Source organism: Mirounga angustirostris, unplaced genomic scaffold (assembly GCF_029215605.1).
Source record: "Mirounga angustirostris isolate CCGP_5_RB_7025 unplaced genomic scaffold, mMirAng1.0.hap1 SCAF_12, whole genome shotgun sequence".
NCBI classification, from domain to species: Eukaryota; Metazoa; Chordata; class Mammalia; order Carnivora; family Phocidae; genus Mirounga; species Mirounga angustirostris.
This window is the reverse complement of record NW_026991720.1, coordinates 81,896,434-82,040,612: the sequence shown is the minus strand read 5'-3', so window position 1 is coordinate 82,040,612 and position 144,179 is coordinate 81,896,434. Positions and strand designations below refer to the sequence as shown.

Sequence of the window (144,179 nt, the reverse complement as noted above, 5' to 3'; positions counted from 1 at the left end):
TTACTCCCCGCCAAATATATTTTGTTCACAACCATAAAAATGATGTTTAGAATGGTGACAGGTTGTGATCACAATTTTCTCTGTGCCAAGGATGAATTTATAAAAATACCATTCTTGCAAGATTGCCAATCATTTTACATTCCTTAATATATTTTAAGAACTCAGTCTACAAAATAGAAAAGATAAGGAGACAACTACATCTTAAATGATATTCTCAAGGTAGTAAAATCTTTGTAGGATTTGAAATTAAAAGGGCACAAGACTTAAAATATGATCCTTAATTAAATACCATATGAATATCCGTTTGTTCATTCATTGTTAGCACGCAGGACAACTACTGGCTTAGTGCTAAGTTCTTGAATGATGTATGTTACAATTCAACATGGATCCTGCCGTTAAGGAGCTCATATATTTCAGGGAAATATAAGACTTGATGCAGCATGATAAGAACAGTATGACAGATACTTGAAAGGTAAGGTACAATCAGAAAGAATGACAAATTCTTCTTGAGAATAAGAATGAAGAAAGGCTGTGTAGATTAGGACAAAAAAAGGAGCTGAGTTTTGAATGAAGACAATAGACATTTTACTAATCAGATATGGTGGGTAGAGATGTGCGTAAGAACTGGTATTTTGGATAGATGAGTTGACATACATAAGAACTCTATATGACATAAGCTAATATTTAAATAATAGATTACAAGAGAATAACTAACATGACATAGTATGTTTAATGAGCCACTTACTTCCCTCACTAGAGTAATAGTTACAATTAGAAAGAATGTATTGTAAAATGGAATCTTTAAGGATTTTGCTTGTCTTGTTTGGATCCAATATTTTAAAGCATCAGTAAATTATAAATGATACATGCATATGAAAGAATGTGTTTGAATGCTAAGGAAGCCTACGAGAATTTATGAATCTTACAGTCTCTCCTCAAGCTATGTTGCTATAAAGCTAATGTTGATATTTTTGATGTGGGAACACATGAATGTTTTAATGTTTCAAAATTTTTTAGGTATATTTTTTAGAATTTAAGTAAGCAAGGAGAATAGGATAAAGGTTTTACAGATTATACTGATTATGCAATAAGATTTTAAATTATTTGATAAAGGATTAAAAATAAGCCTATTTTATTAATAGAATAATTTATAATAGTAAACTACTAAACCAACCTAAATACTTAGTAATAGTGGAAATATAAATCAATTAAAGTACATCCACATGTTGCAAATACTATGCAGTATACTTAAGCTCATTAACTGGACATGTTGAATGGAGAATATATCATAATATATCAAAATAAAAAATGTAATAATGTATTTGCTATGTAGAATAGGCATTTGTTTTTTGAAAAAATCCTTAATAGGATGTGAAGATTCTATAACTTCATGATGTCTCAGTTTTGTGAAATTCAGTGACTGATTTTTAATCTTGGGGAAAATGCTTAGGGATAAATGTGCAGTATACTAAGTTATGCAATTCTGAAATTTGTATAAGTATATATTATATATAATAAAGCACACTATGTAATAGAATTACATATAATAAACATTGTATACTGTATATAATTTATTTTATATAACATCTATAGTGTTATATATAATTATACAAGTATTTCTAATTATAATACATATGATAAATATGTCATATATATGTGTATAAAATATTGCAGACACTAAATTAGAAAAGAAAGAGCCTAAAATAGTAGTTTTATAGAGCTGGGATCCAGGAGATAGCTTGGATCCAGAGAGATGTTCTTAACCTCCCAACACTCTCCCTGGCAAGTCACTAAAATGTTAGCAGCTGCCATCTCTTGATATGCAGTTTTGGTTGCTTTTAATTTTTTCTTCATATATTGGCTGAAAATTTTCTAACATGTACTAACCACTATTGTAAAACCATACTGTTTTTGGATAAACAAGAAGTATGATGAAGAGTTGGTATTGAATTTATCAACTGGAGTAAATGAAAATTTCTCTTTCTTACCCACATCAGCAACTCTTGGAATAAACAAGAGCATTAATTACTTCTATTCAAGTACCAGTAAAGGCAGATGAGAGATATTCATTCATTCCTTTATTCATTCATTCATTCATTCTGACAGCTCAAGAATATAACCATTGTTTTTCTTCTAGTTGCCTAGTAAATCATATAATTAGTTTCTACTTTTAATGTACATTTTATAAAGGAGGTATACTGTACCCATTGTTCTTGGTAGGTATACTTTGAGTGGCATCATCATATAGTAAAGTGGGTTAAGTATCCAAAGAAGGAGTTATATTGGTAATATTTGGCTACAACATTAACGGAAGTATACGTTGATCACCAAACAATAACAGAATGATAAAACTAGGTCAAATTATGAAATGCTAGTTGTACCTTAGAGATAACTAACTTAAATGATCTTTTTACAGATAACTTAAAACCCTAAAGCTTATGTGAAACAACATTTCCAGCTAATCAGTGGCAAAATTAATGCTAGATTCCATTCATATTTAACAGCTCCCACATCCGTATTTTTTCTACTCTAATATTAGCTCCAATTAGTCTGAATTTTTTTATATTTGCTGCAAAATATTAATAATTTTTCAGTTCTCTAATCAAACCTTTACAAATCCAAATGCAAATTCATTCATTAAATTATTTTTTTTTTTTAAGATTTTATTTATTTTGACAGAGAGACAGCGAGAGAGAGAACACAAGCAGGGGGAGTGGGAGAGGGAGAAGCAGGCTTCCCGCGGAGCAGGGAGCCTGATGCGGGGCTCGATCCCAGGATTCTGGGATCATGACTCGAGCGGAAGGCAGACCCTTAACGACTGAGCCACCCAGGCACCCCTCATTCATTAAATTAAAAAGGAATCTTACTGAAAACTGTTCTGCTTTGGGTCATTTTGATGGAGTATAATAGAATATATAAAACTATGTTCGTAATTCCTTGGTTAGAGATCAACTTACATACATTAACCAGCGACAGTGAATGGAGAATATGTTTCATGGGAAATTAAAAATGTAAATTTGGTAGTTATTATGTAAAATGGGCATTTATACTTTTTAAACAAATCATAAATTTTCTTACATTGAGGATTCTATGGCTTTATGATCTGTCCCAATTCTTTAAAAAAAATACATTTTGTTAAAAATATAATTTCAACATGTCATCAACACAAAATTAAGATTTTATGCTTTATTTCTTTTAAATAAATTCGACATAATCTTGTGTAAATTTAAGGAATACAGCATGTTACTTGGAAGCACTTATAAATTGTAATATGACTGGCAATGTAGCAGTATTTATCAACTTAAATAATCATAGTACAATATTATTATCTGTACTCATTATATTGTGCATTAGATGTCTAGGGCTTATTTACTACTCATTACGGGTTGATACTTTTAAACACCGTTGATCTTAGCCCCCTCCCCCCATCCCCTAGTAACCACCGTTTTCCTGCGGGCGCGTGTGTGTGTGTGTGTGTGTGTGTTTTATAACTTTTTAAAAATTCCCTTTAAGTGATATCCTACAGTACTTGGCTTTCTCTATTTGACTTATCTTACTTAGCATAATGTGCTTAAGGCCCATCCATGTCACAAATGGCAGGATATCTTCTAATGGTTGAATAGTATTTCCTGTGTATATGTACTACATCTTTCTTATTCATTCATCTGTTGATGAACAGTTGGGTTGTTTCCATATCTTGGCTATTGCAAATAATGCATGCTGTGATAAACATCTTATCAAACTCCTGTTTCCACTTCCTTTGGGTATACACCCAGAAGCAGAATTGCTGGATCATATAGTAGATTTATTTTTAATATTTCGGGGAGCCTCCATATAGTTATTCATAGTGGTTGGACCCATTTACATAAGTAACCACTAACAATTTTTAAAGGTTTCCCTCACTACATCCTTGTTGGCACCTGTTGTCTCTTGTCTTCTGGATGATAGCCATTCTCACAGGTGTGAGGGGGTAGCTCGTTATGGGTTTGATTTGACTATCCCTGATGATTATTCACGAACATCTTTTTCTGCATCTGTTGGCTATCTTGGTGTCCTCTTTGGAAAATGCCTTATGCCCTCTTAAATTGGATTATCTTGTTTTGTTTTGTTTTGTTTTTGTTGTTACTAAGTTGATGGAGTTGTTTATGTATTCTTAGGAATCAAACCCGTTATCTGACATGTTTTGCAAAATTTTTCTGTCGTTCTGTAGGTTAGCTTTTCATTTTATTGGTCTCTTTTGCTGTGCAGCAGCTTTTGAGTTTGATGTAGTCCCATTTGATTTTTGCTTTTGTGGTTTATGCTTTTAGGAGACCCAAAATAATTGTCCGGACTAATGTCAAAGAACTTCTCTGTTTTCTTCTAGGAGTTCTGTGGTAGCAAGTCTTACGTGTATGTCTTTGATACATTTTGACTACATTTTTCTGAGTGCTAATGAGATAGGGGTCCAATTTCATCGTTCTGCAGGGGTTTCTTCAGTTTTCCCAGCCTGTTTGTGGAGGAAACTATCCTTTCTCACTGGGTATTCTTTGCTCGCTTTTCAAATATTAGTTCACTGTATATGCTGGGATTGAATTCTCGGCTCCCTATTGAGTTCCATTAGTCAATGTGTCTATTTTTGTGCTAGTATCGTACTGTTTTTTTTATTGTGGCTTTGTAGTGCAGTTGGAAGTCCATAAGTGTAATACTTAAGGCTTTGTTCTTTTTTCCTAAGATTGCTTTGGCTATTCAAGGTCTTTTTTGATTCTACACAAATTTTATGAATGTTTCTTCTATTTCTGTAAAGAATGCCTTTTGTGTTTTGATGGGTATTGCATTACATTTGAAGACGGCTGTGAGTAGTAGAACCATTTTAACAATACTCTTGTGATCTATGAACACAAGATATCTTTCCATCTGTGTCTTTGATTTCTATTGGCAAAGTTTGGTAGTTTTCATTGCACAGAATTTTTACTTCATTGCTTAAATTTACTAAGTTTTATTGTCTTTTAATGCTATTGTGAATGGCATATTTTTCTTTATTTCTTTTTAGATGCTTCATTCATGTAAAAGAATGCAATTGATTTCTGTATGTTTTATTTCCATTTTATTTTTAATTTTAATTCCATTTTAATTTGTTTCAAGGCATTTCACTTTGATTTCTGTGACCAACTGAATGTTCAGTATTCTATTGTTTAATATACAAATATTTGTGAATTTTCCTTTTTTCTTGTAATTGATTTCTAATTTCATACTATTGTGGTCAGAAAAGATGATTGATACTATTTTATTCATTTTAAATTTGTTAAGACTTGTTTATGGCTTAACGTGTGATCCATCCTAGAGAGTTCCATGTGCACTTGAGAAGAAGGTGTATCCCATTTGGTTGGAATGTTCTCTCTATATATGTCTGTTAAGTCCGTTTTTTCTAAAGCATGGTTCAATTCCAGTGATTCTTCATTGATTTTCTGTCTATGATCTATCCATTGCTGATAGTGGAGTATTGAAGTCCCCTATTATTACAGTACTCCTATTTCTCCCTTAAAATCTGTTAGTATTTGTTTAATACACTTTAGTGCTTAAGTATTACTAACATGTGTATTTATAATTATTATATCTTCTAGATGTACTGACCCATTCATTATTATATAATAACTTTCTTTGTCTCGCCTTACCGTTTTTGGTTTGAAGTCTAATTTTTTCTAAGTGTGTTTATGTCCACCTTTTTTGGTTTCTGTTAGTTTGGAATATCATCTTACATCTTTTCATTTTGAGCTGATGTGTGTCTTTAGAGCTGAAATGAGTCTCCTGTAGGCAGTATATACAGTTGACCCTTGAGCAACATGGGACTTGGGGCACCAATCCTTCTTACAGTAAAAAATCCACATATAACTTTTGACTCCCCTAAAACATAACTAATAGCCTACTATTGACTGGAAGCCTTACTGATAATGTAAACATATATTGTATGTTACATGCATTATACACTGTATTCTTAAAATAAAGCATGCTAGAGAAAAGAAAATGTTATTAAGAAAATCATAAGGAAGAGAAAACACATTTACAGCACTGTACTATATTTACCAATACTATAAGTTTACATTATCTGTTTACAGTATTGAAAATTGGTTGATCAATATGAGGATACAAAATGTTGTATGTAGATGCTATATGTATTGCTAACATTAGACATAAAAAAATGAAAAGATAACATGAAAAAAATTATAGATACAATGATTTATGCATTGATAAGCAGTATGATTGCATTATGGTAAGCCTAGTATAATAGCCTAGCTAAAGAATGATACAAATATTTTATGCCATATGGTATTACAGTCATATTCATAATAAAGTATTGGGAACATTGTTACATAAACCCCATTTACCTATGATGGTAGGCTAATACATTTTCTCCAATTATGAGAAAGAGGCATATTGTATGATAATGTTTTTCTTTGGGAAAAAAAAGATGATAAAACAGAAAACTAACACAATATTAACTCTATATTAACTATCACTCACCTTATGCCTATGTTAGGATAGGCTATCCTCTTCCATGGTCTTGCAATGATATTCTACATGATGAAAGTTTAGGAGGTGATGATAACCATCTCCTACAGTTCTTGCCATATAGTTATTAGCTGTTCACAGGAAGATACACACATATACACCAGATAATTTTATTAGCTGTGCAGCATGATGATTATCTACTATTCATTAAGTGAAAGTAGATCATCATAGAGGTCTTCGTTCTTATGATCTTCATGTTGAGTAGGCTGAGGAGGAGGAGGAGAAAGGAGAAGGGTTGTGGTCTTGCTGTCTCAGGGGTGGTAGAGGTGGAAGGGGAAGCTGGCGAGGCAGACACAGTGAGTAGAATTTTATGGAAATACATTGTAATTTCAGACTTTTTTTTTTATTTCTCTAAAAATGTTTCTACACAGTACCAGTCCTCCTTCCACCATTTGTTATAGTTTCAGTGCCTATATCATAGAAGGGTCCATGTTATATAACAAGTTCAAAGCAGTCTTGAATAATCAGAACCCTTCTGCCAGATGGTCTGATGTCAGTTTGTTTTCTGGCACTGTTGTCTTCTAGGATTTCTTCCTCATCATCTGTCATGGGTTGGGAAGCACTCATCTTCATCAAGCCATCTTCTGTTAATTCCTCTGGTATGTTGTCTATTAGCTCTTGAGTTTTCCAAAAATCCATATCTTGAAACTCCCCACCACCCACCTTTTTTGACATATCAACAGTCTCTTTAATGGTTTCCTTCATTAGCTCTGTTGGTAAATCTTCTGAAGTCATGTACAACACCCGGGCATAGTTTCTTCCAAGAGGAATTTATAGTTTTAGATGTAATGGTTTTCATAGCTTTTTCTATAACATTGATGACATTTGCAGTGATGTAATCCTTCCAGATTTTCATGATTTTTTTTTCTATTAGGGTTCTCTTCTATAGTGTTGATAGTCCTTTCTACAGAAAATTGTGTGTAACGATCCTTAAAGGTCCTTATGACCCCCTTATCTAGCGGTTGAATTAGAGATGTTGTATTTGGGTGCAAGCAGACCATTTGACCCTTTGCTATTGAGCTCATAGGGTGCTGGGTGGCCAGGGGCATTTTCCAATATCAAAAGAACTTCAAAAGGCAGTCACTTATTGGCTAGGTAGTTCCTGAACTTAGGGGACAAAGCATGCATGGAACCAGTCCAGAAAAAGAGTTCATGTTGTCTAGGCCTTCTTGTTGTGCAACCAAAAGACTAGCAGCTAGTATTTATCTTTCTTCTTCGAGGCATGGGTTAGCAGTTGTTATAGACAAAAGCAGTCCTGATCATAAACCTGACTTGATTTGCTTAAAACAGTAAAGTTATCCTATCACCTCCTGCCTTAAATCCTGGTGCTCACTTCTCTTTCAATAAATGTCCTTTGTAGCTTCCCCTCCCCACCCCCACCCCCCTCAGAATAGGGCACTTCTGTCTGCATTAAAAGCCTGATCAGACAGATATTCTTGTTTCTCAGTGATTTTCTTAATGGCATCTAGCAATTCATCTGCAGCCTCTTGACCAGCAGAAGCTGCTTCTCCTGTTATCTTGACTATTTTCTTTAATTAGAGAGAGAGAGAGAGAGTGAGACATAGTGCACACACAAGTGGGGGGTGGGAGGAGCAGAGGGAGAGGGACAAGCAGACTCTGCACTGAGCATGGAGCCTGAGGCAGGCCTCAATCCCAGGACCAGGAGATCATGACTGAGCCAAAATCAAGAGTTGGATGCTCACCCGACTGAGCCACCCAGGCACCCCTATCCTGACATTTTTAATACCAACCTTCTTTTTAAGGTTACCCAAGCATCTTTTGCTGGTATTAAATTATTCGGCCTTGAATCCTTCACCTTCCTTTTGGTTTAAATTATCATATAATAACTTCACTTTTCTCAAATCCTATTAGAATCTCTAGGTATGCCTTTCTTAAAGCAAGCTTGCACCCACCTAAGAGCTGCATATTCAATACAAGATAAAAAGGTATGTATTTTACAAAACGTCCAAGGTATTCATGCCTGCTGGTGTAGCTGCCGTGGTAGCTTCATAAGGTTTTGTTTTTACAATGCTCTCGACACTGGATTGACGTTTTGAAATGGCAGGCAACCCCAGCTGCTGCCTTAATCTGTGGTACATATCAATTAGTTCAACTTTTTCTTGGGATGTTAAGACTTCTTTTCTGCTTCTTGGGAGCTCTTTCAGCATCACTGGTGGCACTTCGTATGGGTCCCATGGTGTTACTGCACTAAACACAACGAAAACTATGTGAGCATTGTGAGAGATCATTTTTTACTGTGATAGGAAATTTACTGGAGAGACAATTGCTCAGGAGGAGCTGATTAGCATCACACAGCATTTTAAGTGGATACTTGGAATACTTGAGCTCATTGTAATAGCAACAGGAGGTGACTACAAAATTATTACGGTACACTATGTACTATAGTGAATTTTATGTGGTTATGATTTAATACTTCATCTTTATATTTGCTGACTTTTCTCTCAACTGTGAATGGCATGTATGGTCCATGTGTATAAGTTTTAATAAATTTTAACTTATATTTAGTGTATATTTTATGGTTGTAAATAAGACTAGTATCTATAATACATATATTATGCATTCATGTCATACCTAACTTTTTCATATTTTTTTGTTATTTCTAGGCTATGTGGTTCATCTTTGAGTTTTTTCAAATTGTCAAAAGTCTCCAAAAGAATTTTCCAGCATATATATTGAAAAAAAAAATGCACATACAAGTGGACCCATGCAGTTCAAGCCCATGTTGTTCAAGGGTCAGCTGTCACTAAGTCTGGATTTTTATCCATCCATCCACCCTGGGTCTTTTGATCTGTGAGTTTACACACTGACATTGATATTTAGGGTGATTATTGATAAGTGAGGATTTACTACTGCCATTTTATCTTTTGTTTTCTGGTTATTTTGTTTCTCCATTTTTATTATTCCGTATCTGTCTAACTTTGTAAGTTGGTGGTTTTTCATGGTAATTTGTTCGGTCTCCCCCCTCCTTTTTTTTTTTTTTTCTTCCTGGAGAGAGAGCAAGTAAGTGTGAGTGGGTGGGCGAGGGGCAGAGAGAGAGAGAGAATATCTCAAGCAGGTTTCACGCCCAGCACAGAGTCTGATGCAGGGCTCAATCTCATGACCCTGAGATCATGACCCACGCTGAAATCAAGAGTCAGAGGCCTAACTGACTGAGGCACCCAGGTGCTTCCAGTCTCCCCTTTTTCTGTGGATTTGTATCTCTGCTCTAGATTTTTGCTTTGTGGTTACAAAGGTTTACATAACACATCTCATAGTTGAAATAGTCCTTTTTCTGATGATAGCGATTTATCTTCATTTGCCTATAAGGATTCCATTCTTTTATTCTTCCCCTTTTATTTTTTGATGTCACAAATTACCTTTTATGCTGTAATTTAATTACCAAGTGGTAGTAACTATTGTTATTTTTAATTTTCTTTTTCTTGAAACTTGATACGATAATTTCAGAATTTAATAGACTATTTACAAAAGAGTTTTCTAATTATGACTGTATGCTTATCACTTTGATCAGAGCTTTGTGTACTTTTGCCTTTTTGTTTCGGCTTGAAGACCTCCTTTTAACATTTTTTAAGCAGTTTGAAAGGTGATAAACTCCCTCAGCTTTTGTCTGTCTGGAAAAGCCTCTATTTTTCCTTCAAATCTAAAAGGTAACTTTGCCAAATAGAGTATTCTTGGCTGGCAATTTTTATCTTTCAATATTTTGAATATGTCACTTCATTCTCCTCCGGCTTATAGAATTTTTGCTGAAAAACTGGCTGGTAGACTAATGTGGGTTACTTTGCAGGCTACTATACAATTCCACCCCCCCCACCCCCGCCCGGTTGCCTTTAAACTTCTTTATCATTGACTTTTGGCAGTTTTAGTACAATGTGTCTGGGAGGTCTTTTGCATTAAGATAATAAGATGTTCTATTAGCTTTGTGGATTTCTATATCCAGTTCCTTCCCCAGGTTTGAGAAGTTCTTAGCTGTTATTTCTTTAAATACACTTTCTGCCCTTACTCCCTCTGTTTTTCTTCTGGAATATCCATTAATCTTTTTTCGTGTTTTTAAGATATAATCTTTAAGTAATCTCTATACCCAATGTGGGGCTCAGACTCATGACCCTGTCACATCTCGACTGACTGAGCCAGCCAGGTGCCCCTATTCATTAAACTGATGTTGACTTTCCTAATGGAGTCTGATAGTTCTCATGGAGTTTCTTTACTTTTTAAAATCTTACTTCTCTCTACTCTTCCACCTGAATTATTTCTATAGTCCTATCCTTGAGCTCACTTAATCTCTCTTCCACCTGATCTTCTCTATTTCCAATGATTTCTAGTGCAGTTTTCATCTCATTTATTGAGTTCTTCAGCTCCAGAATTTCTGGTTTGCTTTTGAATATAAATCTCTTTGGTAATCCATCTGTTCACGAATTTTTATTCCTGAGAACATTGTATTACCTTTCTGAGTTTTCTTGTAGCTCATAGAAAACAGCTATTTTGGATTCTGTATCAGTTAGATTGAATATTCCATGCTTTCGGTTCAGTTTGCTGGAAAATTGTCATTTTCTTCTTGTGAAACCATAATACCATGATTTTTCATAGTGTTTGACAGAAAGTGCCTCTGCATGTGAAGTACTAACACCTTTCTTATTTAGGTAAGGTTTTGTTTACATTGATTCTAGCAATCCAACATGTTGGCAATTAGGAACCTTCCTTTTGTTTTCCAGATAGTGGCACTAGAACACAAGTTTCTGGTTTCTTTGAACAGAGCTGACTCAATACTAAGGTTGGGAATGCTCGCATAAGAAAAGCTGGCAGAGAAAAAAAAGGGGTGTGGCAACAGACTGGGGTGAGCTGTGTGCTTAGCACTGGGGGTTTGAATGTGCCCAGGGCCTGGTAGTGTGGATCTTTTTAGGGGTGGGGGTAGGGGTCGCGGGCAGTGCTCTTGCCAGAATCTCAGGGCAGACAGCAAGAAACATTTTCCTTCAGTTCTTGTTCTTCCTTCTTTCCTTTCCTTTAGCACCCACCAGTCACTGAGGTCACTTCTCAGAGAAAGCAACAGGTCTCTCCTGCTGCAGGGCAGAACCAGGCAGACCCCCACTCACTACCTTCACCTTCCACCTCCTCTGCCAGAAAGGTTGTGCTGGCCACTATGGGACCTGTGACTGTCACCACTCCCCTCATTCCACAGCCTATTCTGAAGTCAAATCCACCCATGTCGGGGTGCACAGATGGATGGACTCTCAGGTGTCCTGCGCAGAGGTGCTTTTCTAAGTTAAGAATGTTTGCTCAAGGCGCCTGGGTGGCTCAGTCGGTTAAGTGATTGCCTTCGGCTCAGGTCATGATCCCAGGGTCCTGGGATCGAGTCCCACATCAGGCTCCTTGCTCCGCAGGGAGCCTGCTTCTCCCTCTCCCACTCCCTCTGCTTGTGTTCCCTCTCTCGCTGTCTCTCTTTCTGTCAAATAAATAAATAAAATCTTAAAAAAAAAAAAAGAATGTTTGCTCAGCTGTAAATGGGAGAGACAAAACAACTCTTGCCACCATGATGCTGACCACACTCTGTCCCGGTTCTTAAAACCATGTCTTTCTCATCCGAAACATCTTGAGATATACTGATAAGTATTCTGGAACTGTTTCTTAAAATATCTCTCAACGTAGACCAACCTATCATGCCAAAGATAGTTGGCTAAAAGTAATTTGGGAAAGCAGAACAATAAACTATTCAGGAATCTATCAGAATTTGCAATGGTCTGACTTAATCCAAGGATATATTTTTCAGCATCTATAGGAATACTACATATCCCTCCAGCAAAACTCCGTAACTACTGTCTTGCTCAACTGAACAAATATTGACTAATAAGAAACACCGGTGTGTTTTATTCATCACTTAGATATAACACTTAGATATATGCTCATCACAAGTGCCCTCTTTAATACCCATCACTCATCTAGCCCATCCCCACCGACCTCCCTCCATCAACCCTCAGTTTGTTCTCTATCATTAAGAGTCTCTTAACGGTTTTTTCCCCTTTCTCCTCCCCCAATATGTTCATCATTTTCTTTCTTAAATTCCAAATATGAGTGAGATCATATGGTATTTCTTTCTCTGACTTATTTTACTTAGCATAATACACTCTAGCTCCATCCACATCATTGCAAATGGCAAGATTTCATTCTTTTTGATGGCTGAATAATATTCTAGTGTGTGTGTGTGTGTGTGTGTGTGTGTGTGTGTAGCACATCTTCTTTATCCATTGAACAACTGATGGACATTTGGGCTGGGGTGAGCTGTGTGCTTAGCACTGTGTCTAGTAAGAAGTTGCTATGGCTAAGGTCAAAGATGTCGCTGCCTGTGTTGTCCTCTAGGATTTTAGTGGTTTCCTGTCTCACATTTAGAATTTATTATAAATTTTGAATTTATTTTTGTATATGGTGTAAGAAAGTGGTCCACTTCCATTCTTTTGCATGTTGCTCTCCAGTTTTCCCAACACCACTTGTTGAAGAGATTATCTTTTTTCCATTGGATAGTCTTTCCTGTTTTGTCAAAGATTAGTTGACCATAGAGTTGAGGGTCCATTTCTGGGCTCTCTATTCTGTCCCATTGATCGATGTGTCTGCTTTTGTTCCAGTACCATACTGTCTTGATGATGACAGCTTTGTAATAGAGCTGGAAGTCCGGAATTGTGATGCTGCCTCCTGCTTTTCTTTTCTTTTTAGGATTGCTTTGGCTGTTCAGGGTCTTCTATGGTTCCATACAAATTTTAGGATTGTTTGTTCTAGCTCTGTGAAAAATGCTGATGGTATTTTGATAGGGATTGCATTAAATGTACAGATTGCTTTGGGTAGTATAGGTATTTTGACAATGTTTTTCTTCCAAACCATGAGCATGGAATGCCTTTCCATTTCTTTGTGTCCTGTTCAATTTCTTTCATAAGCATTATATAGTTTTCAGAGTACAGTCTCTTCACGTCTTTAGTTAGGTTTATTCCTAAGTATCTTAAGGGTTTTGTTGTAATTGCAAATGGGATTGATTTCTTGATTTCTTTTTCTTCTGCTTCATTATTAGCATATAGAAATGCAACAGATTTCTGCACACTCATTTTATATTCTACAACTTTACTGAATTCAATATTTTAGCAATTTTTTTCAGGTTTTCTACAGAGAGTATCATATCATCAGCAAATAGTGAAAGTTTGACTTCTTCCTTGCCAATTTGGATGGCTTTTATTTCTTTTCATTGTCTGATTGCTGAGGCTAAGATTTCCAGTACTATGTTAAATTGTAATGGTAAAAATGGACATCCTTGTCTTGTTCCTGACTGTAGGGTAAAGGCTCTCAATTTTTCCCCATTGAGGATGATATTAGCTGTGGGTCTTGCATGTATGACTTTTATGATGTTGAGGTATGTTCCATCTATCCCTACTTTGTTTATCAAGAAGGGATCCTGTATTTTATCAAATGTTTTTCTCCATCTATTGACAGAATTGTATGGTTCTTATCCTTATTTTATTAATCTGGTGTATCATGTTGATTGATTTGTGGATATTAAACCACCCCTGCAGCCCAGGAATAAATCCCACTTGGTCGTAGTGAATAATTCCTTTAATGTAAGGTTGAATTCAATTTGCTAGTATTTTATTGAGAACTTTTGTATGCATGTTTATCAGGGATTTTGGCCTGTGATTCTTCTTTTTAGTGGGGTCTTTCTCTGGTTGTGGAATCAAGGGAATGCTGGCTTTGTAGAAAGAGTTTGGAAGTGTTCCTTCCATTTCTATATTTTGGAACAGTTTGAGAATAGGTTGACTCTTCTTCAAATGTTTGGTAGAATTCCCCTGGGAAGCCATCTGACCCTGGATTTTGTTTTTTTGGGAGATTCAATTTCTTTGCTGGTTATAAGTCTGTTCAAAGTTTCTATTTCTTCCTGTTTCAGTTTTGGTAGTTTGTAGGTTTCTAGGAATTTGTCTATTTCTTTCAGATTTCCCAGTTTGTGGACATATAATTTTCATAATATTCTCTTATAATTGTTTTTATTTCTGTGGTGTTTGTTGTGATCTCTCCTCTTGCATTTGTGATTTTTATCTATCTGGGTCTTTTTTCTTTTTGATAAGTCTGGCTAGAGGTTTATCAGTTATATTAATTCTTTCAAAGAACCAGCTCTTAGTTTTGTCCATCTGTTCTACTGGTTTTTGTTTGTTTCTATATTTTGTTTATTCCTAAACTAATCTTTATTATTTCCTTTCTGCTGGCTTTAGACTTTATTGCTGTTCTTTTTCTAGCTCCTTTAGGTGTAGGGTTAGGTTGTGTATTGGAGACTTTTCTTCCTTCTTGAGGTAGGACTGTATTGAAATATACTTCCCTCTTAGGACTGCCTTTGCTGCATCACAAATGTTTTGGACTGTCATATTCATTTTCATTTGGTTCCATGTATTTTTTTTTAATCTCTTCTTTAATTTTCTGGTTAACCCATTCATTCTTTAGGAGGTTGTTCTTTAACATCCATGTATTTGTGGTCTTTCCAAATTTTTTCTTGGGATGACTTCAAGTTTCATAGCATTGTTGTCCAAAAATATGCATGGCATCATCTTGATCTTTTTGTACGTCTTGAGAGCTGATTTGTTACCCACCATGTGATCTATTCTGGAGAATGTTCCATGTGCATTCGAAAATGATGTGTATTCTGCTGCTTTAGGATGAAATGTTCTGAATATATCTGTTAAGTCCCTCTGGTCCAGTGTGTCATTCAAAGCCATTGTTTCCTTGTTGATTTTCTGCTTAGGTGATCTGTCCATTGCTGTAAGTGTGGTGTTAAAGTCCCCTGCTATTATTGTATTATAATACAATAAAAAAAGATTTTACTTATTTATTGGGCAGAGAGGGAGCACAAGCAGGGGGAGTGGCAGGCAGAGGGAGAAGCAGGCTCCCCGCTGAGCAAGGAGCCGATCTGGGGCTCAATCCCAGGACCCTGGGATGATGACCTGAGCCGAAGGCAGACACTTAACTGACTGAGCCACCCAGGCACACATATTGATGAGTTTCTTTATGTTTATTATTAATTGACTTATATATCTGGGTGCTCCCAAGTTGGGTGCATAAATATTTACAATTGTTAAATCTTCTTGATGGTTAAACCCCTTAATTATGATAAAATGCCCTTTTATTTCTTATTATCTCTTATTAAGTCTTCAATTTAAAATCTAGTTTGTCTGATATAAGTATGGCTACGTCAGCTTTCTTATTACATCCATTAGCATGATAGATGGTTCTTCATCCCCTTACTTTCAATCTGCAGATGCCTTTAGACTCTAAAATGAGTCTCTTGTATGCAACATATAAATGGATCTTTTTTTTTTAATCAATTCTGATACCCTATGTCTTTTGATTGGAGCATTTAGTTTATTTACATTCAGAGTGACTATTGAAAGATATAATTTAGTGCCATTGTGTTACCTGTAGAGTTGGTGTTTCTGGTGATGTTCTCTGTCCTTTCTAGTCTTTGTTGCTTTTGGTATTTTTCCCCACTCAGAGTCTCCCTCAATATTTCTTGCAGGGCTGGTTTAGTGGTCATGAACTCTTTTAGTTTTTGTTTGTCTGGGAAACTCTATCTTTCCTTCTGTTCTGAATGGCTGCCTTGCTGGATAAAGAATTCTTGGCTGCAATTTTTTCCCATGTTGAATATATCCTGCCACTCTCTTCTGGCCTGCTGCAAACCTGACCTGTCTTCCCTTGTAGGTTAATGACTTTGTTCCCCCTTGCTGTTCTCAGGATTGTTTCTTTGTCCATCTATTTTGTGAATTTGACTATGATACGCCTTGGTGACAGTCAGCTTTTGTTGAATTTAGTGGGACTTCTCTGTGCTTCTTGGATTTTGATGTCTGTATCCTTCCCCAGGATAATTTGCTTGAGTAAACCTTCTGTCCCTTTTTCTCTCCCTTCATCTTCTGGGACTCCTATGATATGAATGTCATTTCATTTTAATAAGTCACTAAGTTCCTTAAGTTTACCTTTATGATCCACTACCTTTGTTTCCCTCTTCTTTTCAGCTTCATTATTTTCCATAATTTTATCTTCTGTATCACTAATTTGTTCCTCTCTTTCATCCATCCTTGTTTTTATAACATTCATTTGGGTTTGCATCTTGGTTTTAGCATTTTTAACTTCAGCATGACTAGATCTTAGTTTTTTATCTCTGCAGTAAGGGATGCTTGTCATTTTGTAGGGGAAATACCCCCAAAAAACCCTAAAAATTATAAAATAATATAAAAATAAAATACATATAGGAAGCTAGATCCTAGGTGTGTTTTGGTCTCCTTCTTATAAGAAGCTTGATAAAACAGAGAAAGAAAGAAAAAATAAAAATTAAGCAATACACAAAATAAAATTCAAAAAAATTTTAAAAATTGCTTTCTGTATGCAAAAATATGAAACAAAACAAAAAAGGAAAGACAAGACAAAACAAAAAGAAATAACCAAACAACCAAAAAAACCCCAGAGGACACAGGATTCTGTTTCCCCTAGAGCTAAAGCTTTGTAGTACTCTGAATTGGTAGACTTGATGTGGTTGAGGGGTTTGTGCTGGTCTTCTGGGGGAGGGGTCTCTTGCGCTGATTCTCAGGTGGAGTTGCTGCAGTGGATATGTGCCTGTAGGGGACAGGAAGGCAGGGCTTGGTGTAGCTGCTCCTTTCTTTACTTGGTGGTGCTGTTTAGCTCACTGGGGTGGCTTAAGCTTATGGGTTCCTGGAGAAAATGACTTTACCCTGTTCTCTCCTTTTCTGAGTCGAAAATACATGCCACCCCTCTTAGGTAAGCCCTCTCAGATGCCCAAACAATGACCCCTCCTCTGTCCCTGGTTTCCATCAGATCCCCACTTTCACCCTGTGCCCAAGCTGTCTGCCTGCCAAATTGGGCAGCATTCTGGTGTTTCATCTCAGGAGCGGCTGTGTTTCAAAACCTGACACTGGAGGCGCCTGGGTGGCTCAGCTGGTTAAGCGACTGCCTTCGGCTCAGTTCATGATCCCGGAGTCCCTGGATCGAGTCCCACATCAGGCTCCCTGCTCGGCGGGGAGTCTGCTTCTCCCTCTGACCCTCCCCCCTCTCATGTGCTCTCTCTCATCCTCTCTCACACAAATAAATGAATAAAATCTTAAAAAAAAAAAAAAACAAAAAAAGCTGACACTGCAGAGACTCCCATGGCAGGTATCTGCATTGATCTCTGGGGGAGGGTCTCCCTGTGCTGTGGCCAGTGCCAGCTTGTCCCAGAAGACAGTTGCACAACCACACAGTGGTTTGTAGTTTATGGTAAATTGCAATACACAACTGGCACTAGGGTTTGCTGCCCTCAGCTGTCATCTTTGTTCCTATACGGGTAAGTGGGATAGTTCTATGGAGACTCCAGAGTCCTTTGTCTGCAGAGGGGCATATCACCTCTCCCAAATGCACTCCAAGAGAGGCAACCCCTTCTCCCCATGTGACCCTGGGGATCCTTGCTGCCTGCTGCTGTGGCTCCACCCTGCTCTACCACCAGAGCACTGTTCAGTTCCCCAGGTGCGAACCTGGCAATGTCACAGACCTCTGAAATTTGCGCTCTGCTCTTTATAGAATACTGGTGGTATTGTAACCCTTTCCCTTTTCCCTGTCAATGGTTTTGGGGAATTGTTTTCTTGCACAGTCCCCTGTGTGACTTTTTACTCCCCCCCTCCCCCCCGCCCCAGTGCTTTCTCACTCTTTTCTCCTTCTCTCTTGCTACTCCCCTCCGCAATCAGGGCTTCCTCCCCTGCAGCTCCCAGGGCTCTTTTCTCCCACCAATCAACTCTCCACAGTTCCTACCTTCCACGGGTCATTTTTCCGGTTGCAGCTTTCTCTTAAGACTCCTGACTGATTTCTTGGGTGTTCAGAATGACTTGATATTACCTAGCTGTGTTCAAGGGAGGAGGCAAGCTTAGGGTTGCCCTCCTTCCCCATCTTACCTCTCTCTACAATGAAACTTTTATTAGAAAATACAGAGTCAAAATCCTAATCACCTCTCCCTGACCTAATAGAAAAGTTAAAATTAGTCTTGGTTCAAGATACAAAATGATACTTGATGTATTTTGTTTTTCTACAGTAGATACGTTTTTTATTTAGAGAAGCAGAGAAGTGAAATAAGATAACTTTTAAAATATTCAGCTTATTTTAGCTTTAAATGTGGCCCAAATCTAGCTGGAAATGTTATTTTCCATCTTTAGTTGGTTCTTTTGTTGCACTCAATGCTACTTCTGATTACCCCGAATAGATTAATATAATGCATCTTTTGTTGAGTAAAAAAAAAAATTCACTTATTTACTTCTTGATTTTCTTAAATTACTATGAAATGTATTATGCTATGATCATAGATTACAAAAAGGAAGGGGATATCTTTTTCTCTCTTTCAAAATCTAGCCTTTGAGAGCTTTGATTTTTTGACTCTTGAGCTCTTGTGAGGACTGACATTCAGTCTTGAGTTAGGGTAGGACAGGTATTGGGATTTTAAGTATTTATATTAATTTAATCCTAAATGTGCACACGAAGCCTTATGGATTGAAGATAATCATTTTTCACCTAAAAGTTAAGCAATGATAGTGTAATTCCCTACACTCTAATATTTACCTCTGAATAATGAAATGAAAGCTAGGTGTCATGTCCTATCAATGCAAATATCAAAATCTGTGTCATAAGAGGGAAACAGTAAAATAGATTTTCTCAGTTTTCATACAGGAGAAAGAGGCAGCTGCTTCCCCTATACTCCCAAAAGGAGAAAAATATTTTTTGCTCCTTGGAGATGAATGAAAAGTATCCTCTGTTCTCACTCTAAGCTTTTAGAATGTAAATATATCTCTCCAAAAGCCAGATAAGATACACTGTCTCTGGATTTTATGACTAAAGATGAGGTCCTGTGCCTCATTTTCCCCTTGAAATGTAAATTCATACCTCTAGAGTTAGGTCAGTATCTCTAGAGTTCTCTAGACCATCTATACAAATGCCAACTAACTCCCCAAGTTTTATTCCAAGCTGAGAATCCCCCATTTCAACAAAATTCATTCAAAAAGCTCTAACTCTCCAGAAACATAAAAATCTTTTATTTCCTCTCAATAGATGATCTCGGGCTTTCTTGGAAAGAGGTCATAGGATGAAGATATTGGTAATCCATAAGTGGAGTAAGGAGGATGATCAAGTAATACACAATATGCAGACGTGGATGTTCATTTAGCCAGGAGAGAGGCTGTAGTGAGTACTTGCCATGTTTGGATGTCAGATTGTGGGATAAGATGAAGGGGGGGAATCGGAGGGGAAGAAAAACCATGAGAGATTATGGACTCTGAGAAACAAACTGAGGGTTCTATAGGGGAGGGGGATGGGGGGATGGGTTAGCCCAGTGATGGGTATTAAGGAGGGCACATACTGAATGGAGCACTGGGTGTTATACGCAAACAATCATGGAACACTACATCAAAAACTAATGATGTAATGTATGGTGATTAACATAACATAATAAAATAACATTAAAAAAATTCTAACATGAAAGATGTCAGAGTCTGGCACAGAAACTCATAAAAGAAACTTTAAGTCATGGTACAGAAAGTAGTTTTTAAGAAAATGTACAAAATTGAAGAAAGTACTATCAAAAAATAAGAAAGAGATATGGAATAAAGACTTAGTTCCTTATTATAAAATTTCTAAATTATATACCTAGATATGTGCATTCATTCTTTTTTTTTTTTCAGGGACAACTGGTTGAATATTTTTTTAAATTTTTATTGTTATGTTAATCACCATATATTACATCATTAGTTTTTGATGTAGTGCTCCATGATTCATTGTTTGTGTATAACACCCAGTGCTCCATGCAGAATGTGCCCTCTTTAATACCCATCACCAGGCTAACCCATCCTCCCACCTCCCTCCCCTCTGGAACCCTCAGTTTGTTTTTCAGAGTCCATCATCTCTCATGGTTCGTCTCCCCTCCAATTTCCCCCCTTCATCCTTTCCCTCCTGCTATCTTCTTTTTTTTTTTTTTTTAACATATATTGTATTATTTGTTTCAGAGGTACAGATCTGTGTGATTCAACAGTCTTGCACAATTCACAGCACTCACCATAGCACATACCCTCCCCAATGTCTATCACCCAGCCACCCCATCCCTCCCACCGCCCCCCCACCACTCCAGCAACCCTCAGTTTGTTTCCTGAGATTAAGAATTCTATAGACATTCATTTTTGGAGCACTTGTGGACCCTTACTGAAAATTCATGGCTCCCTTCTAAAAAATTTTCTTGTGTTATTTCTTTGGTAATTTCTTTCCCTCTATATTTTCCAATTGCATTTAAAAAAAAAAAATTTTCCCCATCAGGTTGATACTAGATTTGTTGGATTTGTCCTCTCCTTCCTCTTATATTTTCTCTATTTTTGCTTTTTTTGTTCTATATTCTAGAAGATTTCCTTGACGATTGTTAAAACCTTTTAAAAAAAATTCTACAAATATACATTACAAAAACTCACTATTTGTGTATTGGTCATAGCTTTTTATTTGTATTTTGTGAGTGATATCTTCACACATGTATGAGGATATTAATCAGAATATTTAATTTTTTCTTTTTTTTAATTTAGATTTCATCCAAGATGATTTTTTTCCAGGTTTCCCATTTGTCTACTCATTCATATCCTTTTTTTTTTTTTTTTTTTATGTTATATGACCCTTGGTTGTCTGTCCCCACGTAACAATGAAAAGTGACTGGAGGCTCTAAGAGACAACTTCACTTTGGAGTAAATGCTACAGACGGTGTATCACTAAATGCTAAGAGAAGGGAATCTCAACTCTACAGGGCTAACTTCCACATAATTTTTCCTGATTCTTTCCAGACTTTTTTCTTTTTTTTTTTGAGACTCTTGATGGTTTTTAGTTAGACTTAAACATGTGACTGTAGGTAATGTATTGAGTTATTATTGGAGGAAATGAACTTCCTTGTAGACTTCCAGTTCAACTTTTTAATGTGCCAGCCTCACTCAGGCCCTTCTTCAACATACAGTCCCTGAGTTCTGAGTTTCTCTTGAGCTACACTTCACTCTGTGGAGACTCTCCAGTTTCACTTCCCACTTAAAATATCTTAGGTAGAAGTTTCCTCTTTTCTGCTTCATCAGCTAACACCCTTCTCTCTTCCCTCTGCCATCTGTCTTTTGTGCCTTTGTTTAAACTCTAATCTGCGGAAGTTTCCTTCCCTGCTGCTGTATTGCTGTGCATGTGTATCATTTTTATTCCTTCCCTATCATTGTGTGTTACCTGGATGTTCTGGAATTAAACACAGGCACTTGGTTTCAAGTGAGGCACTAGGGTCAAGGTCTCACTTCCGTAGCTAAGAAGATGAAATCTGAGATTCTTTGTGAGAGAGCTTAGTGAGGAGGGAGCTAAAGTGAGAAGCCAGATCCATGTTATCTTAGCCTTAAACCAAATATCATCTGTCCTTAAACAAAATATCATCCAAACAAATGAGCAACAACAAACCCAAATGGGCAGTAAATGGGATGAAACCAAATATGAAATTACTGATTTTTAATTAACAATGCAATTTGACGGTTTAACAGCTAAATATGAGTGAAAGAAACCAACAAATAAGCTGAGCAATCTCCCCTATGGGGATATGAAAGCTATGAGAATCTTACAGATCATCTTGATCCCCTGAAAGTAATTACTTTCGATTCTGTTTCTGTGATTATCGCATTTACTTCCTCCCCTGCTGTACCAACAATTCCTTGGGTACACTTAGAAGCTACAAATATTTCCTTTATAATCCCATATCAGACAGACCAAAGCACAATAATCAGAGCTAGTGTTGTTCTACATTTTAGAGGATCAATTTCTTGGTGTTAGGAGAAATCATTAGATTAGGGTAGTGCTCTTATAGTCTCAAAATTATGCTAATCATTACTGGTTTGAATGGACAGTAGATGGTACATTTAGACAATCTGGGTGCCAACAGCTAATGATTTGGTTCTGTGCATGATAAATTAACATGTACATGAATATATGATTGGGACTACAAAACCATAAAGTTACAGTTTAGAAAATAGTTTATAATTAAATTTCAGATTCATTGAAGTGCTTTAACAAATACTGAAGACTATTTTCTAAGGATTCAGATAAAGTAAAATGATGTATTTTGTAAAATGAGCAATATTTAGGACTATATATGAAAGAACTATATATAAATGAGCAATATTTAGGACTATATTTTTATGTAAAAAATAAAACTATAGTTTTAAAATAATAACACAATTATGATGAACAAGTTGAGTGGGTTCTAAAATAACAAGTATGCATATAGTTCTAAAATTTATAATACTTAAATGTTTTTAACAGGAGCGCTGCCTTGGTCCCCACCATCCAATATCATTCTCTTAAGGCAATTTATGAGATGATAGAGATATATATTACACTTTTCTTTTTGTCTTAAACACATATATTCCTATTTTTACTCAGATACAATTCACATACCACAAAATTCACCAATTTAAAGTACACAATTTGGGGTTTTTACCTATCCACAAATCTATAACAGGATGAAACCATCACCATTATCGAATGCCAGTAGATTTTCATCACCTCTTAGCCCCACCCCCCCTTGAAAATCCCATGCCCATTAAGCAGTCATGACTCCCACCTCAACCAGCCCCAGGCAACCACTAATCTATTTTCTGTGCATTTACCTATACTGGACAATGCATATAAATAGAACTCTGACATATTTAACATTTACTGCCTGGCTTCTTTCACTTAGCATAAGGTTTTCAAAGTTCATCCATGCTTTATCAATACTTCATTCCTTTTTATTGCTGAGAAGTGTTCTATTATATGGGTATGCCACATTTTATTTACCTATTAAGCAGTTGATAGAATTTGGGTTGTTACCATTTTTTGGCTACTATGGATAATGCTGCTATGAACATGGATGTACAAGTTTCTGTGTAGGCATATATTTTAAAATTCTCTTGGGCATATACCCAAAAGTAGAGTGACTGGGTCATATGGAAATTTATGCTTAACTTTTTCTTTAAATCAAAGTAGAGTTGACATACAATATTAGTTTCAGGTGTACAGCATAGTGATTCGACAATTATATACATGAAAAATACCATAATAATGTAGTTACCATTTGCTGTCCTACAAAATTATTGCAACACTATTGACAGTAATTCCCATGCTGTATTTTTTTCATCCCTGTGATTTATTTTATAATTGGAAGCTTGAACCTCTTAATCCCCTAACCTATTTCACCCATCAGTTTGTTCTCCATATTTATGAGTCTGATTTTGTTTTGTTTTTCAGATGTCAGATGCAAGTGAAATTATATGGCATTTGTTGTGCTCTGGATGACTTATTTCATGTAGCATAATATGTTCTAGGTCCATCCCTGTTGTTGCGAGTGGCAAGATTGCATTTTTTTACACCTGAATATTCCATTGTGTATATATACCACATAATTTTTATCTATTCATCTATTGATGAACACTTAGGTTGCTGCCATATCTTAGCTGTTGTAAATAATTCTGCAATAAACATAATAGTGCACATATCTTTTTGAATTACTGTTTTTGTTTTGTTCAAGTAAATACTCAGAAATGGAATTATTGGATTCTATGGTATTTTTTTTAACTTTTTAAAGGAACATCCATACAGTTGCCCACAGTGGCTGCACCAATTTACGTTCCTAAAAATAGAACACAAGTGTTCCTTTTTCATCACATCCTTGCCAACTCTTTTTATTTCTTGTCTTTTGATTTCTAGTCATTCTGATAGGTGTGAGGTGATACCTCATTGTGATTTTTATATGCGTTTCCTTGATGATTAGTGATGTTGAACATGTTTTCATGTATCTTTTGGCCACCTGTATGTCTTCTTTGAAGAAATGTCTGTCTGGGTCCTCTGCCCATTTTTCAATCGGATTGTGTGGCTTTTTTTGGTATTGAGTAACAGGAGTGCTTTACACATTTTGGATATTAACCCCTTAAACAATAAAGCGTTTGCAGATATCTTCTCCCATTCACTAGGTTGCCATTTTTATTTTGTCCATGATTTCCTTCACTGTGCAAAAGATTTTGGGTGTGATGTTCTCGTTTGTCTTTGCTTTTGTTTCTCTTGCCTGGCGAGACAGGTTCAGAAAAATACGGCCATGACTAATGTCCAAGAGTTTACTGCCTATGTTTTCTTTTATGATTTTTATGGTTTCAGGCCTCACATTTAGATCTTTAATCCACTTTGAGTTTATATTTGTATATGGCATAAGAAAGTGGTCCAGTTTCATTCTTTTGCATGTAGCTGTCCGGTTTTCCCAGTACTGTTTATTAAAGAGACTCTTTGCCCCATTGAATATTCTTATCTCCATTATCATAGATTGAGTGACCATATAAGCATGAGTTTATGTGTGAGTACCCCCTCCTGTTCCTTTGATCTGTATGTCTATTTTTGTGCCAGTACCATACTGTTTTGATTACTACTTTGTAGTGTATCTTGAAATTTGGGATGGTGATACCACTGATCTGCTTCCCTTGTCAAGATTGCTTTGGCTATTCAAAGTCTTTGTGATTCCATACAAATTTCGGCATCATCTGTTCTAGGTTTGTGAAATAATGCTGTTTGTATTTTGATAGTGATTGCATTAAATCTGCAGACTGCTTTGGGTAGTAAGGACATTTTACCCAATTTGAATTCTTCCAACCTGTGAGCATGAGCATGTCTAATTTGTTTGCATCATCTTCAATTTCTTTAATGAATTTTTATAGTTGAAGAGCTTTTAAATGAAAGTATTTGATCCATTATGAGTTAATCTTCACATTTGGTGTGAGGAAGGAGTACAACAGACTTTATTCTTTGCTTGTGGCTATCTTGTTCTAGCACTATCTGTTGAAAATATTATGTTCCCTCATTAAGTTTTCTTGGGTTCTTTGTCAAAAATTGTTGTAATTTGGGGACACCTGGGTGGCTAAGTGTCTGCTTTCAGCTCAGGTCATGGTCCCAGGGTCCTGGGATTAAGTCCAACATGGGGCTCCCTGCTCAGTGGGGAGCCTGCTTCTCCCTCTACCCGCCTCCCCAAGTTTATAAGCCTGCTCTCTTGTGCGCACACGCTCTCTCCATCCCTCAAATACATAAATGAAATCTTTTTTAAAAATCATTGTAATTTAGAAGCATTAATATAGTATTTTAGGTTCTGGCATATAACTTTAGAAATCTGACATCAATTTTATATTTATTTGGTTATTTTCTTTCTGGACCCTTGTAGAAAAACACATTATTAAATTGTTTTGAATTTTACTATAAATGCTTTGGTGTAGGAATTTCTATACTCCTATGCTAGGCCTTTATTCTGACATTCAAGTGGTGGCAGTTTTAAAACATCTCTGCAGGGCGCCTGGGTGGCTCAGTCGTTAAGCGTCTGCCTTCGGCTCAGGTCATGGTCCCAGGATCCTGGGATCAAGCCCCGCATCGGGCTCCCTGCTCAGCATCAGGCTCCCTGCTCAGCAGGAAGCCTGCTTCTCCCTCTCCCACTCCCCCTGCTTGTGTTCCCTCTCTCGCTGTGTCTCTCTCTGTCAAATAAATAAATAAAATCTTTTAAAAGGGGGGGGGGGGCACTTGGGTGGCTCAGTCCTTAAGCGTCTGCCTTCGGCTCAGGTCATGATCTCAGGATCCTGGGATCGAGCCCCGCATCGGGCTCCCTGCTCCGCGGGAAGCCTGCTTCTCCCTCTCCCACTCCCCCTGCTTGTGTTCCCTCTCTCGCTGTGTCTCTCTCTGTCAAATAAATAAATAAAATCTTTAAAAAAACAAAACAAAACAAAAACAACCACTCTGCAAATCTTTGAAACTACTCCAACACAGAGATGGGGTCTGTGTCCTATCTGCTTGAATCTGGCTTTATTTAGTGACTTGTTTATAACTGACAGATACATTTTAAATGATGTTACGTGACCTCCCAAGAGTATGTTGTAAAAGTGATGCAACTTCTACATGGCCTTCTGAAGCACTCACACTGGTGGCTTGAGCCACAAGGTAAAAAACTTGCCTGCCTTGTAACTTCTAGTCTATGCGGAAGGCCAGGCCACCTAGGGACACCAGATGGAGTTCACATGGATTCAGCTGAGGTCACAGCTGCAAGATGCATCTGTTGCAAGACACATGAGTGAAGATGACTTCAAATGATTCCTCATCATTCAATCACCCCTAACCACTGACTATTCCCAGTTGAGGGCCCAGAAACTGTGTAGCAGAGAAGGCATTCTCATTGTTCCCTTCCACATTTTTATATTTTCTAGTGTTAATTGAAATTCCAGTTAATGTACAGTGTAATATTAGTTTTGGATGTACGGTACAGTGATTCAACACTTCCATACAACACCCGGTACTCACCATAAGTTTATTCCTTAATCCCCATCACTTATTTATCCCATCCCCACTACTCACCTCCCTCTGGTAACCATCAGTTTGTGCTTTATAGTTAAGAGCCTGTTTGTTGGTTTGTCTCTTTCTCTCTGCCCCCCACTTTGCTTGTTTGTTTTGTTGCTTGAATTCCACATAAGACTGAAATCATATGGTATTTGTCTTTCTCTGACTGATTTCACTTAACATAATACTCTCTAGTTCCATCCACATCATTGTAAATGGCAAGATTTCATTTTTTTATGGCTGAGTAATACTGATTATATATATATATATGATATAGATGTGATTATATATATAGATGTGATTTTATACATATAGATAGATAGATAGAGATGTGATTATATATATATAATCTTTATCCATTCATCAGTCAACAGACATTTGGGCTCTCTCCATTGTTTGGCTATTGTACATAATGCTGCTATAAACATTGGGCATGTATCCCTTCAAACAGAAACTTCTTTGTAGATATGTCCCTTGAGGCAAGGGAAACAAAAGCAAAAATAAACTATTGGGACTTCATCAAAATAAAAATCTTCCACACAGCACAAGAAAAAAATCAACAAAACTAAAAGGCAACCTACAGAATGGGAGAACATATTTGCAAATGATATATCTGATAAAGGGTTAGTGTCCAAAATACATAAAGAACCTATCAAACTCAATGCCCCAAAAACAAATAATCCAATTTAAAAATGGGCAGAGGACATGAAGACATTTTTCCAAAGAAGACCTACAGATGGCCCACAGACACATGAAAAGATGCTCAATATAATTGATCATCAGGGAAATAAAAGTCAAAACTACAATGATATATCACCTCACATCTGTCAGAATGGCTAAAATCAACAACATAAGAAACAATAGGTATTGGTGAGAATGTGGGGAAAGGAGAACCCTCTTGCACTGTTTTTGGGAATGCAAACTGGTACAGCCACACTGGTTAAGAGTGTGGAGGTTTTGGGATGCCTGGGTGGCTCAGTCAGTTAAGCATCTGCCTTCGGCTCAGGTCATAATTCCAGGGTCCTGGGATCGAGTCCCGCATCTGGCTCTCCGCTCAGCGGGGAGCCTGCTTCTCCCTCTCCCTCTGCCTGCCACTCCCCCTGCTTGTGCTCTCTCTCTCTCTTTGTGTGTGTCAAATAAATAAATAAAATCTTTAAAAGCATTTAAAAAAAGAGTATGGACATTTCTCAAAAAGTTAAAAAAAAAAAAAATAGAACTACCCTATGATCCAGCAATTGCAGTACTAGGTAATTTACCTGTCCAAATTTTAAACCCTAAAACTGTGAGTGTGATTAAAGGATTATTCAAAGCAGCTAAATTTTAGGGTATAGCAGTAATACTGATTATTTCTATTAATATAAATAATATTTAACATAACTGAGCTTTTGTGATATCCAGTACTATACTTTGTCATTGATGGGTGCTTTTATTTTCTTTGTACTGTATTTAGAAACTCCTTTTATTTTTTTGTACTGTCTCTAGAAACTTTTATTTTCTTTCAGAAACTATATATATGTGTATATATACATTAGAAACTATATATATATATAATATCACCTATTTCACATTTTAAATCACATCTGTATTTCAAAATCTGTGAACATAGGTTTATTTTTTTTCCTAGAAAGTTTGGAATCTAGGAGTTACAGGAGGTAAAGGAGGAACTGGGCAATTCTTTTACTCACAGTGCTTTGGGTCTGACTAGTAAATTAATTACAATACTTTCTGTTGACAATACACTTGGGGAATTTATTTAGATCTACTCTCAGGGCTGACTTCCCAAGGGAATGCAAGTCAATTATGGTTCAAGCTCTTCCTGTCTCATTAGCTATTTGAATAATAATATATTTGAATGATGGCCCAGGAGACTAAAATTAGGAACTGCTTGTCTCAGTCCCAAATGAGCTTCTTAGTCAGATAATCTTAAGTGTCCATTATTAGTTCAAGCTGTGCCATGACTGATTCCTGGATGGTCTACTCAATCCCAGAAAAACTGGTAGGATATATAGCTTTATTTCTTTTTAATAAACATCCAATTGTACTAGACATCTGCAGCTTAGCAAATTTTCAAATAATCAAAACTGCTAAATCAAGAGATCTGATAGGTCAGTTTTGCTCATTTTCAACTTATAAATATAACTACTGTGTTCTAAAAAAATAGGGAGTTTTAGAGATTTTTTCAAAATGACTATTGCTCTGTAACCAAAAGTAACACCTAGTGCAAAATTAGGTTGTATTATTGGTGGCTAGCTGTCCTGTGATGCATGGTGTGATGAGATGCAGATCAATCTATAGAGTTCCACAAATAATGATGACCTAGGTCATTATTTAAGTAAGTGGTTGAAGAGAAATTATTTTAAAAACTATATTCCAAATGCTTGGAAAAAAAAAAGGTAAACACAATAGAGTATGATTGAAGTAAGATTATATAAAAGAAAAACATGAGCCAAACATGAGCAATGTGAACAGTAGTCCCAGAAAAAATAGGATGGCTCTTTTATAAGTTGCAATTTTAAGTATCTGTAAAAGTGAAACTAAGAACAAAATCAGTTAGCCTTTGAATTAATCTTTATAACACTCTAGAGAATAGCAGATAAAAGATAAAAAACCCAGCACTATATCCCATTCCCAAAGGAGGTGTTTCCTATGTGATTACCACTCCATTTTGATAATGTATTTAGCCAACTTGAAGACATCATTCCTTACTTGTAGTAAAAGCTCTCTCTCATCCTATGAAATGCTGATCCTTACTAGTTGGTACATTAACCCTTCATCTCAGAAACCTCAGAATTAACAGATAACATGAACTTAATCATCCTCTAGTTTTTTTTTTTTTTAAGATTTTTTATTTATTTATTTGACAGAGACATAGCGAGAGCAGGAACACAAGCAGGGGGAGTGGGAGAGGGAGAGGCAGGCTTCCCACTGAGCAGGGAGCCCGATGCGGGACTCGATCCCAGGACCCTGGGATCATGACCCGAGCCGAAGGCAGACGCCTAACGACTGAGCCACCCAGGCGCCCAATCATCCTCTAGTTCTATCTAAATTCTGTATCATTAAATTCTATCATGTGTTAATACAAAATGTTCTCATAGAAACACTAACACTAGAAAGGCCTACATTAACAGAATAATTTTTAATATTTTTAATATTACTTATAAAGAGATTTCTGCTTTTTGTTTTCTACAGAATTTATGTACATTTTATGTATATTATGTACTTTTTTTTTTTAACATAGTATCTGGTGCTGAGTATACTGGATTTTATGAATTGATAGATTGCCCATGCATGTGAAATGACTAGATTATAGGTGAGTTTACTATTGATCTTGGCTTCTTTGTTGATAGATGGGAATTACCACACTATCAGTGACCTGTGTTGGTTAATACCGATCAGCACAGAAACTATAAAATGTAGCATACCTTTTGTAGGTGCAGTGACCAAGTGAAAACCTAACTTTAGTGAACATATCTCATTTTAAGCATAAAGATCCCAACTAAAATGGAGATAGAATTATTTTAGAAAAGATTAGCATTGGGCGCCTGGGTGGCTCAGTTAGTTAAGAGTCTGCCTTCGGCTTGGGTCATGATCTCAGGGTCCTGGGATCAAGCCTCGTGGTTTGGGCTCCCTGCTCAGGGGGAGTCTGCTTCTCCCGCTCCCTCTCCCCTCCCCCTGCTTGTGTGCTTGTCCTCACACGCGCTCTCCCTCTCTCTCTCTCTCTCTCGTATAAATAAAATCTTTCCAAAAACAAACAAAAAGGATTAGCATCATCATTCTATGGTAAAATATATTTAACTCATCTTTCTGGTGGCCTGTCTTTGGATGCTGTCTGTAAACACATTGAACTTATTTCCATTAATTTAAAAAAGAGTGAAGAAACTTTACCTATAAATGTTTTAAATAGATCTCTAATGGTAAACATTCCATCATAACCGACAGCACCCTCCATCTGTTCTCATAGTTTGAAGACAAATGTCTTGGCCTATGTGAGTCTGTGTTTTCTCATGCTAATTCAAGAATCTATTCTCATTAAAATAACTTGCTGTATGTATTAGTACTAGACTTCGACTCGCTTGAATACTCTGAAAGCAGGCTGCCTATTAAAATATGATGACAATTCTCTCTAATTGTGCAGATGCTATGGACTAAACTGCGTTTCTGCAAAATTCATGTGTTGAAGCCCGAACCCCTAAGGTAACTGTATCTGGAGACAGGATCTTTAGGAAGTAATTAAGTTTCTATGGGGTCATAAGGGTGGAACCCTAATTTGATAGGACTTTGGCCTTAAAGGAAGAGGAAGAAATCCCTCCCTGTCTTCCTCTCCCCTTCCCCTCCTCTCCCCTCCTCCCTCACTCCACCCCCAAGCCATGTAAGGACTCAACAGGAAGTTGTAGGTGGCTCTGCAAGCCAGGAAGAGAGCTCTCACCAGAAACTGAATCCTGCCAAACTTTGAACTTGGACTCTCTAGCCTCTAGAGATGTGAGAAAATAAATTTCTGCTGTTTAAAACACTCAGTCTATGGTATTTCACTGTGGCAGCCCAAGCTGACTAATACAGCAGTTTATAATTAGTGTGTTTTGATAGAAGATTTGCTGGCACATTGAACAAACTGCATCACAAGTTTTAAAACAAACTGATTAATTATGAATTGTACTTAATTGGACAATAGCTACAGACAAAAATCAACGCTTTCTTACAATTATAGAATGAAAAGTATCTTTTAAAATGTCACTGCTATATTTAACAAAGGCTCTAAAATACTGTGCTTACTAGGAGTGTGTCTATCGCATCTGTAATAACAGTTTCAAATCTTTAAGTTTGATAACTCTAGAATAATTAAGATAACTCCTCCTTCTTGAGCACATATCTCCTAGGAGACAGTTACGTTATTTAAATCTCCTATTATAAAGTAGATGCTGTTTTTCCCTTTTCACAAATGATGAAATTGACCATGGGCATGCAAATGAGAATACAGGGATTACACTTAATTCACTTAAGACCATGGTACCCAATGCTACACTTTTAGCATATATATACATGCCTGCCACATAAAATATGTGTTCATGGGATAATGCTGAAGATAACATGCCAGTTTGTTCTTTGTTCTCTTTCTACAGATGATGTTTAGACCATTTTCCTTCCATGAATATATTTTTTTCAATTCAAACAGAGAAAAAGAATGGACCGAGATAAGAGCTTTCTCACTTATAATCACTTTACAGTCTTTCATCCTTGAGCTTATACTCCAGGTTTGATTGAATACTTAGGTTATTTTTGGCAAAGGGCTATACTTGGTCCTTAGAAAGTTTCAACAGACAGGGGTGCCTGGGTGGCTCAGTTGGTTAGGCGTCCCACTCTTGGTTTCAGCTCAGGTTGTGATCTCAGAGTCCTGGGCTCGAGCCCTGCAACGGGTTCTGTGCTCAACAAGGAGTCTGCTTGAAGATTCTCTCCCTCTCCTCCTGCCACTCCCCCCTCAAATAAATCTTAAAAAAAAAAAGCTTCAACATATAATTTATTCTGAGAGTGACCATAATTTCAGTTTTTGAAAATGCTTTACTCTTTACCTATAGAGAAAAAGTTAAAAAAAAAAAAAAGTGTGAGAGAAACATCTGTCTCTGTATGCCAGGAAATACCCAGAACGGAGAGTTTCTGAAAATTTGTGGGAGACACCAGTAGGCAAATGACCACAGAAACCCTTTTTAGGATAACCTCCTGTCTATACAGCTTCTCCTAGACCATCAAAATGGAATGGGGCAAGGGAGAGTCATAGACTCAGCAAATTCTCCCATGGACTTTAGAAAAGGGAAGAGGGCCAAATTGCTAAGGAATACATTAGCAGGAAGCAAATGTTGAAATGGTAGCATTTTCTGGTGCTTTCTGCCACAAATGTCTACTGGGAGGATCAGTACTACCTGGCCCCTCATTATTCCAAACATCAGCTTCTTAGACAAAACAGGCTGTTGCCATATTTTCTCCAAGTCTAGTGTTTATATATGTCACAAAACATATTAAACAAGCAAATACAAACACAAACTCATCAATATAAACAATCAGAGGTCTGTCATCCAATAACAATATTTTAAGTATAACATCTCCATAGAGGGAATAATTTTTCCTAGGAGATAAAATATATTATTCTTAGGGGCTGGTTATGATAAGGACTTGTGGAAAGCATTCCTTGAGAAGATAGGAAATCCACGAGAGGGTTAGAGCAGTAGCTGTATGGATAGTTGAGGCAGAGCAGGTTTCCCAGAACCCTGACTTACGCTGTGGACTTGAAGCATATGCCTAACCAAGGGCCATAATTATTGTGGCCATCTTAGGGAAATTAAAAAATAAAAAATAGGGAAAATTAAACTAAAAAGTAGAAAGCAACCAGTTAAGTACAAATAAAAAGAAGGAAATAAAATAGGTACAAAAAGATGAGAGTTTTAAAGAGCAATCTGTGATTTAAAAAAATTGAAAATCAGAAAAATAAAAATTTAATTATAAGATAATTACAATATAAAAGAATATTAAAAGGAAAAGTTCACAAGTAAAAATAGAAATAAAATATTTCAATGTTTATAACATAAGTAGGTAAGATTGTAGAATGAGAGTAAGAAGTAAGAACTAAAAATGTTGAGCGTAAATTACAATATAAAAACTGTGACAATAAACACAACCAAGAAAAATTTTTAAAAGTTAACGATTAGACAAGTAGGTAATAGAATTAAAAAGATGAAAAGCAATGGAATTCAAGTCAATAAAAGAACTAAAAACATATCAAGACATTAGACTTGATTCTATCAAGAAGTGTGAGGCCTTGATGATATGCTGTGGATCAACAGTGGCAGGGCCTGAGCTTAGTATGGCCATCCAAAACTTCTACATAGCAGATATTAGTAATTCCACAGAAGAAGAAATTAATCTACATCTGTCTAAATACACTTATCTGTTTGTGTTTAAGAGATTAGCATTTCAGACTACATAGAAAAAACTTTGTAAACTGATTCTGCTAGATGGGAAAAGGAAAAACATTTCCATTTTAGTGTAAACTGAAGTGTTTATGTATGATTAACCATATCAAGATAAACTATGGATATCTCAGCTTGGGCATACTTCTTTGTGGATCCGTCTTGGCACCCAAGAATGATCTTCAAGTACCAGAAAAATGAACTCTGTGAATCAAACAGCTGAGCAATTTAGTAAGACATGGCCTTTCAAAGTTTCTTTGGTCTTGATCCTGGTGTGATGTCCTTTTCTGGATAAAGAAGAAATCTGCTCTGTAATTTTTGGATAGGATATCTAGCCTTTCCTTTGCTTGGAGTTCAGTGGTGGAGAATGACACGACCAACAGCCTTGAGTTGGTAGGACAATGAGTCTGTGTGAGCTATTAATGCCTACATTAGCTTGTCCATACAAAAAGGAGTTGAAACCAGAGCGATAGCAAGGGAAACAGGAAGTTGAGTCACAACAGAGGAAGCTCTGGGCTGTAGTGAAGGTGCTTGACAAAATGTCTGAAAGATGAAATGCATAGATTTATGAACTGGTCATTGGGGAACTTAACTAATGCTCTGTAGAAGTCAAAAGTTTATAGATTAAGATGTTTGTTTTCTACCTTCCTTGTCCCCTTAAGGACCAGTCCCCTAGAGAGACTGCAAGTCACAATTTGGCTTTGGCTTCATCCCTGCATTTCGTGGGTCCAGGCCAGCTTAGAGCAGTCTCCTTTCCCCTGCTCTTGGGCTCAGTGTCCTCTTCTGTCCCAAACCACCTGCTGCACCAAGAATCCACACACGGCCACCTTCTTTACTCCCTTGGAAGTACTTTGGACTTTTTTTTCTACTAAACCTTTTTTTTTCTACTCAGACTCACGGTCCTCCCCTCAGTCTCACGTCAGCTGGGTCTAAAAGGAAAGCAATTAGATTATAGGAATTGATACCAAAAGTAGGAATAGCTGATAACCCACACCCACCTCCAAACCCTTTGAGAAAAATTGGTATTTTAAAATAAGACACTTTAACCTCAGTAAATACTCATTTGGTGGTAATGCAGTCACTATGAGCAAGTGAGAAAAGGAAAAACAGCAGGGATTGTGAGAGAACTCGGAAAAGGAAGGGCATAATTAGTAACTTCTGAGGTGTGTGATATCAGTGTCTATGTAATCCATGTCCAAATCCCGTTCTTGAAATGCCGATATTTGCCCATTAGTGCCTGGTCACATATTTCCTGTGATTTTTGCCCAATTTTGCATACGTCATTTAGTAATATCGTAGGTACAAGATTCCTCTTGGTTACTCCTTGGATGAAACGCTTGGTCTTTATTGGCAGCACAAATTAGTGTAATCCTTGTCATGCGCCAGTTTCTTTCCAGGTCATAGTAATTTAATTTTTTTTTTTTTTAAAGATTTTATTTATTTATTCATGAGAGACAGAGAGAGAGAGACAGAGGCAGAGGGAGAAGCAGGCTCCCTGTGGAGCAGGGAGCCTGATGTGGGACTCGATCCCAGGACCCTGGGATCATGACCTGAGCCGAAGGCAGATGCTTAACCGACTGAGCCACCCAGGCGTCCCTAATTTCTGCTCCTTAGATGAGTGAGTTTTTGTTTTTGGTGGAACAAGTTCTATTTTGTTAAAAGGACAGCTGTAAATACAGGTGAAAGGATCTCTTATAGATAAGAATGAAAGAAAAATCAACATAACTATCAGCATAATTAGAGACATGTTCATATAGTTCGTTGACTGACATTATGATGTACAAATTTTATACACGTACATTTCTCCCTAGTCTTTTCCATAATGAACATTTCCCACTATGGAAAAGCTATGTGTGCACAGCAGAACTGTGACAGGAGCCTTGTGTGTTTTCTGCTGGTATTTCTTGTTCTCCAACATTCTCTTCTTTTGCTGGGTATAAATGCACGATCCAGAGTGTTAGTTCCAAGGAAATGGATACACAATTTGGAAATTGTCATATCTGAATTTGAAATGAATTTGGGGGGAAGTATAATATGGAAAAAAGGTGAGACTGAGCAAACAAATAGGTACATACATAGTCTAAAGAAAATCCCAGAAGCAAAAGAGCTCTAGTTTTAAAGTGAACAGTTCACACTTCCTACATGGCCCTTCTTATTCCTTTCTTTTTTTTTTTTTTTTTAAGATTTTATTTATTTATTTGAGAGAGAGAATGAGATAGAGCATGAGAGGGGGGAGGGTCAGAGGGAGAAGCAGACTCCCTGCTGAGCAGGGAGCCCGATGTGGGACTCGATCCCAGGACTCCAGGATCATGACCTGAGCCGAAGGCAGTCACTTAACCAACTGAGCCACCCAGGCGCCCTGGCCCTTCTTATTTCTGAGTGCATGGAAAATATTAACCATGGACTCCTACAGATCTGGGCCTGAATTCCAATTACGGTCTTACCTCAAATGTGAATTTGGAGGAGTATTTTTTAATCTCTATGCCTTGATTTCCTAATATATGAAAATACGGTTAAATATGTTTACTCTGTGTATTTTACATAGTCCTTGGAAGAACCACATAGGATATTGATGAGAAACTTCTGTATGCTCTTAACTTTAAAAGATTTTTTTAATTTGAGAGAGAGATAGTAAGAGAGAGAGAGAGCATGAGTGGGTGGCAGGGAGAGGGAGAAGCAGGCTTCCTACTGAGCAGGGAGCTCAACTTGGGGCTCTATCCCAGGACCCCAGGATCATGACCTGAGCCGAAGGCAGATGCTGAACCAACTGAGCCACCCAGGCGCCTTAACTTCTTTAAGCACAAAGTTGTCACTCCTTCATAGAATTTCTCTTAAGAAACAAAAGTTAATAGCTCTACTATTTAAATTAATATGTGCTCATACTTACCAATACAGTTACTGATATCTGCAGGAACTGCCAAGTCAAGCATACAATGATACATAAAGAATACTCATTTTGGCAATAATTTAATGTTTTACTGGATCCATGTGGTAGATTAATATATGTCCATTCAATTGTTGATTTAATATGTTTGTATTAATAGGGAGTATTTTACAAATATAGTTTATAAAAACAGTTTGCAGGAAAATATATATATAACTGTTATGGATTGAATGTTTGTATCCCTCCCAAATTCATAGGTTGAAGCCCTAACCCCCAATGCGATGCTATTTGGAGTTAGAACCTTTGGGAGGTGATAGAGGTTAGGTGGGGTCTTGAGGGCGAGCCCCTCTTGATGGGATTAGTGCCCTTACCAGAAGAGATACTAGAGAGCTTGCCCCTCTCTCCCCATGGGCCTTCAAAGAGGTCATGTGAGCACATAGCCAGATGGTGGCTACCTGAGGCCAAAAGAATAGGCCTTAGAAAGAAATTTGCCTTGCTTATATCTTGGACTGATCTTGGACTCTTCATCCTCCAGATGTGTGAGAGCTAAATTACTGCTGCTTAAGCCACACAGTCCCTGGTATTTGTTATGGCAGCTTGAGCCAAGATAGTTATATAGTTTACTTTGTTAAGAACCCTAATATGTGGGGCACCTGGGTGGCTCAGTTAAGCGTCTGCCTTCGGCTCAGGTCGTGATTCCAGGGTCCAGGGTCCCTGCCCAGCGGAGAGCCTGCTTCTCCCTCTGCTGCTCTCTCTCTCTCTCTCTGTCAAATAAATAAATAAAATCTTTAAAAAAAATCCTAATATGTGTGTATTAGGGCAATAAAGTGGAGGAGGAGACACCATACACTTAACGGTGGTTAGCAGTGGGATTTAACATTTGGGGCTTCTCACTTTTTACTCTCTAAATTTGTACAAGATATAGATATTTTCTAATGTGCATGCATTATCCTTCTGACTTGAAAAGAGAAAAAGATACTTCGATGTAAAAAGTAAATCACAGTTAAAATCTTAGAATGCTTGAGTTTAAGGTTAAAAGAAGTGAAACTATTCTTGATCATGTTAGCCCCATGCATATCTTTGGCAACTTTGTCAAGCTTTCTAAGCCTCAGCCCCTTCATTTGTAAACTATGTATAATGATATCAGCCCTGCCCAAGATCCTGGAAATTTTGCAGGGGGAAAACAGATCTAAAACATAAGAAAATTTTTAGAAACTATAAAAGTATTTTTCCTATGTACAGTATATCATAAATAACTTTGTCACTACATATGTTAAGAAAACCTATTTCTGAATAAAAAGGAAGGAGGAAACATTACTTAGACATGAGAACTTTAAGAATCAGCAACACACAAAGATGTTTTTAAAGTTATTCAACTGTATGGAAAGGAGTGAAAATTGAAACTGTTAACTTCACCAACCATGTCCGAGAACAAAGAGCACTTGCCTATTATTCTGAGATGTCACGTATTTCCAGTGGTATGTTCTTGTCTTGTTTAAATCATTATTCAGGTCTTCTTTGTCTGCTAATCTTATCTTCTATTCTTTCCAGTTTCTCTGCATTTCAGTCTTTGTATATTTCAGAAAATAGTTCATATTTTTAGTTCTGATCAGACTAGATTAATCACGATCTGTGGCTCCTCATCCCTTTCAACAGTTCAACAGGACCTATTGACAGAAAACAATACTCTGGATTTTCCTAAGAAAAATAATATGTGCCATTAAAACAAACAAACAAACACCCAAACCCGTCTTTTATATCTTAATTGATGCTTAGTTAACTTTAGCACCGTGTACAGTAAGATATTAAAAACAATCTAGGGTTGATGTTGAGCAGCTTTGCTGTGTATTTCACAGATAATTTACTCTGAAAAATAGAGTACCATTTTCCTGTCACTTACCTTCTTTTTATTGTAGGAGTAAAACGTTTGGTGAAACAAAGGTCATATATGGTATTAATTAAAAACACAAAACAAAAACGCCGCCATTGCTTCCTTCGAGGACAAGTTTTCTATGGAAAAACGGGCATTTGTGGCTAAAAATAAGTCTGTCCTTCGGGTCCTCTTTTCCTCAATAGATACATCGCCTTGTTAGAAGACATATGGATACCCTGTCATATATATGTAGTCATGGACATCCAAAAGCTCATATTTTCCATTGGAACATTAGAAGGATAGAAAATTTGCAAGAAGAAGACTCAGGGTTTCAAGTTGTCACTGCAGATTAAAAATGTAGTATGTAGTGTTTTCACATTAAGTATGGAATGAATCTGGTGTTCTATTAGTTTCCTAAGTCTGTGCTTTTTAAGAAAAAAGTAAATAGGGCGCCTGGGTGGCTCAGTTGGTTAAGCGACTGCCTTCGGCTCAGGTCATGATCCTGGAGTCCCGGGATCGAGTCCCACATCGGGCTCCCTGCTCGGCAGGGAGTCTGCTTCTCCCTCTGACCCTCCCCCCTCTCATGTACTCTCTCTCATTCTCACTCTCTCAAATAAATAAATAAATCTTTAAAAAAAAAGTAAATAAAGGTAGAATTCTCTCTCCAGGTTCTTTGGGTTCAAAGACTCCCTGCCTAACTAGAGAAGAAACAGGTATTGATATAAAACACAGGAAGATGTGAAAGTCACAATTTGAGCTTTCAAAATGAAAATGCTTTAAGGGAAAGTGGTTTTGTAAAAGGCTATTTGATGCTTACTAGTGTTTTATTTGTGTATGTACTTATTTTAATTTCAATAGCCTTGGGTTCTAATTCACATACCCTACAATTCACCCATTTAAAGCATACAATTCAGTATTTAATATACTCACGTGATTGTACAACAATTACCACAAACAAATTTTAGCACATTTTCTTCTCTCCTAAAAGAAACTCAGTCCTCATTAGCAGTCAATCACCATTCCCACCCTCTAACTCTGATGAATGGTTAATCTAAAGTCTGTGTCCATAGATTTGCCTAAATATTTCATATTTATAAGGAATCCCATAATACCTGGCCTTTTGTGATTAGCTTCTTTGACTTAGCAAAATGTTTTCAAGGTTTGTCTTTGTTGTCCTGTGTGCCAATACTTCATTTATTTTTATTGTGAAATGATACTCTGTTTTATAGATACATCATATTTTATTTATCCATTCATCATTTGGACCTTTAGGTTGCTTCTACTTTTTTGGCTATTGTGAATAATGCTGCTCTGAACATTTATGTCTATTTTTGTGTGGCTGCATTTTTTCTCTTGGGTATATAAATAAGAATGGAACTGCTGGGTTATAATGGTAGGTGTGATGAAATACTGCTGGGGATGGTGAATTTGAGACTCATTTTTAGAAGGGTGATGAGTGATAAGATAATATGAAAATAAAGATCATGTTCAGAGCAAAAGAGAAAGTGGCAAAATGCCTCAACGGTATATCCATAGTTAAGCAGTCAATGGAAAGGTGACATTGAAGGGAGTAAAACAGAGCTGTAGGGACACTGAAGAGGAAAGGCATGCCAATGCTGCAAAGAGTTCAGGAAGAGCAAGAATAGAGACGTGGATACTAAATGTGGCGCAAAGGAGATCAAGCATTGGTGACCTTGGGATGAACAGTTTTCATAGATTGAAAAAAGTCGTCCTACATAACAAAGGCTTAAAGAGTAAGAGTCAGGGAGATGGCCAGTGTGGGGTAATATTTAGCAATTTTGATTTTTGAAAGGAAAGACAGTGACAGGACAATGGTTCAAAGTAGGAAAGCACGTTTGTAATCCGAGAAGGAAAGACAGGACAAAGAAAGGAACTCTGAAAGAAAGGGAATTGTTCATTGAGGAAAATGACAAATGAGGTGAAGAGTATAAGGCAAAGAATACAACTAATTGCAGGGTGGAGCCTTTGAAAGAAGGAAATACCATTCTAACAAATACACATTTGTATTTGGGTAGGGAGAGAAGTTCTTCTGTGAGGAATTTTTGTTTTAGTTCCAGAAAATACTAAGTAGCTCATTGAATGATTATTTGACATATATTAAGCATGTATTTTGTTCCAGAAACTATGTCAGGTGCTTTATGCATGAAATCTAATTCTCACAGCCATTTATAGAATAACATCAATTTACAGATGATAAAATTGAGGTTTAATGTTCAGGCAACTTAAAAGATCACAGAAAAATGAGGATATGATTTAAAACCCAGGCTTATGTAACTTTGCTTTTAACCAGTATATTAGTCTTTTTATTTTGTTGGCCTTCATCTTTTCTGTAAATTAGAAGATTTCAGTTGCTGACATTTGGAGTGTGCTATATGGCTGCCTGAATCTGTGACTGTTTTAATGTGTAGGAATACAAATCTAGAGTAGATTAGAATATGAGAGCTGAAGCTGCTTCTGATTTCTTTTTTTTTTTAAAGATTTTTTTTATTTATTTATTTGACAGAGAGAGACACAGCGAGAGAGGGAACACAAGCAGGGGGAGTGGGAGAGGGAGAAGCAGGCTCCCTGCAGAGCAGGGAGCCCGATGCGGGACTCGATCCCAGGACCCTGGGATCATGACCTGAGCTGAAGGCAGTCGCTTAACCAACTGAGCCACCCAGGCGCCCTGCTTCTGATTTCTAAATGTCTATCTTTAACAGTCCATGTGAAGACCAAGGATGTGAAGTCTGGTTGAAGCAATGTCCCGCTCATGGAAGCCTAGCTTTGCCCTTCTCCAGTAGGGGGCAGCATACACCAACATACGCCCCCATTCCCTGTGCCTCCAACCAACACAAATAATACAAAGAAAGATCTTTGAAGAGTCCACTGTATAAAGGTAGTAAAAAAACTGAGCCTATAATAATAGGGTCCTGCCCTGAGGAAGCATTTTGTGAAATACATAGGTTAGTTTTGATTCTTCCTATATGATTTATTAATTAGTTAGCAGAGCTATGTTGTCAATTCTCCTTGAGAGTCATATGGAGATACTAAGAAATTGACCTGATAATAAATTAATCTCCCTCAAATAAATTGAATATAAAAACATAATTCTTAAAACTCAGAACAAGGAATTTCACAACATCAGTGCTTGGAAATTGATGCATTTAAGATCTCCCAGCGTCTAAAACTTTGGGATATGAATAAGGATATATTAGTTATTGGCTATATGAAAGACAACATAATAATACTACAAGATGGAATTTATTTTTGTATTTTCACGGCCACTCAGCTGTTTTAGGTTTTTGTTAATATGACACATCCTATGTTTGCTATTTTATTAGTTAGGTTCAAATCACCATTATTTCATCAGATACTTTGTTTTAAAAAATTATTTTAGTTTGGTATAATTAATTCACAGACCCCCCCCATATATCTGTATATAGTTGGTTGCTGAGAACAGAGACTAGAAATTTTAGAAATAAAAGGAAAATAGAACGCATCTAGTGATAGTTTTTGCTTAAAACATCAAATTTCAAGGCAACTTTGGATATTTTCCTTAACACAAAACTTAAAAATACATTAATTCTAGTTCTAGAGTGTTCCATTACCCATAGAAAATAAGCTTAGATTGGCTGAGTGACCTAATTATGTATTATTTAATAGACAATATTTTATAGCAGAAAAAAAAAAAAGGGCTACCCAGTGTCACATAGCTGGTGAAGCTAGGATTCAAACACAGGCCTACCTCCAGATCCCATGATCTTTCTGAAAAGTACACCACATCATTCCCACGATCCTACTATAAGTATTTGAATCTACCATATAGAATGCTTTCTCATGAGGTGAGAATCCTAAAGATTGAGGCCAAGATGTCTCAGAAGAGCCAGTAACAAAGTAGATTGCCTTCCCAAAGTTTCCTTTTCCCCCTTCTCCAGGATACTTCAGACCAAGTCTAAAAGCAAGGATGGGGTAGGAGGAGGACTCTAGATACAGACAGTGTCTATCATCCACAAAAGCAATTAAAGAGCCATGTCTTGAAAGAAGAACCTCTTCCTTTGGTTCCTATGCCTCTCTTCCCTGGAACACTGTCCTACTCAGGAAGCCAGTTTCCTTCAATCTTCTTCTCTTGGATCATTCCCTTTCATGTGCTGTGCTGGGCTTCCTTCTCTTACTTGTAGTCCATTCCAACATTTTAGACAGACTCCATACCAAAAAAATTTCAGGCTTTGCCATGCAGACTAATAACCAATCTATGAGGTACATTTAATAATGGCTGCACCTTGTAATAAAGTTACTGCATATTTTACAAATTAACTGAGGCATAACTGAAATATAATCAACTGTACATATTTAAAGTATGCAATTGGATTATTTTTTACTTTGGCATATATCTGTAACACCAACACCTTAATGAGGGTAACACATATTTCCATAACTCCAAAAAGTTTCTTTGTGCCCCTTTGTGATATTGTAATTTATAATAAAAAAAATATTTGGCTCTTGTCCCCATCTCTGGTAGGAAGCTTCTAAAACGCTTGGAATTTTCAAAGTGATAAGATCAACAAAGATGTCTTTTGTTATTCATAAGCCCTTTCAACCACCTGAGTTCATGTCAATGAGGTGATTTTTGGGAAGCCCCTAGTAACCACGGGATGGGGTTTGGTTAACAAAAGAACAAACAGTATGCTTTTTGGTTGCAGAGATGCACTGGAGGTTGAATTAATCATCAGTGGCTGATGATTTAATCAGTTATGCGTATGTAATGAAGCCTTCATAAAAACCCAAAAGGATGGGGGCCTGGGTGGCTCAGTTGGTTAAGCATCTGCCTTCGGCTCATGTCATGATCCTGGGGTCCTGGGTTCCAGTCCCACATTGGGCTCCCTGCTCAGCGGGAAGCCTACTTCTCCCTCTCCCTCTGCCCCTCCCCTCCTCCACCTTTGTTCACGTGCTTTCTATATATCTCAAATAAATAGATAAAAATCTTTTAAAAAATCCGAAAGGATAGGTTCCGAGAACTTTGGGGTGGTGAGTATGAGGACGTCCTGCCAGTGACATGCTTGGAGAGGATCTGGAAGCTCTGTGCCCTTCCCCACCTACTTTGCAGATGCATCTCTTCCATGTGGCTGTTTCTGAGTTGGATCCTTTTATAATAAGTTGGTATTCTAATAAGCAAACAGTTTTTCTGAATTCTGTGAGCCATTCCAGCAAATGATGGAGCTGAAGGAGAGGATGCGGAACTTCTCATTTATAATGGGTTGGTCAGAAGCATGGACGACAACCTAAACTTTATTGTCATCTAAAGTTGGAGGAAGTCCTGTGTGACTGAGCCCGCCCTTAACCTGTGGGACCTGATGCTATCTCCAGAGAGATACTGTCAGAGCTGAGCTAAATGACACTCAGCTGGTGTCTGGAGAATCTGAGAATTGCTTAGTATGGCAAAACAACGAAAACAAGAAAAAACAACAACAACAACAACAAAAAGCCCAAACCCAAACTCACGTATCTGGTGTCAAAAGTAAAATACTGAGGGTAGTAATGGAATTGTGAGTAGACAGAAAACAGGAGTTTTTCTTTGTACCCTTGCAACCCAGCTGTTACTCCATTCCTGTCCACAGGCAACCACTGATCTGTTTTTGGTCATCCTAGATTTGTTTACAAGATCTTGAATTTATATGGATAGAATTATACAATATGTAGATGGTATATGAATGGTCAAAAAACTACATGAAAAGATGTTTAATACTTTTAGTCATCAGCAAAAAGTAAATTAAAACTATAATGGGATACTGATACGTACTTATTTGATTAGCTAAAAGTACAAAGCTGGACTTTTTCAGGTGTTGGCAATGATGTAAAGCCACCGAACCTCTCATCATGTACACGGCTATGGGGATGTCAAATGGTACAACCGCTTGCAAGAAACCGTTGGACAATTTTTTTTTGTTTTATTTTATTATGTTAATTGCCATATTACATCATTAGTTTTTGATGTAGTGTTCCATGATTCATTGTTTGCGTATAACACCCAGTGCTCCATGCAGAATGTGCCCTCTTTAATACCCATCACCAGGCTAACCCATCCCCCCATGCCCCTCCCCTCTAGAACTCTAGAATTCACAGAATTCTCGGAGTCCATAGTCTCTAATGGTTCCTCTCCCCCTCCGATTCCCCCCCCCTTATTTTTCCCTTCCTACAATCTTTTTTTTTTTTTTTAACATATAATGTATTATTTGTTTCAGAGGTACAGGTCTGTGATTCATCAGTGTTACACAATTCATAGCGCTCACCATAGCACATACCCTCCCCAATGTCTATCACCCAGCCACCCCAACCCTCCCACCCCCTACCACTCCAGCAACTCTCAGTTTGTTTCCTGAAATTAAGAATTCCTCATATCAGTGAGGTCATATGATACATGTCTTTCTCTGATTGACTTATTTCGCTCAGCATAACACCCTCCAGTTCCATCCACGTCGTTGCAAATGGCAAGATCTCATTCCTTTTGATGGCTGCATAATATTCCATTGTATATATATGTATACGACATCTTCTTTTTCCATTCATCTGTCGATGGACATCTTGGCTCTTTCCACAGTTTGGCTATTGTGGACATTGCTGCTATAAACATTGGGGTGCATGTACCCCTTCAGATCTCTACATTGGTATCTTTGGGGTAAATACCCAGTAGTGCAATTGCTGGGTCGTATGGTGGCTCTATTTTCAACTTTTTGAGGAACCTCCATACTGTTTTCCAGAGTGGCTGCACCAGCTTGCATTCCCACCAACAGTGTAGGACGGTTCCCCTTTCTCCGCATCCTCACCAACATCTGTCGTTTCCTGACTTGTTAATTTTAGCCATTCTGACTGGTGTGAGGTGGTATCTCATTGAGGTTTTGATTTGGATTTCCCTGATGCCGAGCGATGTTGAGCACTTTTTCATGTGTCTGTTGGCCATTTGGATGTCTTCTTTGGAAAAATGTCTGTTCATGTCTTCTGCCCATTTCTTGATTGGATTCTTTGTTCTTTGGGTGTTGAGTTTGGGAAGTTCTTTATAGATTTTGGATACTAGCCCTTTATCTGATACGTCATTTGCAAATATCTTCTCCCATTCTGTCGGTTGTCTTTTGGTTTTGTTGACTGTTTCCTTTGCTTTGCAAAAGCTTTTTATCTTGATGAAGTCCCAATAGTTCATTTTTGCCTTTGCTTCCCTTGCCTTTGGTGATGTGTCTAGGAAGAAGTTGCTGCAGCTGAGGTTGAAGAGGTTGCTGCCTGTGTTCTCCTTTAGGATTTTGATGGACTCCTGTCTCACATTTAGGTCTTTCAACCATTTGAGTCTATTTTTGTGTGTGGTGTAAGGAAATGGTCCAGTTTCATTCTTCTGCATGTGGCTGTCCAATTTTCCCAACACCATTTGTTGAAGAGAATGTCTTTTTTCCATTGGACATTCTTTACTTGGAAAATTTCTTAAAAAGTGAAATGGCACCTACCTACTTTCAGAATTCATTTGAGAGAAATGAAAGCATATGTCCACACCAAGACTTGTACATGGGTATTCATAGCAGCTTCATTTGTCATAGCCCCAAACTTGAAAAACAAAAATCCATCCATATGTAAATGGATAAATAAAGTATGGTGTATTGACACAATGGAATATTCCTCAGCAACAAAAAGAATGAGCTACTAATATATTCAACAATATGGCTGAACCTTAAGGGGTTTATATTTTTAAAGCTACTGTCTGCCCTTAAGGGGTTTTTAGCGAGGGGGAGCTGGGGGGAGAAAGGGAGAAGGGAGATATGGCTTTACTGTAATCATTTGAAGATTTTTCCCCAAATATACACACAAGATAGCTTCCCTGGTGTATATCAGGTGTAGGGGGTGGTACGCAGATAATTTGAAATGTTAGCCACTTTTTTTTTTTTTGTCTTTCCTGTCTGCCTTCCTCCAGGGCAATTTCAAACATGAAAGGAGTATGGAACCTTCTTGGCATGTCTTGAGTCAAACTACATAGCCTCAGATCTTCTCAGGCAGAGCTAACTCTAGACAGTAACAGCATGAAAGCATCATTTTAAAGTCTTTGCCCAAAAAACCATAGGTCTATGAGGAGTGACAGACAGCTAAGGAAACTCAGGAGCGTATGGATCTACTTGAGTTCCCAAGGCCCAAGTAAAGATCCAGCAACATCCTAAAAGCCAGGGTGCATTTTATTCGGGTGACATTACTTCAGATTTGTTCTACTTTGAAGAAACCCATCTTGAGTTAAAGCAAAATAGGAACTATTTCAGGGTTAAGCAAAATCACTGTATTCCTTTAATTAAGAGTCTCTCCCATAGCCTAATTTTTTCTGTAATTTGTCATCTTTTTCATAAAGCTCATTTAATTGGATAACCTCTTGCTATATATTCAGCCATCATCACTGAATCAAATGATCTTCCTATTATGAAAAATTCTTGATGATGCATTTTGATGTGGTCTGTTTGTCTAGAGGCTTCCAGTTGCTTCGTGAGCCCTGTGCCCTTTATTTTTCTCATTAAGAGCAAACCCCACTCTTCTCTAAGGTTTTCAGTTAGAGCAGTTACAAAAATCAACAGAAGCTTTTCTTTACCCTCTCACTCTTTCCTGCTAAATTTCATCTTACTTTGTTGCAATAAACAAACCACATGCTCAACCCTCAAGCTGGTTGAACTGCACGGATGCAGTGACTCCCACATCTCTCTATGTGACCCAGGCCAGGGTCACTTCTCAAGCCAATCCTCCACATCTGCATGCAGCCTAGGTGTTTCTCCATTTTTTGTTTTGTCCAGATGTTTTGTAATTGCTCTCATTCTCTGCCCTACAAACGAAGACCCCATAATATTAATAAGAAGCAATCTTCTGCCGGGATCAGTTAAGGCCAGCATGTGAGAGGCAACACCTCCTGGATGAGAACAGGACCAGAATCTGCATCCAAGTTTGGAGAAGGCAGATGATTTGGAAAGTCTTGATCAGCATGCACTTAACACAAATGAAAATGCATGCTTGTGACTGTAAAGATTTCAGTAAAGGTAGAGGGAAAATAAACAGCTCCATACATTTTACAGCTAATGGGAAGAGCGTTACATTTTCATTCTCTTTAATATGATAAACATTTTAATCTGGCTGAGATTATTCACTTCTGTTTATTTTTTTTTAATTTTAATTTTTTTTTTTAAGATGTTATGAGAGAGAGAGACAGAGAGAGCATGAGGGAGGGAGGGGCAGAGGGCGGAGAACAAACAGACTTCCGAGTGGGAGCCAGACACAGGGCTCGATCCCGGGACCCTGAGATCATGACCTGAGCTCAAGTCAGATGCTTAACCGAGCCACCCAGGTCACCTGGCACCCTGAGACTATTCACTTCTGTTTAAACATACTATCACAAGGTTGTAATTTAGAGTTCAAAAACATAATTATTAGGTTTTAAAGTATCTTTAATCAAATTAAATATACTAAAATTTGAGAAATGTAGATATGTTTTACATATGTATATTTTAAAGATTTTTATTTGTTTTAGGGTGAGACAGAGTGGGGGTGAGGGGCAGAGGAAGAGAGAATCTTCAGCAGACTCCCACTGAGCGGGGACCCCAATGTGGGGCCCAATCCCACAACCCTGAGATCATGACGAGACGAAATCAAGAGTCGGGGGCTTAACCGATTGAGACACCCAGGCACCCCTGTTTTGCATATATTTTGTCCTAACCTGAGTTTTCCAGAGAGCAAACCTGAAGAGAAAAAATTCCTTAGGAATCACTTATTTGGGAAGTGATCCTGGGGAGTAGAGATGAAGAATAGGAGAAGTGAGAATGTACACCAGAGAAACCCAAGGTAAGGATGTAATGTTGAGTTGGCTATTACTCTACCTAGTGCTCCATCATTAGGGTTTTCTGAGGAGCCTAGAAACTGCCTCCCAGAACTATCTATCCAGAGAGGATAAAAGAGGAAAGCATTATGGATAAGCTTCTGACCTCCTTTGATGCTGGCTGGCCCCATCGGTGTTAACCACCCTTACTTCCCAAATGCACTTCTCTGAATGTCCAGTGGACTCCTGAGGGTGTCCCACAGCACAGGATTAGAGCTGTCCCCAGTCAGGAAGCAAAGGGATGCTCCATGGCCCAGACAAAGCACTGTACAGTTTCACAGGAATAAAGCTGGTGAAGCCCTGGCTGAGGTAAGAAGAGAGAAAGCCAAGAGGATGTGAGGAGGTTCTGATTCATAGCCATTGATATAAATGTCAGCACCAGTGGCAGCAGGTAAGAGAGTTCATGAGCCATTTGCTTAAAATGCAAATGTTACGAGGTAAAAGTGTATTTCCACATCTGGGTAGAAATGTAGATCTACAGCGATCTCAATCCTGAGAGTGTACATACGTGACTAAATATAGTGATAACACAAATAGTGATTCCAATATAAGCTGGTTTAGAAACACAGTTTATAGACACTTCCTAAGTTTGATTAGTCAAATCCCAACAAATGCAAGACCACCCAACTGTCTCTGCCATTTTGTGCTTTCTCAAAATGTGAATCTAATGTGCGATGGTTCAAAGAAATTTTTATCCCCTTTAACATTTTATTTCTTATACAAGTAATACTGTAATGACATTAGTGAGATTTCACATGGCTCAGAAATTGAATCATAGTAACCTATCTCCTAAATGGTTATATATATCCTTCTAGCACTTAACCCTATGCTTGTAATGTGGACAAAATTGCAGTCAGACCAAGTATTCTCTTTATATTCTGTTTTAACATTTTCTTGTTGTTCTGCAGTGGTCGTTATTATGATTTTTAACCTGAACATTTTATTATATCAAATTGAACTATCATGTATCTGGCTATTCTTCTACCATTGTACACTTAGTATGTTTCAAAATATAATCCATATTTAGGCCCAAAATATGTTGTAGTGAATGTTTTCATAGCCATAATCTTTTCCTTCTTTTGCATTACTTCTGTAGATAAATGTCTGGATTTTAGACAACTACATTTAAAAAGTGGGCATATTTATTCTTAGGATATATTGTCTAAAAGGCCTGTATTGAATGGAGCACTGGGTGTTATATGCAAACAATGAATCATGGAACACTACACCAAAAATAAATAAATAAATAAAAATAAAAATAAAAATAAAAAAAGGCCTGTATAAATTGTTCTTAGCACATTCTCATGAGCATTAGGAGTTACATCATTATACTCATTAGCATTAAGAATTTTTTAAAAATTATTGTCAAATTAATAGTTGATAAGATTTCTTGACATACCTTGTGGCTTTACAGTTTACTCTTTGTTATTACCAGAATTTTTTCATTTGACTTTTTTCTGGGTGTTAATTTTTTTTTTTTTTAAAGATTTTATTTATTTATTTGACAGAGAGATAGCGAAAGCAGGAACACAAGCAGGGGGAGTGGGAGAGGGAGAAGCAGGCTTCCCGCCGAGCAGGGAGCCCAATGTGGGACTCGATCCCAGGACCCTGGGATCATGACCTGAGCTGAAGGCAGACGCTTAATGACTGAGCCACCCAGGTGCCCCCTGGGTGTTAATTTTTTAATGCTACAAATAACAAACTGAGTGACTTGAAACATTATAGTTTTATTATCTTATAAATTCTCTTGATCAGGAGTCTGGGTATTGGTTAGGTGGATTTTGCTACCTCATGTCTCACCAGGCTGAAATCAAGCTGTTAAGCAAGGTTGCAGTTTCATCTGAGACTTGGGGTGTTCTCTTCTAAGCTCAGTTCTTGGCAGAAATCAGTCCCTAATTGCTATGTGACTGAGGTCCCTGTTTTCTTGTTATCACCTCCTAGGGACCACAGATCGCCCACCCACTCATAGGCCCTCTCACAACATGACAAAGTACTTCATCTTTCAGACCAGTGGAAGAGCATCTCTCTGACAGTGCCGTTTTTAAAGAGCTCATCTGATTAGGTCAGGCCCACCGAGTGTATTATCCCTTTTGATCACCTCAAAATCAACTGATAACTAATCACAGGAGTGATATCTAATCATATTCACAGTCCTGCCCACACTCAGAGGAGGGTATTCTACAGGCTGCGTACACCGGGGGGTAGAAATCCTGGAGCCATCTTAGCTTTCTGCCTCCTACGTTGAGCTAAAGTTAGAACTTAAGATTCTATATTGAACAGACAGAAAATTAGGTATTGAACAGGTCAGGAGACCTGTTGAGTGATGAAATGGAAGACAAACCATAATCATATAAGAAATAAGGAAGTAAACATTTTAACCTCAGTTACATGACGGTAAGGATAATTGCCTTATTTTTTCACATGGATTTGAAATGTCCTCGTGTTAAAAGTTGTCAAAGAACTATCCATTTTCATGTCATGGGAAAACCATATTGATTATAGACATGTCAGTCCAGGTAATTACTTTAAAATACAATTTAAGCTATAGGCATAATAGCGACATAATAAAAACTAGAGAGAAATGAGAAAAGAAAAAAAAAATGAATTACTCATGATGTCAAACCCGAGCCTCTCCATGTATCTCACTGATCTCCCTAATTCTTGCCTGGATGGCTTGCTCGTGATGTTCATCCTTACCTGCTTCCCTGCCCTTCCTCTGCTGTTCTCTGTCAGACCCCAGATAGTGCATTCGCTTGCTTTTTCTCTAATTACACCCCTTTGACTCCAGCTCATCATCCATATCAATTCCTGCCATCTGCTGTCATGCTGAGTGCATACGGAGTCCGGCCTGACTTCTTCCCATTACCTTGTGCCATTTCACAGGATTTTCAGTATGGCTTTATGTATGAATACCTCTAGGTCGTGTCCACTGAGCTTCCAAATTGGTATTGAAAAAACTGCACATCACTTTTCCCTTGAGAATTAGCTGAAGTGGACACAGGTCTTGGTAGTCTCTGGTACAACTTGGAGATTTTCTGTTGGTCTGCAAGGTCAGGTTTCTATATTGTCATTTCTGTATTTCTTGGAAGGCTGAAATCACAAATACTGAGAGCATTTATCTGATGTTTAATATGTCTCAAGCACTGTACTATATGCTTTATATACACTACTTCTTGTATCAGCTCAGTCAATGAGAAAACCATTATCACCACTGCTCTAGATTGAATGTTTGTGTCCCCCTAAAATCCATATGTTAAAATCCTAACTCCCAATGTGATGGTATTAACCGGTGAGGTATTTGATAGGTGATTAGGGTGTGAGCATAGAGCACTCATGAATGGCTTGTGCCCCACCCACTTTTGACAAGTGAGGATGTGGTGAAGAGTGAACCAGGAAGTAAGTTGGCACCAGACACTGAATCTGCCAGCATCCTGGCCTCCAGAATTGCAAAGCAAATTTCTGTTGTTTATAAACCACCCAGTCTTTGGTATTCTGTGATAACAGCTCCAACAGACTAAGACATACTCATTAAGGATGAAGAAAGTGAAGCTCAGAGGTGAGGTCACCCATTTAGTAAGTGGTAGGGCTGGGATTTGAACTCAGGGAGACTGCATCCTACGTTGGCATTCTAGATCTGACAGGGCTTGGCAGTGGGTTGACTGATCACACAGTGTCATTTTCTTCAAAGACAGCAGTCTAGGAGAGCAAGGAGAGAGTGGATAATAGGATTTCTCTCACTTAATAGTCTGATTCCCTGCCAGGGTTCCACTGACTGTAGGTGCCTCTCCTACAGAAAGTTATGATTTATTCTCTAAGCTACGATCTCATAAATGTTTTCTCCGTATTTATGTCATGTTCAGTTAATCAACAGTGTATTAAAATCTCTATTACTGCTACCTCAATTTTTTTCCCCTAGAATCATTGCTCCTATCTTGGAAATTTTCCAACTTTATACCAAAATTTAATGAGAGTATAAAGAGACATTCTTTCTATTCTTTTTCACTTTATTAGATCACCTTTTTCTAATTTAGTTCTGTTTGAGATCTCAAAGACCTATCATTCACACAAAGGAAAATGTATACTTTTAAAAAAATTAATGCATGATTTTCCACTATTCTTTGGTAAAATGGCTCTTGATTTTTCTCCTCCCATGTTCTTTTACTTTTCCACATATAGGCTTGTTTTTTCTTTTTAATTTGCAAACCCAAGTGAGTGAGTGGAAATTATGTCTCCGCTCCTCTAAATAGAATAACTTTTGCCCATCCCAAATATTAAAAATAAAAGTGATAAACTCTAAACTTTAATTTTTGTCACATCACTGCAAATTTATTTTTAAAATTCTCAAGGGAAAAGATTATAAATTATCGAATTATTTTAAAGTTAGCCTCTTAACCTTTCAGTAAATAATGATAGAAGAAATATACATGACTTGAACTAATTTACCCTCAGTTTGATTTTTGTTTGTTTTTAGAATACTTGGATTGAATTAGTTGAGTCTAGGAAATGGACCGTGCTTCACTTCCTATCCTAAGGATTTACAGTTCTTACAGATTCATGAGATTGGAGTTGAAAAGACAGAAATAACGTCATACTCCAAAGTTAGCATTAAAATATTCCTGAAAATAGACATGAGATCTACATACGAAATGAATAAAATATTTATTCTCCAAAAAAAAATACTTAGATTGAAATAGCATACCACATATCTATTTAAGGTAATGTGATTATTACAAAATTCAGAGGACTATTTTGTGATTCACCTTAATTTGAACTGCTATTTAAAGGTTAATTTTCTCAGCTGCATTTTAGATCATTCCTACTCATTTATACATGTAGTTAGTGGAAACTGAGTAAATAAATGAATAAGTAAATGATTTAATAAATGCAAGATTGGAGATAATACCTTTATTTTAGAATTCTTCTTGAGATACCTGGCTTATCTCCTTTGCTAGAATAGTTGGTTTTGAAAGTAGATACTAACCTAATCCACTCACATTTCCCTCAGAGGTCTAAATTGGAACATAGTTTAAGGGCTTTGTTAATATTTAAACTAAAAAAATTTTTTTAAAAAGAAATTAAACTGGGCGCCTGGGTGGCTCAGTTGGTTAAGCGACTGCCTTCGGCTCAGGTCATGATCCTGGAGTCCCTGGATCGAGTCCCACATCGGGCTCCCTGCTCGGCAGGGAGTCTGCTTCTCCCTCTGACCCTCCCCCCTCTCATGTGTTCTCTCTCATTCTCTCTCTCTCTCAAATAAATAAATAAAATCTTTTAAAAAAAAAAGAAATTAAACTGAGTAAATTTTAAAGATCTTACTAGCTGTGTTCAGTGACTTAGGAATCAGACAAAACCCAATCTAACAGATGGAAAGGAGCTCCAAGGAGCAATACAAGATGAAAAACTTCTATAGGCAGAAAGGAATGAGAACAAGGAAGTCCCACGATGGCTGGGGGAGGGACAGAAGGAGAAGCAGACTCCCTGCTGAGTGGGGAGCCACACATGTTGCTCGATCCCAGGGTCCTGGGATCTCAACCTGAGCCAAAGGCAGATGCCAAACCGAGTCACCCAGGCACCCCTCCTGTGTAGAACTACTGATAGTTCTTCTCCAGTTTTGAAAATTTCTCCTGTGTTGTCTTGTCCCTGTACTCTCCCTGGTCTGAATCTTAGCTGTATTTTTCTTGACTTTTGACTCTCTTCTGCAATCTTCCCCTCTTGGCCAAATAACTGTTAACAATGTCCCAAGCTCTTTTTGATTTCTACTTTGGATCCTCAGACAATCTCATTTGCATCCGCAGTTTCTATTTCTCTCTATTTCTTGATGCTTCACAAAAATACCTGTCTCTGATCTGGACTGCTCCTCAAAGTCATCATGTTCAACACCATTTTCCTGTACTCCTCCTTCCTTCCCCACACTTGGTGCTCTTGACCATTCCCTATCTTGGTAACTCACCACTATCCCTAACATTTTCTCTCCCTAACTGTCCACCATGTCTCATAGTGATGAATTAATCATGACGTCTGTTGCAGTGGCCTCCAGAATACATTATAAGTCTGTCTGCCATTTTATTCTCCATCTCTGTAGTCCTAGGTTAGGTTATTATCTCCTTTTGGAGCATTTTGAATAGCTTCTCACAGATCTGTACAAGTCCAGTCTTCTTTTAGTCATTTTTCCACAGCATGGCCAAGGTGAACTTTTCTAATTGTTAATCTTATCACACCGTCTCATTTCTGAACACTCCTCTTAGCCCAGAATAGTTCCCTTCCTCCCTTCATCTCATTACTACATCCTCATTCCTGGGTCAAGTTTATTTACTCAGAAGAGAACTTGCCCCATCTGAGTAGATCACTATTTGCATGTTATGTGCTAATGAGATCACATTCACTGCTTTCATAACATACATTGCATTTTATACTCACTATGTTATTAATTTGTGTAATGGCTTTCTCCCTCCCAGAGTAGGAATTTGATGAAGGCAGAACAAGTGCTTGTTTTTGCTCACGATTATAGACCCCTAATTTGACTTAATGCCTATGCTGTAGCCGGTGAGTGACACATATTTACTGAGTAAATAAATGAATAAGAAAATGATTTAACAAATGCAAGAGATAATACCTTTATTACAGAATTCCTCTTGAGATACCTGGCTTATCTCCCTTACTAGAATAGTTGGTTTTGAAAGTAGACACTAATCTAATCCACTCACATTTCCCTCAAAGGTCTAAGTTAGAACACAGTTTAAGTGCTTCGTTAACATTTAAACTAAAAAAATATATAAGTGGAAATAAAAATTTAAATCCGTGTTTCCTTTTTGATGTTTTAAGCAATGTTTCCCCTACTACCTAATCATAGCAATCACAAATTCATGGATGTTCTTCAGCAGAATCAGAGTGGGAACCTCAAATACACATTTTTAAACAGTCCTCTCTGGTGTTAGCAAGACTAGTTTGAGAAATACCAACTTAATATCATTAATGTATTTATATTTATAATAGACATAGTAATGAGCAAAAAATGACATCATTCACACACGTCCAAAAAAAATACATTCTTCTATTTTTCTTACCTTCTTTTTTTCCAACCATACATTCATACTGATGTATTCCAAAATCAAAATCAAGTTTATTTACAGCAGGCTTGCAAATTGTGTCGTCTTTTTCCTGAATCATAAGTACACTTGGGATTTCCTGTATCAATTTTTTGCTAAAGGAAGAAACATGTTTGTCTTCCTGTGTGATAAAGGAATTGTTACTTATGTCTTCAGGTTGGGGATATGCTACTTAAGATTGGCTGCTGATAGTGTGGTTGTACTTAATGTATAATTTATTTTGCTCTGCAGTGGTGCACTTAGTCTCATACATCTTTTGTATATTCTTTTGGGAAATCTCAACCTAAGTGCTAACGTTTTTCTAGGTTCAACTGTGTGGGTTAAATTGTCTGGAAAATAGCTAAGCTGAGAAAGTCATGTTAGGATTATTACAACAGCATTTTAGTGAAAAATTAGAGTGTCAAGGAAGAGTTGTACTGAGATGAATGACCTCATATTGATTTTATACAAAGGGGCAAGGGGTTTCCTAGGGAAAGAGAGAAAGGATCTTGTTTCTGTCTCAGCATTTTAAAATGATAATAAATTAGATTAATGACATTCTAATGGTTTCAGTTTTAGAAAAGTAAGATTTCTGCTAGAGTTGGATCTGAGTTTCTGAATTAGGATTTCATAACTTAAAGATGGCTGTTCAATGTAGTTCAGAGTCAGGATGAAAGTCAAAGCCCTGGAGAACCACAAAGGCCTCCCCTTATTCACAGCTTTTTGTTTTTTTAAAGAAAATTGCCACACAAAATAGTATCTATGATCCTTTCTGTTAAAAAAAAAAAAAAAAAAAAAGGCCGTGCTGACTCCCAGCACAAAAGCATTACCTACAAGATGGCCACACCATGCCCAGGACATGGCTCCTTGTCTTGCTACCTGGACTTGGTCAGTTATTAAAACTGCTTTTTACTGTGCTGCAATCTGTTTCCCATGTGTGTGGTCTAAAGGAATACAAAATAGGGCCCTTATTTCACTGAAATTTAGTTTGTGGCCATGTCACCTTATGCTGACCAAAACTGAAAACCATGAAGTAAGTAGAAAAGACCTTTGCCCAAAAAACCTGTCACAAAATCCATGCAATAATGTTATTGCTGTGAATTTATTATCTAATATTGCCCAGACTGTATTTCCCAGAACTACCTGCAACAATAGGGGTTCCAAAAAGGAAGCTTTATACTGTGTCTCCTCAAAAAAACACAGCATTAAAGAAATGTTGAACTTTATTTAACCTATGTTAAAAATTTGTCTGAGAAAGCTCACCCCTCAATCCTTACTTTTACTGATGTTGTCCTATGTGGGAAACAGTTCTATGAATTTGAAAGTATATTGGTAACAGAGACCTCATATTAAACTTGAATGATTTCACAGAAATTTTCAAAGTGCCAATTTGCAGTAGTTGAAAAATTTAATAAATGAATGGGTTAGTGGATGGATGGATAGATGGAAGGATGAGCAAGTAAATAAATTAATAAAAACTCTTAAGCCTAATACAATGAATGTAACATAGATATAGTAAAGATGAAATCAAGTTTGCTAAACTCAGATGCTACCAGTAAAATGAACCAATATTTGCAATCTATCTATCTATCTATCTATATATTTATATATCCTCTAATATCCTTTTTAATCAATGTATTAACCTTTTAGAGGACATTTCTTCCAAATCTCTTCCTTTTTTACCTCCACTTTCCTTCATTCCCTTCCTCCTACCCAACCAGGTTCTCTGTTATACCAAGAACCCTCTTCATATTTCTGTATACGACATTATAATTGCATGTTAATATTTCTGCTCCCTCCGTTAATAACCAATAATCTCTAACATGGAGCAGGCATTCTTCTAAACACTCCACACATATTACCTCATTTAGTCCTGGACTCTGACCTGTAGCTGTTGTTACTCTAATTTTATGAATGTGGATACTGAGGAGTTAAGGACCTTGCTCCAGGTTGGCAGCTAATCAGTGAGAGTTGTTATCAGCCCAGATGTCTAACTAAAGGACCCTTACTTGGCACTGCTCTTTTCTGTTTATGTTATCTCCACACTAAAGAGGAGGTTTCTCTTGCCTCTTTGTCTTTAAAGCCAAGAGCACTTTTGCCAGATCACTCATATTAGCTCCTCACATGTATAAGTTCTTATGACAATGAATAAAATAAAACCCACATGCCTAAAACGAAACTAAGGCTATTGTTGTATTACAATATAGTAATTATTGTTCATCATAATGATGATGGGACATTAAAGAAAGAAGAAAATATGTTGAATATATCCTATCTCAGAAGATAGAGTAGTCTCTAGTACAGTTGAATAATTCATTATGGTTTAAGATACCGGGGTTTGAAAGGAGCAGATACTCTAGTAGTTTGAAAACACCCTATTTAGTAAGAAATCTCCCATTAGACAGATGATAATGTCCTTTGAGTTCCAGATGGCACAGTTTTATCATATTCTGCTTATACAACTTGTGTATCAAAACAGAGCTTTTTTTGTTTAAAATTCATACTCAGCTATACTATGCTTGCTCCCCTTGTTGGAATAGTAATAAAATATGGCACCAGATGAGTTACTTGATGAAGCAATTTAAAACTGCAACATGTTTCCAATACAGTCCTAACATCCGGAGTCAGCTGATGGTTACAGATTAATGTCACAATTAGTATGTGGGTGTATGATATGCCAATCTCCTGGGTTTGGAGCACGTGTAAAATGCTATGGGCTCAGCTGGGCGTTGTGTTGGCTTTGCTCACAAAGGTAATATAAACAGACATCTTCTGGGCTTCTGCTGAGATGGGGTTTCAAGATGGGCCTCTCCTGAAGTAAGACTTGATTTGACTTCAAGGAGAAAAAAGAATTCCAACGTGAAAATATTTTTTTCAGAAGGCAAATATCACAACTCCTTTTATAGACAATTAAATGATCATCAGGAAGTCAAATTGTGTACATTCACCATTCACACTGTGGGAGTTTAATAGATGGCAAAGCTGTTGTAGTTTGGTCATTATGCATGAGAGAAAATCTGCCCCTTCAAATGTCTTTAAAAATTGAAACTTGGGCGCCTGGGTGGCTCAGTTGGTTAAGCGACTGCCTTCGGCTCAGGTCATGATCCCGGAGTCCCGGGATCGAGTCCCACATCGGGCTCCCAGCTCGGCGGAGAGCCTTCTTCTCCCTCTGACCCTATCCCCTCTCATGCTGTTTCTCTTTCTCTCTCTCTCTCTCAAATAAATAAATAAATAAAATCTAAAAAAAAAATTGAAACTTATGCTGGTTATATTTTTAGAATCGAAACACAACTGAGAGAGAGCACAGAGTACATGCACAGTAAATTCCTTGAATCTTTCTTTAAAGCTTTTTATTGACTTTTTTTTAGATTCAACTTTTGACTTTTTTAAAATTCAATTTTATTGAATTTTTTTAAAAAGCCCTGGAAATTGAATAAAACATTTACAACCCTTAACTGGTTGGACTTTAGCTGCTGATTTAAAGGACTAAGCAACTGGCAGGTTTCATTAGTTTAAAAGACACTTTTTAAACTGTGTTTAGCGAAGGTGTTTTAGGTCTTCCTGAAGCATGAGATGATTTAGGCAATTATATTTAGCAACTTGCCTGCATACTTTATAGCAAGGAGATAAAATTACTGAAACTTGCTAGATTTGGTGAGTTTATAAATTTAAGGGATGGCAGTAAAAGAAATCAAAAATCTCATGATTAAACACCCTCTAATGGAAATGATGAAATTCCCAAATCTATATCAAAGATCATGATCGCTAAACTTCATTGAGAAAAAGTATTGATTTTCAACTGAAATCTACCCCGAACAACTAAATATATTCATGTACATCTCAGTGAAGGAATTTTTTTTTTTACATAAAAACATGTTAAAATGTGAGAAACTTAAAAGAAAAAATATATTTGGATTATAGAAAATATAGAAGTAAGCGTTTCATTATTACCTACTCATGTTTATAGGCATTGAAAGGTAATTTATTCATTAACTTTACAAGTTATATTGTAAATTTTGAGATGTAAGCATTTTCCAAAGCTCTGTGATAGAACTTTGATTGCGCTCTTGATATGATTTGCGCTCTTTTGGAAAGTTACAGATGGGGTCATTTCTACTACAGTTGCTATTAGTGTTAAAAGTGACTGATACTTTGGTAAAAATCTGATTTATGTTTGTAAAGCAGTTGGATACATATGCAGTTCAAAGTCTGTCCTGTTTTTAAGAACAGAATTGCTTTTGCAAGGCTTAAAGACAGTGTTTTTTTCTTTTTTTTATAAAAAGAACATAAAAATATTAGTAAATCTGAACAGGTTAACATCTATCATAAAGCATAAAAAGCTATGAAATGTCTAAAGATTCTAAAGGTTGGTTCCTTTATTATTGTGTTTTGCTGTTCTAAGGACAGTGCTTCATGTGACAATTCTATCTTTATAAGCTGGTAGAAAAGAGAAATGCTCACATTTTAAGGTTTGTTTTTCATGTAATGGATGAATTATTACAGGCTTTTGTGATATGCTGCTATTCATTATCCAAAGCCTCAAAAAAAAAAAATCTGTTTGATGTACATGTCTGCTCTGGATCAGCAGTCTCATTTCAAGCCTTCTGAGTTATGCTAGACAGGTTTCTTTTTATGAAGGGACCAGTGTGGCAGCAAAGGCAAGAGTGGTGTTGCTTTCTTTTCAAATGTCTTTAGGATGATACTGTTATTTCTTAGAATAGTGATGGGTTTGACTTCCTCTCTAGAAGCTTGTGTAATTCATATTGCTACTAAGAAGCCATGGTAAATAGCTTTGAGAAAACAGAGATTGCTAAATATTCCTGTAGCCTCCTTTGGAATATAAAATAGAGAGGTAAAGAATGGCTGATTGGAAACTTTACTAAATGCATTCAAGATTTTTTTTTAGGTTTGAATTGGGTAGAAAATAGGTTTTTTTTTTGGTCATGATACATGACTTTCTTTAGACACTTTTATTATCCCTTGCTACTGCATCAAGAACATTGACAGAGCTGTGAACCTTAAAACACATGGACACAAATCAGATGGTGTAAATGATGGGGTTTTGGAATAAAGGTGAAGTTCAGTGGGGTGAGGTCCGGAGCTGACGACCAAGAAAGAATTCTTGAGGCATCTTTGGTGCAAAATGGTGGTTTATTAAAGCACGCGGACAGGACCCTTGGGCAGAAAAAGGTGCTGACCCGAGGTTGTGAAAGGTGGCTGATTATATACTATGGGGTTGGGGGAGGCAAGGAAAAAGGAGGTTTTGAAAGAACTTTCCTGTATTAAAGAAGACACACAGGACACCAGAGGCTTTGCTATTTGTCAAGTTAAGGTTGTTTTTCCCTCTAGTAAGACCTTAACAGTAAGATAGTTGGGAGCTTCCTGGAGGAATGTTGCATTCCTCCTATCACACGTCCTTATCAATGGGCTATAGATTTACAAGAAATTCAATTTTATTTACATTTCCTTCTGCCTCAGCCTCCCTCAATTTTATGGAGGGGAGGGTGATATTAGGGCTTCAGGAAACTGAGTTATGGGTCTCTGGAAGTTAGGCTATTGATAAGAAAGCTTCTTCCTTGTAAATCACTAGGACATTTGTAAACTGAGGGAGACTCAGGTCTTGCAGGATTGTGATCTCTACAAGTTAACTACTTGTTTTTCCTTTAGGGCAGCCAGCAGTGCCTGAGGAATGTCACACATATCCCAAGGCGGTGGAGGGGGTGGGCGGGTTGGTTTACAGGGTGTCAGCTTCAGCTTTGTCCTCAGCTTGCCTTCTGTTCCCTCATCATAAACAGAGCCTACATATAACTATGCTTATCTTAAAGTGGATTATGTACTCTTCACAAGGACTGACACGGATTTACTTGACTTCATTATCATGATAAGGTTTACAAAGGAGACATAAGGTGGTCAGGGAGCACAAAGGACAGACAGGTAGCCAAGACCTGGGAGGTAAGGAGAGAATGTCTGAAAAAAAGTAAAAACTTAAAGATTGAGTTAATCAGTCAACAAATGGGGAGAAGGAGGAATATTCTAGGAAGGAGCACATTTGCCAGTGGATTTAGATTGAAGAATGGTAAAAGATTGAACTAGAGAGGGGAAAAGGTATTGGGGCATAGAGGACATTTAAGCATCATGGCAGTTGGACTTGATTCTGTAATAGTGGAGAACCAGGGAAGCACTTGAAGCTCTACATGAAGTTGTTTTGCAATTTAAAACGAGCACCATCATCTTGTCAGTTGGTTGGAAAATAGATTGGAAGTGGTGAGAACAGATGCAGTGTAGACAGTTTAAGGCGCTGTCCCAGAAATTTCTGCAAGAGAGAGACTTGAATTCAACAAGGAATAATGATGATGGAAAATGCAGGCAATTAAAGAAATACTTAGCATGCAGAATCACTAGAACTTGTGAGTAATTAGAGTTGGGTATCAGATGAGGGGGGAAAAAAGGCAAAACCTAAAGTTGGCATTGAACAACTGAGAGACATCATAGGAGGAGGGATAGATTCAGTGAGTTTAAATTTAATTAAACTCATTAAATCATGACTTTAATTTTTGAGTGTTGAGTTTTATTTGTATATGTCTCAAGAGGCAGTTAAGGTATACATCTAGAGATCAGAAGACTGATCTTACCTACAAAAGAATGAAGTCATAAAAAGTACTTAAGATTCCTAATAGAGAATGTGTAGAGTAGTAAAAGATGGTCTAGATACATATTTTTAGTAATACTAATATTTATAGGATGGCCAGAGGAGTTGGAGGAGAAGACACTAGATAGGAGGAAAATCGGGAAAGTATTGTATTCCAAAGGCAAAGAGAATAGAAGCTTTCCAGGAGAAATCAGTGAACAACCATTGATTCATCCATTAATTCACAAATACTCAATAAATTTCTACTTTGCATCAAGCACAATTGTGGAAAACCCCTATAAGGGCTCTGCCCTCAGGGAGCTTACAGAAAGGTGGGAAAATAAATGTAAATTAAATAATCACAAACATTTCATTGTAAATTGCAATTAGTCAAAAAGAGTAAAATTATCATAAAGAACTCTAAAAAATATAAAGCAGTTGAACTTCTGTAAGTTTTGGGAGCCCCTGTCTGAAGAGGTAAACTCTGATTTAAGATTTAAGGAGGAGCTAACAAGGCATGAAGTGGGAGGGGGCAGTTCTGGCAATGAAATAGCAAACATTATGCACCTACTATGTGAGGGACTTGGCCATGTACCCTGAGCTCTACGAGTTAACTTGAAACTCTTAGCGTGAGAATGATCTCAGCTTCCAGGAATTTTTAAAAAATGAATTATTACTTTTAGGGAACCAACCATGCAAGGATGGTGGTCCTAGACCAACAGGGATGTTGGAGTTTGGTACATTTCGATTTTAGGCTGAGAGGATATTAATTATGGGAAATATGAACTTAATAATTTATTAAATATTTATTCCATTACATATAATATGTGTGAGGTACTATGGGGAAGAATTTTAAATCAACTTTATTATAATTTGAGGGACAACATATATTCACCCATTTTAAGTGCATAAGTCAAAAATTTGGTAATTTTACTAAGTTGTCACATTATCTTTAATGAAATTTTTATACCTTAATTGATGTGGTTTTCCTCCCTTGGATGGCAAAAGCCTCTACCAGGCTTAACGATGAAATCTTGCCTTGTCAAGCCTTTACTAGGGCCAGTGTTAGATGCTTGATTGTTCTACTCAGCAATAAATAACATTTCTAAGCCCTCAACTTAAAACTGAAAAGTAAAGGAGATCACAAATTTTAAACATTAAGTCACATATTGTTAACCAAAAAATAATCCATTTTTCTTCCTATTTCTATTTTCTTTAAGTAAATCAAACAAGAATGTTCAATAAATATTGATGACAGTGAAAAAAAATAATAATTCAAACAAGAAAGAAAATATAGCCACCTTGTAAAATTAGGAATTGTTCAAGTTTCCATAGGGAGAGAGTTCATCCTAGAACTGATACTTAGGTTCAAGTTCTCAAGCACAGCGCAGAGTTCCCTAAAGTTACCATGTCACCTGTTCCAGAGACAAGATACAGTTCAGGAGAACTTTTTACCACAGATTCACAATGAAACACCTGACAAGTAATTTGCTGTTGGAATCTCTGACTTTAATGGAGCCTTCTAAGCATGGTGGTCCAGAATAGAACTGCCCAGATACCTACATTACTGTTTCATAGAAAAATAGTACTTCTTTTTTTATATTTAGAAAAGGAATAGACGTTTGTGTCTGTTTTGGGGTGACGTATATGGTAGACATAGAGAGAGAGAGTTCCTCACATGAACTGAGATCAAGAGTCGGAGGCTCAACTGACTCAACAGAGGCTCGGCTCGGACTCAACTGACTCAGTCGGAGGCTCAACAGTCACCCACACGCTCCAGATTATATATATACTTTTTATAATAAAATTCTCTGCCTTTTGTTTCAAGAGGTGGGGGTGACAATTCTCCACCACTACAGCTATCACTGGGGGGCACACCATATACGTGAATAAAAAATGTGAAGTGATTATTTCTTGAATGTAATAGAGACCAACTAAAGATTTGTAGACTCACTATGATGAATTAACTTGACTTTATGAGGGAAATAAAATTGTTTCTTTTGTTGGAAAACTATCTCACATAATTTGTGCTATTGCAGGCGTATCTCAGAGATATTGCAGGTTTGGTTACAGACCACCACAATAAAGTGAATATCATACTAAAGTGAGTCCAGTGAACTTTTTGGTTTCCCAGTGCATGTAAGTTAGGTTTACACTATTCCGTAGTCTATTAAATGTGCAATAGCATTATGTCTAGAAACAATGTACAAACCTTAATTTAAAAATACTTTATTGCTTAAAAATGCTAGCCATCATTTGAGCTTGCAGCGAGTTGTAATCTTTTTATTGGTAGAGGGTCTTGCCTTGATGTTGATGGCTGCTGATTGATCAGGGTGGTGGTTGCTAAAGGTTGGGATGGCTGTGGTAACTTCTTAAAATAAGACAACAATAAATTTTTCCTCATCTATTGATTCTTCCTTTCACAAATAATTTCTCTGTAGCATGCAGTGCTGTTTGATAGCATTTGACCCACATTAGAACTTTTCTCAAATTTGGGTTCAATCCTCTCAAACCCTGCTGCTGCTTTATCAGCTAAGTTCCTGGAATATTCTAACTCCTTTGTGGTCATTTCAACAATCTTCACAGCATCTTCACCAGGATTAAGTTCCATCTCAAGAAACTACTTTCTTTCCTGACACGTAAGAAGCAACTCCTCATTCATTCAAGACTTCTCATGGATTACGGCCATTCAGTCACATCTCTAGGCTCCACCTCTAATTCTAATTCTTGTGCTGTTTCCACCCCATCTGTAGTTATTTTCTCCACTGAATTCTCGAACCCCTCAAATTCCTCCATGAGAATTGTAATTAACTTCTTCCAAACTCCTGTTCAGTTTGATATTCGACCTCTTCCCATGAATCACAAATGCTCTTTATGGTATCTAGAATGGTGAATCCTTTCCAGAAGGTCTTGATTTTGCCCAGATCCATCAGAGGAATCACTATCTATGGCAGCTAGAGCCTTATGAACTGCCTCTTCAGTAATAAGACTTGGAAGTAGAAGTAACTCCTTGATCTATGGGCTATAGAAAGGACATTGTGTTAACAGACATGAAAACATTAATCTTGGGGTACATCTCCATCAGAGCTCTTAGATGACCAGGTGCATTGTCAATGAGCAATGTTATTTTGAAGGGATTTTTTTTTTTTTTTTCCTGAGCAGTGGTTCTCAACAGTGGGCTTCAAACATGGTAAACACGTTGTAAACAGATGTGCAGCTGTCATCCAAGCTTTGTCGTTCCACTGATGGAGCACAAGCAGAGTAGATTTAGCGTAATTCTTACGGGCCCTAGGATTTTCAGACTGGCCGATGAGCACTGCCTTCAAATAAAAGTCATCAGCCGCTTTGGCCCCTAATAAGAGAGTCAGCCAGGCATTGACTTCTCTTCTCTAGCTATGAAAGTCCTGGATGGCATCTTCCAAAATAAAGCAGTTTTCTCTACATCAAAAATCTGTTGTTTCGTGTACCCGCTTTCCTGAATTAGGTCTTCTGGTGAACTTGCTATAGCTTCTCCAATAGCACTTGGTGCTTCACTTTGTACTTTTATGTTATGGAGACAGCTTCCTTCTTTGAATCTTTTTTTTTTTTTTTAAGATTTTATTTATTTATTCATGAGAGACAGAAACAGAGGGAGAAGCAGGCTCCCAAGGAGCAGGAAGCCCAATGCGGGACTCGATCCCAGGACCCCGGGATCATGACCTGAGCCGAAGGCAGACGCTCAACCATCTGAGCCACCCAGGTGCCCTCCTTCTTTGAATCTTAATAACCAACCTCTGCTAGCTTCAAATTTTTGTTATGCAGCTTCCTTCCCTCACTCAGCTCACATAAAATTAAAGAGAGTCAGGGTCTTGCTCTGGATTAGGCTTTGGTTTAAGAGAATGTTGTGGCTGGTTTGACCTCCTATCCAGACCACTAAAATTTTCTCCATATTAGCAATAAGGCTATTTCACTTTCTTGTCTTTCATGTGTTCACTGGAGTAGCACTTCTGATATCCTTCAAGAGCTTATCTTTTACTTTCACAACTTGGCTAACCATTTGGTGCAAGAGGCCTAGCTTTTGGCTTATCTCCACTTTGGACATGCCTTCCTCACTAAGCTTAATCATTTCTAGCTTTTGATTTAAAGTGAGAGATGTGCAGCTCTTTAACTTGAACATTTAGAGGTCATCGTGATGTGGGAAACAAAGGCAGAAGAAAAATTATTAAATTTCCTTACTACTTACAGCCCACTGACAAGTCCTTGAAAGAAAAGGCAGAGTGACATTCTTCTAGGGACTCAGCTGCCTCGATGTTAAGACTGTGCTAAGGGCAAAAGGCAATCTTAGCCCAACCCTCCAGGATCCTGTAAATCAACTTTAACTTATAAAAATTCCTTTGGAAACTTTATCTCTGCCCCCAAGATATATGTTGGCAATCATCCCCCAAGCATATGACCCACTGAGACACATCGGAAGGGTCTCATGACTAAGGTTTTATTAGACGGTAATAAATGACCTTTTCCTAAGAATAGCTAGCCCCCTTAAGGTCCTGGAATCCTTGCTTCCAAAATTCCTTCGAGACTTACCCTATCCCTAACTCCTCCTGCCCAACTTGAAAGTATATGATGGGCCATTCCTCCTGACCCCCGTGCAGCTCCTTCTGCCCAAGGGTCCTGTCCCCGTGCTCTAATAAAACCACTTTTTTTTTTTTTTTTGCACCGAAGACATCTCAAGAATGCTTTCTTGGCTATCGGCTTCGAACCCTAAGGTCTTTCCTACATCAGTTGTAGGGTGGATAAGCTGCCTAATTTCAATATTATTGTGTCTCAGAGAATAGGGAGGTCCAAGGAGAAGGAGAGAGAGATGAGGGGGAATGGCTGGTGGGCAGAGTAGTCAGTCACAGATCACCACAACAAATATAATAATGAAAAAGTTTGAAATATTGCCAGAATTACCAAAATATAAAGAGACAAAGTGAACAAATGCTGTCAGAAAAGTGGCCCCGACAGACTTGCTGGAGACAGGGTCAAACCTTGAGAAACCTTCAAACTGTAAGCAAAAGATACTGCAAAGCACAGTAAAGCAAAGTGCGATAAAACAAGATACACCAGCATATAAATGTACACTTCTACAACAGTATTTTTTAAATGTAATAAAATATTCAGATTTTAATTGGATAGGATAAATAATCCTAGCATACAGCACCTTTTTCTTTGGCATTCTGCATGTGGGGCTTTTTATGCCAAACTTTCTTACGCTAATTCTAAGTACAATCATCTATTGTTTTCTCCAACGTAAGGCTTTTAATATGTTAAAGTAGAAACAGTCACCACTGTTTTTGATATTCTAATGGAATGTCTTATTTGGCCATTTTTCTTTTTCAAAAAAGAAAACACCACAATCTACCCTGAAAAATACTTTCCATCACATATATGTGCTAGGTTTGGTTCCAATCTGATGAATTTAGAAAACATCAATGTCTTTCAAATAATCACTTGGCTTGTGTGTCTCATCTATTATCTGCTTTCTGAAGGGTGTTAAAATTAGAGGGCTATTACTGTCCGTCTGAAGTAAACTGGGGCCTTTTTATTTCCTCTTTCTTTCGTGTAACTCTATTTACTTCTTAACTAGTGTGACAAATGTGGTTTTGAGTAAAAATTGTGCTATTTAATGAAAAATGCGTTGGCAGCCGCAGAGCTGAGAATCGCAAAATGTCACAGAGCACTTATTTTCCTGTCGATTTGGTGGAGCGGTAGTTAAGGAAAAAGTTGTAATCAACATAATAATGGGATGGTTAATGTTCTAGCAGAGTGGAATTTTACTTTGATTTACTGAAAAGAAACCCATCGAAAAGCAGCCCTTTAATTACTATTCATGAAACAAGAGTCGTTAAACATCAAATTATTTTTTCTCCTACACTTCACCGTAAGCTAATCAAGATTTTGGAAACAATATAGATGAATGGAAAACCCCACTGTACAAAATGAATGGTAATTTAGATTTAAACAAGAGCTTGGAAATGGCAAAAAAAAAAAAAAAAAAAAAAAAAAAATTAGCGCATGAGCAAAGACTAAATACCTGTATAACACTGAACAAATTTGGAGCTGTTGTCATAGCTTTGTTACTCACAGATTTGACTAAAGTAGCGTGTATTATGATCAGAAGATTATCGTATGCTGCTGAGCTATGTTTCTTAATGGGATTTGATTATCTGTCCCAAAATGAGCTATGTTTCTTTTTCTTTTTTTTTTTTTTTTAAAGATTTTATTTATTTATTCATGAGAGACAGAGAGAAAGAGAGGCAGAGGGAGAAGCAGGCTCCCAAGGAGCAGAGAGCCCAATGCGGGACTTGATCCCAGGACCCTGGGATCATGACCTGAGCCGAAGGCAGACGCTTAACCATCTGAGCCACCCAGGCACCCATGAGCTATGTTTCTTAATCGGATTTGATTATCTGTCCCATTAAAGCTATTGGTAATCTAAGTTTATTATGTTGGCAACATTTGGGTAGAAAAACACATGATGTTAGTGTGCCCCCGAGTGGCCGTAGACTGGTCAGTAAGCATGTCAGAAAAGGCCGACGAAGAAAGAGGGTCATAACTGGTTAGATTATCAATGGAATACTTGCTGCATCCAGGCAGAGGGTGGCGTCTCCTGCTTTTAAAGTTACTCTGAGAGGATTCTCAATTGCTTCTATAGTTCTTATGAATATTTTACTTTTAGGAGTTACTCCTGCTAACTAGCACATCCGTCTCTGATTCTGAAGTCGTGTCACATCGGAAAAACACATATCTCTACAAGAAAGATTTCTTCTTTCTCATGTATGTAGCGTGTGATTAAGTCAAGCCTGATGGATCTGTGCAAGTATTTGCAACTATAGTTCGTGATTCAATAGGATAGTAAGAAAACTTGTCTTAGGACAGACCCATAGCCTGAAAGAAACTAGTTTGCCGATTTGTATGATGTGCATGAAGACTGGGGTTCGTTTTTAAGTTTTGCGAACCAATAGGATATGGGATATCTATAACATTTGCTGTAGCCTTCACAGAATTTGAAATCCCTTTTCTATAGAGCTGCTTTTAGAGTCACCAACTTCAATATTTTGACTCCAGGGTATTACCAATGAATGCTCTTCTTCATTTAACTCTCTAGTCCCTAGTCCCAAGATGCAAAGACTTATCTGTTGACCAGTTCATGCTTCTGGAAAAACTCAGTTGTCAGTGACTCTGTTAGCCATAAGCCTGCTCCAGATCCCTGAGGTGGTGCAGTGTATCTACAACTGGACACATTTTAGAAATGAATGAGTTGGAAGTGTTAAAAATCTGAGGCAAGAGGATTTAAGGACATTCTGAGTGAGGAAGAGAAACCTCAAATAACAGAAAAGGAAAATAGTATAATAACATTTGAACTTTGATAAACACGAAGACTGCTTCTTTGAGACACGTCAAACAAGAACACTACCTGTACAGCTGGAAGGTTGAAATTTCCATTGAAATAGGTATTTGACTTCTAACCAACTTTAATATTGCTGGTCTCAGGGCAACTATCTTCTGGCTAAAGCATGGTTTTCCAGATTTTCAATTTTGTTACTTTCTTTATTTTTTATTTTTATTTTTTTAAAGATTTTATTTATTCATTTGAGAGACAATGAGATAGAGAGAGAGCATGAGAGGGGGGAAGGTCAGAGGGAGAAGCAGACTCCCCGCCGAGCAGGGAGCCCGATGCGGGACTCGATCCCGGGACTCCAGGATCATGACCTGAGCCAAAGGCAGTCGCTTAACCAACTGAGCCACCCAGGCGCCCACTTTCTTTAATTAGTTCAAAATACTGTGTGTCTAGGCCAACCTTTTTTGTTAAACATTTAAAAAGTGAAATCAGACATAGACTCACTTTTAAGGAGGGTGATCACTAAAGTCATAATGCAAACATCTATTTTCTCTACTTAAGATTTCTCTTTTTAATTAAAATGAATTGTTTGGCATAACAACTGTTGTGATTGTGAAGGAATTTTTAAAATTCCAATCATTGGGTTGGAAGGAATAGGTTTTGTTTTGTTTTCCTGTAATCCAAAGTAACCTCTAATTTTAGTTTGATCACTTAACATATTTTTTTAATTTCTCAGAGAATAGTATTTTATAAATATTGATACTTGTCAAATTTTTGCACATAATGAAATGAGTTACGTATTTTTAAAAGACAAATTGAGGGCGCCTGGGTGACTCAGACGGTTAAGCGTCTGCTTCTGGCTCAGGTCATGATCCCAGGGTCCTGGGATCGAGTCCCACATCGGGCTCCCTGCTCAGAGGGGAGCCTGCTTCTCCCTCTGACCCTCTCCCCTTTCATGCGTTTCTCTCTCGCTCGCTCTCTAAAAAATAAATAAAAATCTTTAAAAATAAATAAATAAATAAATAAATAAATAAAAGACAAATTGAACCATTTCTGACCCCACCATTTACACCGAAAAGAGAAATCCTAAGGGTAAGACAAAGTCAAAATCCAAATAAAATAGTAATACTTCTCAAACTATCTAACTCCATTATGGAAAATTCTCTTCACACTGTTAGAGAAAAGCAGATTAAAGTAGAATGGGAAAAAAATAAAAAGACAAAGCAAAAGATGAAATGATAGCATTTGTGATCTTAATCTAGAATCTCTGAGCATTGAATATCTCCTAGCAAAATGTTGGGTTTTTGTCATATAGATATTGGTTCTTAGCCAGAAAATTTTATTGAATTCTTGAACTAAATGTTTTTTCTTTTTTCTGTCCTTGCTATCTTAGGTTCCTTAATAATTTATATTCTGCAAAGAAATTTCCAATTAATTTTTCTTACTATCACATTTTTATTGGATTATATTTGTTGATAACTCCTTTGTGTATTTTGAAAGTAAAGCCAGAAGCACTCCAGTCAAGGCTATTTATTGAATAGTGATCATTCCTAAGTGTTTAGAATGGAAATGTTACAGAACCAGGAAGAAGTGACCCTGAGACATAGCTACCTAAGCCCATCTAAGCTACAGATTGGCAAATTGCTTAATTTCTGATTTCCTAATTTAGCTTGTAAAACACTAATTAGCTCTCTTTTCAGGGTAGTTATAAATCTCATCCACTGACCTACTATTCTGACCTGTGTATCACCTTCTACTAGGATAGAGAGTAACAATATTGAGACCTGCTTGAAAAGGATATGTTGTAAGTGGTACATACTTTAAAAAAGAGAGGTCATCTTTTCTGTTTGCAAATGACATCTTTTCTGTTTGTAAGGCACCAAATTAGCTTTTATAAAGTAGGCTTGACCATTATCATGCAGTCGAACATTTAGAATGGACCCTACGGTACCAATAGAGAAGCTCAATGTTTCTCTTCTACAAAATCTCCTAATTATTAACTCTTACTTCCTACTTCTTAGTCACAAAACCAAAACATACTAAATGCCAAGAAACGGAATTATTTTTCTCTCTTGTGGTCTAAAATTATTGTCCCTCAACCATCAGTTGTAATAATGTTCCATGCCACGTTGGAGTAAAATGTGGGAAATGAGTACTCCATTAAGGACTGTTGTTCAGCCTGATCAGCCTTACCCTATATATTGACCGCACACAGTCCCATTTTCTACTAGGCTGGTACAAAAAAGATAGATTGTTAAAATCTCCAATTCTAAGGGTAAATTCAGCATGAATGACTTTTTTCCCTAAGAAAAATGTAGCAGATAAAATTGCATGCGTTTCTTTTGCATATGGAATTTCTCATCGACAAGTACATGTCTAGTGAACATTTCATTAACAACTTACTGATTGGAGGAATTGACCAATAATGAATAGTCGTTATAGTAAAGACACAGTTACGTATCAGTGAAAACAAATGTCTCTCAAAATGTGGCCAGTGAAATAATACGGGATACCTTGCATTTTTTGTTGTTCTATGATTAGAAATAGATCACAATACAGAAATTTACTACCAAGCAAATTCACTGTCATTAATATGTACCAATACATTACCAAAATGTACGTTTTCAGACCTGTGGACACGAAAGACACCCCCCATCCTCAATGTCCCAGAGAAATTGAAACTTAACCAGACAGAGCCGACAATATAGTAAAATTTTTGTATGAAAACTTTTTGTTTTAGAACACTAATCTGTTAAACCTAAACACATCGCACAACACCTTTCCTTCTGTATCTTGAGAAGTGTACATGAGCAAGAGTGGAAGAAAAAAAGGACTGATTAGAAAAGCCCACAGTCTTTTATTTTTTTTTATTTTTATTTTTTTAAAGATTTTTATTTATTTATTGAGAGAGAGAGAATGAGAGAGAGAGAATCATAGAGAGAGAGCATGAGAAGGTGGAGGGTCAGAGGGAGAAGCAGACTCCCTGCTAAGCAGGGAGCCCGATGCGGGACTTGATCCTGGGACTCCAGGATCATGACCTGAGCCGAAGACAGTCGCTTAACCGACTGAGCCACCCAGGCGCCCAAGCCCACAGTCTTTTAGATTCTCTTTGATTATTATATCTGTAACTGCATCCAACACGAACTTGACATCTTGGGTATCTGTAGCACAGGTCATGTGGGAATAAATTTCCTTATCTTCTTTCTTTAAATTCAGGTCTAGAAACTGGTTTTTGATGTAGTTCCCTGCATCTTCAAATGTATTTGGTCCTTGTTAAAAAAAGAAAAGAAAAGAAAAGAAAAGAAAAGAAAAGAAAAGAAAAGAAACGTTAATTGCATTTTAAAAGGAATAAAATTAGAAATATCACTAAGTTTTAGGATTTTACTTTGTGTGCTGCTATTTGATACACTCAGTGTTGAAAAATCAAGATGGCAATGGTCAGTTATCTGGGATTTATGCGATACTAAATTTGTGCGGGGAACCATGCATGCCCCACTGAGTGGGGGCTTCACTTGCCTCAAATACTCACAATACAGTAAAAATACTAACATATATACATAAATGAGCAATGAAGTCTATGTATATGACAAAGGCTGTTCATTTATCTGTGTACGTGGGTGTGTGTGTGTGTTAATATGAACTACAAGAAGAATGGCATTTGTAGATGAGTGGACCGCAGAACGAGGTGGTGTTTGAGCTGGATCTTGACGGGGAGTTAGAAGAAAGAAGGAAGCAGTCTGAGTGAGGCCAAAAAGTGGGAGTGAGAATGGCCTGTATCACTGGACTTGAGGGTGGGGTTGAGAGTCAAATGTGCACCTTGGAGAGTCTAGTTGGACGGAAAGGACAGATTTTTGCAGAGGAATTGTAGCAAATCAAGTAGAATGGATGGTACGGGTCAGATTATGGACTATGTTGCTAACCAAACGAAGGAGTTGAGATGACATAGGTCAAACCAGAGAGAGCTGTTCTTGACTGATGCTTTAGTGGAGCTAAATGGAAAGTTGATGAAGGGTGGGCTCAGGCATGGTTAGCCCTGTAGCAGGACATACAACGGATCAACTGGGAAAAGGCAGAAATAAAATACGAATGCTAAGAAACACAAGGCAGCTAAAAGTGATTCATGTTGATGGGCTTTATAACAGAATATACTTTCAGGGAACCTAACATAGGATAGGGCAGCAACGTGAAAATTTTCCAAGGAGATACAATTTGTGTTCCTCACTTTATTGTAACTAGGAGAAAAATTCCATGAGAGACAATCTTTAAAACCGTGTAATGTGGCTAAAGTCCAAAACACTAATAATACCAAATGCTGGCGAAGATGTGGAGCCACAGGAACTCAAAATGGTACAGCCACTTTGGACGGCGGTTGGGCAGTTTCTTACAAAGCTAAACATAGTTTTACTATACAGCCCAACACATGTGCTTCTAGATATTTGCACAAAAACTTACACGTACATAGAATCCTGAACATAGATGTTTATAGCAGCTTTATTCATAATTGCCAAAAGTTGGAAGTAACTAAGATGTCTTTCGATAGGTGAAAGATTAAACAAACTGGTTTTTGGAGTGAATTATTATTTAACAATAAAAGGAAATGGACTATCAACCCATGAAAAGACATGGAGGAAATTTAAATGCATATAGTTTTTATAATGGAAAGTGAAAGCTGTCTGTCAGAAAATGCCATATATTGTAGGATTACAGCTCTGTGACATTCTGGAAAGGGCACAACTGTAAAAAAGATCAGAGGTTGCCACAAGTTGGATGGGAGAGGTAAAGCATAGATTTATAGTGGAACACAGATGATTTTTATGGCAGTGGAACTATTCTGTATGTTATTATAATGGTAGGGATGTGACATGAATTTGCAAAGCACACAGAACTGCATGACTCAGAGTGCCCCTAGTAAACTATGGACTTTAGTCATAACATATCAATACCTGTTAGTCAATTGTCACAAATATACCACATCAATGCAAAATGTGAATAGTAAGGGAAATGGGAAGCTGACCAGAGAGGGAGTAGGTGAGAACTCTGCCTTTTCCATTCATTTGTCCTGTAAATGAAAAACTGCTCTAAGAATTAAAGCCTATTAGTTAGAAGAAAATATACAGAGCTTTATTGAATCTATATTTAGTTTGTAAAAATCAACATGGAATCATGATTATATTTAATCACATGATAAATGTGTTAACACATAATTAATATTTACAAAGCTAGAAGAAAGATAGAAGCACTAGTTTTAGATTAGCATAAATAGCTACTATGACAGAATGCCATGCTTATAGTAACATCTGGGCTACCCATGAAACAAAGTGGTGGAATTGGGCTTCTATTTGTGCTTTTTTAAATTAATTTTTATTTTTTTAGAAGATTTTATTTCTTTGAGAGAGCAAGAGTGCACATGGGGGGGGAGGGGCAGAGGGAGAGGGAGAAGCAAATCCCCCACGGAGCAGGGGGCCTGACAAGGGGCTCCATCCCAGGACCTAGAGATCATGACCTGAGCCAAAGGCAGATGCTTAACCGACTGAGCCACACAGGCACCCCTATTTGTCGTTTAATTCATAAGTATTTCCATCTTACACATAGTTTCATTAACAGAGCATGTAGCTATATTAAAAAAAAAAGTGTCTCTGAAGGAAAAAAAACCCACTTATAGAACCTGACATTTATAGTCATTAGCAGGATCAGCACTAACATTCTAGGAGCTAGGAAAACTGGAAAATGAAAACTGGAAAGAGAAAATGTCACTATTCTCAAAAATCATTCAAGCTGTCCCTCAGGAAACTTAATTCAGACTTTGAGAAACAACTGCTTTATAAAGTTTCATCAGGAGATACATAAAAAGTGCCAATTTGGGGGGGATGCTGGGTGGTGCAGTCAGCTGGGCCTCTGACTCTTGGTTTCAGCTCAGGTCATGATCTCTGGATCTTGAGACTGGGCCCTGCATCAGACTCCCCACTCAGCGCAGAGTCTGCTTAGGACTCTCTCTGCTCCTCCTGCTTGTTCTCTCCTCTCTCTTGAATAAAATTAATCTTTAAAAAAAAAATGCCAATTTGTAATATATTATATTGTTTATAATGTTTAAGATAACACAGTTTGCGGTGTTGTTTAATACATAGATTAGCAACGCTGGTCCATCTAATCTCCCATTTTTTCATTAGAGCTTTTCTTTAATGCCGACAGTGTAGAGAGGCATTTCCTATTTAGCTGCAAGACTTCTTCCAGTTTGGATCATACATGTGACTCAAGCAATTATCATAAGCCTCAACTTCATAAATGTTACCTGTCAAGATGAAGACAGGAAAATAGAGGTCTATATAAGAGTTTTGTATGGAATTAAAAAAGTATCTTACCAGTGTATTCCGGAAAGCAGACACTAAGATGCACTTTGGTTACTTTTTCTTGAAAAAGATCTTTTTTATTGAGAAACAGGACAATGGAGATGGTTGCAAAGTACTTGTGATTACAGATGCTGTTGAGCAAGTGAAGGCTCTCGTGCATTCTGTTCTGTTAGGGATAAAGATGAGCATGTGTAGGATTATTATTGGCAAAATATTAACATTGGGCCTTATAAGCAAGGATCTAGAAGTAACATCTATGTTTGGAAGATCTTCCCTGAGTTGGGGAATGTGGTAGTCATGTTGGGAAGCACCGATGCTTGGTTTTTTGTTTGTTTGTTTGTTTTACCCTGGCTTTATTTTCCTTTGAGACTTAACCTCTTCCTCATCTTCCACCAGGACCATGTCATAGGCACTGAGTGCTGCACAAAATATAATACATGTAACACCTTCAAAGCAGTGAATCCATTTCTTTCTCTCAGATCTCTGTCCTCCTACATCGAACATTCTTTAAAAAAAATAAAAACAGGATAACAAGTCTCAGAAATACCCACCGAAAGTTACATTAATATTAACATTTAGAACTATAAACAAACGCTCTCATATCTTTAAAAGATAGTCTTTCGTTTTCATTGATTATAAAATATTTTATTTGACCAATTTGCAGCTCAAGGACTACAGAAAAAAAAGGTCATCTTTTTTTCTTTCTTCTTTTTTTTTTTTTTTGTATCCATGCACGCTAGATAAAATCGCATACTGACTTTGAGGGACTGGGCAGTTTTTAGCAGTTTACAGTTTTAGTAAGAAATTTACTGGACTTGAGAGATTTTTGATCAAAGTCTATGCAGAGTGTGGAAGTATTACATCGCTATGTTGTACACCTAAAACTAATAGAACACTGCATGTGAACTGTACAGGAACGAAAATTAAAAAAAGTCTATGCATAGTCTTAAATGAACAGAACCTACAAAAAGATTGGAAGCTAACATAGTTGTAATACTATGATTCTTGCTTCTTCTCTTAGTTCTTCCTACATTCATTCATTCATTCATTCATTCATTCAATTATTGTTTGCATTTTTTGTGCGAGACACTGTGTTAGGCCTACCAACAGAAAGATGAAAAGATACGGTCACTATCTTCAAAGAGCCTGTTGTCTCGGAGAGAGAAAACCAGAATGTTATTATAGGATTATATGATAAATAATCTTTTATTTTAAAGATTGTATTTATTTGAGAGAGAGAGGGAGAGAGAGAAAGCGAGGGGAGGGGCAGAGGGAGAGGGAATCTCAAGCAGACTCCTTGCCCAGTGTGGAGTCTGACAGGGGGCTCGATCCCATGACCCTGAGATCATGACCCCAGCCGAAATCAACCGTCGGACACTTAACTGACTGAGCCATCCTGGTGCCCAGCACTATATAATGAGTATCCTAATACTCATTTACAAGGTAAAATGTGAGCCCAGAGGAAAACCTAAATCAGCCTGAGTCATCTTGGAACTTCCTCAGAGGAGGTGTTTGAAAACGTGGCTCTCCCCCAGTGCTAGTGTTTTGCTAAATGTCCCCATCATGGACCTAGTAACTCAGTAAAGAAACGAGGAGCTATTCTTTTTTTTTTTTTTTTAAAGGATTTATTTATTTATTTGACAGAGAGAGACACAGCAAAGAGAGGGAACACAGCAGGGGGAATGGGAGAGGGAAAAGCAGGCTTCCCGCTGAGCAAGGAGCCTGATGCAGGGCTCAATCCCAGCACCCTGGTATCATGACCTGAGCCGAAGGCAGACGCTTAACGGCTGAGCCACCCAGACGCCCCACAAGGAGCTATTCTTAAGACCTTCCTTTCCCGGGGCGCCTGGGTGGCTCAGTTGGTTAAGCGACTGCCTTCGGCTCAGGTCATGATCCAGGAGTCCCGGGATCGAGTCCCGCATCGGGCTCCCTGCTCAGCGGGGGGTCTGCTTCTCCCTCTGACCCTCTTCCCTCTTGTGTTCTCTGTCTCTCATTCTCTCTCTCTCAAATAAATAAAAAAAAAAAAATCTTAAAAAAAAAAAAAAAAGACCTTCCTTTCCCTTACCCTCCATATAACACCCATGCAAAATGCAGTTCCCAATTCATCCACTTCTCTCCAAGGCCCCTTCTCTTGTCCCAGCCACCAACATTTCTCAGCACGGCCATGGCCAGAGTTCCGCAACTTCCTGCAGGCTTCTCAGCCATAGGACAACACACAGGCTGGTCTGATGACCCCTAAATTTAGCTCTGGAGATTTTGGTTCCTGCTTACTTTTCCCAGCTTAATTCATACCACTTTCTTCTTTAGGACAGTGAGATCACAAGGCTACTCTAGAAACTCCTTTAGTATAAACCTAACTTTCTGCTGCTTCAGGACTTTGGCACAGCCCGTCTCCTTCCCAGGTGACATGATTCCTTTCTTCATGACATGACCCTGCCTCATTCTCACCTCACAGGTCTTACAGTCAGTGTCTCCTCCACAAGAAAGCCGCCTTCAGCCTCCATGTGAATTGTGTCTCTCCCCATCGCCATTTACTTTCTCTCACATCATTTTCTTTCCTATAAAGGATTGCTTTATAGGATAGTATTAATGGGACCGGGGGGGGGGAGTTTGATATCAAGTGCACATGTCAGTTATCAAGGAAAGAGAGAACATGGCATGTCTGGGATAAGCACAGAATTTATATTTCAGGAACGTGAAAACTTAGCTAAAACCATCGAGATAAATGGCCTGATAATTATTCATTTATTCAATGAATATTTATTGATCATGCCAGGCATTAAGAGATTCAACCTCAAAAGTTTCTAATCTATGTGGAGGGGGTGTTGGCAGTGATGGTGGGGCGTGTGTGTGTGTGTGTGTGTGTTTGTGAACAGACTTAGGATATAGATAGACGGAGTGTAGGGGTGGGCCATAATTTGAACTAAACTAACTGGAAACTGCTAATTAAAAATTTAAGGAGTTGAAGGATTAAGCCAAGCAAATGTCTGGGGAAACGTTCCAGGTAGAGGCAGTGGAGGAAACAGGAAGAGCAAAGGATTTGAGCAGACAAGAGTAAACCTGACATGTTAGCCCTGAAATAGATTAACTGGATCTTTTGTATTACACAAGAAGATGACATTTATATTGCAATCAGTGGGGGAGCTATGGGAGATTTGGGGGCAGGGAATTAACATTGTTTGTTTGCTTGTTGTTATGTTAGGTCACTTTGATCTGAGTCCATAAGATAGATTTGATAAGGAAGAGACTAGAGGCAGAAAACGAAATTATGGGGCTTTCATAATAGCTTAACCACAACATGTTAATTACCGAGAAACATCCAAGCTGTACAGAGATTTCAAAGGCAATAACTGTACCTGGGGTAATAAATGCCAATCAGCTGACTTGTTGAAGATAATCAAAAGTAGAATACATTGTAGAGTAGATTCTACTTTACACTTGATGTGTGAGCCAGGCAGAGAACAGACATATAGAACTGAGTTCCTCAAATCTACACACACACACACACACACACCACACACACACACCCACACACTAACCAATGCAAAAAGATTTCAGTAGTAGATTGAAAGAAGAGATGCTTACAATATTCAAGATAATGTTGAAGAGTTCAGTAGTTGGGTGCTTTGGAAATTTAAATCCAGTGTCAATAAACACTATTATAGATGTTGCTAATACCAAACCTTCTGCAATATCAGACTTGTAATATAAACAGAGGAAGAGGACAAAATTTTGACTTCATGTTTATATTATGTGTAAACCAACCAACACATTTAATTTTTTAAAATGAGTCAACACTCATATGGAAGCAAAGATAATTAATATGCAGTCAAACCTTTAGATTTTAGTCAAATAATTTGTTGATCTATAAAAGTAGTTTTTTTTCAGAATTTGAAAAATCATTTTATCTATAGTTTTGTTGAAATTATAAAATGTAGTACACATGGAAATAATTTAGATCATGACTTTTATTTCCTCCTTCCCACCAATTGTAATGTCTTAATCTTAATTTAACATGCCTAATGAGAGTTTATTTGCCAGGCATGTGAGCAATCTACAACAATTGACTCAAATTTTAAACTATAATAAACTCATAAGGTAGGTACAATTATTATTTCTTTTTATTTTATTTTATTTATTTTTATTTATTAGAGGGAGAGACAGCATGAGAGGGAGGAGGGTCAGAGGGAGAAGCAGACTCCCTGCCGAGCAGGGAGCCCGATGTGGGACTCGATCCCGGGACTCTAGGATCATGACCTGAGCCGAAGGCAGTCACTTAATCAACTGAGCCACCCAGGCACCCCACAATTATTATTTCTATTTTTCATATGAAATGTTAAAGTAACTAGGCCACAGCTTATTAATTCAAGTCATATTTGTGGAGGCTATTATGTATCAGGCACCGAGATAGGTTCTGTGGGTATGATTGTGAAGCTTTGTTGTGAAGCTCATCAAGTGTAAATTTGTTTATTTAGACCAGAGTTCCTCAGTTAATACCTAGTGTCCACAGTTAGCTTTAAAACTCTTAAACTCTTGCCAGTTGGCTGGAATTACCTTCGCTGTAGTCTGTCCTTTTTCCCTTAGGGTCAGACAGTAGTTCTATATGTTGTCAAACTGGGCGAAAATGTAAAATTCTCCCCTTCCCAGGTGTTTTGTTCCATGATTTTAATGGTGATAGTACAGACTGTCAGGATTCTAGGTGTTGTGTATATTCTCCATTTGGTCATAGACAAATATATGATGGATCATTTGTTGGCAAAGAAATGTGATACTGTGATTGAACAAAAATACATCAACTTGTGGATTTTGGCGTGTTGAGGATTGAATATGCATCAGTAGGTTTAAACTCCTGGTAAGCTTTTCAAACTAAAACCACCTGCTGTGTCTCCACCCACTAGATTTGGATATGCAAGTATCTCCATAATTCTTGTTTTCTCTTTTGTTCTAGTCCTCTCTTCAGGGTTTGCTTCCATCATGGGCATCCCACAATGGAGAGTGAACAGAATGAGGAGAAAAGTTGCTGGATGAATAGAATGTCAGTGCTGAGAGCCTGATAATGAATTTCTACAGTAGAAATGATATTGCTGTAAGAACCAAACTCCAGGACACCTAGGTTAAGTTTTCTCCACCAGATAAATGGGACGTGGGTTTGTCTAACTAACATTTCTTTTTGAGTCTTTTTTTCTTTGCTTTTATGGCCAGCTAAATAAGCTATCTCCATCTATCTGATGATTTCTTTTTTTTAATTACTTCTATATTTTCAATTAGATTATATTCAAAACTTACAAATCTGAGGATATTCTACTAGTAGAACTGCTCAGATTCCTGGCACAGTGATCAAATATTTTATCTCAAAGAGGATAACCTTATTGCTCTCATGTTAATAGTTTTTAAATCAGAAAAAAATTGCAGGGAGTCCCTTGCAATGAAAACAGTAATAAGAATTATCAAGATATGGATATCACCAATTTATGAACTCTGGGGGGGAATTTAAACTCCCCAGGAAAAGGGAAAAACAGAAACTTCATGTACTTTCTATGTTTTTCTTTTCTACAATGTAATGATCTCAAATGACTTTCCCAAGAAATAGAATGTTTGAAAAATCTTTTGAGATGAAATTCAGAGCAAGCCCAGCAAACTCGCTGGCTCTCTCCTGATGTTTTCTGATCATTCAGCTTCTTCACAGCCTACTGTTGACATTAACACCTTTGTGTAAGGGTAGCTATTCTCCTCTTCAGGTAAATATATACAGTTCTTGAGGGGTATAATGTGTAATATGACCCTTAGACCACTGTTCTTTTAATGTATCATGCAGCCTTCAGTAAACGTGTTTTAATAGGCTTAGCTTTCTCCTGAGGAAGGGAAGACAAAGATTTGTCCTCTGAGGGTTTTGTCATATTGATAAAAATGGCTTTCAAAAGTCTTAGATGGCATGCTAATTACCTTCTCATTTTATGACTCACTTGATCAACACTGGTGCGTGTCTATGTGCATGTGCTCAGGTTGATGTTAGAGACAAAGGTCCAGGGAGCATAGAATATGCCATCTGCCATTACAGAATTTAAATGCTCATTAGCAAATCAGAACAACAGCTGGAGTTTTGCTTTCATACTGAGTCTACTGGATATTATGTTAGCCCTAAGAAGTTACGTGTTGTTTTGCTGCTATTGTAGTAATTTCTTTTCATACGTCTCTCCTCACTTTTAGCTCTTCCTCTAAATTTTAACTTGCGACTTACTTTAGAGGTGTAAAGCATTAAAGCCTATTGAAACAATTTAGAGATTCCCAAAGTAGAAGCCTTTACTTAAATTATTGAATAAGAAATATCTATCTAAAAAAAAACATGTAAGGATATATGAGTACAGAAATATAGGGGTACCTGGGTGGCTCAGTCGTTAAGCATCTGCCTTTGGCTCAGGTCATGATCCCAGAGTCCTGGGATCGAGCCCCACATCAGGCTCCCTGCTTCGCGGGAAGCCTGCTTCTCCCTCTCCCACTCCCCCTGCTTGTGTTCCCTCTCTTCGCTGTGTCTCTCTCTGTCAAATAAATAAAATCTTAAAAAAAAAAAAGTATATCAGAATATACATGAATGTGAATACATGTATATTCCATCATGACCATTTTGTGAAAAACAGAAGGAGAAATCCAAGAGAAACATGCATTCTCACTGACTGAACATTTGGATTGGTCAAATCTACAGGAACAATTAATGAGATAAACTTACATGTGATACAGATTGAGTCCCCTTGATTCCCTGAGGAGTGAAAGTAACCAGAGTCTTCATGATAGTGAATGGAACGTGCAGTTCTCATTTTTGTGTGAAGAAGTTTTGTTTTACTTATTTATTTGTTTGGTAATACATATTTCCTTATTAAGTCTGATATTTCAGTTAGAATTCTTAAATTAAAAAAAAAAAAAGGTTTTAAATGCCTGAGCTGTACAATACAGCTAAAAATCCACAGGCAAGACTTTTAAGTGACCATTGAACATTGATTATTTGTTAAACTACCTATAGCATTGACATAGGGCAAGTCATCAAGGTTTTATGGCTTTATATTCAGCAGTTGAGTTGTGTAGTCTATTTTAAACAACTGAGGAAGCTGTTGAGTTTTATGGCTTTATGTCAAACAGTTGGCTAAATATTTAACCACACCACATTATTCACACTTAATATTAGAATAGATTATAATGAAGTAATCTGTACTTTGTAGTGCTTAGAAAATTATTACATAATCTAGGATAGCCAAAAATTACTAATACTACTGCAGCTAATTTGTTAGAAGTCTTTGCTCTTCTTCTAAGTATATGACTTCTCTTGGAAAAAAAAAAAATCACAATTTCTGACATCTATATATTTGACCACAGAAAAAGCAGACCTAATCTGAGTTGGAATTTATTTTAAATTATTATGTTGAGTGGAGTTGTTCCAAGATAATTGGTTGTATCAGAATTGGCATAACTTCTTAAGATGGCCATATAAATCTGTGTCATCACTATACAGACATAACAAAGTGGCCTAACCAAGTCTTTCCCTTGTGCCAAGTTCTGAAAATAGATCAGGGTAAATATTTTCAGACAAAAGAGATATGCACAGAGATCATTCTAGATCCCTCAATTGCTTGTGATTAAAAAACGGAATCAAGGGGCACCTGGGTGGCTCAGTTGGTTAAGAGACTGCCTTTGGCTCAGGTCATGATCCTGGAGTCCCTGGATCGAGTCCCGCATCGGGCTCCCTGCTCGGCAGGGAGTCTGCTTCTCCCTCTGACCGCCCCCCCTCATGTGCTCTCTCTCTCTCATTCTCTCTGTCTCAAATAAATAAATAAAATCTTTAAAAAATAAAAATAAAAATAAAAAAATAAAAAATAAAAAATAAAAAATGGAATCAAAAGGACTTAAAACCATAAAAAAGTCAGGTCTCTAAATGCTCATAGTTGTTAATAACATGATGTACTTTCTACCAATGTGTGTGTGTCTGTTCGGAACTTAAAATGCCCACTAGATAATCCTCTAATTATTGAATAACATAATTCATAAAATCACTAAAATATATTACTAGAATAAATTAGACATGTTATAAAGCTTACTGTTTGGATAATATTGACCATGAACATACCTAAAACAGATAGTTATATATGTGTTATTGCTCTGCAAGATTTAATAGATAATGACAATGCTAACTTGGGATCTAGCAGCTGGGTAGACAATCAGACTCACTCCTAAGCTAATACCCCCACAAAAAGGAACCCAGTGCACATGATCAATTTAAAATTCAAGAAAATTATAATTTATGTCATATCATAGATCCACTCAAACGTTGTTGAGAATAGTTATGTTGAATTTACAAAACCTAAAGCTCCACATTGTAATAGCTGCTGACTTCTCTTCTTTGACTTCCACATAGTTTTATGTCCTTTCAGTTCTCTTTTTAATTGTGGAACAATTAGGAAAAAAGTGACTTCGCTATAATTGTTTGATAAGTCTTGTAAATCTTTAAGTTCTTTGTCCTGAGGAATTATTTTATAACAAATAAAAGAGCTCACACTTGTATTTTCCATTTACATAGTACTTTCACATCTGTAAAAATGATTTCTTTTATGTTTGACTGTTGGAGTTCTGGTTTGATAAGAACTCTAAGGTAATTTCGATTAAATTAGGTGATACAGGAAGATGATACAGTATATTGGCAGAGAGAATTTTTCATTTTGATGTTCCTGTTTAAAATTCTAGAGTTCTCTAATTTAATATGCAAGTTAAATCTTTAGTTTTAAATAATCATAGGATGATGTACGCTATGTGAATACAAATCAATGCTAATGCAATATATTTTAATACCTGGGCACTTACTGAAATGAAGTTGGAAGGTATCTTATTTTTATACTTTCTACTTTGAAATACTACTGAATTTTACACTACAAAAGCCTGTGTGCACTTTTAGATAATCCTATTCAACCCTTCAAAAAAAAAAAGTTATTTAACTGTGGGAATTTATTAAGGGATTAATATATCTCAGTTGCTGTGATCAAACTTAAAAATGTAATTAAGTGATTTTAAATAGTTCCTTAAGAAAGAAGAAGAGTTGCCTTTTTTATATTTTGTAGTAAAACCTAAATATTTTCAAAATTTCATTGTTTAAATACTTGTGTTTAGAGAAACTCCCTGCATTTGAGTAATTAATATTCTCCATTTCTTTATAGAAGATGCCTTTTGTTAACAAACCCTCTTGAGTGGGAGGAAATACAGAACCTATTAAAAGAGTTAAAAACCTGTTTTAATGAATGGCAAAGAGGTAGTAGTTGGGTAGTATAGAGAATGTTGGGTCAAAAGAAGTCCTAACTTGGCTTTACAATCCAGTTCACAAACACCTTCCATTTTCAGCACTGATGCTGTCCTAGAGAATCTAACAGGACCTTTCCTACTCCTTAGTAAGGGTCAGTGAGATATGAAAGCAGCGTAGGCACTCACCTACCTGTAGGACTCAAACAGTCTCACAAACCACAGAACTGCAAAAGGACAGGAAAATGATGATGCACGAATGGGAGTTTAGAGGTATAATCTGAAGAGGCCTATCATGAGGTCATATATCTTTAAAATGATGTTTTATTTTTTAAAAATTAATGCAAATACGGTATTCTACTCAGAATATAATTTTTAAAATTTTATGACTATTATTTGGTACTGAGAGAAATAGATGTTCCAGGAAATGAATGTGACTTTCTGAGGTTTTGGGTGCTCATTGGTAGTCGTCATGTCCCTTGGTTTCAGAAGCACAGACGTGCGAAGGTACCAGAGCCTGTCAACTCAGAGATAGCTCCCCAACAGGCTGTCGTTTGATTCCCTGTTCCTTCTTCTCTCTGAAGGGGGTTCGGAGGACCAACAACATTGGAAGGAGCATTTACTCAGTGGAAGAAAGAACGGTTTCTGCTCCAATTTACCTCGTAGCGCACAGAGATATGCAGTGTAAGAAGTGTGGGCTTGGAAGTTAGAAAGATGTGTTCTATTCACATTTCTAGCACTTCTATGTATGATCGTGGGGAAATCTTTTACCTCATTTTAGCCTTCATTTTTTTTTTTTTTTTTTTTTTGGACTCTTGGTCCAACATAAGGGCAGCATTGCTCAGTTCAACATGTTACAAGGGGTGTGTACAAATAGGGTCCATACAGTGATTGGCATAGCACATTTATTCATCCGGCAAGAACTGACTGTAAGCCTACTCTGTGATAGTCACCATGATAATCACATGAGATGGTACTGGGAAGACATGGCCCCTACCCTCCGGGAGCTCAGAGCATATGAGACAGAAACAGAAACCAAAGAGCAAACAAATGAAGAAGTCGATTGCACATATTAGTAAGGATTTTTTTTTTTTTTTAAAGAACAAAATAGTGTGGTATTTCAATCCTTGAAGGCATTAGCTCACATTGGTATGGCAAGTGAGAGCTGTTTGTGTTTCTTCCTGGTACCGCCCTTAGTGACCTCACATTGCTAGGTTGCAATTAGCCATTGTTAAGGTATTTTTATACCAAGGGAAGCTGCAGGGGCTACACATCGGGCTTTCCTTCTCCCCCTGTCCCAGAGAGCCTACTGATATGTTTACCAGCACACTAGTGGGTATAGTAGTGACAAGTATATGCAGGGATGGCAGACAGAATGATCAAGGCTCCATGAGGAGACAGCATCTCATTTCGGAACTCAATGATAACAAGGAGCCAGTCCTTGCAGAGATCCAGGGTCAGAGCATTTTAGGCAAAGAGAACAGCAAGTACAAAGGCACTAAGGTTTGGAATGTTCAAGGAACAGATATATACAGCAGATAATTTATGATAGTGACTATTTCAGAGAAGATACTAAATTGGTGTTGCATAGACTGACTGGAGTTGTAAACTTCTAGGTATTCAGTATGTGATAGTAATTTTCATAACTGGTTCATGATCCAGTCTAAACTCTAGAAAATTCCATTAACTTGTGTAATGCTTTGACAGGCTTAGGAGGGGCAAACAGTCCAAGGAATTGGACTTGGATTCCCATAGGAAAACCTTAGAAACTGGATCGAAAACAAGGAGTCTAGAGAAAGTAGTTGCCAGAGGAATTGTACAGCAGCCATGACAGGACTGAAGACAAACTGCTTACATCTGCCAAAAGTAGATGTCGATCTAAATCTTGGCAGTCTCTTTATCCTGGTTTGATCTTTGACTCATCTGTCAGAAAATTCACTATTTGTGGACCTGAAATTCAGGTGTAAATTTTGAAGAGCTTTCTTTGATATTAACTTGGAAAAATACTGGCTATCTATATAACATCTATTCTAGTTAGATATTCTGTCTCACCAATGTTAATAATAAATTTTTTTTTGTTTTTAACATTATATTTATTTATTTGACAGAGAAAGAGATAGCGACAGCAGGAACACAAGCAGGGGGAGTGGGAGAGGGAGAAGCAGGCTTCCCGCTGAGCAGGGAGCCCGATGCAGGGCTCGATCCCAGGACCCTGGGATCACGATCTGAGCCGAAGGCAGATGCTTAACGACTGAGCCACCCAGGTGCCACAATAATAAAAAAATTTTTAAAGCTTTTATCCCACTGAAGTAAGTTTTGCTTCACAAATGGATACAGATAATTCATGTCACTTCTGTTCGGTTTTTCTACTTTTAAAAAATATTCCCAGTTTGCATACATGAATGAGTTTATTAATTGCATTTTTAATTAATTTTTTCATTTATTAAGTGGTACATCTGGAACCTGGTTTTGATGTTTAATAATCCATCTTATCCACAATCCACAGGGAGAGGCACTTAAGTGTCGTGACATTTTATAACAACTACGGTTTGGATTTCCATTTCTTGGTGTAGTAGATGAGTGGTTTTGCAATAGCATTTCTAGAAAGGTCTTGATAATGTGATGGCAATAAAAATAGTGGACTCATTTTCATACCCAAACCATGCTTATAAAATAGGTCTTGTTATTTCAGTAAATAGCATCACATTCCAATAGTTCTCTCAATTATTTGCATTTTTTAAATTAAGGAAATGAATAAGAATATTTCAGGCAAATGGGAGATTGGATGGCAAAGGACATACTCTCTCTGGCACCTTTCTTTTTCTCTCTCTTCTTTTTTTTCAAAGTAGGATATCAGTTTCTAGAGGAAAATGAACTCAAGCACTCACCTAGTTAAGACAAGGCATGTTTCTTGGAGGGAGGGATGGAGCTTAGACTGTAGGGTAGGTGTAGGGTCACAGGAAGGCAGTAAGAGCAGGTGGTAGCGAAAGCAAACCAGGCCTGGGAAGGATGCCCAAGCGCTCACTTGGCTCGAACCTGGGTTAGACCTTTCTCTGTGAAAAAATATTGAATATTTTTGTTGATGGTTAGAAAAACACGGTGCATACCTGAAATGCAAGTCTTTAAAGGAGAATTGAGTTTCAATGATTTTGGTTGTTTTCACTCGAGAATGCAGCACATCTTGCTCATTTGGGACATACCCAGGAGCTGTGATTCTGTCGACATCATTCAGATAGCTAATAAAACAACAAAAATAGCATACATTTTTAAAATTTTTGTTTGAACAGACCAGGAGTCGGTACAAATGAAGCTTTACTTCAAGGTCCATTAAAATTACTAAGCTCCAGACTGGTGCTTTTTAAATTCTGCTCATCAGAGCTTGGTGGCTGGTTGTGGCAGAGGGCAGCTGACCCATGGAGGCCTCTTATACAGATTGCTAGATTGATGCTGCCTGAGCCTGTATTTTATGAGGTGTATGTAACAGAATTGATGGTGTATGGATATATTTCAGAGAAAAGTTCTATTTTTGGGTTTTGATCATCCAAAAAAAAAAATGCTATCATGTAATGCTAGGCACTAGACTATCCTAAAAATGCTGTGGTTTGAATTTAGGCACTTTGAATTTTAAGAGAGTAATTGGTGGCAATAATGTTGTTCTCCACAGATTGTCTAGCTTAGAGCTCTGGATCATTTGTGTTAAGTGCCATGATTATATACAGTTAATGCAGTTAAAAAAAGAAAACAACAGGGGCGCCTGGGTGGCTCAGTTGGTTAAGCGACTGCCTTCGGCTCAGGTCATGATCCTGGAGTCCCTGGATCGAGTCCCGCATCGGGCTCCTGCTTGGCAGGGAGTCTGCTTCTCCCTCTGACCCTCCCCCCTCTCATGTGCTTGCTCTCTCTCATTCTCTCTCTCTCAAATAAATAAATAAAATATTTAAAAAAAAAAAAAACAACAAAAAACTTTTGACTTTCTTGCTGGTTCACAATGGAACTAACTCATGACATTGGTGACCCATCCAGGGGACAGAAGGCTGAACTTAGACATTACACCCACTCTACTACTCTTCTCTTCCACCCATGTGTCAGTGTCCTTAACTCTTTCCTGGAGGACATATTTAAAAACCCTACCGTTACCAAGCTGAATACTGCCCTCTTTTTCCCCACAGGATCTAGGGGTCCTGAGAAGGAGGAACAGGTCTGAGTAAACTATGTGCTCTATTAGAGTCTGTTAGATGAGAGGAAAGGAACTGCTCTTTGCCTCCTTCTTGAAACCAAATCATGTCTTTAAACTAAAAGTATTTCATTGCTTTCAAAACATTTGACAACCGCTCTTCTAGACTTTCAATACTAAGGCTTCAGTGGCTTAGCAATATGGCTATTTCTGTGAAAATGCTAACTAGAGATAGTAAAAGTCTGGTAAGGTTTCTATGACAAAATTGGCCATTATATTAAATGAAGTTTACATTATGTAGCTAAACAGGAAGATCGTGATGGGTATACCTCCATCCCGACAGAATTCGAGGGGTAGAATCCAGCTAAATATTACACATTATTCAAAAGTTGAATTTTTCAGGGACTTAGTTGAAGAGTTGTTATGTGTTAGCACCTCACACAGTGCCTTAAACAGCAAAACTATGTCGTCATTTTTTTTTTAAATAAATTCAACAGCAATATGGATAATTTATTCTTGGAGGATCTTTCTGCTTTTGAGCCGAAACAAACGGAGTGAATGCCCCAAAGGGATTTTGGCCAAATGACAAATAGGCGATCATAGTTCAGAAACATATGTATGTGTGATGTGAAAATTTATCACCATGCTTGATTCTAAAAAAGCTGAATTTTTCTTAAAAGCAAGAGACAAATCAAGATACGGATCTATCAGAAGAAAATATTAGAAGATTTTTCCAGTTTATCTGTTTTCTATTTTGTGACGTCAGGCCCTTTGTGAATTCCCTACTAAGTCTTCACATAGGGTAAAGTCTACTTTTGGTCAGGTGGTTTAGGCGGGAACAACAACAACAAAAGCAAACTTGTCAACATAGCGGTTAAATTCATTTTAATGATAGCTAAGTGAATACTTTGGTAAAGACACATTTAATGTACTTTCATTTGCGTATACAAATGATTTCAAGCAAAGCGGAAGCATTAGCAGAGTGACAAATTTGCATTTAAGATGCCTGCTTTCAGTAAGCACAAGATTTGAGTGCTCAGGCCTGTGGTCTAGAACTTAAGCCATAAGCCCAAAATACATATAGCTCAAATCGTTAAAAATAAATAAATAAATAAATAAACCTGATTCTTTTTCTAATCATGTAAAAATAGTATTTTTTTCCTGTTAGTCTTTGTTAAATCTTAAGGCTTGTAGAATTTAAATAGCACATTAGATGGCCTCAATCAGTAAACCATGAAGTATTAATAACAAAATCCTTCCCCTGTTTGTCACTGTCATGCCCCTTTTCTTTCCGTTTGCTAGCGCTGATGAAGGCAGTTTGGTGTCCCGTTGCCACGGACATTACCTTCCCTGCTCTGATTAGGACTCACCTCTTTGTTAGCCTGAACTTGAAGGGGCCATAGGGTTTTTCTCTTTCTTTCTTTCTTTCTTTCTTTTTTTTAGATTTATTTACTTGAGAGAGAGTGAGAGGACGCGTGTGCATGCACACCCGCGTGGGGGCAGGGGCAGGGGGAGGCGGTGGCGAGTAAGGGGGAGGGGCAGAGGCGGAGGCAGGGGGAGAGTGAGTCCTAAGCAGACCCCTCCTTAGCTCGGAGCGGGACCCGGGCTCGTCTCACCATCCCGAGATCTCGCCCTGAGCCCGGAGACCTGGACCTGAGCCGAAACCAAGAGTCGGAAGGTCAACCGACTGCACCAGGCGCCCTGAAGAGGCTCTAGGTTTGAAAAAATAAATATCCTATTTTGACTGAAAAAAGAAAAAAAAGGAAAAAGGGGAAAAGGTAGAGAGAGGGCGAGGAGAAAGAAAAACGGAGGGAGGGAGCGAGGGAAGAGGCCATCGCCGTGTATAGTACATGTGAAATAGACGTGGGTTTGGTACCTATCTGATACTGTATTTGGCTTTATTTTATTTTATTTTTTTAAAGATTTTATTTATTTATTTGAGAGAGAGAATGAGATGGAGAGAGCATGAGATGGGGGAGGGTCAGAGGGAGAAGCAGACTCCCTGCCGAGCAGGGAGCCCGATGCGGGACTCGATCCAGGGACTCCAGGATCATGACCTGAGCCGAAGGCAGCCGCTTAACCGACTGAGCCACCCAGGCGCCCTTTTTTTGTTTTTTTTTTTTTTTTTTCATAATTCTTTTTTTTTTTTTAAGATTTTATTTATTTATTTGAGAGAGAGAATGAGATAGAGAGAGCATGAGGGGGGGGGGAGGGTCAGAGGGAGAAGCAGGCTCCCCGCCGAGCAGGGAGCCCGATGCGGGACTCGATCCCGGGACTCCAGGATCACGACCTGAGCCGAAGGCAGTCGCTTAACCGACTGAGCCACCCAGGCGCCCTGTATTTAGCTTTAAAATGTGAATGTGATGCAGTATTTGAAAAAAAGCGTTAATTGTTGGAAGAAAGCAATGGCCGTTCAGCTATTTTTCTTTGTGTTTTACTTAATCTTTCTTTTAAGGGCCTCTAGGGGCAGAAAATGATAATACTTAAATTTGGAGGTGTTTTTAATAATGACAATTTTCTTAGATATGGAGGTGGGAGTAAAGGTGGAGGAGTGGGTCAGATTTCTTGTTCTACTGCTCTGTAAATTAGTCAGGGTATTTAAAACCATTATAATATGGGCAACATTCACAAAATGGGTACAAATGTGTAACTGCATTTAACCTGAACAGAGAAATGCTTTGAATATGAATCTATAATGTGATACTTCCACTGTAAATTTTATATTTTGTGTGCCAAAACAGAAAAACTGAAACTAAAGTTTAGAAAGATTAAAAAATAAAATGTCATTTCATCTACCCATTTTAACAATAAAATATGTAAAATGTTTTTGCTAATAAAGAGCAAAGTGTTTGGTAAACATAATGATAGTATAATTGCAAACACACTTAGAATATGTGAATGGAAAAATAAAGCTTAATTGCTAACGTATATCTAAAACTAAATCTATTAAGTACAGCTATTGAAGGGGTTCAGGAAAGCACATCCCCCCGTACCCCAGAATGTGCCACTTTGGCATGTGGATTATTTTGAGCTGAAGGCACCTGAGACCCTGGAGGCTCAAGAGAACATTTGCCCCTCCCTCAACTACATAGAAGAATCTTAATTGAGAGTCGTTGCCCTCAGTTTAGCAGAGATACATTTTATCTGAGTGAACCATCTGCATGGCAGGGCAAACATCTAATTACCAAACATCTGCTCTTCTTATCACTGTAAAACACATTACTTTCCTCTCAAGTCCCAGACCACTACCCCCTCCTCTTTAGTTCAGAATAACATATATACCTCATTTCACCTGACTTGGAAATTTCCACGTCCATGTAAATTCCCTGTAGGTATGCCTATTACATTTTATTTTCTCCTGTTAATCTGTCTCATGTCAATATGATTCTTAGGCCAGCTGAAAGGACCTTGGAGGGGACAGGAATTCTTTGTCCCCAACACTATCTTGTGCTCATTTCGGCAGCACATATGCCAACACCATTAATCTCTCACTTCTTCCCTAGAATTTTGTTAAACAACGTTTTAGGAGACTATTCCACAATTCAGTTTCTTATTGTGACTGCCCTTATCAATGATTTATATAGAAAAGCAGTGTTTCCTATACTACAGAGAGTTCTGTTAGTATTAAGATGTGGCTAGGTGCTGGGACACATAAAATAATTCTTTGAGTTTGTGTAATCACATGATGATATGCATTCTCTACTCCACCAAAGAGGCTTTGGTGGACTTTCCTCCAAGGGCTTTCGAATTTAAAATGAACATGAGTGAGTAATCACAGAAGACTGTTGTTGTTATTAGTTTTTCCTAAAATTTATATGGTTTGTTTTCTCTCTATAATCCTTCTGACCATCATGATCAGAAGTCTGAAGTATCATGCAAGTTTCATTGTTCTGTCTTCATACAATCTTTCATTTTTTTCATTTTTACTGTATACATATTTTTTAAAGTATTACTAACATGTTCTGTTGGGAGTTCATCAAAAGGACTGTATTTATACCTTTTTAGACATTGCTATGCATGTCTAAATATAATTAATATAGGGCACCTGGGTGGCTCAGTTGGTTAAGCGACTGCCTTCGGCTCAGGTCATGATCCTGGAGTCCCGGGATCGAGTCCCGCATCGGGCTCCCTGCTCGGCGGGGAGTCTGCTTCTCCCTCTGACCCTCCCCCCTCTCATGTACTCTATCTCATTCTCTCTCTCTCTCAAATAAATAAATAAAATCTTTAAAAAATAATAATAATAAATAAATAAATAAAATTAATATAGAATAATTAAATTATATTTGCATCCATGTGCACACACAGCACAGGTTAAAAATTGCTTACTAAAATAGAAATTTAAAATAATTTTGATAACGAAATTATTCAGACTGCCGTAACCTCCTAACTTCCTTATGGCTGATAATTGCCAACTGGATGATAGTAGCTGTGACAATTACATAATCTTTCTCAAGACTCCAACAGAACCCCACAATACACAAATGTTTTGGAAATCATTATTTTTCTTCTAGAATTCAGCGTCCTAATCATCGAACCAAAGGAGCGAAAGAATGTGTCATTAATAAAATTATTTTGGAAGATGATTTCAGCAATAGGACTAGAAATGAAATGAATAGCCCAAAACCTCAGTATGATGTCAACAATCTGCCTTAATGTTCAGCACAGTGCACAGTGATTAATTCCTTTCAAATGGGAGAAAATATTTGCAAAATAGGGGTCTCAGGCAAATAGTTTCAAAATTAGTTATTTTAAATGCTCCTTTGCTTAGATTTTTAAATCTCATGCTGTCACCTTGATCTTTATTTCTCTTCAGTTACTTTTTCTTTTAGTCTAACAAAATGTGAAGCTGTTTGCATTCCTCATTGGTGATTACAAAAGCAGAGTTTGAAGAATTAGAATTCCTAATATAAAATGTTTCAACTATAATTGTTGTCAAATGCATTCACTTACTAAGCTGCTGAGTCGTTGAGGTGATACTCAGATGCCCTTTCAAAGCAGGCCTGAACTCCAGGTCCCTCCAGAGTCATTTTATTACCTCGGCCAGTTCAGGTGTCATGCCACCATCTTGTAGAGTGTTCGCCATCGCACAGAGTTGTTGTTGGTCTTCCTAGAACAATGTTTTTGTGACAATGATAAAAATGTGTTGTTATTTGGAATCACGTAACTTTTTTTTAATAGAGCACTTTCATTTTATTATTTTTATCTTATTCTTTTAGGTAATAATTTTGTTGAGCATCTATTCAGTGTATCTTGAGGTCAATGGAATCTTAAGTGTCCTTATAATGGCTGGGTGAAGAGTTCTCGGTTGCAAAAACTATGTATCGTCATATGGTGAAAATAAGGTATTTTGGAATATATCATTAACTTCTGAATATGGTGTCAAAGGGATTAATAATATTTCAATGTAAATCCATTGAGATCTCAGTCAAAATTCAAGGAGAAAATATAGTGTCTTTTACAAATGAATCCAAAACTAGGAGGCTAATTTGCGAAACCAAGAAAGACAATGAGCATCAGAAGAAGAGTCAGACTTAGACTACTTTGTGCAGTGTGAGGTGGCTCCCAGTGAAGAATGGCCAATGAGAACTTGCTGTTTTTCTGATGCAATTCAATTTATTATTTTAAAATACTAATAATAGTTCATTTCACCATTTTATTAAAAATCTGTTCTTTGCATTAAAAATGAAAGTATGTCTCTCATTGTCAAAAAGAGGCTCTGTTAAGACTAAAAATCTTATTACATCTGTCTTCACATTCAGTTTTTATTGCTAACCCAAATTGATCAGATGACTATTAAGTCAAAAGTTGTAAATGGCCCAAATCCAAGGACTGACCCCATTTTCATATATTGGCACAGAGTAAATTTTTAAGTCCTTCTTCCCAATAAGTTGGATGTGAGAGAGGGCTGCAAATCCAGCGAAGTATGACCCAGCCAGCTTAGCTGGCATCCTCCCATTTGCCTCCTTTCACTGTTAAGGTACCATTTGGGACAAATTTAGGATGCAGTGAAACAGCTGCTCAGACTAGTTTGTCACTAAAGGGAAAAAATGACATGCCCTGTCAGCATTCCTTTACAAACCAAACTAATTTCTAATACACTCTTTCATTAAAAATTTTTTTTCTAATTTCAGTTTACACTTTATTTGAATAGATATCATGAAAATAGCCTCATCTGGAACATGTAAATGTGATAAAGTATTCTTCGACCACCACCTCAGTCCTTGTGCTTCCCCCAAAGGGCAGGTCACCATATCAGCTTGGTTTTTTGTCTTTCAAGACCTTTTATTACTTAGCTTATTGCTTGCATAGATAAAGCCAATGGTGGGGGTTTTCAAACCAGCTGTGCCTTATAAGCATGTGGGGCACTTTTTAAAAATACTGATACCAGGACCTCAACTCAAACAAAATGAGGCAGAACATCTGGATGTCAGATTCTACAAAGGTATTTTTGAAAATCTTGCAGGTGGCTCAAATGCGCAGCCTGAGTTGAGAATCCCTGACAATATACAGTTTTGTTTAACCATAAATGATATCTTATTGGACATATGGTATTTTAATTTGTGAATTAAAAAAAGGGCTGACATGGTAATTTAAAGAATCAAAATTCATGTGTTTACGGAGTTGGGCCCCCCAATCATATTTGAATTTTTAAAATATATAATACCAAAAAAAATTTAAATAAATAAATAAATAAATAAAATATATAATACCAAAATCAACCAGTATTATGAAAAGACGTCTTCTACATAAATAGCCAAAGTGATGGAAAACTGATTTCTACTGATAATCTTACTCTCATATTTTAAAAGCTCCAGTAATTTCCCATGCACATTTTCAACCACTTACACGTGTGGACATGTTACAGAGCTCACAAACACACCACTTCTTAAAAGAAATGTACTAGTTCTGTCCTATCCCCACTGGTGATAGCATTTCCTTTTTTCAGTAATTCTTTCCATAAATGAGGATTTGGCTCCCCATCCCAGCTGTGCTACACTTTTGAAATAGCTGATGCTTTGTAATTACTTGTTCAGCTTCAGACTTCCCTCTCTTGAGAGCAGATACTGTTTCTGTTTTATTTACTGCTGATCCCTCAGTGTATCCCCAGTGTCCAGTCAGGTGTCTGCCATATAAATCATAGTTTAATATAATTTTTTCAAATGATATTAGATGTGTAGATTTTAGTACATAAATGTTAATGAGCTTACATTCGGAGTGATTATTGGAAAATAAATACTCAATATTTACTAGAATCATGACCTGAGCCGAAGGCAGACGCTTAACTGACTGAGCCACCCAGGTGCCCCAACTTCTCACATTTTTCAAATAGCTCCAAAGAAGCTGTTTTGTTTTTAAGTGGATTTCCTATATTTCTGTTTGCTTCTGTAATAGTCCTTGAAACTTAGTGAAAGAAGCACTAAAGTTTCGTGGATAAAGAAACCCAAATGTAGAGAGATTAAGTAACTCATCCAAATTTACAGAACCAGTAACCAATAAAGCTTATGGACATTTTCCTTTAGGGCTATAGTGTAAAAATATATAAATTATATAAATAGCTAAATTGAAAGCTATAGAAAACTACTTTCAGAGTACACACACATAGATGTTTAGCAATTAATCTGTTAAAGAAACAGTTCAAGCCAAGTATTGAGTACATTAATCTTAAAATCAAATACTAAAGAAGGTCACTGAAATTACTATAGTTTTCAACAACTGAAATCAAAATTTGAGTTACACGGTACCCTGCCAACTGATGTTTGACACTTAAGGGCCTAGGTCCTCCTGAGAAGTCGTGTCAGTCCTTCAGTGCTGCATAAATTACTCTTTTACCATTTAATGTACAGTTTGAATAAATTGCATTTATCTTAATTTTTTGTCAGCATAGTGGCAGCAATCTACAGAGTCTTTATTATTTTCACTCCACCTGCATGCCAGATCATTCAGATGTTAATCAGTGGAGGATTAGCAATCATTCCTGGTCATTCAAAGTATTTTTACAAAAATCCCTTCATTGGGAAAAGCGCTCTAGTGGAAGCCAGAAGTGGGTTTTGCCACCTTGCCAATCCTCTTTGGCCTTTATTTTTCACATCTATAAATATGAGGCTTATACCAGGCTGTTTCTGAAGGGCCAGTTTAAAGTCTCAGATCCTTAGGAACAGCCAAGGTCAGAGGGATAACCAAACTACCCTTAAATAAAAAGGGGATCACCAAGTCATGGAATGGTAAAGAATGCAAGGATATTGGAGTTGAGCTCTTTTTTTTTTTTTTTTTTTTTTTTGAAGATTTTATTTATTTGACAGAGAGAGATACAGCGAGAGAGGGAACACAAGCAGCAGGAGTGGGAGAGGGAGAAGCAGGCTTCCCGCTGAGCAGGGAGCCCGATGCGGGGCTCGATCCCAGGACCCTGGGATCACGACCTGAGCCGAAGGCAGACACTTAACGACTGAGCCACCCAGGCGCCCCTGGAGTTGAGCTCTTGTAAGTTCCCCTCTTACACGTGAGTGGGAAACTGTAACCTAAAGAAGGAGATGACTTACTGGAGCCCACTTTGAGGAAAACTAAAAATGGAAGAGGAGTCTAGCCGAACTCCTGACTCTGCTTTACAAAGGATCTGCCCTAAGAACATACTTAGAATTTTTGTGCTCTTTGTTGGAAAACGGCGGAACAAGATGAGGGTTTACCATTTCCTTTAAAATTAACAGCACGAAAGAGGTATTTTTCTTTTTATCCTAATGGTGTCCAATGGTAATTTACATGGTCTAACCCTAAACTCCTGGAGGGGTAGGAAGAGGAAAGTACAAGGGTCATATTCTTCTCTATACTTAACATGCTGTTCCTCTCTTTCTTACTGTTAGTGTACCAGGTATCTAAGTTACACTGGGAGCAGTTCAGTTGTTATCATCTGGGGGCACCCAGCTGCTCCAGGACAGGACAAATGGAAATGAGTGTTTTCCTGTTGATTGTACACTCTTACTCCTTTTTTTGCATGTGGTTAACTATTGTTCTTTGGAGAACGCTATATGTTTCAGTTGCCAACTAAAATAGTTCTATACGCTTGCACATAAACTGTTTGAAACTAAGTGGGTTTTTAATGTATTTTAACATAAAATAATTATATTACAGAATATAAAATAGAATGAAATGGAACTGTTTAGATGCTACCTTGTGAACATAACTCTGACTACTTGAGTATATTTATTATACAAAAATCTTACTTAGTCACACAATTTTGAATTCTTTTTTAAAAAATTACCACTATAAAATAATCATTTCCCTGCCCAACATTGTCTTATAATTATTGTTGAACAATAATGATAATTAGAATATTATTACTATTACTCTAATGTTATAAATATAATCACTCTATGAAATGACTCATAATTAAACTAAGAAAATAAAAGTAGAGCTATTGCAGTTTCATTTTATGGGATGAACTCTTCTGTATTTAGTAAACATCAATATTTTACTCTAATACAGTATATTATTTGATACTAGGTTTGATTCCTAGAAAAAAATGCTGAATAATATTATGGCACACAAAGTTTCATTTGAAGAAGAAAAGGATATCTTACACTAAACAGAATTAAAGTTCCCCAAATTCATATTTTATATTCTTAAATTTTTGGTGTAGATTAGTACTACAAATTTAGTTCTGTTTTATGGCTCAAACTCCATTGTAGGACTACAACTGTCATTATTTGTATACTTACTGCACTTGTGGGATTTACATAATCAATCCCAAGGGTAGTCATGGCTTTCACAATAGCTAGGATGGATTGCAATGTATTACTGTATATTACTGCTTTGAACTCCATGCATTCTTGCTCACTGTAACCATTCTTATGGATGATCCTATAATTTAAACATGAAAAGCTTTTGTGAGTTGAGCAATTTTTTAAAATAATATTAAAACACATCAACAATAATTTGCTTGACTAAAATTCCAGTATTTATTTGTTACAAAAAATATTGTCCATATGTGTATGTTAAATCTGAACAATTACATGGCTTTGGACTTTTATTATTATCATTGGGACTTAATACAATATTTTCTTTGTGAGCTCCTTGTGCAAAATATAAAGAGGACTTAGAATTTGTCCAAAGTAAACCAGTATTTAAAATGAATAAATCATGAGAATTTTACTTAGAAAGCTTATTATTTTCAAAAAACAAATTTCCAGGGTGCCTGGGTGGCTCAGTTGGTTAAGCGACTGCCTTCGGCTCAGGTCATGATCCTGGAGTCCCGGGATCAAGCCCCGCATCGGGCTTTCTGCTCAACAGGGAGTCTGCTTCTCCCTCTGACCCTCCCCCCTCTCATGCTCTCTCTCTCTCTCAAATAAATAAATAAAATCTTAAAAAAAAAAAAAAATTTCCAGTTTCCCAGGACAAAGATACATACGGAGTTCTGAAACTGGTCTTTATAACGCGACGTCTAGAGGAAGCAAAGTAATATAGTAGAACATTCAATCCTTTTACTATCACTTAAGACACACTGGAAAATAGGAGTGACTGCTTTCTATTTATAGCATTAACAACGGCATCTTTTTTTTTTTTTAATGTAGGTAATTACCTCTTAAATGCTATTAAATCCCTTGCTACTTTTCCATCTGTGTTTGTGCCACTAGTTCTCAAAGTTGAAAGGCTCACTTTATTTGGCTGAACTCTTCTTTTCCTTCCATTCACTCAATCGAAACTCAAAGTTTTATGGTTTAGGAATGTTAGATTGAAATAGGTTTACCTTCAAAAGCTAAAATCTCTGCATATGCTAATTACTTTATTGCTTCTTTATTGTATAATATGTTATTGCTCCTTTTTGCTGTTGTTGTTTTTGAAGTTCTTTGTGTACATTAGGCATCATTTTGGAAGTCATATTCTGAAGGGTTTGTGTTTTATCTATACATAGAGAAGCTTTAGCATAGGGGAAAAAGAATACAAATGCCCCCCAAGATATTAAAACTTCTTTTTAATTATGTTATGGTAGTCACCATACAGTACCTCATTAGTTTTTGATGTAGTGTTCCATGATTCATTGTTTGGTATAACACCGTGCTTCATGCAGTATATACCCTCCTTAGTAGCCATCATTGGGCTAACCTATCCCCCCCACCCCCTTCCCCCTAAAACCCAAATACAAGAATTTCTGCAGTGAAAATAGAGGTAGCCCCTATATCCATTATTGACTCTTTTTGCCATTTGCTTGCCAATTTCTATTTCTTGCTGTATTTCTATTTTAAGCATGGCCATGTTTATCTTGCTATATTAAACACATAACTTTAATAAGTAAATAAAGTAGGCAACTAAAGGTTGTAGAAAAATGCAGTAAAATGTCTTTGTGGATAGATCAAGAATAAGTTCATTAAATCTCAGTTCTTCCTCAAAAACTGAAATTGGAAAGTTATTTTAATTACTAAATTAAAATGGCAGTTACCACTAAACTTGGGGGCATTTAGGTTTTCTAACTGGAACAAGTTCTGATTCCTATCTTTTTATCATAGGATAAGGAAACATCACAAAGCAAAATGGCAAGAGCAGACTTTAAAAAATCCAGCCGTAGTGGGACTTTAAGCAACGTTGTTTTTCTAGGAACTGCGTAAATCCATTTCTGTGAGATAGAGCTTTCTACTTGCAAGTGGATTCCTAAATCTGTTCCAGTTAATGAGCTTTTCCTGGGCATTTTCTGTAACATACTGCATTATGTGCTGAAAAGAATGAATTATACTTTCTCTTCTCCCCAAAAACCTATAGACTAGAGTTCCACTGTCCAATATAGTAGCCACTAGATGTTAATTAAAATTAAAATAATTCCTCATTACACTGGCCACATTTCAAATGCTTAATGGCCACATATGACTAGGAGCTGCCATATTGGAGAGCACAGACAGAGAATCTTCCTGTCATCACGGAACATTCTATTGGACAGTACTAGATTATAGAAAGGTAGCGCATAAAATCCATTTTTATGCAGTGATAGTATATAACCACAATGTCTGCATGTGGTACCATAAACTAGAAAAGAAAAAGTGATAAGCTTTATTGGGAGTAGGTGTAAGGGATCACAGGAGACTGCCTGGGAGCAGTGATGATCAGTTGAGTTTTCAAGGAGAAGTCGTTATTTCCAGATAGTGAAAAGGAAGAACATTCTAGGCAGAAGGATCAGTATGACCACATAGATGGTTACCATCATCAAGCTCTCAGTGTGTGCAAAGCATTGTGTTAAGTCCTTTATACGTCTTCTCATTTCTTGCAATAAGTCCTTTAAAGAAGGTAAAATTGTTACCTGCATTTTACAGGAAAGTAATGTAGGCACAGATAAATGAAGGAACTACCCCTAACTTATACAGTACATGGTACAGTTGGGCGACGAATGCAGTCTGGTTTGGGAGCCTGTGATCTTAGCTGCTAAACTGTACTGCCTTCTGTAGTCCACGGAACTATGTGAGTTCAGCACTTCCAGGGTAGAAAGCAGGAAGGGGGAAGTCATGGGACATTAGAATGAAGAGACAGCTAAGAGCTGGATTCTAAAGTATCTTATGTATCCTTCAAGGAGTCTGTTCTTGATAGTTCATGAAGAGTACAATTCGGGAAAGAGATGCAGTTTTCTTTTTAAAGAAATCGGTTGGTGTTGGTGTGGATATTGCAGTGGAAGAAAGAGGAGGGAGGGGAAAAGTGCTTTGCAGGATATTGTATTAATACAGTTCAGAAATGCAGGGGTTTTAAGCTAAGGCAGCAACAATAGGGATAAATGACAGCCTTGAAGACAAGAGTTGCGTAGATGTGGCAAAACTTAGAAAGTGAATATCAACCTATCTACACTCAGATTAATTGCTTTAGAGACCTGTGCTGCTATTTAATTCATTGTAGGGACAAGGAGGCCAGATGAGGAGATAACTTACTGTTGTTTGTTCTGATTTGGACCTATCCATAGAATATGGAGGAAGCAGGAGGTACCTGCTTCCCTAGTTTAGACAAAGTGAATTGAAAGAAATACCCTGAGACAGTCCGCTTGAAGATGAGAGTAAAAATCATTGTACCTTAGCAGTTTTCATTTGAAGGTATAAAGTAAGCAGAGAAGGGGGCCAAGTGCATTAGATACACCAGCAGTTAGGATGTGGTCAGAGAATCTGAGAGTAAAGCAGGCAATTAGGAAGTAAACTAGGGAAGAGTTATTCTAAAAGCCAGGGTGAAGTTTTAGAAGAGAAAAGCCCAGTGGAGTTGAATGGAATTAAAATAGGCACCGGGTGATATACAGAAACAATGAATCATGGAACACTACATCAAAAACTAATGATGTAATGTATGGTGATTAACATAACATAATAAAATAAAATTAAAAAAAAAAGGGAACTCATGATGGGGTGCCTGGGTGGCTCAATCGTTAAGCGTCTGCCTTCGGCTCAGGTCATGATCCCAGGGTCCTGGGATCGAGCCCCTCATTGGGCTCCCTGCTCAGTGGGGAGCCTGCTTCTCCCTCTCCTACTCCCCCTGCTTGTGTTCCCTCTCTCGCTGTGTCTCGCTGTGTCACATAAATAAATAAAATCTTAAAAAAATAAAATAGGAACTCATGAGCATTTCAGACAAAATGGCAATTAGGAGATAATACTGATGTTTATAAGGGCAATTGATGTGGCATGCCAGAGGCAGGAGTGATGGAAATGGTTTAAGAGAAAATGAAAGGTGGAAGAGTGAAGAGACCTAATGGCAATGATTCTTCATAGAGTCTACTGAGAAAAGGAAGGAGGAGATAGAATGAGACTCTTTGTTACTAACAAAAGCAATACTTGCTCGTTGTAGAAAATGTGAAAAGTCCAGCAGTATTCAAAATGAAGGTGCAATGTAACTTTAAATCCCGGAATTGAGAAATAAATATCATTGAACATTGGCCTATATTCTTCCCTTTTGAAAAACTATTTTGTCATAGTTGAGGTAAAGATGTTTATGCAATTTTGGATCTTAGTTTTTTTAACTAGCATAAGTATTTTCTGTTATTAAAACTTTCTCATATACTTATAACTTGTAATGGATGCAAAATATTGCAATTGAAAGGTGAATTGTCCCATACTTTTGCAATCTATTTCCTTGTGTTTTATTTTAATTTAGGGTACTTTATTCTATCTCATATTTCATTATTTTAAATAAGATGAATCTAAATCTCTTGGGGCATAAATGTTCATATTTTCTTGTTTACATTATTTTATTTTTGTGCTTTTTCAAATTTAAATTATTTTACTAAAATTCTCAGAAATATATTTAGATCAATAATTATTATTTTCCCAGTTTCCTATGTAGATTGCAAAAATTATTTCTATAAATTTGCTATAACAAATTATTTTATTGGTAGTAATGAGAAATATTAACTTCTCAAAACCTCACCTTTATTGGGTAATATTATTTAAAATTGTTTGCTAATCTGCTAAGATAAAGCATAGCTCATTATTGCTTTAAATAGATATTTGAATTTTGTCTTGTGTGAATTGTCTGTTCATAGTCTCTTTCCGTTTATATATATTGGACAGCTAATTTTTCTTACCAGTCTATATGACTGTTTATATTATGATAGTCAATTATAAATCATATTCATTATAGATTTTTTCTTTTCTTTTTTAAAACTTATTTATGGTTTAATATATTTAAAAGTTTTAATTTTTTTTTTTTAAAGATTTTATTTATTTATCTGAGAGAGAGAATGGGAGACAGAGAGCATGAGAGGGGGAGGATCAGAGGGAGAAGCAGACTCCCCGCTGAGCAGGGAGCCCGATGTGGGACTCGATCCCGGGACTCCAGGATCATGACCTGAGCTGAAGGCAGTCGCTTAACCAACTGAGCCACCCAGGCGCCCTAAAAGTTTTAATTTTTAAATAGCCAAATAATTGGTTATGTCTTGTTTTACTGCATTTAACTTCATAGAGAATGAAGAGGTAAAAAGGATAGGGATTCGAGCATGATTAGAACCAGAAAGAAAAGAACAGGTGAACACAGTGGAAGTGTGATGGGGGGTGTGAGATGATTTGGGTACATGGATGGAGCCGAGAACCCAAAAGTGGTCTGAGCAATGATCAGGAGAAAGGAGTGTCCTGTTCTTCAAAGACAGAAGAAAAGGAACAAAATTTGGTTGCAAGTACACCTGTCAGGAAATTCCAAAAGTGGAACTTAAATAATTGTTTGTATGGAACTTACATGACATTATTATTTGAAAAGAAAGAGAAGACCAGTGATTTAGATTCTAAACAGACAATCGCATCATTGACTGGGATGATGTCATCATGTGACATATTCCAAAGAACAAGATCCTCCAACATAGAACGAAAAATTAGCCAAAAAAAAAAAAGATGATCTTCTTCTCCCATAGCAATAATTGTCCTTGAAAATTCTCCAGCAGTGACAGAGCCATGAGGTTTTACATAATCACCTCCACTTACCAATTGAAATTTTATTCATTTAGACATTATATTCTTGAATTTTAGCACTTTTGTGTTTGTTGTCTCATTAAGGAATCCATGTCTAGTTTTTTCATTATAAAAAGATTTTTAAAAAGTAGAGAAAAGAAGTGCAAAAATAATTGAAATCCACGATAGTAATAACTATAAATAAGCACTTTATTTCCAGGTAGGAAAAATGCCAATTAAAAATACCATTTCCTCTTAAATTCAATTGGGTCATCGATGGACATATTTTGATATGTTTATGGCTTCTGCCCACAATACTGAAGCCCTAGATTAGGCCCAGATTAATATATTTAAAACATGACTGCTTTGAGTATTCATCTTGTTGAGAGGCAAAATTTAAAAGAAAAATGGAAATTCCAATACCACACATAAGTTACACTCCCTGCTAAAGGATAGGAGGGAGGCTTGCATGGGAATTGAGCTAGCTCTGCCACCACCTGCATGGATAGACCATCAGTCAGATTTTCCCAAAGTATTTCTTTTCAGACTGGTCGAGTACACAGACAGACTTCAAATATCAAACAAGTAAAATAGTGTATACCTACTTCATTTGTTTAACGATCGTACTTTTTCCAGATTCTCCGGCACCTGCAACAGAAAGAGGGGAGTGTTATCAATTGCTACACTAAATTCATATAGATAATAAAATCTGGGATTGTCACTTTCTTGTGGGTAAATCTTGACCAGACAACTCTCCTATATAAAGAAGAAAAATAATCTCTCTCAAGTCTTGAAAGATGTTAGCTGCCTACTTTCCAGGAGAGCAGAAGAAAATAAAACCCTCTATGATTGATGTTAAATCCAGATATAGGTCTGGCTTCAAGGGAAAGGGTATCTTCTAAAACAAGAATCGTATACTCTCAGGAAAAAAAAAATATTATTGCATTTGAACATAATTTGGAAAGCTCATGGTTTGCACCCCAAGGAAAGTGGTCCCAACTTTGCAGTCTCTAGAAAACTCTGTCTCCCAGAATGTCTCCTCATATATCCTATTTGATTAAATAGCAATAAAAAAGAGCACTAGACAATTGTCTTTTATTTCCAGAATTGTTTAAAGCCTATTCTAATTGAAGAATGGACTCTTGTCTTTATTATTGTGTTTACCTTGGTACATAGGTGTTTTCTCTTCTGCTTAAATAAAGGAGTTAATAACACTAACAACACTAAGCAAACCTAAAGAGCCTGCAGATAACAATGATGCGGGAGTATCTGCAAATGGATTGCATACCCCAGGGGGAGGAACAAGGGGTGGCAGTAATACCATAGAGAACCAGTTGCATTTACCTGGAGCGTTTATTTTAGTTGATGATATACAATATACAACTTTATTTTGGTATGTTTGGCAAACATTGTATAAAGAGATGCAAAATTCACATGATTTTTTTTAAAAGATTTTATTTATTAGAGAGAGAGAATGAGCAGGGGGAAGGGGCAGAGGGAGAGGGAGAAGCAGACTCCCTGCTGAGCCAAGTGCCCGATGCTGGGCTCGATGGCAGGACCTCGGGATCATGCCTGAGCTGAAGGCAGACACTAAAGCAACTGAACTACCCAAGCACCCCAAAATTCACATGATTTTTAAAATACGAAAGATGAAACTTTGATGAAAAAATCTGATTGTTTCCAGCTATGTCTCAAGGCCTTTTGAGCATATTTCTCGAGTGTCCTTTGCCATTAATGAGTGTTGACTTGGGAAATGAAACTCAAGAAGTACTGAAATGACCTAGGTTTGAGGATTTGGCTCTGTCCCCATGTGTGCACACATATGTGTTTGTGTGGAGCTGTGATATCTTTGGTAAGTTCGTTAGCCCCTTAATTTCCTTATCTATAAACTGAGAATATTTACCTCACAAGATTATTAGAAGACTATAATGACATAATAAGCATGAATTTATCTGCCAACTACCATGCAAAATAAAACATAGAGCAATGTACTTAAGAATCCAGGGATGAAAGAAATTCTGTGGTGTTTTGTAAAGAGAACAGTGTCAACATACCCAACATGTACTAGGTGAATGATGCTGAAGCAACTGGGTGTTCATGTGGAAAAACAACACTGACTTTTATATAACAGTAAGCCAAAATTAATTCGAACTGATTCATAAACATGTATGTGTTTTTGTGTATAATGAAACTCTAAAAGTTCTAGAGCAATATGTAGATGCAAAATCTTTCCAAACTTGTAGTCAAAGTGCTCTTAGATAGGACATAAAAAAAAAAAAACCCAAAACAACAAAAAATTGAAAATTGATAAATTGGACTTGTTCATGGTTAAAAATGTTTGCTCTCCAAACACTATCAAGAAAATAAAACGACAAGCCAATGTTTCCTAGGAGGAAACGTTCACACCATGTATGTCAGGCAAAGGACAGGTAACCAGATTTATAAAAACTATTGTAAGTTCATAATGAGAAGACATAAAAATCTAATAAAAATTAGGCAAAAAAATTAAATTGATGTTTCTCAAAAAGAGATATATGTGACTAATAATCTTATAAAAAGATGCCCAATATTACTAGTAATTGAGGAAGTGCAAATGGCACCATAGAGAGATGGCATTACATATCCAGTAAAGTTGGCTAAAATTTAAGATTCACAATACCAACTATTGACAAGGACATAGAGCAATTGGAAGACTCTAGCATTGCTGGTAGAAGAGTACATAGTATAGCTACTTTGAAATATAGTTGGCAGTTCCTAAGATGTTAAACATAAACCTATCATATGATCCAGTCATTATGCTCCTAGGCATTTACTTCAAATAAATGAAAATGTATATCCTCACAAGGATTTGTACATGAATGGTCATGAAACTTATTTGATAGCCCCAGAGCAGTAATACCCAAATACCCAGTAACAGGGATAATAAAATGTAGCCTATTTTTATAATGAAATGCTACAAGCAGTAAAAAGGAACACATTATTGGCTCATGCAACAACATTAATAAACAAAATGATTATGCTGAGTGAAAGAAGACACAAAAAAGTATATTTATCCCATATATTCCATAGTATATTTATTTCATTTATATAAAACTCTAGAAAGTACAAACCAAAGCATAGTGACAGAATGCAGACCAGTGCTTCCTACTCATGGGAGAGGAGAAAGGCAAGGATTGTAAAGGCACTTGAGGAAAATTTGGGGGTGATGAAAATGTTCAGCATCTTTAATCATGGTAATAATGATTTCATGGTGTGTATGTCTATCAAAACTCATCAAGTTGTACCCTTTCAGTATTTGTAGTTTATTATATATAGACTTTATCTCAATCTTGCTTAAAAAACATACATCCTCACCAACTTAGAACAACAATATTGTAGGTCATTATCCAGAATAATACAGAATATAAAACACCAACAATTTTTGAGGTCTAATAGTGCCATAATATCATTAATGTGTTTTATGAAGTAGGATATTACATATTTATGGTTATACTTTAAACAAGATAAATGCAGTTGGACTCAGAAATGTTCATGTAAGAGTGTTGATTAAAATGATGACTAATGTGAGGATGGCTGCCATATGAAGAGTCTAAAAATGGATATGACTCTTGAGAGTGAAAATGATGGGAGAATTTGGTTAAAATTACTGCAAGATGTAGGACATATCGTATAGATAAAATGGGATATAATAACATACCTTTTAGTGTATTTATGTGATAAATACCTACGTATTTATCTTTAGTGTATGTGATAAATATGTATTTATCTTTATGGAAAGGAGAAAATTCAGGCAACCACTTGAACTTTGAATGTTCTGATTTTATAGATAGGAGAAAAGCAGAGAGTCACCAAGAGTTGGCAAAACCTGATAATACAAATTTGTTCATAAAATTTTTAGATACAATCACCAATAAATCTTGAAAGTATTGGGGGGGAAATTCAGTATTTTGTAACTGATATGAGATATTTTTTAGAATGTATCCTCAGGTTACAACTATAACTTTTCTTGGAAATTTGACACTAAAATATGGTATGTGACCAAGCACCTGAACTAAAATACCAATGACTAGATTTTTTGGTTTTCTCATCCTAATTTTTGTATCTTTAAGAGAAGCAAGAAACCGATATATTACTGTCAGCTCCAAAAATTGGGTCACAGGACACATTCGAAGTCTCTGTGTGCCTGTTAACTTTGGCAGTTTTAAAATTTTCCAGGAAAAATCCCGATTCAGGAAAACTAATAAACATATATATCCCTTACCAGCATGGCGGTCAACTGCCTTGTTTTACCGCTGTTTTTATGTAAGCAAAAGTAATATGACTTTTGGTAACCCTGAATCTCAGAATTTTATTTAAATTTATATCAAAATATATACTGAATCAGAGGACCCTGCCTACCCTGTTTCAATTTTCAACTCCACTGTCACTCACTTTATTCTATTTTCCCTACTCCAGTTTTTCCTAGCGCTTATCTTATTCTACAAACTTACAAATTGCTCACATGCTGTTTTTAATTTTTCTTGTCTGTCTTCCAATGCTGTGAGGTCAACTGCACAAGGGCGGGGGTTTTTGTTTTGTTCCCTGATGGATCTAAAGCATCTAGAAGAGTGCCTAATCATAGAATTTCAATGAAATAAATGAATTCTTTAAATTCGTGCTTCAAAACTAAAATTTTGCCCTCTGTCTTGTATATTATATTTTTCACATTGCAACATTTCTCCCCAATTGGCACTATTTTCTTAAGCTGTGATAAACAGATATAATGACAGCTAAATTGAATTCTACCTCACAATGAATCTGTAGTGTCTCAGCCTATCTAAGTGTATCTAGTTCCTGCAGTTTATCTGCAACGGCTGCCCACCTTATATAGCCAGGATATGAGTGGCAAAGCTATGGGAAATGAAATTTTATTGCCCGGTGGGGATAAATGGATTCTTCCTCTTGGGCAAGCCTCCAGCATACTTCTCCTCAAGGCTTTATACTAGTGGGGTCTACACCACACAGCATAAAATTTGATGAATGCAAAATCAACCACAGCCACTTGCTAATCTTTCTTTGACTGACAGATGGGGCAAAATCGTCTCATTTAAGAGTGACTGCTATGTCCAAGAGTAAAACTTTTGGGGATCAAATAAAAATCACATTATCACCTCACCTATCTTCAGAAGACAACTGGCTATGTTATTTTGCATGGCTGAGCATTGCTTGTTTGCAACAGTGGTAAGAGCAAATCGATGAGCTTTGTACAATATCTTGGTTTGCTGGCTTCAGAAAATTTGCTCTTTTGCTCCAGGCTGTGCATTACTTTGGAAAAATAAACAAGTTATCTGGCAAGATTATAAAACTGTTCTTGGTAGTTTTGTTTTAAATTCTCTAACAGTAGATGTGGACATGAGAAATTATAGCATCACCCTCTATAGCTGACATATTTGGAGAATATCTCACTTCTCCATATTTATATTTATATTTATATTTATATTATTTATATTTATGTTTATATTTATATTTATGTTAATAATTTTGCTATATGGAAAATTACAGAGTGATAGGGATGTGGGAGGAAAGCCGATGGACCCAATAGGAACTTCCTTGCTTGTTCATGCAGGTGTATTTAATCTTATATTTTGTTGAATCAGAATGGAAATATTGGGGGGAAAAGAACTTTGGAGAAAATCTGAGACTGAGAAAAGGAGCTCATCTCTATTATATTTAATTGTGAATCATACTGACAACACTAAGATCTGGCACATTTCCAAAATTATTTCTGAGTCTAGAGGGCATCTTATTATAAAATGATTCTTTCTGGGTTAGTTGATCATTCATGACCTTTCTTGGGTAAGCAGAATAATCAGTCATGTTTAAAAAATAGTATGTAAGGTTTTTTTTAATGAAACGACATATGAAACATGAGTATTTTCTTTGGAAGACTTTACAAAAGGTATCCGGAACATTTCTTGCTCTATGTAGTGTCTCCAGTCTTTTATATGAAGGTCTAGTATAGTCAGCTACAGCATTAACAGGAAAATTTCTGAAGAAAAGTGAATCTCTCTAAAATCTCGTTTATTATCTGAAACAATTATAAAGTTATTTCCAAAATAAATTATCAAGTCCCGTAGTCACAATGATTCTGGGTCATAGTTCACAATAACATTCCATTCTTGTGTGATGAGATCATGTTACAGAGTCAAATATAGACATCAAAACAGCATGTTCACATAGGCTGAGGGCGTCCCGAAATAATCTCTTCCTTCCAAACTGGTCATCACTAAAATTACTTTCTGGGCCAAGGGGTACTAAGGGAATTTTATCTCTTGGAAGTGGATAAATGTTTCAAATAATTAAATATTTAGGTTTATGCCTCATATTTTAATACTTATAAATTGGTCCTAAGAATTAAAGATTTTATTCCACGTTCTTATTTACAAATATTAAAAACAATTTTAAAGCTGTATAGATACTTGTAACTGAACTTCAGCTGAACACATTCATTTGTTAAAAGAGGCAAAATGAGAATAAACACTCCAACTTGTTATCCTGCATAAGATTTCTTGTAGGTGGTTTTAAACATCACACAACTGTGCAGTAGAATAAAACCTCAGAAATCAACCAGTTACCTGTGCATCTCTCTTCATTCCATGCATTGAGAAAAATGGGTCCAGTAGAAATTTTTGATACGCACCCAAAGTCCCACATCTACCTTAAAACAGAGAAGCTATGTCTTCTGACTCCCATATTAACGCTGTAATGTTGCTTTTTTTCAAAATAAGCACTGGTAATGTCAATATCAATATGATTTCAACACAGAAATTATTTTAAATTCCTTCATTTTAAATTAATATGAAAGCAGTGTACTTTTCATAGATCCTGGTATGCAGTGTCTGCTTGTCATGCATTTATAGACTGCAGCATGGAAGGTTTTTAGGGTAGCCCTTTTGAACAACTTAATTTTATTGCAGGGACTCTTCCTCTTTCTTATGGAGCAACAACAAAATTATCTGTTTCTTCTGCATGACAACCCTTCAAATCGTCTAGACTGAAGGTAGGAAAATGTGATGAGCATTTTGGAATTAAACAAATGTGAGCTCGCAGTTATGTCTGATCTTGATCAAATTTTATCAGAGAGTCCGTTTTCTCCTTTATAAAATGGAGCTATTAATATCTACCTCTTAGGGTCAGGACAGGTTAAATTAGAGATATGAAATACCCACGACATACTTTAACTCATGGTGAGTTCTCAATATTTTCTCTTGATTGAAGCATGCTCTCTTTTCTAAGAGACTTTTCGACTTTAATATGTTCTGTTCCTTTAATCCTTTCTCGTGGAATGTGATATTTAGACCCATTCCACTCGGAACTGCACTCCATGTGAAAGCCAGCGTATGAAGTACTGGTACTGAAAATTTTGTTGTAGATATCAGGAGATTTATCAACATCACTGATATTCTGATGTAGTAGGATAGGAATGCAACCTAGGCTGCCCTTGCTCTTGGTGCTTGTTTTTAAATAGAACACTGAATTCGGACAATGATTCATTTGCCTTTTTTTTTTTTTTTTCCCTGTATCTTTACCACATTCTTTACCTATATTGAGTTTGGAGTATTTAGGATTTTTCTACTTTTCTTCCACACCACCTCTTAGCAAACAGATTCTTTCACATAGTACACATGTATCATCTTTTTTAAACCTCACTTGAAGATTTCTGTTAAATTCCATTTTGTTTATTTGGACCAGTCATTTCTGGTAGTTCAAGTCAGTTAGAATTTTGATTTTCTTTGTCACTAAATGTTGCCAAACTCTGAATCTAACTTGAGTGTGAAATGCTGCCTATCCACCTTCACCCAAATCCCCGGTACGAGCATTGAATAGGAAAGGGTGAGGGGCAGGAAACTGCGTCAAGTGCCTGAATCATCACTAGCCCTTGTTCACTATTTGTAGTAACAACGCTAACAGTGTAGTAAACAGGGCTAACAGTAGTTAACTATGACAACCACTGAAGGGTTTTATACATACTACTTATCTGGTTAAGGGAATTGCCTTTATAGCTTGTTTGATAAGAGTTTTTATCAGGAACGGATGAAGGAAATTTATTATTTGTGTTTGGTTCAGCTTCTAACATAACTATAATGATTTTTCTCCTTTAATGTGACAATGTAGTGAATGATATTAATGTTCTAATACTATTTTAACCATGCAATCTTGAGATAACTGCCCCCCCGCCCACACACACACACTTTTTTTTCTTATATTTCATGCATTGTTAGAATCAGCTTGCTAATATTGGCTTTGGTCTTTATATTTATGTTTCTAAGGAGGGAGATAGGCCCGTCACCGTCTGTTAAATTTTGTTGTCAAGGTTATCAAATAATGCATTAAGAGGTATTTCTTTCTTCATGTAATTTTTAAATGATTTGTTCATGAGATAATTGGTTGGATTTATTTGTAAAGTCATATACTGAATTTGTAGATAAATTTGTACATTTTCTTTTGCCAGATAATAATTGTTTATTATCACTTATTACACTTATTTTTCCCAGACATTTTATTCTAATAATCTTAAAACCTGCAGAAGTTTGAGAAAATAGTACATTGGAAACCTCTATTTTATTTTTTAAATTGAAGTATAATTAACATACAGTGTTGTATTAGTTTCAGGTATACAACATATTGATTCAACAGTTCTATACATTCTTCAATGGTATATATTGAGTATATAATAAATGCTCACCAAATAAGTATATTCGTCATCTGTCACCATACAGTGTTATTACAATAGTATTGACTATATTCCCTCTGCTGTACTTTTCATCTCCATGACTTATATATTTTATGACTGGAAGCTTGTAATCCTCTTTATCTGTTTCGCCCGTCTTCCCAACGCATTACTCCTCTGGCAACCACCACTTCTCCGTATTTAAGAGTCTGTTTGGTTTTTGTTTGTTCACATGTTTTGCTTTTTAGATTCCACATAGGAGTGAAATCATATGGTATGCATCTTTCTCTGACTTGTTTTACTTAGCATGATACCTTTAGGTCCGTTCATGTTGTAGACAGTAAGATTTCATTCTTTTTTATGGCTGAGTGAGAGTCCATTGTATTTACCACATCTTATTTATCCATTTAGCAATTGGTAGACACTTGGGTTGCTTTTATATATTGCCTATTGTAAATGATGTTGCAGTAAATAGAGGGGTGCATATGTCTTTTCAAATTAGTGTTTTCATTTTCTTTGGGTAAATATCCAGCAGTGAAATTACTAGATCATACAACATTTCAATTTTTAATTTTTTGAGGAAACTGCAAGCTGTCTTCCACAGTAGCTGAACCAACTTCCATTCTCACCAACAGTGCATATGGGTTCCCTTCTCCACATCCTTGCCAACACTGGTTATTTCTTGTCTTTTTTGATACTAGTGTTTCTGACTGGTATGAGGTGATAGGTCACCATGGTTTTGGTTTGCATTTCCCTGCATCCCATGGTTTCGATTTGCATCACTGATGATGATTAGTGATATGGAGCATCTCTTAATGTGTCTTTTGGCCATCTGTAGGTCTTTGGGAAAATGTCTATTCAGGTTCTCTGTCCATTTTTTAATTGGATGATGATGATCATTTGGTATTGTTATATAAGGTCTTTATACATTTTGGATATTAACTCCTTATAAGAGATAACATCTGCAAATATCTTCTCTCATTCACTAGGTTGCCTTTTTTTGTTGATGGTTTCCTTTACTGTGCATATATATATATGTTTTTTTTATTTTGTTGTAGTCCCAGTAGTTTATTTTTGCTTTAGTTTCCCTTGCCTGAGGAGACATTTCCATAAATAAATTGCTAAGAGTGATGTCCAAGAGATTACTGCCTATTTTTTTTTTCAGGAGTTTTATGTTTTGGGTCTCCCATTTAGGTCTTTAATCCATTTCGAGTTTATTGTTGTAGTCTAGTTTCATTCTTTTGCATGTAACTCTCCACTTTTCCCAACACCATTTATTCAAAAAGCTGTCTTTTCCCCATTGTATATTCTTTCCTCCTTAGTCATAGATTAGTTGATCTTATAGGCATGTGTTTATTTCTTGGCTCTCTATCCTGTTCCATTGATCTATTTGTCTATTTTTGTGCCAGTACCATACTATTTTGAATTCTAAAACTCAGTAGTATATCATGAAATCTGTGATTGTGATGCCTCCAGCTTTGTTCTTTCTCAAAATTGCTTTCATTATTCAGGGTTTTTGTGATTTCATAAATATTTTAGGATAATTTATTCTAGTTCTGTGAAAAATACTATTGGTATTCTGCTAGAAATTGTACTGAATCTGTAGATTGCTTTGGGTAGTATGGGCATTTTAATGGCATTAATTCTTTCAATGCATGAGCATTGAACCTATAGGTTTGTGTTGTCTTCAATTTCTTTCCTCAATATTGTATAGTTCTCAATGTATAGGTCTTTCACCTCCTTGGTGAAATTTATTCCTAGGTATTTTATTCTTTTTGGTGCAATTGTAAATGGGGCTTTTTTTTTTTTAAAGATTTTATTTATTTTTCAACACAGAGAGAGAGACAGCGAGAGAGGGAACACAAGCAGGGGGAGTGGGAGGGGGAGAAACAGGCTTCCTGCTGAGCAGGGAGCCCGATGCGGGGCTCGATCCCAGGGCCCTGGGATCATGACCTGAGCCGAAGGCAGACGCTTAACGACTGAGCCACCCAGGCGCCCGTAAATGGGGCTTTTTAAAAGTCTGCTACTTCATTGTTAGTGTATAGAAATGCAACTGATTATGTATGTTAATTTTGTATGCTGTAAATTTACTGAATTATCAGTTCTAGTAATATTTTTGGTGGAATCTTTGGGGGTTTCTACATACAGTAACATGTCACCTGCAAATAGTGTGTTTTACTTCTTCCTTACCAATTTGGATGCCTTTTATTTCTTTTTCTTGTCTGATTGCTGTGCCCAGAACTTCCAGTACTGTGTTGAATAAAAGTTGTGAAGTGAATATCTTTATCTTGTTGTTGATCTTAGAGGAAAAGTTTTTAGTTATTCACCATTGAGTATGTTTCCTGTAGGCCCACTTTGTTAAAAGTTCTTATCATGGATGTATATTCTATTTTGTCAAAAGCTTTTTCAGATGAGCATGTGTTTTTTATCCCCTCTCTTATTAATGTGATATATCACATTGATTTTGTGAATATTGAACCACCTTTGCATCCCTGGAATAAATTCCACTTGATTGTGGTGAATGATTCTTTTAATGTATTGTTGAATTCAATTTAATATTTTTTAAGGACTTTTGCATGTACGTTCATCAGAGATACTGGCCTGGTAGTTCTTTTTTTTTTTTTTTTTCCTTTTCTTTTTTCCTTTTTTTTTTTTTTGTGGTGTCTTTGTCTGGTTTTGGTATTAGAGTATGCTGGTCTCATAGAAGACATTTGGAAGTTTTCCTTCCTCTTCCTTTTTTTGGACTAGCTTGAGAAGAATAGGTATTCACTCTTAATGCTTGGTAGAATTTACCTTTGAAGGCATCTGGTCCCAGACTTTTGTTTGTTTTTTTAATCCATTTGGTCACCCACACCTTTTGACTAGAGCATATAGTCCATTTACATTTAAAGTAATTATTCGTAGGTATGTACTTATTGCCATTTTGTGAATTGTTTTCTGGTTGTTTTTGTAGTTCTCTGTTCCTTTTTTCTCTTGCCCTCTTCCCTTGTGATTTGATGGCTTTCTTTAAATGTTACGCTTGTATTCCTTTTTCTTTATTTTTTGTGTATCTGTTACAGGTTTTTGATTTATGATTACCTTTAGGTTCATATATAACATCTCACATGTACAGTAGTCTGTATTAAGCTAATAGTCATTAAGTTCAAGCACATTCTAAAAACATGAAATTTCCCTCCCTCATTGATGTTTTAGGTATATAAAGTTATATTTTATATACTTAATTTTCTATATCCCTTGACTTATTTTTTGTAGATATAATTGATTTTAACTGCTTCTGTGTTTTAACCTTTCACACTGGCTTTATAAGTGAGAAATCCATTACCTTTACTCTGTATTTACTTTTACCTGTGAAATCTTTTCCTTTCATAATTTTCATCTAGTTATAACCTTTTCTTTCCACTCAAAGAATTTCCTTTAACATTACTTGTAAGGCTGATTTAGTGGCAATGAACTCCTCTAACTTTGTTCATCTGGGAAGCTCTGTATCTCTCCTTCTATTCCAAATGATAACCTTGATGGGCATAGTATCCTTGGTTGCAGGTTTTTACCTTTCTTGGATTATATTATGCCCCTCTCTTCTGGTCTCCAATGTTTCTGCTGAAAAATCTGCAAAGAGCCTTTTGGGGTTGCCCTGTATATAACGGTGTTCTTTTTTTCTAGCGGCTTTTAAAATTCTCTCTTTATCATCACTTTTTGCTATTTTAATTATTATGTGTCTTGGCATGGACCTCCTTGGGTTAATCTTGTTAGGGACTTTCTGTGATTCCTGGTCCTGAATGTTTGTTTCCTCTCCCAGACATGATTACTCTTGATGATGTCACTGAGTTCCCTTAACCGATTCCCATTTTTTACTCTTTCTGCTGTTCAGCTTGCTTGCTTTCCATTACTCTCTTCTACATTGCTGATTTGTTCTTCTGCATCTTCCAATCTGCTCTTGATTCCCTGTGGAGTATTTTTTATTTTCACTATTGAATGCTTCATCTCTGACTGATTGTTTTTTATATATTGTATCTTTGTGAAAGCTCTCACTGAGTTTATCCATTCTTCTCAAGACAATTACTTTGAATTCTCTACCACACATATTTATTTTTGTTTCACTTAGCTTTTTTTGCTGTGATTTTGTCTTATTCTTTCATTTGAGACCTATTCCTCTGTCTCATTTTGTCTAATTCTGTGTTTGCCTCTGTGTAATAGGGTGATCAGCTACATCTCCTGGTCTTCAAAATAGTGGCCTTGTGTAGAAGAGGTCCTGTGGTACCCTGTATCACAATGCCCCCCCCCCCCACCCTGGTCACCAGAACCAGATGATCCAGAGGTGTCTCCTGTGTGGCTGCAGGTGCCCTACTGTCGTCACTGAGTTGTGCTTGTTTTCTGCCCAGCCAGCTGCAATGTATTGGGTGCAGACATATCCAGTGGCAGGGCTTGCTCCCTGTGTAGACAGCTATGAAGCTTGGATGAAGGAACTGTGGTGTGCTGGTGTTGGGGGTTATCTTCCCTTCTCCCCAAGACAGGAATCATTTTGGAACGGTGCCGTTCCCTGCTGGGGCTGCTTGCACAGTGTGGTGGTGGGGGGGGGGCTCTTTAAGGGCAGAGACTCAGTTTCCTATTGCCTTCTGACTCTCCTGGAGTTAAGCCCACTGATTTTTAAAGTAATCGGGGTTAAACCCCACTGATTGTAAAACCTCTCAAATTTAAGCCCCACTGGTTTTCAAAGCCAGACCTTATGGAAACGTGTCCTCCCACCATGAGTTCCCTGTTCCTGGGGTACCTGGGGTGGAATTTGATCCTCTTGATTTGCTGCACTTGTGGTGTCCCTCCTGTTTGTGGTTAGTCTCACTGGGGGTTTGGTTCACAACTGCATCTCCACCGCTCCTGCCCTTTTTGATGTGGACTCCTCTCTACAATTAACTGTGGAAGGTCTGTTTGGCCAGTTTTCAGGTCATTGTCAGAGTTAGTTGCATATGTGTAGCTGTTCTCTCAGTGTGTCCAAGGAACAAGGTGAGCTGAGCATCCTCCTACTCTACCAGCTTCCCTGGACTCCCCTAAAAACCTATATTTTATATCATTTACCAATTGTTAATGTTTTGTCATGTTTCTTTTCTTTCATATATATATATGAAATAATGTTATATATGTATATACATATATATAATATGCTTTGTTTTGCTGAACCTTCGAAAGCAGCACTTTACCCAGAAATACTTCAGAATGCATAAGAATAAGGTCATTTTTTTCTATAAAATCACAATACTAGTTTCATGTTTGAGAAAATTTATATTAATCCGAAATGTGATCTAATATATTTTCTTTTTTTTTTTTTTTAAGGTTTTATTTATTTATTTGACAGAGACACAGCGAGAGAGGGAACACAAGCAGGGGGAGCGGGAGAGGGAGAAGCAGGCTTCCTGAAGAGCAGGGAGCCCGATGCGGGGCTCGATCCCAGGACCCTGGGATCATGACCTGAGCTGAAGGCAGACGCTTAACGACTGAGCCACTAAGGCACCCTTGATCTACTATATTTTCTACATCTAGTTTTATCTGATTGTTCCAAAAAATGGTTTTCATACCTTTTATATTTCTTGGATCCAAGATCCAGTCAAGGTTTATATATTCCCTCTGTTTATTATGACATTTAAATTAGTTTAATTTAGAATATTTCCATTTTCATATTGTTTTTATTTTGTTTTTATGACATTAGCATTTTTGTAGGTCTAGGGTAACTTCTTTTATTTATTTATTTATTTTAAAGATTTATTTATTTGACAGAGAGAACACAAGAGCAGGAACACAAGCAGGGGGAGTGGGAGAAGGAGAAGCAGGCTTCCCGCCAAGCCAGGAGCCCAATGCGGGGCTCGTTCCCAGGACCCTGAGATCATGACCTGAGCCAAAGGCAGACGCCTAATGATTGAGCCACCCAGGGGCCCCTATGATAACTTCTTATATAATGTCCAGTATTCTGAATTTATCTGATTAGATTCAACATAAATATTTTAGCATAAATATGATATAAATAATATGGGGTTTTTTTGTGCATCACATCAGTATGCTTATGGTGTTAGATATATTTGTATGACTATTAGTATGTCTGAGTACCTATTTCTGTGATAGAATACTAATAAGCATCACAAATCTATAAGATACCTTATCAGGCAAACTAAGCATGTTTCATTTGTGAGAAATATTGTGGCTATGTACTATCTTTTCTAATGAAATTTTATTTAAGTACTTCCAATTATACTTGTTTTAAAAATATAATATTTAAAAGATGATATGAGCCTTTTTGGATTTTAAGAAGTATTTTAGGGGCACCTGGGTGGCTCAGTCATTGAGCGTCTGCCTTCGGCTCAGGTTGTGATCCCAGGGTCCTTGGATCGAGCCCCGCATCGGGCTCCCTGCTCCGCGGGAAGCCTGCTTCTCCCTCTCCCACTCGCCCTGCTTGTGTTCCCTCTCTCGCTGTGTCTCTCTGTCAAATAAATAAAATCTTAAAAGAAAAAAAAAGTATTTTAAAAATATGTCCTCTTTCTTATTACTATATGTTTTAGGCTGAAAAGGGAAGAAACTAAAATACAGAATTATGTGGTTTCCCCCAAAGAGGCCTATTTTAATTAGAAATATAGATGATAGATTTGTCTAAATGTTCATTAATTGTGGAACAGGCATTTAAACACCTTGTTTTTTTTTTTAATAATAAAGTTTCAAAAAAAAGGCCTTGGTTAATTACATGGTTATTTTATCCACATTTGATAATTGGGCAAAGGAAAACAGAGGATTGAATATATCAAATCTCTAGTGCTCACTGGAATTGTCCCTCCTAATTTCCAGACCCATATATTCATCTATTTAATAGGTATTCCACTTGATTGTGCTATAAACATCACCCATTTGAATGTCCGAAATCATTTCTCCTTTCATATCTTCCCCAACTTAAACTTTGTCTTGCCTTTCACATACCAATGAATAAAATGATCACCATATTCAATTTCACATTTAATCACTCCTTTCACTTAAAACCCATATGCAGGGGCGCCTGGGGGGCTCAGTTGGTTAAACTGCTGTCTTTAGCTCAGGTCATGATTCCAGAGTCCTGGGATCGAGCCCCTCATTGGGCTCCTTGCTCAGTGGGGAGCCTGCTTCTCCCTCTCCCTCTGCTGCCTCTCCCCCGCTTGTGATCTCTGTCTCTCTCACTATCTCTCTCTGTCAAATATATAAATAAAATCTTTAACAAAAAAAAACCATATGCAGTCAGCTACCAAGTTCTGTTGACCTTGTCTCTGGATGTCCCTCAAATCTTACTTCCAAACTTGTAATTTCCACCTTAACTTACAATCTCATCAAGTATTTGCAGAGTAGTGACAGTTTCCTAGATGGCCCACCTACCTCAATCATCCTTATAAAATCTTTGTCTCATAGTATAGCCAGGATGGTTTTTGACCCCCCCCCCAAATCCAAATATTATCATTCTCACTTACATTCTGAAAACCTATCAATATCTTTCAATTGAATTAAACAAGCTCTTTATGGGAAGACATACGGCTTTTTTTAAGCTCTGTTTCCACATATCAAATGTATGTGTATGCTTTAGACACTATGAACAGCTTACAGAAATATTTTAGATTCCGATTCTGTCATTCTTCCATACATACATCATGCATGCATGCGTTCCTGTGCTAAGCCATAGGAATTCAATGAGGAACAAAGCCTGACATGTTTGTTTTCATAGACCTTAGAATGCAGATAAGAATTTAAAACTGTCACGGATAAAAATAAGCGGCTTTGTTTTCTTGTAAGCTAATTTGTGATCTTAGGAACTGAATTATCTTCTTAATTTCTTAAGATTCTTATCTGTATAATGAAAATAATATCTATTTCATAGGGGTGTTTTTGTAGATTGAAAACAATAGCAAGCAGTGGAGAAATATGAGATCCATTCTATCAGAGATAGAGATAAAACTCAACTTTGCCACAAGGTTGCCCTCGGGCAATGGACAAAGAATGATCACAAAGGAGTTAAAGAAAACTGAAGTACAGAATTGATATAAGGAGAAAGAATATAATGGGGAGCCTCATAAAATACAAAGTTTAAGGATAAATAGGCAGCAAGATAAACCTGAAAAATAATTTGAGATCTCCTAAGTTGCAATCAGTTCACTGATAAATAACAGAAATTTGCAAATATGGATCAAAACATGGGCAAAGGAAGGATATTAGTGTCCTTCTTCCAGAAGAGATCATTAACTTCTGATGTGAGGTCCCCAAGAGGACAGATTGCAAAACATAAGATCCAAGGACAAACTTTGATAGGTGAAACCACTTAAGAATGGGGAGAAGAAGCAAGTTTCAATAAAGGGAGCAGTGAGAGGATATAAAACACTAGAGGGTATTGCAGTCTTACAGGATGAAGAAAGAAGAGAGATGCAAAATTACCGAGGTTTGGGCGCCTGGGTGGCTCAGTCATTAAGCGTCTGCCTTCGGCTCAGGTCATGATCCCAGGGTCCTGGGATCGAGTCCCGCATTGGGCTCCCTGCTCTGTGGGAAGCCTGCTTCTCCCTCTCCCACTCTCCCTGCTTGTGTTCCTGCTCTCGCTATGTCTCTCTCTGTCAAAAAAATAAAATTACCGAGGTCTGAGTTTTGTGAATTGGGGGTTATCAGGGCTCTATGAGAGATAACATTTTAGTAGAGAGGAAGATACACAGGTAGATTGTAATTAACTGAAGAGAATGTAGAGGGTAAGAAAACAAGCAGTGAGCAAACACTATGAGAAGTATTTCAATGCAAAAACATGTTTAAAAAGATACCTGTGTAAGGTCAATTCAAGGAGATTATGGAGTCAAAGAATGTTTTTTAGGCTAATGGAGAGAAATATCTCTATATGCCAAGAGGAAGGAGCCAGTAGAGAATTCTGAAAATTCACTTAATAAACTTCTATTGCTTTAAAAAAAAGGAAAAGAAAAAATAATTCAAAAAGCAAAATTCTTAAGATATGGACGAGGATAAAATTTATAACACAGAGGATGAAATTAGCTTTAAACTGAAAATGGAATAGTTCAGTGAGATTTGGAGATGATGATTGATCACTATCTGGTACACGGATGTTCATCTAGGGTGAGGCGAGAGGAGGAGGAGTTTTAGATGAAAGTGGTATCGGGAATACAGAAACAGCTTCCCTTTGGATGACTTTAGGAGAAAACTAGGACTAAGTAAAATAATGATCGGCCCCACTGAAATTAAAAACAGAAATTTGTCAGCCAGGAAACAGAAAATGATACCATTTTATTCTACAACACCTGGGAATGAAGGAAATTAGGAGTATGCGTGGGGGTCAGGGTTAGGTCATCCCTAAGGGCTGAAAAGATGTTGAATAGCATCACTTTGATGGAACTTGGTTGGCTTCAGTGTATTAGAACAATGGTGAATGGAGAATTTTGAGGAATTAGCTAGGGTTGAGGGTATGAATCTCAAGGCAAAAGATTAAAGGGACAGGATATTTCAGAACTGTCAGAGGAATGAAGCTAAAATGGCTGATTCTGACTGAAGGGGTCAGGAAAGTATATGAAATCGAAGAACTAACTCAGCAAGAGTCGAAAAGAATGAGAGAATATAAAATGCTGGTCAGAGATTGAAACTTTCAGATATCTTAAAAAAGGAACAATTCTAAGTAGCACATTTATTCTATTTGAATATGAAATACTGAGGCAGGAATGAAAGCTGTGAAATCTGCTTTAAAGCATCAAAATCTAATGAACAGAATGGGTGTTTTTCCACATCTTGGTGGGTCTCATCCTCAGTTTCACATTGAATCAATCCTACTTCTATAGGTTCAAGGCTACACTGATGTATTTACACATCAATACTTGGAGAAAACTTAGATAAGCAGATGGATTCTGAGTTTGAGTCTAAAATCTTAACCGGAGGTATATTTTATGTGAAATCTATCATGGAGTTATTATGCTCTCAAAAGTTCACTACCCTCCTATCTCTCTAACAGTTTGGAGGTGTAAGTGACTTTTTGTTAGCTGCTCCTGGTGCTTATGTAAATGTTTTTAAAGGTACAGTATCGCTTGCTCTTGAATCAGTAATTCAGAGTTTGAATGAAAAAAAGTGAATGCAAAAAATTCTGTGATATTACTAGAGAGGTTCTGTTAAGTTAGAGTTAACCAGTCTTTCCCAGAGTACTTAATCTCATTAGCAAATACTGTCATTTGGCTAAATATGGAATGCCTTAATAAATGGTTTGCATCTTTTATGTGAGAGACCTGAGTCTATGTAGAAGATGTGCTGCTTATTTAAGATAGATTAACTTCAAACAAACAACCAAATGTATGCAGAACATTTGTCTAAGTTCTTTTTGCCTGTTGGAAAAGGGCATTATATAGAGCTCTTTGATACTGCCATGTGTCATTCTTGGCAAATAAATACAACATTACAAATATTTGGCTTTGCTTTTGGAACTTTCAAATTGTTATGATGCAAACGGTTCATTGCATTTTGGAGAAAATTTGAAAACTCTCCAAGTAGACCTACTTTAAAAAGGAAAGAATAAAAGTAAGAACTTTGATTTAACCTGAATTTCTGTCTTCTTTCCTCTTAGGTATACATAAGAGGAAAACAAAAGGAAGAAAAATTGTATACATTGACATCCAACTTATTTCAGTTTTGCAAATCTATTACACAACAAAAACCACATTTGTCTGGATTTTTACAGTTTATAAAATACTTTGATACCCACCATTTCTCTGAGGTTATGTGGCTAGCCTGAGGTACCTCAGAGATGTGAAAAAGGCATAACATAATGAAAGCATTAAATCAATTTTTTTTTAATCTCACGTGGCTTAAAAACACATTGTACTCATTTGTTTTGAATTACATTCTCTCCACTCTGCCAGGTAGATATGCCTATTTAGTCAATTCTGCTGTGCAGATTTTGTTTTACCAATTATTTTGAAATAAGCTTTTAGACAGTGTCAGAATTATTATAATTCTCCTACTGTCATCCTGGAAAAATGATACACTTTCTAAAATATCCATTTGTTGAGTAAGTGGGGCCCTTTGAAAAATTTGAAAATGTTGATTACCTAAGTAAATATAAACACATTTAAAGTAGATATTCTTCTGTATTTGGATGTTCAGGTTCATGTTTCTAAGAGTTAGATGATTGCAATAATATTTTAAGACAATAAAGCTCAAATAGCACCATTAAAAAGTTATGTGACATTTATAATATAGCACATAGAAAAATAAAGAATATAAAGGTTTAGAGCTAAAAGAAAATGAAGGATGAACAGTCCAGGATAGTGCCGGAAATCACTGGCTAAAAGCTAATTATAATATCATAACTGAAAATTGTAGAATAAATATGACTATGTTTCAAATATGAAGAGAAAACAAAGCTAAGTTTTCCTTATATTTCCCATTAAGCTCTGAACTTACAGAAGTACTAAAGAAGTTAATGTAAAATATAAAGAGAAGGGACATGGAAAGAATGGAAACGATCCACACTGATTCTGCAATTTAATGACAGGTATTTCTTTTCAATAGAAATAAAGTTTAATCAGACATTTATAAATTAAGTCTTTAAAAAATAACTAACTTAGGAATTCTCCAAAAGAGAACATGTTATTCATTAGAATTTGTTCTTCTTATTAAAATGTACTCTTTCTGGGACATCTTTACAGGCTTTTTCCCCTCTCTTTTTAAAGCATATGACATTATTGTCCTGATTGCAATTTTCACATGTGGCCGGGATGTCTGAGTAATCTCCAGTGTTTCCTAGAAGCCTGCTTTTTGCAAAGGAAAAAGATGTGGCATCTCTTCTGTAATATTACTAAATGTCTGAAAGGCATAATAAAGAGGCAACCTGTCTGCAAGGTGATTCTTTATTTGTAAAATAGCCATCAGATAGCTCTTTAACTTCAGTGAAGTCTTGTGTCCTGCAATAATACCAAATGGTACATCTGCTTTACAGCACATGTTAAATTTGGTAAGTTGTGTTATGTGTTTAAGCACCTAGAATTTATTAGATAAGAGGATCAGCATAAAGCATGACTTATGTCAAAAATATTTTTCAATTTGAATCTTTTAAAAAATTGAGTTAGAATCAGGATCTGATCACTACCAAGCCTTAACTGGTCGGTCCCGCATGACACACACACATTGATACACATAAAAACTGTGGTTTAGACTGCTCTCATGAATAGGAATCATTGTTTCAATGATGGGAGAGGTTAAATTTCATTCGTGAGGGAATTTGAGTGTAGGAGGATGGCAAGGTTTAGGTTAGTTCCACTGAATGCTTGTATGTCTTAATGAGGCCATATTGCATATAAAAAATGACTAGAGAATTTGAGTTCAAGGAAAAAATGAGGATTGAAGCAGAGTTTTTACAAGACTTTGTTGTTTTGAACTTGACAATTGAACGATCATGCATAGAACTCAAGAGTCCAGAAGGGAAAACTTAAGACAAATATTTGGACTAAACTGAAAGAGGAAGACTTGAGAATTTGATTCACTTGTGTAAATAAGAAGTTCGGTGCACATATTGTCGGAACCAAATAAATCCAAGCGTATTGTCTGGTAACTTTGGAACTGAATTTATGAAACTGTGACTGTCTGGGGAAAGTAAAAGATAAAATAGTGCTCCTAGTGATTCTTTTTTTTATCTCTGGTTTTAGAAGTTACCCTCTTTTCTTGATCTAACTCAACCGCTTTAATCTAAAAATAACTGGTGTATTGAGAATAGGTCTAGTCTTTTGGAAATTTTATTCAAACATAGGGATTTTTTAAAAAAGATTTTATTTATTTATTTGACAGAGAGAGAGGGAACACAAGCAGGGGGAGTGGGAGAGGGAGAGGCAGGCTTCCCGCCAAGCAGGGAGCCCCATGCGGGGCTCGATCCCAGGACGCTGGGATCCTGACCTGAGCCGAAGGCAGACGCTTAACGACTGAGCCACCCAGGCGCCCCTCAACATAGGGATTTTTAAATATATTTTATCATTACTCTTCTATCACTGTTCTTAGTACAAGAGAGGGACACCGAATGCATTTGTAGAAGTGCTTGGCTTTCCCTCTCTTCTTTTATTTGCTTTTTCTATGTCCACATTACTTTTACTCTTGATCAAAGCCTCAGGGAATGCTCTGGAGTGTGAGGGAAAATATATTCTGTGCTGTCATAAGAGCTGGCCCCAACATCTTTCTAAGTTCCCATCCTTAGGTGGTTACTTGTGAGTGCTGTGGGCAAGTGTGAGCCACAGAACTTGTGCATAAAGGGAGAGAATGTTTTCTTTTCTTTGAGGAGCAGGTGCTGGGAATCCCACAGTTGGTTTCTGAGACACTCTTGCCACTGGGAGCAAACTAGACACAGGAAAGGGGGCACTTAGAAAAATGAGGGTATTTCATGTGAACGATACACAATTCTGAAATAAAATGAAGTCCTTTTGTGTGTAACTAAGCAGGAGGAACACACAACTGATTAAAGTTCTTGTTTTGATCTCTTTATATAGGTCTTGATTTTTATTTCAAAAACATTTTTTCTTGCTGTGACCACTATATGTTAGATTTTTTATGTTTAGAAAAATGTGCAGCATACAGATTTCCTTCAACTCATTAAACATTTGTTGAATTTAGAGTTGTGGTAAAACATTGTGCTGAGTTTTAAAAGGATAAAAAGATAGAAGGAACATAATTCCTGACCTGAATCAATATATAAATATCCTAAAAGACCTTAAATGGAGTATTTTACAAGTGTAAAACAGTATCACAGGCAATATTCAGAAGCCTGAACAGTGTTATTAATATAAAGTACCTTATCATTCATTACTCTCTAAATAACTTGAGACTAATTGGTTTTCACAGCACAAGTAATTAAATAACATATTAAATTTGATATCAAACAACTCAACATGTTTCTGTTCAAACAAAATAATGTAACTCTTTATAACTTGTAATTAAAGGATTGTTTTCAGTACTAAATAACTGACATTCAGAAAATGATTAGGGTGAGATAAAATAATAAATGCATATGAGTTTTATTTTAATAATAGTAAATTGTATTATTAACAAAGAGGAATTGAATCATCTCACAAATATTTGTCTCTCTGCTTAAGCAAAAAAAATAAAATATTAAACAAGCAAAGTAAACATTTATAGAGGGCATATAAAATCTTTTTAAGTTTCCAAGCACATATTCATTATACATCCCCCATATGGTAATATACCTGAAATTAAAATTTGAGAAAAGGAAATACATCATAATTGAAAAAAAAGTGGGGGTTTTGAAAGCAAAAGGGAAAAAAAAATTACCTAATAACAGCAACTTTACAGTTCTTGCATCTCGCTCAGCGTCTTCCTGAAGCTTTTTCTCCAGTTCTTTGGATCTTTTGGCTGACTCCTTGCTCTCTGAGCTAATTCCACTCCCCATCTTGTGGTGTTAGATACTTGTTAGTTTATTTGCCCAAACTTTTCCAAACGTCGAGCACAGCTCTGCCTTGGACATAGGATGCAGAAGCACTGCTCTCCTGAGCTTCCTAACAGCCCACTCCCTTACTCTCTGAGATTCTGCTTTGACTAAGGAGATGCTTTCTGAGCTGTCACCTGATCAAAGGGTAAAGCCACAAAACCCCATGGTTGTATGGCTGGAAGCAAAAGGGGAAATTCATTATGCTTTCAAATTAAATGACCACTCATGGCATATCTTCAACAACTTGCCCATCTTGTTTAAAGAATAGTGCATAATAATGTAGAACGTGGTCCAAATCTATACACTAAAGATAATCTGCAATGAACAGTTCAATTGGAGCATGCTCTTTATTACTGTAATTTAAAGTTATTACTAATCAACAAGCTTGTATCTTCAGATATTTGAGTCTTCAGATTCTTCATAATCATTCCAGTATCACTATCAGAATATTTATATTGAATCATCCAAATTTCTAGTCTTGTATATTCAGATTATCACTCAAAATTATTGGGAATCTCTTAGTATTAACTAGAAAACATTTTTTTTAAAAAATGGAAACAAATAAATGTAGTTTTTATATTTATAACACATTGTTGTATTGCCACAAACCTAGAATTCAACACACACCCTGCTTTGGAATTACTGATTTTAGTCTTACAGGAGCCATCTCTAAAAATTGAGTTTTTACTGCTTGTGAGAAAGCCAATCCATCAACATTACTTGAGGGCCCACTTGGTGTAGACACTGAACTGTGTTCAATTTAGGCAGTGCATTCACTCTTTGGGGCCATTAAGCAACAGCTGTTGTTGACTTTTATTGATTTGGTACCAAGGAAATAAAAAACAATGTTCTTTGAAATGGTAGGTAATTTGGTTCTCCCTGAAAAGTAAGAACAGTACATATGTCTAAATATGTTCCCTGCCTTTCAACTATCCCAATAGGTATCATGCACTTGAAGACCTCCAAGGTTGGGGACAAAGATTATGTTGTACAACTTTTTGTTTATATGAGGCATAGAAAAGTACTTGTTAGGTAGTTGAAATATATTTATATCTTATATATAATAATATTGAGATATATATAATTATATATATAACTGATATATATATAAAGTATTATATGTAATACTTTACATATACTTATATATATAGTATATATATATATATATACTGATATATATATGTAAAGTATTATATGTAATACTTTATATATACTTATATATATAGTATATATATACTATATAATACTTTATATAGAATACTTTATACTTATATATAGTATATATATACTATATAATACTCTATATAGAATACTAATACTTTATATATAATACTGAGATACATATCTCAATTATATAATTACTATATATAATATAATATAATTATATAATTACTATATAATATATATTATACATATAGAATATATATAATTTTATAAGCAGGGTTGGCTACCTGTGGCAGCAGGCAAATCTTTCAGTGAATATGTTGGGATTTGTGAATGTGCCCTAACCAGGAAATGATAGAACACAGTCAGTCCATCCACATGTCAGTGTTGTCCTTCTTTTAAATCTTGTGCAAAGTTAGAACAGGTGGGGTTTTGCATATTCATAAAACAAAGAAATTTAGGCTTCCAAATTAAATACATATTCCTGATTTGTTTACTTTTTCACATACAATATTAGGCTGTAGATATATAAGCATAGTCAAAACTCCTGGATTTCACCTCTCCAAAGCCATGTTATGATAGCATAAAGATGTGGAAAGGTAGGTACGCAAGGCTTTGTGCAAATCGTGTGGTACTGTTTTTACAATGCAAAAGGCCTGCCCCAAAGGAATAAGATTTGCACTGCTTAGTTTATTTATACCCATCCCTGAACACAGAGTTTACTATGACAGCATTGCAAAATAGCAAACATTAAAATAAATTTGTTTTTGCCTATTGTTTTTATATCAAAATCAAATATACCTAGTACATTGACTATACAAGATTCCTGTATGTTTCATAACAATTATGAACTAAGACACTTCATATAATTTGCATTTAAGTAAATATACCCCACAGCTTTTTGGTGGGGACATACCTGGGCTTTGAAAAGGTGTGCATTTTACTCCGCCTTCCTAAGTAGGTTATTAACTTAAACTGACCAACTCCTTCAGGGCTGTATGCAATTTTCTGCACTGTATAAAGTTATAAACTTCTACTTTTCTGTGTAACCCAGAAGGTTCAGTCATCAACTTGGAGATGATTATATGATTTCTTTTCATCAGTGATTCAAATAAGCTTGATATAAAATTCAAGATGTTTCTATATTTAGGGGAGGCAGGCTGGGGAGGTCCAGGGAGAAGAGAAAGGTTCCTTTTACAGCTCTCTCCCCTGGGTACCTGGGCCACAGCCTTACTAATGAGCTGGGGTTGTTAATACAGCTATTAGTCCTGTGGCTTCATTTAGGATTATAGTTTTCCAGGCCTAAGAAAATGATGAAAGTAAAATAATAAACTCCACTAGAGTGGGGACAATATCTTCCTAGTTGGATGTGGTCCACAGTATTTGGCAGTGTTATCCATAGGAAATGTTCAAAAATTATTTCTTGCTAATAAATTGAGGCCTGGAGTCCTCTTTATTTCTTATGCTCTGCTGAGGTGACAGTATGGTTAGGGCTCCTTTCCAAGGTTCATTGTCATAGTGGGTCTATCTGAACAACCTAGAAATTTTAGAGTGTCTCCAAAAATCAATGAAAAAGCCCATTTTTGGTCTGAAATAATGTCAATATGTACAATTACAACTATTAGCCCAACATTTACCTTTTTTTTCCTCAGCCTTAAGAATAACATTAGCATAATCCCTTTCTATGGTTAAACCTCATTACATAGTGAGAGAAAATTGATAAAAGTTGACAGTGAGAAAGGTAACTAAATTAGAAGCTTTTTATTCAGGGTAAAGTGCAGCCATAAATTTTGTTCTTGAAAACGAACATAAAGTTATCTAAGACACTATAATGTCAGAGTTCTATGTATTAGCCAGCTGAAGGGATAGATCGCTCTGTGACACACACACACACACACACACACACACACCTCGAAAGCAGGAGACATTGTACTGGAATGTCATGGTCTTTTAGAATAATCATTTAGAATGACTTCTAAGAGCGTTTTTTTTTTTTATGTTATGTTAATCCCCATACATTACATCATTATGTTATGTTAATCCCCATACATTACATCATTACATCATGGAATGAAATGGAATGGATTTCTACATTTACTTATTCTACATGTTCTTTTTAGACTAGAATATGCTTATATATAATGATTATTTGAAATTAAAAAATGCTATAAGCTTAATCGACATTAGAATGTCATGGTCTTTTAGAATAATCATTTAGAATGACTTCTAAGAGCCTTTTTTTTTTTTTTATGTTATGTTAATCCCCATACATTACATCATTAGTTTTTGATGTAGTGTTCCCTGATTCATTGTTTGCGTATAACACCCAGGGCTCCATTCAATACGTGCCCTCTTTAATAACCCATCGCCAGGCTAACCCATCCCCCTACCCCCCTCCCCTCTAGAACCCTCAGTTTGTTTCTCAGAGTCCTTAGTAGAACCTTGTTGCGTTTTAATTTTTTTTTTCCCCCCACAGCATCAGCCTGCCTGAGAATATCTTCTTTTGGTACCAGGCTGTGCAAAAGAAAATTGGCTTGGGGTAAAGTACAGAGAGAGTCCTCAGCTCTAAAGGTCACTGAAATACCACAAGCTTTGAATGGTGTGAATAATTTTTCCTCTTGATATTTTTGGTCAGGGTCTCAGTGTAATCTTCAGAAGGGGACATTAGCCTTTAAAAAAGTTTGAGTAATCAGTATTTTACATTTATAATTCCACATCTAGCTTGAGAGGACATGCAATTATTCCCCACCTGCTTTTCATAATGAGATTTCAAACCATGTTTTTGTAGGTGTCTCTTTTGCCAGTATTACCTGGGCTTCAAGCTGGATTTCTTCCAAGGATGTGATATGTGGCTGATTTTCATAAGTGGCTTCAGTGGCTCAGCTCCTTCTGGAAATTGTAAATGCAGGCTACCATCTGTATTACTCTTTATTTTGTTTCCACATATCATAGGAACTGTTGACTTCAGACACTGGGTCCCTGGGTGGATTGTCTGGCTGCCTTAGCAATGAGCTTGATCCTTATATATTCCCATGAAATTTGAGGCAAACCATCCCTCCTTTGCTAATGGTACTCAAATGTGCACTTCTGGGAGCTATGTGCATGGTATTTCCTCCAGAGAGTTCACATCTTTGGGGACTTCCTGAGAGCAATCTTTTGATCTTGAGGGAATAAGGCAAAACTTGCTATTTCAAGTTAGTACATTCATGTGGTGCAATAAATTTACAATACCAGCATTAAGCAGCTCTTATGTCTTAAGAGATAATACAAATATGTGTTTTTATTCATTGGAATGGATTTCTACATTTACTTATTCTACATGTTCTTTTTAGACTAGAATATGCTTATATGTAATGATTATTTGAAATTTAAAAATGCTATAAGCTTAATCGACAAAGGTGAGAATCATAATTATCTCCAAGGGACCACTTCCTGGCCCAGATTCTGATCTTATTTAAGATGTTTTTTACTATGTCTTTTTAACGCAATATTTCTACCACTTACCCCCTTACTCTTACTCTTCAGTCACTTCAGTTCTGGTAATTGCAACCATCTCTTACTTAGGTTTGCGGATTCTAGTCTCTGCTCTATTCCACTGTAACCTGTCTAATTGTGCCAGGTTAAATTCCCTCAAACCCAAGTTTCATGATTATACTTTTCTTGTTGAAAAAAATCAAAGAGCTCCTTCACTGTGACTGTTTCCTGCCACCATATACTCAGAATCCAGTTAGCACTATCCAACTATCCCAATATATTTCCCATTACTTCTCATAACACATTCTCTATTATAGCCAGGCTTTTATCTTTTTCCTAACTAGATGTCCCAACTTAACTTTCACACATGCTTTCTTTCCTCAGTAGGAATATCTCGCCTTTCCATAGCTAACTTTTTCCGTAGTATCCATTCTTTAAGAACCTAATATGTATATTCTCCATTATGCCTCACAACTGCTACCACCCATTGGGTGATCCTTTACTTTCCAAATTCCTAAGAGGAATCCATCACTGATTAGTTTGTTCTTCCTCATTAATGAGGCAGAATACTTTCCAGTGACCGTGCCTTCTGCTTCTCTTCTGTTTGCAAGCTCCAAACTAAGTACAAAGGAGGAAATCTTCCTTATTGAAATAGTTGGTGAATAGTAAGTAATTGATGGAAATATGGTATTTGACACCTCTTTGCTCTGTCTTGGAAATACGTGATTCTCCTTTCCACGTGATTGCAAGTATGAAATATTACCTCTAGAATTGCAGGAATTTATTTGACAATTGGTATATTTAACAACTGTTATGTACCAGGCATGGCAGATTCAGCAGTAAACAAATTAAATAACACCTCTTATATAGCTTAAATTCTAGAGGGTGAGTATGTATGGGGGCTCACACAGACAATAAACATGATAAATATTTAAAGTATGTAGAATTATAGATGGTGACAAGTGTTAAAGAAAACAAAATGAAAAAAAAGGGGGGGTGCACCTGGGTGGCTTAGTCAATTAAGCGTCTGCCTTTGGCTCAGGTCGTGATCTCAGGGTCCTGGTATCGAGACCTACGTCAGGCTCCCTGCTCAGCGGGGAGTCTGCTTCTCACTCTCACTCTCCCTCTGTGCTCTCCCCCCTCCAAATAAAATAAAATCTAAAACAAAACAAACCCAGAATGAAATAAGGAGTATGAAAATTGTGATGAGGATGAGAGATTAGAATTTTATATAAAACTTGTCCAGGGAAGACCTAACTGAAAAAGTAATTATTTTAGATCAAGTTTTCTAAAATCTGACTTTAATATGAAAAATCATGCAGGGAGTTTACCAGAAAGTGTTTTTTGGAACAATCCATGTGAGTGAGTAAAGAAAGCAATATTGACAGAAGCAGAAATTAGATTGCAATGCAGTTGCAACAGAGAATTCAGCCATTCCTATGGGGAGCTCAAAAGCTGAGATGGTCCCTCAGATTTATATTGAAATGAGCCACAATGGACCAGTACACCTCCTTTAAGGACCGTAACAGCCAGGGGCTGGGTGGGGCAATATCATAGGCATCTATTTGATATTCACTGTGTTAACTCTTACTGAATAAACCAGAAAAGTGATATGAGGATTTTGCCAATTGCCATGTTTATTTATTCCAACTATGCATTTAGGGAGTTGAGAAATGAGTACTGACTGAGTCTGTGAATCCAGTGGATCCACTGTAACCTCGATATGGTCCAGGATACCATTTATTACCTGCTTCCCATATGTCTCCGTTCTAACATGAGGGGCATGATGCTGTTGCTGGTCCCCAAGTATCACAGTTCACATAGACCCCATAAGATATCTTTTGTGAATCTTCACCCTATACATATCTCATGGTGTTGAAGTTTTGTCATTCATGAGGATCTTTCAGTAATTGGGTCCTGGCTTTGAGAAATAGCTCAGGTATAGAAATAAAACAAGAGTTCATAACATTTTTTTGAGAGTGACCACTCTTATCCTCTAATAATTACCCTTCACTTTTCTGGTTGTTTAACTTGAGCAATACTTATGTTGCCTACTCATTTATTTGGGCTTTAAGAACATTCTGTTCTATTAACTTTTTTCATAGATCTCTGCATATAAGGGTCTCTGGGCTGCCACTCTGAATTTGACTCTCATTACAATATTATACTTAGTTTTGTTCTCATAATTAAGTGCTGAAACCTGGTCTTTCTTATTTTGGGATCTTATTATTCTTATTGCTTTGAGGAAGCCTAGGTCTGTAATTGAATGTTTTATTAACCCCTGCTTATAAAGAGCTATCTCAATAATGCTGAAATTTTCTTCACTAGTGTATTTCTTATTATTTTAATACATAGAAAACTTTTTGGTCATTTCCTAAAGTCTGGTTGGTTTTCCAATCCAGGATGCCAACTTCTTTAAGCCTCTTGTTGCTCTTCTCTACCGTCTTCCATGGGACACCACTATATCCAGTCTTCTAAGAGCCATCCTATAAAACATGTTAATACCATCTGCCAGGGTGCTGGCACCCTGTATCATAGGAACAAGCTTCTGTATGGTACCTCTCCTTTGTCTAACTTTATGTCCCACCTTCCTTTGATCTAGCAACCTTAGAATCCAGTTGTATATGTATATGATATATATGTATATGCATTCCAGCTCCTGTACATGTTGGTTAATTTCTGTAGTTCTTTTGGTATGTGGGCTCTTCTGATGGCAGGTCCAGAGCTTCCCTGGCCAGGTTATGTCATAAGTAGATTATAGTTATTTACCTGATCTATAGGAGCAGTGGTTATAGATCTTCATTAGGTTAAATGTTATAAGACAAAGGCCTCTGTATTGTCTTCATGCAAGGGGGAGTGCTAGCCTTTAAAAAAGAAGAGTATTCTACTTTTGCTAGTCCAGATGGTCCAAATCTAAGGATTTAAGGTTTTTTGATGCTTCAGACCAGGCACTGCTTTCCAATGAGGACTTTGATTTTGGTGTAAGAGTCTTGCCAAGGTTGAAAATTCAATCTTCTTTGGAACTCTCCTAGCCTTATAGTTAAGTCCTACACCTGATCATCACTTTTTCCATCCTCATCTTTACTACAGGAGATGAGAGTCTCTTTCTATGCAGCACGAGAGATCTGTTGGCTTTTGTACTTTGCATTTAACTGTTGATTAATCACTTTTGGCCTTTCATTGTCTTTCTCCAGTGAATTGATAGTCCACCACTACAGTCCTTATAATTTCTATTTCCCTTAACTCAAACATTAAGATTTTGCTCATCTATACATTGACTTTCACTGGTATGCCACCTCAGGTGAAAAGCCTACAAACTAAACTGCTACTGAAGCCAGCGGCTATCACCAGTAAAGGGAGTCTAAGAGTTCAGCTGGCTAGAGATTGAGGGTAAGGGGTGGGTAATCTTTTTCTAATGTCCCATTTTTGAGTCTGCTTCTTAGGTACACTCCTCGAACTAACTCTCTCAGATTAAGTTTCCTGGAAACAGAATCTGAGACAGATTTACATGATGAAGTGGAGTGGGGAATACCCTTGGCAGATATGCCTCTGTGGAACTAGAGTCAAAACTTGGCAGGAGCAAAGGCTGAAGTACAATGCATTTACAAGGAGTCTTTAACTAGAATGAGTCTTCAAAGTCATAACTGAGAAGGGAGATGAAGCCTTATACTCCCAAGTTGTCCAATCATTAGATGGGGGATTCCCTCAGGTAGGAGTTAAAGCCTTGGGAAAAACAGCTCCTTTTGGTCAAGCACAGTTCCTGAAGAGGGACTCAGCTGCCAACACTCCCATTAGCTGAAAGAACAAGTGTCTCAGACAGGAAAAGAGTTCTAAGTGGTGAAGCAGAATGTTCACTTCAGTAACATTTAGGCAGGGGCATCAAAGAGATGAGGAATAAAAACAAAGTCATCTGGAGAAAGACAAATCTGAGCAAAGGGAATGGTAACGTGAAAGCCATGAGGCAGACACTTGCCTAGTGTGATTGAAGAATTGTAAGAGAACCAGACTGTCTTGAGTAGAATGAGCACAGGGACCATAGTAGAAGAATAAAGCATAGTTAGTAGGTGGGGGGATGGGTGGTCCAGATTGTTGAGAGACTCCTAGGTTAACTCAGACTTTGACTTTTTCTCTGAGATATTAGAAAACATTGCAGAGTTAGCAGAATTCTGGATAGCATGTTGAAAATTAACTAGGAAAATTTCACAATAATGAAAGTGAAAGGCAACATGATTTCGGCTAGAGTCTCACCATGGTAGCAATAAAATTAAATTGCAATTTCATGTGTATAGTTTACAGTTCTTCTGTATATGACTTATTAGTTAATCATTTTTACCTTTTCCAAAGTGCCCATACTACCTAAAGCAATCTACAGGTTTAATGCAACATCTATCAAAATACCAGTAACATTTTTCATAGAACTAGAACAAATAATCCTGAAACTTGCATGGAGCTGTAGAAGACCCTAAGAAGACAAAGCCATCTTGAAAAAGAACAAAGGTGGAACTATCACAATCCCAAATTTCAAGATACACTACCAAAGCTGTAGTAGCGAAAACAGTATGGTACTGGCACAAAAACAGGCACATAGATCAAAGGAACGGGATAGGGTACCATATACAAACCCATGCTTATATGGCTGATTAATCTATGACAAAGGAGGCAAGACTATACAATGGGTAAAAGACAATCTTTTCAATAAATAGTGCTGGGAAAGCTGGACCACTTTTTTTATATCAAACACAAAAATAAAGTCAAAGTGGATTAAAGACCTAACCGTGAGACCTGAAGCCATAAAACTCCTAAAAGAAAATGTTAACAGTAATTTCTTCAACTTTGGCTGTGGAAGCATTTTTCTAGATATGTCTCCTCAGGCAAGGGAAACAAAAGCAAAATTAAACAACTAGGACTACATTAAAAAAAAAAACAACTTTTGCGCAGGGAAGGAAACCATCAACAAAACAAAAAGGCAACCTAATGAATGGGAGAAGATACTTTCAAATGATATATCTGATAAAAGGTTAATATCCAAAATATATAAAGAACTTATACAACTCTACAGCAAAAACAAAAAACAAAACAAAACAAAAAAACCCACCAAATATTCTGATTAAAATGGGCAGAGAAACTGAATAAACATTTTTCCAAAAAAGACTTACAGATGGCCAACAGACACATAAAAAGATCACTATTCATCAGGGAAATGCAAATTAAAACCACAATGAAATATCACTTTATAACTGTCAGAGGGGTTAAAATAAAAAACACCAGAAATAATAAGTGTTGGAGCGGAAGTGGAGAAGAGGGAACCCTTGTGCACTGTTGGTAGAAATGCAAACTGGTGCAGCCACTGTGGAAAACAGTATGCATGGGTCCTCAAAAAAGTAAAAATAGAATTACCATATGATCCAGTAATTGCACTATTGGGGATTTACCCAAAGGAAAACAAAAACACTAATTCAAAAAGATATATGTTTACCCCTATGTTTACTGCAGCAATATTTACAAGATTACTATTTACAAGCTTATTATTTACATTATTTACATTCCATGCCAAGATATGGAAGCAACCCAAGGGTCCATCCGTAGATGAATGGATAAAGAAGATGTGGTATGTATACACAATGGAATATCACTCAGCCATAAAAAAGAATGAAATCTTGCCTTTTGCAACAACATGGATGGAGCTAGAGAGTATAATGCTAAGTGAAATAAGTCAGAGAAGAACAAATCCCATATGATTTCACTCATATGTGGAATTTAAGAAATAAAACAAGGGGGATAAAAGACTCTTAAACAGAGGGAACAAACTGGTGGTTGCCGGGTAAGGAGGTGGGTGGGGCATATGGGTGAAGGAGATAAAGGGATTAAGAGTACACTTACCTTGGTGAGCACTGAGAAATGTATAGAATTGTTGAATCATTATATTGTACACCTAAAGTTAACATAACAGTATATGTTATACTTCAGTAAAAAGATAACAAATACAAATAAAATATATTTCTCTTCTGATTGTTTCTGTTTTCTCACTGAAATAGAAAGCAAGAGTGGGAGCTTGTATTGGAGATACCAAAGGAGAAAGAGTGAAATAGTCATCCAGTTTGTTACCAGTTCTATCCAAACAGTCCTTTATATCAGCCACATAACCCCACCCATTCAACTCTACCAAAGTTGCCTCATCAGTCATTGTGGTGTACAAATCACCAAGTCCTTTTTCCCTTAGGGGTTGTCCTTGAATCCCTTGAGCATTTGGAGATCGCTAAACCGTTCATTCTTCTGAAACATCTAGATGTCACACAGGGTTTCATGTTCTGGCTAATAACCTTTTATGCCTCACACCTGGTCTTCTGTCATCACTGTATTCTTTCCCTGTTACTTTGTCTAAAACCACGTTCTTTCACATTTCTGTCTTTAAATCCCATGCTCCTTCTTCAGGCAATCTCATTGCCTCTTTAGGCTTCAACTGTTATAAGATGAAGCCCCAAATATTTACTTCCACTTCGACCGACCCTCCTCAGTTTGTGGCTAGTCCTATAGCACTTCAAAATTAACATGTTTGAAATCACCATGTTTCTCTATAAACTCCTTATTCCCTTGTGCAGCATCACGTACTGGGCATCTGAGTCATTTCTGATTTTTTTCTTCCTGCATTTAATATAGGTTCTATAGCACTCATGAGTTCTTTAAAATCCTTTGTTCCCTTTCTGTTTCTTATCCAGGTACATACTTCACCCTCTCTCCTTGATTATTGGAGCAGACTCCTAAAGTTTCCTACTTCCTCTTTTCTTTCAACTAAACTCTTATGGATCTGACATCATAGGGATAGAAGATTTATCTTCCCAAGGAATGAGTGGCAATGTCCCTTATAACATGTCCATTGTTTAAATTAAAAACTTTTAGAAGGCCCAAAGAACAGAAACTAGTTTTTTTTCTAGTTTTTAAGTTTTTAGTAATTTAAACAGTAGGATTTGAGAAACCATTATCCTAAAAACTTGAAATGCTCAATAATGGAAATTACACAATTTCCACTCCCCACTTCTGACCGTACTTTCCCAGAACTGTTGAATTACGAGTTCAAATAAAACTGAGGTCCATCCTACACCAAAACTTACCACTAAGACCAAAGAGCTGCAAGCCTACTGAAGTTATCCATTATAGAAGACCTTCCATTTCCAAATATCTCTGTAAATATTTACTTCGTGTTTCCAGCTTGAAGGAAGACATCATAAAATAAAATGCCTTGTAAAAACAACAACAACATCAAAAACTTTTAAGTCTCTACGAGTTTATCTCAATCTACCTCTCTCCTGAATTTTACATTTCTCTCCTACATTTATTCTAAATCCTAGTCAAAATTAATCACTATTTTTCATACCTTTTTTTGTTAGCCCTTCATGCCTTTCATTAGTCTTGTGCTATTCTTGTTGCCTCAATGCCCTTTCCCATCTCAAAAATATTTGATGCCTAATTCAATGTCACTGCATCTACTACTCTCAACTCTACCCAAACTTGAGCAATTTATATATTGTATGAAAATATAGAATTTTATTGGGACCACTTTTATAATAATTGTTGAACTTACTGCAACTCATTTGAATTATTGATATATCTGGTTTATTATTTCTTTTTGGTTTGCAAGTAGCTCAGGGGATTTCCAGGTATAATCTGAAACTGGTCCCCCAACATGGAGGGCAGAGAAAGACTGAAGAAAGAGGTTGCTCCAGATTGGTAGGTGGCAATTTTAAGAAGGAAAGGAACTTATATACGAGGCTTATCCCGGGTGGCTGCAAGATGAGTAGTTTTCTGCACCTGCCCATGAAATTGTAAAAGTTTATATAGAGGACTTAACTGGGTTCAGTCTCATACTCCAACTAGATGGTCTCAACTGCACATCACTAGCTCAAGGCTATGTCCTTGGAGCAGCCTCTGGGATCAGGGAAGGCAAGTGGACCCCACAATCCAAGGGCAGAGGAGAGGGTGAGGAGTCTTCAGTTGCTGGGTCCATCTCACAGGCCAACCAGCAGTCACATCTTCGTAATGACCTCCCCCAACAATTATTCATACTAATTGATGAGCTGTAGGCTCTGGAGACAGAGAAATCTGAAAAAAAAAAACCCTGCATGTTACTTGCACTTTAGTCAGAACTCCGAAATAGAATCTTCTGCAATGGTGGGAATATTCTGTATTTGCACAGTCCAATACACTAGCCACTAGCTGCATGTGGCTACTGAGCACTTGAGGTGTGTGCAAATAAAAACTAAATTTAAAATTTGATTCAATTTTAATTATTTTGGTTTTAATTTTAAATAGGTACAAGTAGGTAATGGCTTTCAGTTACTACACGTTTGGCCTGCATGTGTACACTGAGATTTCCTGTGTAACTGTCACCACAATCCATTCATCTCATCACATGCAAACTCTCGAGGTGATGCTGCTATAAGAGTCACATCTCACCCAGCCATTGAAAAACTGCACTGTACATACCACCTTTGGCCTCCTTTCTATGACTCATGCTAACTAACCCTAATCTGAGTGTTTTGCTCTTTCCTCCACACTACCCAAAACACATGAAAGCCTAAAAACAGTCACAAAGCCATTACTCATCAAACACTAGCCCATGATCTAGTATTTTCATTTCTATTTGTGGGATGGTTTCTATTTTCTATGCATCTAGGGGTCAGAGAGACATTACTGGGTGCTTGATGGAGCAGGAAGAAAAGTTAATCTGTTTCAATGACTATGCATTTTTCTCTTCCTTTGTTGTGTTAGCAAAAGAATGATTTCCTGTCTCCATTGAATTATTTTTTCCCTAGAAAATCCTCAAATGATTTATCTACCTGTTCAACCCTTTTTATGTCTCTACCAAAGTTTTGAACTGTAGTCATACCACAGAATGATATTCCTAAAGAATATTAAAAAATGGCTAAGTCAATAATACAAGTGCACAAGAAAAGAAAACTGTGGTACAAGAAGTTTATGGTTAACGTCAAAAGAATTGTAAGGGGCACCTGGGTGGTTCAGTCAGTTAAGTGTCTGACTCTTGGTTTCGGCTCAAGTTGTGATCTCAGGGTTGTGAGATTGAGCCCTGTGTTGGGCTCCATGCTTAGTGGGGAGTCTGCTTGAGATTCTCTCCCTCTCCCTTTGCCACTTTCCCTGCTCCCTCTGTCTCTTTCTCTCTAAAACAAATATTTTATTTTATTTTTTTTAAAGATTTTATTTATTTATTTGAGAGAGAGAGAATGAGAAACAGAGAGCATGAGAGGGAGGAGGGTCAGAGGGAGAAGCAGACTCCCTGCCGAGCAGGGAGTCCGATGTGGGACTCGATCCCGGGACTCCAAGATCATGACCTGAGCCGAAGGCAGTCGCTTAACCAACTGAGCCACCCAGGTGCCCCTAAAACAAATATTTTTAAAAAATTGTACACACACATGCACACAAAGATTCAAAGAGTTCAGGGGAGAGACCTATATCCTTTACATATAAGGAATCTTGTATGAAGAAGTAATGATTTTAGCTATTCTTTGAATTATAGGTAAAATTTCAAATGGATAAAATAAAAGGCATGCAGAATACAGTATAGACTACTCCAGAGAGCACCCCGATGTTTATAGCAGCAATGTCCACAATAGCCAAACTGTGGAAAGATGGCAACATGTCCATCAACAGATGAATGGATAAAGAAGATGTGGTATATATATATATATATATATATATATATATATATATACAATGGAATATTATGCAGCCATCAAAAGGAATGAGATCTTGCCATTTGCAACGACGTGGATGGAACTGGAGGGTATTATGTTGAGTGAAATAAGTCAAACAGAGAAAGACATGTATCATATGATCTCACTGATATGAGGAATTCTTAATCGCAGGAAACAAACTGAGTGTTGTTGGAGTGGGGGGTGCGGTGGGAGGGATGGGGTGACTGGGTGATAGACACTGGGGAGGGTATGTGCTCTGGTAAGCGCTGTGAATTGTGCAAGACTGTTGAATCTCAGATCTGTACCTCTGAAACAAATAATGCAATATATGTTAAGAAAAAAAAGAAGAAGAAGAAGGTAGCGGGAGGGGAAGAATGAAGCAGGGGAAATCGGAGGGGTAGACGAACCATGAGAGACGATGGACTCTGAAAAACTAACAGGGTTCTAGAGGGGAGGGGGGTGGGAGGATGGGTTAGCCTGGTGGTGGGTATTGAGGAGGGCACATTCTGCATGGAGCACTGGGTGTTATGCACAAACAGTGAATCATGGAACACTTCATCTAAAACTAATGATGTAATGTATGGGGATTAACATAAGAATAAACAAAAAAAATTAAAAAAAAAAAAGACTACTCCAGAGACATGGAATTTGTAGGCACGCCATTCTCTTGGTAGTTGTGTCACCCTTTGCAAATTTCTTAATATTTAAAAACTGATTTTTCTTTCCTTCTAAAGTGAGAGACTTAACACCATTCTTTTTGTTATTTGAAGATTAGATACAATGTCTGCAAAACTCGCATGGTGCTTAGAGGATCACTGGATTTCAGTATAGAGTGGCATTATGACTTTTCCAGATGCAGGAAGCTGCATGTCCTGAGAACCAGAGGCAAGAATTCCCACAGACACAAGAGAGTTTAAGGGACACCGTGGTGAGTTACCATGAACAGATCAGTTTGGCTCAAGGATTGTGCATATTTGGGAGCAATGTGAGACATACTTAGAAAAATAGATTGAAACAAGATTGTGAAAGGCATTTTATTCCAAGGTAAGGAGTTTATCTATATGATAAACTGGAAAACTTGGAAAGAGCCAATGAATGTTCTTCAGTAACACAGTAGCCAAGTAGAAGTGGTGTTTTGAGAATAGAAATTGATCTACCATACTTGGAAGAAAGAGGAATAGAAATAAAGCCTCAAGTCTGGAGTCCAGTATGGTAATTGAAACATTAGAAAATAAGGAATAGAATTAAGGTATCAAATATGGAAAAGTAACTTAAAAGTGATATACAAATGGAAGAAATATTACCTACAGAAAGGTAATAAATGCTTGATAAAAAGGGGAACATGGAATGAAAATTTGGTGTAATGAAAGGAATTTTTTGGAGTCAGAGAGTCTTAGGCTTAAAATCCTGCCTTCACTCTTTGCATGAATTTAGTCACATACCCAATCTCCCTGAGTCTTGGTTATCTCCTCTGTAAAGTAAAACTAACGATACCGGGCGCCTGGGTGGCTCAGTCGTTAAGCGTCTGCCTTTGGCTCAGGTCATGATCCCAGGGTCCTGGGATCGAGTCCCACATCGGGCTCCCTGCTCGGTGGGAAGCCTGCTTCTCCCTCTCCCACTCCCCCTGCTTGTGTTCCTGCTCTCGCTATCTCTCTCTCTGTCAAATAAATAAATAAAATCTTAAAAAAAAAAAAAAACTAACGATACCAGTGAATTTGCTGTGTAACTATAATATGATGGAATGGTAATGCATTTTGTAGTTTGAATTGGAATGATGATGGTGTAAATGAACAGGATTTGGAAAAAAGAGCAACATATTTGAAATAGGAAATAAGAAGACTAACATTTAT

General features: G+C 36.9%; 1 protein-coding gene across 1 annotated transcript; it reads right to left on the bottom strand.

Annotated features, from left to right (window-relative positions):
* Positions 1-72,506: 72,506 nt before the first annotated feature.
* GNAT3 (G protein subunit alpha transducin 3) lies at positions 72,507-127,982 on the bottom strand. The gene is given in 9 exon segments (XM_045865038.2): positions 72,507-72,917; positions 76,008-76,161; positions 76,371-76,500; positions 88,376-88,504; positions 94,390-94,453; positions 94,456-94,546; positions 99,150-99,291; positions 105,428-105,470; positions 127,828-127,982. Coding segments are annotated over 9 exon segments (1,083 nt in total). The 5' UTR covers positions 127,946-127,982; the 3' UTR covers positions 72,507-72,705.
* Between the last annotated feature and the right edge of the window lie 16,197 nt (positions 127,983-144,179).